The 144,179-nt window shown below is 39.3% G+C and overlaps 1 protein-coding gene across 2 annotated transcripts; it reads left to right on the top strand.

The window, feature by feature from the left end:
• The first annotated feature begins 29,501 nt into the window (after nt 1-29,501).
• LOC120799291 (adhesion G protein-coupled receptor L2-like) lies at nt 29,502-114,559 on the top strand. Of its 2 annotated transcripts, XM_040144351.1 has the most exons (22): nt 29,502-29,792; nt 48,741-48,953; nt 65,479-65,692; nt 70,221-70,330; nt 73,616-74,416; nt 83,868-84,167; nt 85,977-86,077; nt 87,823-88,008; nt 89,897-89,935; nt 93,015-93,198; nt 94,775-94,897; nt 95,720-95,925; nt 97,718-97,891; nt 99,313-99,522; nt 100,542-100,762; nt 101,523-101,589; nt 104,133-104,224; nt 105,574-105,742; nt 106,621-106,749; nt 108,230-108,326; nt 109,370-109,495; nt 112,551-114,559. In XM_040144351.1, exons 2-22 carry the CDS (start codon nt 48,878-48,880, stop codon nt 113,414-113,416), a joined length of 4,491 nt encoding a protein of 1,496 aa, XP_040000285.1. In that variant the 5' UTR covers nt 29,502-29,792; nt 48,741-48,877; the 3' UTR covers nt 113,417-114,559. The 2 variants fall into 2 exon arrangements, with proteins under 2 accessions (XP_040000285.1, XP_040000284.1); XM_040144350.1 differs by lacking the exons at nt 89,897-89,935; nt 109,370-109,495.
• Nucleotides 114,560-144,179: the final 29,620 nt, after the last annotated feature.

Raw genomic sequence — 144,179 nt, 5'->3', positions numbered from 1 at the left:
TGTGCTCAGTTAAGAAATGGTACCACTGGCAATTGAGTTAGGCAGATATAAAGGCATTCCTGAAAAGCAACGTTTGTGTGTTTTCTATGATCTTGAGGCTGTTGAGGATGGATTTCATTTTCTATTTCATTGCTCTCTGTATGCTGATTTAAGGAAACATTTGTTTGACAAGACCATATCGAATGATATGATATGATATGATATATGATATGCTGAGTTGGCTTTTTAATGTGGAGACCTTTGTTTTGGCGAGATTTATGGAAGATTCTTGGTAGCGGAGACAGAGAACACTGTATCCAACGTAACAATTGAATTTGTGGAGGTGTAGATTATGATTTGTCGTGTAGCCATCAAGTTTTTTTTTTCATTGTCTTGTAAGCCCACAAGGGCGGGGCACCAGAGGTGCGGGGCACTCATAAAAAATCAATCAATCAAAAACAAAACAGACAACCTGGCCATACATGTAAATGGTAACACCTGGAAAGATCCTTTTGAAAAACTATATGAGCAAATTTCACCTAACAATCTCAATCAAGAAAAGAAACAATATCAAGAAAAATGGACAATCCTTGAATCAACAATCATAAATAAGCAGAAGCCTCTTGATTACTCACTTACAATGGAAGAATTAGAAAATAGAATTAAAAAAATGAAATCTGGCAAAGCATATGGACCTGATGGCATCAGGACAGAGATGCTGAAACACAACAGCCCTGAACTGAGACAGGCACTGCTTCAGTCATTCAATCTTATTCTTCAGTCAGGTTGCATTCCTGAAATTTTCCCAATACATAACAGTGGAGATAACCTAAACCCTAACAATTACCGAGGCATTTGTTTGAGCAGTAGACTGGGGAAGTTTTTTTGCAGCATTATCAATGCTGGCATTTCTTATGGAACACAAGGCCCTGAATAAACGGCAAATTGGCTTTTTACCGAATCAACAAAGCTATAGATCCATTCACTCAAGGGAGAGGTTTCTTTCGGGGCAACAGCTTATAGACAACTCTATTTAACATCTACATTAATGACTGTCAGTACTCTTGGAGCAATCTGGAACCCCTGGCTTTATTACCATTAAACAATAAGGAAGTTAAATTCCTGCTCTATGATGATGACATAGTGTTGCTTTCACCCACACAACAAAGTCTATAGCAGCACCTGGACCTCGTGGAGCAGCACTGTCAGAACTGGGCCCTGACATTCAACTTTATCAATTCTAAAATAGTGATCTTCCAAAAGAAGCCCAGATATCAGGAAACCAAATATAATTCAAATGATCTAGATGACACCATATATTTTGATAACCTGGGGCTCAAACTCACCAACTAATGCATACAAGGCAGAACTAGTCCGTTACCCATTGATTATTAACAGTAAAAAAAAAAAAAGAACACATAAATTTTGGGTAAATCTCAATGTGAGCCCCCGATACATGCTGAGATGTCAGGCGCTACAAAACCCAAGAAATGTACCCCCAAAAGAGTCCCTTCTGTACTGTACAACTAGTACTGTTCAGCCTCAGACCAGCACTGCTTTCCAAACACTAATCAGAGTAAACCAAATTATTAATTTAACAAAAGATGCCTATCGGGAACATTCGACAAATTAAACCAAAACTGAAAACAAACTTATTTGCTATCTGGCCCTAAACCATGAATATAAATTGGCAGAGTATCTCTTTACTGCGAGAGATACAAAGCAGAGACAGATCCTGACCAAATACAGACTCAGTGTCCACAGTCTAACCACGAAGACACAATGAGTTCTGGCTACTAACAGAGGAAAGACTCTGTGGTCACTGCACGATAGGTGACGTTGAGACAGAGATGCACTTCCTCTTGTGTGACAAATCAATTAACAGATTAATTAGATTAGATCAGATTTGTTAATCCCACACTCCACAGAGCTAGATGATAGTGAGACGCAAAAGATTCTATTAGGAGAGGGACATGCAGCAAATTTAGCTGCAAAATATGTGACTGTATGTCACAAAATGAGGGACACGTAAATAAAACAAGATCACTGAAGGTGACAAATAATTTTCTTGACATAGCCTATCATACATATGGAACGCACACACATGCGCGTGCAAAACATGTGTATAGTGTTTGGTTTTTTTGCTATTTTCCTCTTAAGGGTATTATTTCCTTGATCCTTTGGCAATATTGTTCACGTTCACGTTTTTTTTACTGTGAATAGTTAAGTGGGTAGAAGATGAACTGATCTCCAAAAGGCATAAAGTTGAAGATGAAACATTCTTATCAACATTTTCAAGCAAGATTAGTGTATTATTTTTGTTTTGCACAATTTTAGAGTGAAAAAAAGGAAAGGAGCTCCACAAAAAACTTTGGGCACCCCAAGAGGTTTGAGCTGTCAGGTAACTTTTACCAATAATTAGCTTGTTAGGGCTATGGCTTGTTCACAATCATCGTTAGGAAAGACTAAGTGATGCAATTTCAAAGCTTTATAAATACTATGACTCCTCAAACCTTGTCCTAACAGTCAGCAGCCATGGGCTCCTCTAAGAAGCTGAAAATTAAAATAATTGATGTCCAAAAAGCAGGAGAAGCCTATAGAAGATGGCAAAGCGTTTTCAGGTAGCTTTTCCTAAGTTCCCACTGTAATCAAGAAAAGGCAATTAACAAGAGTGGTGGAGGTCAAGTTGAGGTCTGGAAACCTTTCTGAGAGAACTGCTCGTAAGATTGGTAGAAAGGCAAATCCAATCCCCCATTTGACTGCAAAAGACCTTCAGGAAGATTTAGCAGTCTCTGGAGTGGTGGTGCACTGCTCTACTGTGCAGTGACACCTGCACAAATATGACCTTCATGGAAGAGTCATCAGAACAAAACCGTTCCTGTGTCCTCGCCACAAAATTTAGCGTCAGAATTTTTCAAAGGAAAATTTAAACAAGACTGATACCTTTTGGAAACAACTCCTGTGTACTGATGAAGTTAAAATAGAACTTTTTGGCAACAATGAGCAAAGGTATGTTCGGTGACAAAAGGGTGAAGAATTTCATGAAAAGAACAGCTCTCCACCTGTTAAGCACGGGGGTGGAAAATCATGCTTTGGCCTTGCGTTGCAGCCAGTGGCACGGGGAATATTTCTCTGGTTGAGGAAAGAATGGATTCAATTAAATACCAGCAAATTCTGGGAGCAAACACCAAAAAAGCTGAAGATTAAAAGAAAATGGCATCTACAATAGGAAAATGATCCTCTACACAGCTCAAAATCCACAACAGACTACCTCAAGAGGTGCAAGCTGAAGGTTTTGCCATGATCCACACAGTCCCCCAACCTAAACATCATTGAAAATCTGTGGATAGACGTCAAAAGAGCAGTCCATGCAAGTAGTTCCAATAATGTCACAGAACTAGAAGAACTTGCAAGAATGGGTGAAACTCCCCGAAACAAGAACTGAAAGACTCTTAGCTGCTACATAAGTGTTTACAGGCTGTGATACTTACCAAAGGGGGTATTTGTAAGTACTGACCATGCAGGGTGCTCAAACTTTTTTTTCGGGTCCCTTTTCTTTTTTTTTTATTTTGAAACTTTAAAGGATTCAAATAAAAAAACAGTAATCTTGCTTAGAAGTAACTTGTAAATTTTGCCCAAACTTTTTCATGCCACTGTATCTATCTACGTAACTGTGTACCCGCCTACGTAACTATCTACTAGTTAAAACGGCAGTCATTGCTGATGTTTTCAGTCCAGTGGGAGTTAACACAAGATGTGTTGCTACCTGACTGATGCTGTAACGTCCTTTTGACTCAAAGAGCCCTCTTTTGCATCTTTTGACACCACTTAAAGGTGAAAGCCATCTACCCCCTATAGCACATGCAATGCCTTTTCAAAGGCATAGAGGTAGACATCACATGGTAAACTATTCTTTCATCTCCTCTCTAGCTGATATTGCAATCAGACAAGGCTTCGCCCATATAATCATTGGCTTTGATATGGATGAAGTTCCACTGAGATTTGTGTATCATCAGTCCTTTTTATGTTGTATTCTCAGCTGCCTGACATTGGTTTACTCTGACTGCAAAGTGGTGCTTAACTTCAGACAAATTGCATATGAAAGTGGTTTTCTTTTTCTCCAAAGTTTCTCACTCTCCCATGGTCTTACAGAGAGGTAAGATCCTGGGTATGAACCTGATTGAAATTCCAGTGCCACATTCAAAGTTGTCCTCAGTTTCAGTTGAAAAGTGGTCCTATGTAATTATCCTAATCGAATTTTAAAAGCAGTGGAGCCATCAAATACTCCCATGCAGGATAATACACATATTGGCTAGCAATGAGCCATCTATTGTTGTTTTGTGACACCTGTGGCTAAATATTTACAGACCAGCTATAATTAAGTTCTCAAAGAACAAAGTAAATGGTAAATATTAGTGCTGACTTGTCTACTTTAGTATTTTTGCACTGCATACAGTGTAAAAATACTAAAGTAGACAAGTCTGCACTGTATGCTCATTGCCCAGCCAGCAAAGGAGCTCCCAGGCTTCAGGTTCGAAAATGTGTACGGTTGCTGCTCGGATACGTTCACATTTCTGTCTCATTTTTACTTGTATGTAGTACATTTACGTTCCTTTTTGTCTTGGTTCGGAACCCGACCCTGACAGAAGATAAATCAACCAATCAATTTGCTTGAAGCACAGGTCTGCACAGCATGCAGAGATTTGGCAAGTGTGCGCATCGGGTCATCTACGAGCCTCTGTGACCTACGGTTACCCATAACATCCTTCTCTCCATACATTTGCAAATACATTTTCATAAATTATTAGTCAAAAACTGACCCTTCAGGGGAGGAGCAATGGTTTGAGATTGTTCGAATCTCAAACCATTTTTTAATCAATAGAAAAATTGACTTACTTGGTGAGAATTAAAGGAAATATTTTTGACACGAATAGAGAAAAGTGGATCATTATCATTTGAAACATAATGCCAAAAAAGTAAATGTTTAAAAAGGGAATAACTGGGAAAGAGAATGTGTACATACTGTACTGTGCAAAAGTTTTTGGCACTTTGGATGTTTAGAGCTGACTAGTGCTCTGAAATATACCGCACAATACCATCAGGGAGGGGTCTGATCGGTCCCAGATTCATTCTGCAGCCTGACAACGACCCCAAACATTCAGCCAGAGTCATAAAAAACTGCAACAAGAAGAACAAAGAGTCCTGCAACAGATTATGGCCCCCACAGAGCCCTGATCTTAACATCGTTTAGTCAGTCCTGGAATACATGAAGAGGCAGAAGACACTAAAGCACCTCAGTCCACAGAGGAACTGCGGCAAGATCTCCAAGATGCTGTGAACAACATACTTGTCAAGTACCTTGAAAAACTGTGTGCAAGTGGTGCTGGTGCTGTTTGAAAGGCAAAGCATAATATATCAATCATAATATCATAATATCATAATATAAAGCAAATATCCTACGACACTTTGTTATAAGTTAATTGATAATGCAATGAATGGTTTTTAAAGCATCCTCACTTTACTTTTACTGCCTATAACTTTTGCACAGTACTGTACATGTCTGAGTAGTCCTAGATAGCTATTTGTTTAATTTTTTTTTTTAATTGAATGTGTGTTTTGTGTGTGTGTGTGTGTGTGTGTGTTTGTGTGTGTGTGTGTGTGCGCGCTCATGTTGTTGTTTCAAGAAATATAGAATATACTATATACATAGATTCAATGGCCACTTTATTAGGTACACCTGTACAATATAATTTTTATCCAATACAACTGATAATGCCATTAAGTCTATTTTTATGCTGTATACAATGTTCAGTTTTTTTTGACGCTGTCATAGAGATGTTAATTAAATTATATGCTTTAGCACTGAGGCTCCCTATTTATATAGTTACATAGTTCATCCTTATGTTTTGTAAATAGGGATGACAAAAAATTAGAAACACCTCTGAATACAATGTAGACCTTTAACTTTTATATCAATAATGAATATATAAGTGAATGTACACACTTCCAACAATGTCAACAAAAATTAAACATTATAAACTACAAAGTTTTAGAATTTATGGCAGAGCTGTTGTACTGAATTGCAGTTGATTGTACAGATGTAACTAATAACGTGGCCACAGAGTGTATGTATCTCTCAATCTCTTGCTGTAATGACTAATTCATCAACTGAATATGATTCAGATGTTTAATTTGGGATAAAAATTCATGTGGAGAGGTGCAGTGGGTTCATGGTTGTGCAGTAGGCATTGACTGAAGCTTGGTTGGTCATGCAGGGTGGTGCTCTTTTTGCACAGCAGCCCAGAGCGTATTGATCATGAAGCGAAAAGCCAGTGATGGTATCTGTTGTCATGACAAGTTCAGAAGCAGCTGTCCTCACAGCATGGGCAAAACAGGCTCCTGGCGAGGCTTACAAGCCCGATGTACACACACACATACCGAGCAGATTCAGCAGGAGCTGCTCGCCGCTCAGGTCACTGACAGTTCAGGCTCCCCGATTTCTGTTCCTGCACTGTGGAGAGTCTGCAGCTGCTGAGAGAGGAGGTGCCGGCAGACGCTACAGAGCTTTGCGGGCACAATCTTATTTATATTCAGTATATAGATTTACCCTGACTCATCACGGTGCAGGAAGAAGTACTAAGAGTGCTGCTGCATATCACTGGAGGAAAAAAATGCTCCATTTTCTCAACAAAAAGCTAATCAATCATTTACATATAAAAGCTGGTTGTGAAACAGAAACCCTTGTGTTTGTATACTGACTTGACACATTGCTTAAATTTTTATTATTCCCCTTTTTTTTCAGAAAGCGTCCACACAAAATGGCAATCAAATGTCAATGTGGCTTCATATTTACACAATATATTTCTATCAAACTATACAAAACAAAGACGAGATCACCGGCTTTCATCAAAGCCAACTCAGAACAATCTGATTATTCGATTGAGTTTGCATACCACGCTGTCTGTCTGATGCCTTGTTCTCAGGGAGATGAAACAATGCAGCCACACCATACTGTAGGGGGATGTTTCATCATATCAGAATAAACTGTTATTTCTGATGCCACAAGCCACAGTATAGAAAATTCACAGCTGCCTGTGTTTAAGGGTCTATTAATTCCAGCCATGACTGCTGAAAGATGAAACAGCTGGCCATAAACCATCCTGACAAACTTGTGCATTGTGAGAAAAAAAGGAAAGAAAGAAAGAACCGCCATACTTAGACAATCTTTGTGTCCGTGATTTTTATTTCCTCTATCATCGCTTGTGCTACATTTCGCCAATACTGCCAGAAACATCACATCTTAAGAGCAAGGACAGAAAACATTTTTCATTCTCTAACAGTTCACTTAGGACTGTTTCTTAGAATTCCTCAAGGAATTTACAGGTAGCCTTTTTTCAGGGGTTTAGTGCTCACTTTGTACTTCCACTGACATGAAAAATTAAAGGAATGGATCCTGCATGAAACAGCTGGGACTTTGGACCTCCTGTCTAGATCCTTTGTTTTTCCAAGAGCAGTAAATCATAATGTTAAACTGTTGAAGTCTGTTTTTAATAACTCAGGCTTCATCAGCCAAAGTGGAGTTAGTCTAACACACAAGCTATTAGTGATGTATTTGAAGATTGGCCTTGAAGATGCTTCTCCTTCCTGCCTATGAAGCCAGCACCTCTGGGGGGCAGTAGAGGCATCAACACTTCCTTTCATCTCATCCTGGCTGCAGGAAAGGGGCAAGGTCAGAGGGGATTTAAACTTGGCTGACCAACACATGTTTCTTTGCTTTCCCAGTCTCGCTTTAGGCACAGATTATCACCATATACTGGCTACTGTTACAGTCAACTCTACCTTTGCTTTCTAGCTTGTGTGCCACGCCAGATCCTGATTGGTGTATCAGGGGACTCTTCTTTCCTACCTACCTTCCTTATTTAAGCAACCATAGCCCCGTCTTCACCTCACTGATAAAAATATACACAAACATCAAGAGGTTTGAAGAGCTTCTTAAAGGATTTCCATCGAAAATATACATCAACAAAGCAGGGCTGGAAGTGATTTGAAGTGCTTTAGCTTGAAATGCTTTACCTTTGTAGACTGCATGCTTAAACCCATCATTACTTCTTATTTGTGAGCTACTTCAGCAATTAAAAAAGGAAAAAAACATTGTATTGTGTTTATATCAGACATATATCCCTTTGGTCTTTTGAGAGCCATTTTCTCGCTGTTTATTAAGTGATTTCCAGCTTGGCATTCAGCTGGACACTCCTTTAAGGACACTGTGTGTGATAAAAGATTAATAAAGCTTTAGGTATGCTTGCATTTTCCTTTGACGGCACATCCTTTGCATGTCCTACATCTGTTTCGATTGAGGGGTTTCGATGAGGGCTCTCTGGGTTTGCAGTAGTCTGTAAACTGGTAGCATGTGGCTTGGTCGTGCTGGTGCTTTGGCAGAGAAAAGAAGCGTCAGGCAGAGTGTGACTGAAAGAGAAATCGTCTAGTGAGTGGAAAATAAAAAGAAATGCATTATTTTTCTGGGCAGTGTTGACTGTGAATAGAGGATATGTGTTATGGAAATTAATTAATCTATTTTGTAACTTTATTACCTTACTACTTAAAATGTCACAACAATATAAAATTGTTTAAAAATATGAAAACTGTAAAAGATTTGCAAAATTAAGTTTTCCACACATTACTCTCTTGTACAACTAACAGTGGTGAAATGTAACTAAGGACTACTCACTCTACTTATTTTCAGTTTTATACTCCACTACATTTCAGACGAAAATACTGTGCTTTTTACTGAACTACATTTATCTGACAGCAATAGTTACTGTATACTTTTCAGATGAAGATATAAAAAGCCTATAATGAGCCTGTAAAGAACAATGTATTGTTATACAATAGATTAAGCCACCTGAAGCATATGAAATGAGGAAGATTAGCTCTACTGCAGTCGGCTATAATAATAAAATGGTGCTTACATGTTAATGTGTCAACAATAATAATAATCCAATATTATAACATATTAAATACATTTTGCTGATAATACTTACTTAAGTAAAGTTTTTAATGCAAGACTCTTACTTGTAACAAAATATTTTTAATTTGTGGTATTTCTAGATCTGAATACTTATTCCTCCGCTGACAACTGAAATTGTTACTTTTACTTTTCTCTCTTGAAACAAATACACCTGAACTATATTTATAGACAGACAGACAGACAGACAGACAGACAGACATTATCCCTCACACATTTATTCTCTAGTCCATATAAAGCAAATTTGCAAAAACAATGTTGTTTTATACATTTTTCTAAGTCTCTAGAGGCCTCAGGAGGAGTCTGCTCAGAGTCCCAGTGTGGTGAGGTCGAAGTCATCCAGCAGTGGCCTCCGTCTGGCATTTTACCCCGAGCACATCCTGTGGGAGCGGGAGCTTTGGAGCCGGCCGCGCGACCACATCAAACAATGGCTTTTTGTTGTAAACAAAGCCAGGGCAGCTTGCCGGGGGCCCTCTTGCTCTCCCTCTCTCTCCTCCCGCTCACAGCCCGGATCCAGTCTGCCTACCATAATTCTGGATTGTCAGACAAATGTGCGGCAATGCACCACAAGTCGCCCTATTCCATTTGTATTTGTACACAAAGACCATGAACCTGGCAGTTCAACAGACAAATTCAAATGTGCTGAAAATAGTAAAGCAAGATGAAAAGCAAAACTAAAAGTTTGCCTCAAGAGGACAGGTAAAACTAAATCACCTGAACAGTTGTTTGACTGCACGGCATGAAACATAACGTCCTTATGTTTGTTTATTGGTGAATGTATCCACTGCTGCAGCTGGTTTGTCCAGGGGATAGAGTACGAGTTGTGAATAAAACATTTTATGTGCTTTTGTTTTCCTCAAATATACACTGACTACCTACATATGCTTATTTGCAAGTTAAATCTGTAGTTTTTAAGAGTATGATGTGTAAAAATCCAAAGGTAAATAATCAGCATATAAATACAACTTGTCCTCTGAGAGTTTGAACTTTATTTCTCAAAAGTGACACGCCAAGCATTTTATTTCAGTAAAAGCCAAATAAAACAGCACTTATGGACAATGCTGCCCCACAAAAGTAGAGAGCAGTACCTACAAAAACAGTGAAGTTGACAAAAAAAAAATAGTTTTTAGGCTGGCTGGCAACCCGCGTAACATTTAGAAAGGTTGTAATGCCTTCATTTTTTGTCTGCTTAGGCTGATAATCTTCACAGAGTGCAGGAGGAAAACACAAACAAGATGTGCTCTTTAGAGAAAATAAACTATATTTTGATTATTTACAGTTCATAGCTGATTTGAATGAAATGTATCTCTGTTTTGCTAGGTTAAGGTTTGTTCAACTGCTATTAATGTTTATAACTAATTTAATATAATACATTAATTTATAATTTAATACATTCATCTACATGATTTAATGGTAGGTTAACCAAAACAAACTGAATTCAGCTAGAGTCATGAAAGTCACTGCTACTCTACTAGCTACATTAGCTTTAGTGAGAGTTTAGCCGTATCTTTTGTCTCCATAAAGACTAGATTTAGCTAATGCATCATTTAGTTACGCTGAATAGCCAACTCGGACAATCAGCAAGTCCATTCATAAAAATTGACCATTTTAAATGACAGATAATACCAAGGGAAAATAAATGAGTAAATTGAGCTTTAGTTTGAGCTAAGGCTAGTCAAGGCTTCTCTCCCTAGCTAGCTTTCATTTGATATAGTGCTCCTGCTTTAGCTGTGATTTGGCCCAGTTTTTAGCTTTATTTTGAAGTGACTGCAATTTTAAACAGGTATAATATGTTTTTTTAATGTAAGAAAGTCAGATTCAGGTCTTAACTCAATTTCGACCAAATATGTTGATATTGCATTTTCCAGGGCAGAATAGATTTCCAGCATGGTAGCTCAGTTGCCACATTGACCACTATAACCAACAAGCCACACTCACCATGAAATTACACTTAATAGGCACCCAAAGGTGCTGCAACACAATGTCACATTACATTGAAAACCTATTTTAGGATCAGGAATGATTCAAAACACTACCAAATGCTGCAACCCCTGCTGTTTCACGTTAGTGCCGTTACCTCTCATGCATATGGCCTGCACTTGATCAAAGGTGACAATGCATTATATTTTCACAGTAGGGCTTGTGCTTTTCCCAGTCATTAGCACAACATTAGCGTCAAGAGTGTTGATTGGCATAGACCAGTGATCACACTAATCATAGCTATGATAATGGAAGATTTAGAAAATCCAGCTAATTGAAAACACTGGTGCAAGACAGCAGCTGGGATGCATGCTTAGCTATTATCACTACTAATAGTTTTGATTGAAAAGGGAAACAGGAAAAGGAAAGGGAGGCCCATCTCTGTATCCCAGGAGCCCCAGAGACCCTCTGAGGATATTAGAGTCTGTGTCTATTATGGCACCTATGTATAATTTAACTTTCAGCACCTACGTATGTTTTACCTTTTTCTCAGTAGCTCATGCAGAGTAGAATTTGGAGAGCTGGTTAATTGCAAGGTTTGTCGATAATTGTTTCATTAACTCGAGCTGGCTCTCATTTTTCTTGGCCAGGCACATGGGTCCAAGCCTACGCAGAGCTTGGCAGTAGTTTTTAAACAAAGGGGAAATGGAACAACCTGCTTCACTGCCCTCGATGATCCCTTGGGTTTCAGCTAGTTTTTCTTTTTTTCTCCCATACCTAATGTGTCAAGGGCATTCCCTGTTTCCAGGCTTCTGGAAAACTGCAGAGGTCAATCATTCTAAAAGCTGGTGGAGGCGCACAGCAGGGGACCAGATTTACGTACTCTCTCCATATTCCCTTTGACAGAGTGACCAGGACGTTTGTTCTTAATAAATACCACAGCTTTTACGGTCTTGTAAAATATTCTCTTAAAAGAAAACGTACACTTGAAGGTTCAGGAATCATTTGTTTTGTTTTCGACAAAAGGAGGATTAGCATCCTGTTAACATTTATATCCTGATTCTGTTTCATATGAAGTGGAAATTATAATGGATTGAATTCTAACCAAGTATGTGCATGCTAATCACATTGTTTCACTATTTGAGATCCACATCCTGACTGCTGAAGGGGAATGAGGCTCCTATTGACTCTATTTGAATCCATTGGTGAGCACATGTTCCAATCTCAACACTGAGAGCTGGGGTTATAAAGTGTGGAGATGGGAAGTACACCAGAGGGCAGAGGCCAGTGGCTTTATTGCTATTTGGGGCACTGCTGTGTGTCTCTGAGGTTTGAAAAGTTTGAATTAGATTTGCTTCAGCACATCTCCAGCTGGGAACTCTGTAAATTGACAGTAAGGAACCTTATCTGTGCAAGAAACGTTAAAGCCTCTACCATTAGCTTTACAGCCTCAGGTACTACCATTTTATATTCTCTACACTGGATGACTAGTCTTTAAATTGTTATGTACCAATGATTGAATAGGCTCCTCTACTAATCTGGTGGCCATCAACAGCAAGAATGTAACCATATGAGTGTATCCTGCTGATAAAATCTATTTCTAGTCTTGTTCTTAAGAACTGAATTTTTTTCATCCGAGGGAAATAACCCAGCATGAAAATACTTTTCAGTATCTTTTTGTTCTTAAAGAAAAACAGGATGCCCAAGCTTTCCAATTCATGTGCAGTTTCTCAAAATAAAGGAAGAATCCAATCTTTTCACTTTCAGGTTTTGAAGAATACATTTCAGCTTTGCACCAAAGTATAAATTCTGTGTACTGGTGGCTTTATGGTAGTCTGCGGGCTGGTGTGGCCTGTGGACCCTAGGCAGGTCTTTACAGTGCGAGACAACAATCCTACATCATGGCTGTTGGCTGTTTTTTCCTTGAACTGCAAAAACACATAAGGAGCCGAAATGCCTCTGTGTAGCAGAGAAAAAAAAAGTCTATCATTTATTATTCAAATGAAATGAGGTCCGGCAGATGGTGGAAGAGGGGCTGTGGGCTTGCGGCTGAAAACCTCCTGCTCTCTACCTCTGTGATTTCAGTCAGCCCGTGACGAAATAAAAAGTTCAAAGGGAATCAGCGATCGTGACGGATCTCATTAGCATATTTCCAATGAGCAACATTAGAAGCAGAGATGGGTGAGTTGGGGATGTATCCCATGCATGAACTAATCAATGTATGCTGTGTATGCATGATACTGCTAGCTTCACTAACAAACACCATTCAGCCAAAACATTAAAAACGGTAACTAGTTTTAATACTTGTGGCTGATCGGTGTATATATTTACTATATACAGAATATAGTAGAGGAGTATAACTTTATCCTGTTTCAGATAGGCCTTGGGTTCAAACGAGTTCATGCAGCATTGCATACATGTTAATATTATGATACACAGTCTTTTTAACTCTTGCGGAGTCAACAAAAATGTAGTTTTTTATGTTTACATTTTGTTTCATCTATTCACATTGAGTGTAGAATAAGACGTCTGTTTTTGAATAGTTCGATATTTTGGAAAGAATGAATGGAGCCTTTGTGTGTTTCTGAAAATCATAACCATTTGCTTTGCAACATCTATTGTACAGCATATGTTGTGCAAACATATTTGTGGGTTTTTGTAGCTTTATATTTGTCCAGGGTCTGTGTATTTTGTGAAAACACACAAAGATAAAAGAATGGAAACTATATAGAGCTTAAAGGAGACTGTAAAGAGTTCAGTTTTCACATGGATTGGCTTTTTAAAGCAGTAGTTCTGCATTTTCAGAAATGCGTGTAAAATTGCTAAAAAGTGGGCAAGGGGGTGGGCGGAGTGTGGAGTTTGAGGCAGGACTTGCTCAGTAATGCAAAGCACCTATGCTAGAGGGCTCTTTTGAGGTGGACTGCTTTTCTCCTCCAGAATCCCCTGAGGTGGACATTAGTGTCGTGGAAGATCATTGTAGTCCTGAGCCATTTCAATTCCAGCTGTTGGCTCCGGCCCCAGTAATACCCGAAGCCGTAGCTCTCGGAGCCGAGCATGTAGTTAGAATAGCAATCTCTGAAATATGCCGATTGCAAACGTACATAGCAGTGTGTTGCTATCGAGGGACCTGCTGCCATCTGCAACCACTGCCGAGCCATATGAGGGCCTGAAGGGAAAGAATGCAGCCTGGTGGTGCTTCAACAGCCGTGAAAAAGCCCAAGTCCGAACCACTGCACCAAACTTGAAAAAATACAAAAAAGGCGGTTGCCAAAAAATAGCATAAACTCCTGTGAATGATTAGTGTCGATCACTATATATTTAAAAATCAGCGCGATATCACTGACTCCAGACGGAGGTGGCCCAACTCCCCTCAGCAACTGATTAGAGGGTGTTCACTTCCTCTTTTATTTATAAATTTCCTGACGTAAAGAGGTCTCAAATGGTTGACACTATGTCAGCATTGGCCTTGCAAGGTTCAGGATGATTTAAAACAGTATATGGCGTGTTGAGCCATTTTCAACCTATGAAATTTAATAAAATTTCATATTTCATAATTTTGGAAAGAAATGTCACTATCAACAGAAGCAATTATGTGTTGCATCACAGTGTAGTCATATCATTTAGTTTACAGCTCAAATAACATGTTTAAGCATGCGGTACCTATTTAAATATGAAGCTACATTCAGGAGTTTGCTTAGCACAAAGACTGGAAACGGGGAAACAGCTAGCCTGGTTGTGTCTGAAGGTAATAAAATCAACCTTACCAACACCTCTAAAACTCAGCAACACATTATATCTTGTTTCTTTAATCCATACAAAAAACCAAAAAAGTGTAAGTAACTTCCCAGATCCTGCTGATAGTCTGAAATCACTGGTCACGGACACAAAATAGTTAAACACATAACCCCACATAAAGCCCCAACTTTTCAGTTTTACATTTTTATTTTTGTACTGATGAAACAATTGAGTTAAATGGGGTAGTAGTGGGCACTAGAGGTGGTGGTAGGTGTATCTTGTTACCTTCAGACAGAGCCAGGCTAGCTTTTTCCCCCTGTTTCCAGTCTTTATGCTAAATTAAGCTAAGCTAATGCAGGTTACAGCTACATATTCACTGTACAGACATGAGTGTGTTGCTGACCTTCTCATTTAACTCTTGGCAAGAAAGTGAACAACTGTATTTCCCAAAACATTAACTGTCCCTTTTACAGGTCATTTCTTTGTGTCAAGATTGAGTTCTGTTTACAATGACCTTTAGGCTGCATTTCTAGTTTTTCACAGCATACAAAGACATTTACTTAACATAAAACTTCAAAACCCCAAAAAGATACATTATCGTACAATTTTGTATACTTTATAATAGGTGTTGTAAAGTGGTTATGAACTTCCAGAAATCCACAATGGCTCCATTCACTCTTAGGACACTATAGCATTATGGATTGCAGTCATGTCATGCCATTTGCCTGAGCACTGTAAAGCACTGCCATGTGTGGGATGAACAAACCAAGGTTAGGCTTGTAAAAAGGCAGAAAACTCTTAAGCTGCCCTTCAGACACATAAGACTTTAGCACCTGTCAAGGGGTTACTTAAGTGTCAGCCGGTACCCACGTGCACCCAGCAACAGCAGCCAGCCTATCGTACATGGGGCTTCAAGTTATTTAGTACTTTATTCCATGGGAGGCCATTCCCCCTTCTTTTCAGAACAGAGCACCGCTCCATCTCTGATTTGAAATATTGGGCTGGGAGATGCTTTCATCCCCTAGGCACGACTGTATTTCAAGAGCTGAAATTTGAGTGAGTTTTTCTGAAGTTCCCTCTGGTGCTGTTCTTTTGGACCACAACAGGCCACAAATCTGGCAGCAGCAGCTTTTTCTCAGTGAAAATACAGAGGAACATCCACCCATTAAAGCATAAGAGGAATTTGGTTAGAGCAGGAATGCAATAAAATGTATAAAGAAGCCAAATTTGACTTTACACAAAGGATCTAAGAATGTCGCAGAACTGAATGAGGGATATAAAGGAACAAATAGATCACAATCGTTTTTATTTATGGGTTATAAAAAAAGGGGCGGTCACATCCTGTAACAGGGTTTTGGTTATCACATAACATAGGAATGTAATGTCTGCAAAGTAGAAATAAAATTCTACAACTTGCTAATCCTAATTTGGAACTGATTGTGGAAACGTTACGATGTTGGCAGTTTTACTACTTGTTAATTGCATATTAATTAATGTGGTATAATTATAACATAATACCCTCCTTTTTGAAAATCTGTTGAAGTAAAAACTGAGAGAATCATAATGAAAGTCTTTAAACAAAAACATTTGGACATTTGTCCTGGCATCACTTTGCTCTTTTGTTCACCACAGACGAAAAATGGCTCAAAAACAGTGCAGATTAATATAACAAAAATCCCATTGCTGGGAAAACACTCAAATCCTGCTTTATTGGCAACAATCATGGTTACCAATGTCTGTTTTGAAGATTAATGACTAAGGAGTTTTAAAACAGAGACAAAGAGGAAACAATAGTGTGGTAAATTGTAAGTCTTGATTTAGGAGGGAGATCAGTGTTAGAAGTTCTGTCTTTTTTGTAGCCATTTCCTCCTCCAAGATAATCAAACGCTTCACTGAGGCTTTTTGTAGCTCTCACATGACATTTGTGCAATATCAGTTTGTCCTCCCATCCCATCCCTCAAACGGAAGCACTTTGCGATGGCACCTCGTAAATTCCTCTGCTCCTACTTTAAATGCATTTTAGTGCTTTGAAAATGAAGAGACCACCATGTGCTCTGGACATACCTTCGCTCGCAACAGGTTCTTTTTTCTGGACTCCCACCCAAACACTCACCCACTTACTCCTCTCCACTCTGTGACCAGAATAGAAGCAGCAAAGCGACATTGACGAGTACACCGGGCCTGCAGGATGACGTTAGCCCACCCTGGGAAGGGGCTGGTGGAAGACCACCCCAGCAGGCTGCTAAGCCCAGGGTGCCTTGGCAAATTTATGGCACCTACAAGGGGAGATTGCATTGTAGACACTTTAGAAAGCACTTGGCTGAGTCATAGTACTGCTCCACTGCTTCCTGCTTCCATTTGGGGCTTTATTCCAGCCGAAAAACCATTGATGGGTTAGGGTTACACATATACAATTCATATATCAATATGTGCATAATTTTACACGGTTTCCAGCTACCAAGATGATTTTCTTATAACTGTTACATTTTCTGCATTTTTAGGATTGAAAAACAATCCCATTTAGTCCATTAATATCTTAGCCACTGTATATGCTACAATCTCCATGAATATTTCAGTACGCTTATTTTTCCACACTGATCAAGTGTACATATCCTCTTTATAAACCCTTGTACAGGTTTTGAGTTATATATTGCATTACAGTTTATAGAGGAACATTCAGTCCCATAGTATTTATAACTCATCAACTGTATACAGCAAAGACTCAATTCATTCTTCCTCATAGATCAATTCAATACAGTTTATGAGTTACATAATGCAGTATTGTATACAGAGCCTAGTTGACCTTGACTGTATTTATATCTCTGTCACTCTAATTAGTACAAATTTCATTCAAATGGGAAAATGCTCAGCATTGCACAGTAAGGAAGTGTTTATAAGCACATTATGGTGACATACACAGTTTATGAGTTCTTATAAATTATACAACACAGTCTACGGAGGCCCATTCAATCCCATGTTTTTTGTAAATCAACGCCTGTATGCATTAGAAACACCACTGAAATCTCAAAATGCAAAGTATTTCAAAGAGATTAATTATTATAAGATCATTAGATGGACATAGACAGTTTGTAAAGTATACTGTATATCATATTGCATATTGAGATTTCATTAGATCATTACGCCAGCAAAAAATATTATTATTATTATTATTATTATTATTATTATTATTATTATTATTATTATTATAATCATTATTATTATTAGTGAACCTTCAAAGGAATAGACAGTAATCAGAAGCACCCCTCCAGTCTGACTGCACAAAAGGAGTGAAATTAAGACCAGACAGGACTGTGGTCAAGGCTTAATCCACAGCAGATTCTCTCCTCAGCCAGAATAAAGCTTTGCTGCGTGGCTCTCCACTATGTCTGCTTGCTCGGGTAACAAGCCTGTTCTGTGACCGGGGGAGAAGAAATTCATAAGCAAGGCAAAGGTAGGGATCACCTCCCTCTTTTCCTCTTCAAATTGAGGCATGCTGAGCTTCACTGGAGAGGGTGGCATTAGGGGGGCACTTGGGACCATTCAAGCCCTTCTCCCCTTCACTCCTCAGTGAGTGAGGGGGAGAGGGGCTTAAAAAAACAGCCTTTTCCATGACCCAGTGTGCACGCAAGGCAAGCAAAAATAGATAATGAGGAATGTCAGCCTAGAAACAGAAAATCATCTCTACCAAGACCAAGCTGTTCCAGAGGACTGGCTTGCATTCCACAGCCACTCTGAGTGATTTATTACTCCAAAAAAAAAAGTCTCCTCCCGAAAAGACATCTAGCTACACAGCTGGTTAATGCCAACTGGTTGTGACTTGTGATGAGTAATGACATCCCTTTGAGTCAGTAGCTTTGTTCTGCCATGTCTGGATGATGAATCATTCTTTTAAATCCATTTTCAAGATGTGCAAATTATCTGTTTCATAATTATTATTTTTTTAACGGGGCTGAGAACTATAAGACGTCCTCTTCCTATCGGCCAGGTCATTTGTTTTATCACATTTCGGCGGAGCACGAGTCGGAACAGTAGATGTCCACTTTTCACTGTGCTCATCAACAGTAGATCCAAGTTCCATACAAACCCAATTAAGAATCAATTTGAGCCAGTGTCAGACAGTCTGGCGCCTGGAGAGGGGTAAATGCTTTTAATATGAACATTTTATCGTTGTCTCACAGTCTTCAATTGTCTAACAGTCTGGCATGTGTAAAGTATCTGTCATGAAGCCTTATTCCTGAATACTACCACAGTAGTACATCCACAGACCTCCACACATGGCATGAATATGAATGGAAAGGTAGAAAAACTGATATGTGATACAATCCCACTTGAAAGGCATGAGTCACAAAATACTCAAGAACAATCAGATTTTGACAGCAGACATGATTGGCATATTTATTCTGCCTACTGTTCAGTCTCGATTTAGTCCCAAGACAAATGTCGTTGCATGAAATGCAGTATTAAATTATGTCAAACATGTGAGACATGGTCCCAGATTGATGTGGTCGCCATGAATGTTTTGAAAAATCGACACCTTTGCCACTCTCATCTTGAAAGTAGCCTGAGTAACGCCCTCCAATGCTTCCTCCCGCTCCACATCTGTCACAGCTCAGCCAGCAGTGAGACTAATGAAGTTCCTCATATATGGATCTGCATGTCATTTTATTTGTATATTATTGTTGCAGCTCTTTGAAATACCTTTATTGCAATTATAATGTCACCATTTTCAAGAAAAAAACAGCGTGTTTTACACCTTTACTAACAGAAAAATGCATAAATGCACTACATCAGGCCAAACAACCATGGTCACATCTCAGTGTGTTTTTACAGCAGACATATGCCATTTATAATGGAGCATTCAAATCCCCGTCATACCATACTTCTGCCTCCGCTGCCAGCAGGTAGCACACTTTACCTGTATTTGCCATCAATTTGTAGCATTTCAGATAACAGGAGTCTGCACTTAGAGCACACACTGCCTGAAACCTGTGCTACGAGAGCCTCTTCTGGGCCGCTGTCTCCACAATGACATACCTGTGGCTGTGAAATGCCACGATTATCATTTGAGGCAACAGAAATGATGGCTTCTAACGACTGAGTGGCAGTCAAAGAATGAGTCGTGTCTTCTGAACACATTCACCTGAGCATGATGGTAATTTTTACACCAAGGTTCTCAGAGTCATGGATGGCAGTGATGTTTTTCATGTTCTTGATTAAACAATTAGATTCACTTATTGTTGGATACAGTTTGAAGCAACATAGGTGGACCATTTTTCTTGATAAGGTCCTAAAAACATTTTCTGTCCCATTGAATGTACAAATTCTGTGTGAAATCAATGCACTGCAGAGCACCCTCAAATAATTTGAACAATTGAAATAAAAAGTAGTTTCTGTGTCATGTACACTACACACTGATATTACACCCACCAGTGATGATGCAAAATGATGATGATTTATAAATGTCCAAAATATCAATGTACTGCTCACTACAGACTAAACTATTGAGTGTCTATTACATAGGGAGCAGTGAATGGTTAAATTAGGACATAGGGCCAGGGCAGTTTTGGATGTAGCCTTGGAACTGTCAGTTGAGTCCGTACATGCACACTCAGTTCTGACAAGGGGTCTAATCGGGAATACTAAGTGAAAACATTTGTGTTGGTGTACCAAGGGTTTGCAGGCCCTTTAGTCCTAATACATTATCATTTTATCTTGTTTAAAATGGGAAGGCGTTCAAACGTTACTATCAATAGCAATAACACACACTAATTTATCTCAAAAAATGAAGAGAAACCCCCCCTTGCTTCATGCTTCAGCTTTTCAGAAAGACCAATTACAGAAATGCTTTATGAGAAATGTGTTATGTCACGAATGCTAAGGGAACAGAAGCTATCTTATAAAAAGGAGAACATTGCCAAAGTCCCACATCAATTTGGTGTTCGTTTATTTTACCCAATTTTCCTTGTGAGCTGCTTTGCAAATGAATGAGTTCCAACCAACACGTCAGAGGATTATATCTTTCTGTTTAGTGGATTTATTATTTATTGCGTCTGTGTTTGTGTCAGGGTTAAACTGTATGGTATGCGTCTGAGCTCCAGGTACTAAAAATAGAGGAAGTCCCAGACCTCCTCTTTGACTGACAGGATTCCTTTTACTGGTACGCAAAGATGACCCATTTCCTTCTTTCCTAAAAAGTGAACCACACTCTGTATTTCAACAAGTGTACTGCTTTATTCAGTTAAGGTATTTTCTGCCAGGGCAATAATAGAAAAGTTGTTTTTAGTAGTATATAGTGTTATTCAGCTGTGTGTATTTTTTTTTTTCAAAGAAAGGTCTGACTTGGCATGTGAACGACACAACAGTGTGAAGAAAACTTCACTATCAGCTACCTTTAAGTGGAATCATTAGATGCTGTAAATATTTTTTTTGTCTTCCTGTCCTTTTTTCTTTCCTTTTCACACTGAAACAATGAGCATCTGTTTCCATTTTTCAGTGTTTCAGCAACTATGTGGAAGAGCGAAGACTCACTGCACAACAACAGAGCAACAACTCTTCAAACTACACTCCAAGATAAACATTCACCATTGGAAACTGAGTTAAAACAAATGTTCCCCAGTGCTTTGCTAAGTGCTTTAAAATACGCAAGTATAGATTGAGATGCCTTTTTCAGATAAGCTTGTTTTAGGGCTGAGACACACTGATATTTTTGGAGCAAATCACACAGTTTGAAAGCAGTGACTCTGGTAATATTGCATTTATTTGTTTGGTGCTTTTCCCCATATAAGAACATTCTTACAGACATCTCAAGAACGGAGGAAAGGCAAAGTTCTATGAGCCAAAAAAATCTAAATAAGAGACAAGTCTGTATCTGTGTTGCTTGTCAGATTTTCTCTATTGTAGAGAGTTGAATTTGCTTTCTATGCTTGATCTAACTTCTGACAGTAAAGTCTGCAGTAGACACAAGTCTCACGGGGAAAACAATGGAGGACTACATAACTTTAAAACTGGTAAATAGTAAAAATGTTGTGGCTGATCGTGATACTGTATGGTTCTGTGACGGAAAGCATCCTCCAAAGCCTCTTTAAAGTCCTCAATTAATAATTGAGTACTCTATTTATACTTTAACAGACAGTATATACAATAGCTACCAAATAGGTTTTTAACTGTTTGTATTGTTTGTAAGCAATTTTGCAAAAAAATATTTGGAGGTTTGATATACCTATTTTTTTCATGCACTTGATATATAATAAAGAAATAGGAATTCTGCATTTAGAAGGTCTTCTAGTTAAAAAGCTCACAAAAAGCAGAATTGTGTCCAACTTATCCTAGTTATATTGTAAGCATTTGGCTTAAGGTAATGTAAGTGGAGATTTACAAATCACTACATTAAAACGGGTTACACCAAACAAACTAGTTCTTACTAGAGATAAGAGATAGAGATAAGTTATAGTACATATTTTCACCAATACCTGCCATGTATAACTGTTGTATAGCTAACATTAGCTAACACAAACAAAACGATAATAATATCTAATAATGTCAGGCAAAATGACGTCAGATGATGTCAGTTAGGTTAGCATAACACTAACGCTTAACGCTTTTCCACTTATTCTAAACTGCATTGATGATAAGTCTGATGATTTTTCAATGGATATATATGTAAATAAGACAATGTAAACCTATTGTGGAATCAATTTTTCATCTATAGTTATGAAGTAAATTATTAAGAGGAATTTTACACATCACTGAATTAAAATGAATTGCACCAAACAAGCTGGTCTTCACGTAGAGATTTATTGTTAATAAATATGTAAGCCAGGTGTAATGTGGTCTAGTAGTTAACTAAAAATAACCTAACATGCTAACTCATAACCTGTTTAGAGTCAGGAGGGGTAATGTATAATATGGTCAACACATCTGGCCTGACACTTGATTAAAATACTGTAATAGTGATAACAACATAGGCTGGGAAATTTTAAGTTGTATTTCACAAAAATAACACAATTTACCTCAAAAAAAAAAAAAAAAATATATTGCATGTTATTCTACTAATGCCAGGCAAAATGACTGTCACTTAGGTTGTCAGAACTCTTTTCTGACAACCTCAACTTTTCCACTCATTCTAAACTGCATTAATGGTAACTCAGAAACACTCGTTGGTCGGAATTGTGAATAATCAGAATTGTGTTTTTTAATAGAACAGGAGCCATTTTTCATAAGTTCAAACCTAGCCCAATTTGTAACATAAGTGTTAAGTGAAATATAATTGGAAACATATCCATCGCTAAATTAAAATGAGTTGCACCACAAGAACTAGTTTTTACGTAGATATTAGTATTTAATAAATATTTACATCTAGTAACTGCCAGGTGTAATGTGTAGCTAGCTAAAACTAACGTTAGCTTGGTATTATATGACCTGTTTAGAGTGAGGAGTAAGAGGTAATATGAAATATGGTCATACCTGATTGGACACTTGATTCTAAATTTGATTAATAATAATGTAAACTGGGAAATTTTAAATTACATTTCACAAAAATAACACAATATACCTCAAATTACAAAACATCATTCTAATAACATCAGGCTAACTGTTGTGTTAGCATTATTGGATATTTTTAACTCATCTAAACTGCATGAATACTGCTAACTCAGAAACACATATTTCTCCATGAATGCATGTAATAATAAAATTGATACCTACAGTATATTTACAACAGAGATTAGCAGTTAAGTTACGACATTGCTTCTGTTTCGCTTCTCGCTTTTGATTGGATGGTGTTAGTGATTTTTCCTTGGACTTCTGTTATTAATCAATTTTAATGGTGTAGCCTGATTTAGTAAATAGGTTTGAATCTAGCTAGTAGACACAAAGAATTTAGGTGGGATTGTATGCACAATCTAAGTAATGGATTTAGGAATAGCTGGTGTAAACCAATCATCCTGGTACTCATTGAATTAAATCATTGTCTTATCATGAATGTGGTAGAGTGCACTCGTGGTTGAGCCTTATAATTGAGCCCGTTCCATCATGGGAACCGGAATTACATGACTCTCAAGATCATGATACTTCCCACCACTTTTCATACTTCCCTATGATTACAAACTATAGAAAACTACTCTACACAATGAGCTTCAAAATGGATGCTGCAAAGAATAGACGTCCTCTTGATGCAGAAAGAACAGAGAATGTTTTTGTCTGCATGGACCAAGAGCATTTATCAAATCCCTTAGAAAGTCCTCAGAAAACTCATTTTAGATCCTTTGATTTTTCTTTTTCCAATAAATGGCTTCTCTCTTTAAGGTTTGAGATTGCCTTTGAATTTGTGGCTTTTGATCTTAATGAGTACAACCAACTAATAATGACTCAAGACATACAGTATTTACCACATAATTCCCAGCTACCCTCGTATTTACCGCATGAATGTTTGTTGAAACACCACACATTATTATATGAGGTTTTTGTTTATAATCTGAATGGCACGTTTGGTGGGGGAACACACACAACGCATGAGAGGACAAAATCAAAGACAGAGGTGAAGGGACTAGAATTCTGTGCCTCTTTGTGGGGTCGCTGTGCTGCACAACCCACAAAAACTCTGCCACCAAAAAGATTTAATCATCACTCCTATAATCCAATGTAACATCTGAAGTTTGGAATTCACAAGAAGTGAAATTGACTTTGTATTTAAAATACAATGTATTTTATGGGCATATGTGGATATGGGTTGTTGTTTTTTTGAGTGTCTGCAGCTAATTCTCAAGTAAAAGAACCAGCAGCATGAGTACAATTTCAAAGCAATGGGTGACTCATTACAGTGTATTAGATATTGTAATAAATTAATAACTAAACAACTAATAGAACTAATACAAATCTGTATTCACATCAAAACACAACCACAATGTACGAATACAAATTTTGTATATGTTGCTGAACAAGGTAAGCCAGTAGGATGTTTGTTTCTGTCTTTGATTATAATTTATTGCAGATAAAAGCAGTAACTAGTAATCATGACCAGTCGTAGGTGATGTAATGTGTATAATATATATAATGGCTGGTATTTATTTTTCCCAGAGCTATTTAACCCAAACTGAGAGAGCAAAAGCTATGGTCAAATATGCCAAGGCAAAACATGAGGGGAAGTATAGAGAAAAAAGGGAGAATGTTGTTCCGTCGCTGCTGTAAATTCAACGTAACATAAACTGTAGGTTCATAAAGACCTATAATTTGCAGCATGGAGCCTTTTCTTATGATAAAGTCTGATCGCTCACAGTGAAATTTATTTACACTCTTTAGATGAGTCAGCAGCTAAACAGTCGCACTTTTAGTCCTTTTGTGCTATTACTTGGGGTTTTGATTACACACTGAATGCAGGAAAGAATGACAGGCTGCAGCAAAAAAGCAAAGCCAAGCATTTTCTGACAACTTCATCAGTCCTCAAAAAAAGAAAGAAAAAAAAGAAGAAAAAATGGGGGCAAGGCCTGGCTGTGTGTATTTACATATATACTGCATTGACCACAATGAATAAAACACCAGCAAGTCAGGCTCTCCTGGGTCAGTTCAGATGAAATAGAGAGTTTACACTTTCAGTAGTAGGCCATACGTAAACATTGTTTCTCTAAATAAGAATATGTGCCAGTGGATCAGCATCATTACATCTGTTTTCTTTTGCTTGGCTATTCTTTATTATGTAAAACTATGCCTTGGAAAACATGCCAGCTCTGCACTAACCCTCTCACTTTCCACCTGGTGAATCTGACCCAAATTCACATTTCCCCTGTGCAGCCAGTGGACTGTTTTTTATTGAAGCCATGTGTAACAGAGACCACTGTCCTGGCTATGTACTTTGGCTCATGAAGGGAAGAGTAGAGAAGTGATATTTTGAACATTAATAGTTCCACAGTTGGTGATAAAGTGTTTGTTCTTAGATTAACTTTTCTCAGGCAAATATGTCCCTCATTTGAATTTGCACCTCTGAGGTAGCTCTTTTATTACAGTGCTGAAAAGTAAGGGTCCAAAAATAGGAATACTGTTGGGGAAGAGTGATCATGTTCAAAAGAAAGCTGCATGGGGCTGAACTTCAGAAACCTGAGGAAAATGTTACCATAAACCTGCTTCCAGCTGGGCCGATCATTTTTCCTTCCAGTGCATTGATTGTTGAGAAATGACAACAGAAACTTCACATGATATTCAGAGGCAAAATGACAGAGCTCAGACAGCATATCAAGGATTGCATGTTGCCTGAGCAGAAACGTGGCCGTGCAGAGACAACTCTGCTCACATGGAGGACACAGCGGGTGGTACAGCAAAGGTAGACATTACACATCTCATGGACCATTAGTGTGCTTTGTTGCTTTGGCATATCATGGGTGTAATGGTTTCTAACAGCAGCCTTAGTGTGGTGATGAATAAATCAGAACATTATGAAATACATTAATTTCTTCATTTTTTTCCCCCCTGTTTTTGTGAGACAGAAAAAACTTTGGCCTGTAAGCTGGCATATCCAAAGCAACAAATCATGACTAAATAATTAGAGAGCTGCCTTGCTCAAACATACTGTTGTCCAGTTTGCCGTTAAGATTATATCATATTTGTTCACAAATGGCAATTTAAGGCTAATGTTTTGCAGCTTACAGTAAAATCCTGATGGGCTTTCAGCTCTGAACTGTAATTTTAGTGACAAAAGCCAAATCATTTCCAGCCATCTCAGTTATACTTTAGTGTTTTTGGGTTGCCACGTCGGTTACAATTCTGGCTCATTGACGAGCGTAAAATCAGCATTCAGTTTGCCCCCTTTCCATTGTAACCAACAGAGGAGACATGGTGTGCTTTAAAAAGGAGGCAGGGTCAGTGCAACAGAAAATTCCTTTTTTGCATCATGAATAATTTTTCTCACTTAAAGCCAGGCATCTGTGGAAACTGTGGCAATACATTACACATAAATATATGCATATCAGTATTTCATCTATTCAATATAAACACAATGACCAAAAATATAGACCTGTGGTCTGAAAAATCCATAAAATTTTTTCTAAAAATTCCCATGAGGACTTGTAGTGTGCCTGCAGTACAAGATAGTGACTACATCTTGGCCTTACAGCACAGTGGTGTTACAGTGGTGTTTCTGTCTCCTGTTACAATAATATTCTTACAATTTTTCAATAGGACATTTTGCAGTTTATGTCAGGTTTGTTTCCTGATACAACATGCGGATATTAGACTTTGTTTTAAAAACAAATATCAGCTACTCAACATCATCCAGCTCCAATATAATGAATGTAACGCAGGTTTTTTTCAGTACATATATACAATCTTATATAAAACCAAGTCACATGTGAAAACCAGCTTAAATGTTGAGCACATGTGCTTCTTGCACATTTGGAGACAAATGTGACAGGTCAAAATTCACATTTACCTGGTGGAAATTACATTTAGTATGCTGTAGGTTTGGTTTTTGCATGTGAAATTAAGGGATCATACCGGAGCTCTTTCATGTTTTAGCCCATTTGCTACAAATGGTGTATACTCTACATAAAAGCTAACCAATTTGCAAACCATGCTGCTGTGTTTAAGAAATTTGAATGCATTCATTCAACCATCCCAGGCAGCCATTGGTTTCCATTGATTTCCGAAAGGCATAATAATCAGTTAACAAACTCCTGAAGCTTTCTTGAGTTGTGTAATCCATCACAGTGAAAATCAAGTCTGCATTCATTTTTCACAAAATGTTACAATTAGCTCAAACGAGTTTAAAGAGTTTGTTTAGTGGGTTTCATCCCCTATAGAAATCTGCATGTGTCTAAAAATCTTGTGCTTTTAATTCACAAGTGGGGCTCTAACGTGACATTTTTGTAGGGGACTGTACATTAAATTGAACATATTTAAATATATCAATGAATATGTTATTATTTGCAGTATTACTGTAGTATCCAGGGTTTCAGTGGAGCACTGTAATGTCTCATGGTTTAAATCCTGTTTAAGATGTTTTTCCATGTCGACAAGAATAAAACTCAAAGGGAGGCGCTGAATATTGCAATGTCTTGCCATGAACATACGGAGAGATATTGAATGTTTAACCACAACGCATATCAGCATCTGCTCCGGGAAACCGATTGAACATCACCATATAGGCTACTGGTAGTTTAGGTCCACGTGCGTGATTATAGGACTCCTGGATTTATTTTTTTCAGGGTTAAGGTTGAGGGTTAAGCCCTGCCATTTTCCTTCCCAGGAAGAATATATATATATATATTTACACTGAATATATTACATACTTGCTCGCTGGTTATACTGTACATGACTGCGCATAGCCAGACTCATCCTACTCTACACACTCTACATTGGTTCTTTCCATGCTGTACATATCAAACTTACATCACTGACATACCATAGCTACATTCATTCATTTGTTCGTTCTGCACATTTTACACAGTTACATTCCTTCTTACTATACCCCACCACTGGTTTATTGTTCATTCTGTACATCAATGCTGCAACTAACGACTGTTTTCATTATTAATTAATCTACAGATTTTTTTTTTTTTGACTAATGGATTCATCATTTGATCTATAAAATACTATAAAATGCATATATTAATGTCCAACCATCCAAAAGCCAAACATATTAAGTTTATTATCACATAAGACGAAGAAAAGTAGCAAATCCTCACAACTGAGAAGCTGGAACAAGACAATATTTGCATTTTTGCTTGTAAATTCACTGTACTGTACATTCAGTTATCTTTACATACATTATTGTACCCTTCGCTGCTGTTTGCACCGTCTGGTTAGATGCTAAACTGGTACCTAAGGTTTGCAATGACAGTAAAGTTAAATCTAATCTTATAGAGTAGCTAAAAGCGGAGTTTCAAGAGCAGGAATTAGGATTTTTCCTCTCTGTGGTAATATGACCCGGTTATACAGAGTACTTCTTATTAAAAACAGTCAAAAGCCTCTGATAAAAGATGTGTTACTCATCATCGTCATCATGCATTTTGCACAAACTTTATCCATGAAGTCTTTGGAGTCACACAGTTAAAACAAATCTTATTTCAGCCACATTATTTTGTGTTGTCTGTTCCTATTGTTATAAGATACCAATTAGCCAGGTACAAAAGACTGCCTGCAATATTGAAATTCTAAAAGGATTAAGAATCTGTAGTGTAATTTATATGAACTGCTTTCAGTTGCATGTTTTTTGGTAATGCACGGCCTTGCACATTTTGCACCCTTCTCCTCGTTAAACAGCAGGAGATTCTGATTTAAATACGGTGAAACGTGGATTATTAACGTCCAGGGGCTTGGCAGGAATTACGGCAGCACTTGTTTGTGCTTCAACACATGCGTGGAATCTGAACACACATGAGATAAGGGCTTAATATCAGCCGTAATGCGAGCTGTCATAATTAGCACCGGGATCCAGTCCGCGGACCGCCGGTGATCCGCTCCAGGTTTTGCGCGCCGCTCCTCCCAGCCAGCTGCTGCAGAGCAGGGGACCGGTGCGCCGTCTCTCCTCGCCTTGTTTGCCTCCAGTCCGGCTCCGGCTCCGACTGTCTGCGCGGCGTGTGGATGAGGCGCAGGGGGAACAACCAGGAGCGCACCGAGAGCCAGGCTAAAGAAGTCATATTATCCCTCTCCGGGCTGTATCTGTGAACCTTTCAGACAGACTTGGCTGTGCGGGAGACGTGCTCGGAGTTTCATTCTCTAACGAGACTGGGGTGCATCTCGTCTCCTTGAAGTGATCCTTTTTTTTTTTTTTCCCTTTTTTTTTTTTAATGCAGTCTACCCCGTAACGCTCCCGTCTGAAGGAGCCTGGGTGCACGAACAAGAGGAACGGGGGGGGGGTTGAAGTAACGATCAGTACTTTTGAACAGACCTCTCGCCATGGAGCTATTCGTCCGGTCTCGGACGTACTGTCTTGAAGACGAACAGATACCTGCCACAGGAAACCCGACCGTGTGTCCGCTGTGAGGAAAGCGGAGCATGCAGCCGAGCCCCAGCCGTCTTTGTGCGACCCACTGCTCAGTTTCTGGGGGCCTCTTCTGAAAAGGGAGAGGAGGGAAGGGGGGCCCCGGGTGTTGATCTGAAATTCACACTCCGCGCCGGGATCCATATTTTGGCACGGCTTACCACTGTAAGTAGCCTTTAAAAGCGGATGTTTTCAGACTTTCAAGTGAGAGGCTGGGTTATGCCCCGCTGAATCAATAACATTTATTTATACTCCCAGGATAGGATAAGGGAAGTGTCAAAAAACGGGCCCAGGGGCTCCTCCAGCAGTTTATGAACTATTGTGATGAGATCAATATACAGCCAATAGTATATGGTGTTATTCTGTAGTGTCTGGAGCCTCCAGACTGTTAATTAAAATTAAGTTGCCTGGCTACAAGGATCATCCCAGTGTGGATTTGAGTTAATGTATCTCTATAAAAATTTAAATTAGAATGACACATGACAAATTTGGTTAAAAAAAATCTTCCATTTAAGATGTTTTAAAATGACACAAATGGAATTTTTTTATTATTATTATTTTTTAAATAAAAGATGTACCCCGTGACAAAGCAGGTCCTGGATATGAATCAAAAGCCTGTAAAAACCAAATGGGAGTTGATTTATAAGCTATTCAGGGATGATAATCAGCGTGATAACATGGTGAAGAAAAAGAGCTCACACAAACATCTCCACCCAGTCCAGGACACCAGGAGCTAAGTAGTCGGATGTCACTTACTGTCTCCATTTACTTCTCCATTTTGCGGCTATAAAATAAGATCATTTCACAGGGCATGTATAATTCACAGACCTGAGCCAGCCATGTGTGATGATGGGACACACACGCACGCACACAAACACACACACAAACACACACACACACACACACACACACACAGAGTTTTTACAGCTAAGGGAACCATATCTCATTCTCACGTGAAGCTCTTAGAAATAGGGCCACATAAACCTCCGCAAGAAAACCCCAGGAGAGCACGGCTGTGGTGGACTGACATATCAAGGTTAAATCTACACATAATCCATACTGTCAAAGCCAAATCAGGATAGTGGTGCAACATTATATAAGCCATACTGACAAGTTAGGAGACTGAGTGCTTCCTTGGCATGTACTTATATAACAGCCTTCATGCAGGGAAGTATGGATGATGACTTTTCAGTTCCGGTTTTTAGTGATGTGAGCGAATCAGCACAATTTTAAAGACAGAAAACAAAACATTATAAATGGCATATGCGGAGTGTGTGAAATCGTCACCAATCCGAGCCTATTTTGACCATGTGAGCTATGTTTTTGTGTCATGCCCGTCACTTTGGAAGACTAGACAAAAAGTCTCCTTGTTTGGGATGATGTTGAATGTGGTTGTTTAATACTGACATGCCCATCAGTGACTCCTGAAAAGGAAAGGTCACTTCCTCCCCTGCCGATAGGGTATAATGGGTTGTTTTACTGGTGAATGTCGATGTTTCACTTTGAAAATCCTGCATTTCAACCTAGGCTGTTTCTCGAAACAAATGCTAAGACAGTGGTAGGAATTTAAAGAGTGTGGGTGGGGGTATGCGGGGGGCAAATGTTCTGTTGCCTCCACCCTCCACCCTCCACCTTCTCTCTACCTCCACTCCATCTCTCACCCTCCCCAGAGGTGCTGGTTTGGTCCATTTGTCTGTGTTGTCTTGGGAGGAAGTGCCATCTCATCTCACATAGCGCAAATGGTTTCAATGCATGCTAGTGTGAATTCTAGCGGGTTTTTGTAACTGCCAATTTCCATATCAAAGTGTCTGCATTTCAATAGGGAGAACTTGAGCTACCAGCCCCCTTCCTCTAAGCAGTTTTGTTCTGATAGACTGCTGCTGCTGCTGGTGGTGGTGGAGGCTCCTCACAGGATTGCTGGACGCTGCAGTTGGTTGTGTGTGTGTGTGAGTGTGTGAGAAGCAAGTGTTTGTGTTGGAAACAGATTTGGTGTGGATTGGGAGAATTTGTTGGCCATTATCTAACACCAAAAGCTGTATATTTAGTGGAAATTTTGGATGCCATTCAGAGACGTGGTTGTGTTAAAGAAGATTTCATCCCCCAGTTTTTCTCAGGGCGAGCACAAAAAATCAACAAAGGCCTGTATATTATTTTCAAGGAGAAAGAGCATCCACTCCAGCTGCTGTGGCGAGAAAAAAAAAGAATAAATAAGTTGCTGAAAATCAGTTTACAGATTTTGACTGTTATTTTGGCTGCAGTAGTCTACATCTAAAATGCCCCAGAATTAATTTGTTTTCAAGTGCTTTCTTGCAAAATAAATGGTTTAATTCCACATTCAGTGAGTGTAGATGTAAAGATGCCGAGCATTAAAGCTTTGTGAGAGACTCTGAGTACCTAGCGGTGTCTCATTGTTTTTCTGTCGCAGAGATAATATTTATTTCCCATTCTGTGCAGCTGTTGTTTGTCAGAGCAAGAATGCGGCAAGACACTGTTTATTTTGAGGGATTTCTTCTTTTTTTCTTCTTTGTCTTGTGAATCGTGCCCTCATGTTCCCTGCAATCTTAGGCAAGTTTAATAGATGAAAATAAACACTTACACACATTACCAAGCACAAAGAGAAACCAAAAAGCGCTTTCTTGCCTTTGTGCATGCCCTTCCTTTGAAAATAGGATCAGCCTAGGTTAATAGCGAAAGAAAGTGCAGCATGTGAGATGTTATTACACAGAGACAGGGAATGTAAATGCCATTGGGAGTGCAGTAGGGGTCGGTGGCCCCTTCATGGTCGTCCCGCTCCTGGGTAATAACATTTGCCAACTGCTCCCCAACCTGCTAGAGAAGAGAGCTTGCTCCGTCTTCCTTTTCCTTTTGTTCGGACAAAATAGCATCACAAAACTTAGGGAAGAGTGGGAAGGCAGGTTTCAGTTTGGAACCCAGAGAGCAGGAGGGAGAGGGGGGAAAAAAACTGGACTTCACCTGCCATCTTCACTCACGGCGGGCGGGTTTGACAGCTGTCTTGTTCAATTCCTGTGACACGCTCGCTGTGAAAAGTTGGACAAACAAATGTACAGAGAGAAGGGGAAGAGGGAGTGATGATTAATGATAGATGGGACAGTTCTGATTGGATTGGTCTTAGAGGAGAAATACTCCTTACATCTGTTCGTTTCCATCTATTTGGGATGTTTAGTGCATTTTCTGATGAATGGTGTAATTCTTTTTCTCCTGTTGTACTGACGTAACATCAGTCTACTGCTTCTTCTGTTAGTGATTTTCTATGTATCTTACAATGACTTCTGACAAAAGCTCAGAGAACAGGGCTCTCTGCATCGTCTGTGTGTAGGAGGGTAGGGCAGAGGCAATAAAAAAAAAAAAAAAGCAACCGTAGTAAGTTTGTTGAGTCAAGAAAAAGTGGAGTGGAGTGGAAACCATGCTGCAGTGTGCTGAGCTGAGCCTGGTTGTTCAAATTATTAAAAAGCTGCTGAAGAGGAGAGGTACATGCATTCTGCTCTGTTGAAGCGGCTATCGGTGGAGAAATTGGCATCAGTGCTCTTTCTAAGATGGATTTCTTCCTGAGTAAAGTGATGCTGCAAAATGGTCTAGAGTCTGGAAAATAGTGTCTGATTCTGAGGGGCTGACACCAACGCTGACATTTACTGGTGATGCTGAGAAGAGGCCTCAAAAAAACAAAAAAAAAAAACCCAAATCTGAAACTGCGTCAAAGCTGCACTCTTCTTGCTCAAATTTGGCCTGTTAGCCAGAGGAAGAAGGCAAAGGAGGAGAAAAATACACAACAGAGTGGTGGGTTAAAAAAAGAAAAAAAAGAAAATGCATTTTGTTTATTTAACAAAGTGCTTCAGGGTGAGTTTCTCATTTAACTGCAAAAGCCCATCATGACCATTTTGTGGCTTGCCTCAAAAAATAAAGAGACAGATGACTGGAACGAATGATTATGCGTTAGGGTAGTTAACCCGATGGATGGATATATGGTCTCGCTCCCTTTCACTGAGAAAATACATCTGCGGGAGAAAAATGTTCTCCCATACTACCACCTCCTGTGTTTAAAATGACAGTTAACTTTCCCCTACTGGTTTAAAATGGATGTTTAATGATCAACAGAGGCTTGGAGCTCGGGTCTAGCAGGCTCTATAAGCACTCACCGCCGAGCCTCTGCTAAGAAAGCTACCCCCTTGGTGTTGTTAAAGGAGGCGCCACTCAAAAGGAGGCTGGTTCTTGAGTGATGGATCATCGGAGGTCTCTTTGGGGTGTTTGTTAACCCTTTGGTGCGTTAAGATCTCTCCCAGTTGGGGAGCCGTCGGCGGCGTGTGATGGATGTGTCCCGGGTCTTTAGGCTCCATATATCAGAAGATTAGCACTGACCTGTGAGTTGTCTGGACTGAGAGCTTCTTCTCCAAAACTGGTTGACATTAGCATATGAGGACACTGCTCTGTCTCACGGGGATACGAAGATAGTTGGCTTTATTTGGTTCTGTCGTAGTATAGGTCACAGGAAGTATGCAGATTAAAGGCTGAAGGCTTTGTGTTGGCATTAGGTGTATCTGACAGGTAATCTGTCTTCAGCTGAGGAAGTGCTTCTCTCTTCCTCAAATTCCTAAATAGTATTATATAATTATTCTAGAAATTGATGTTCAGGCCATGCTTCACTGCAGAAAAATCTCTCCCTGTCCTCCTTCATGGTATTCATGAATCGTATAAAAATGTAAATCACTTTGCTGATGTGGTGTAACATTGTTATTTCTCATTTTGCACGGAAAAGAAAGAAATTGGAACAGGTACACACCCACATCCATGTTTTATTTTCCAAATGAGTAATATGCAGGGGAACCACATGTGATAGACAGCTTGAATCCTTCCATTAAAAGCTTTCACATGAACAGCACAGGCACATTTGCTTCCCGAGAAACCAGCTATTCAGTTTATTGAAAGGCTAAATTAATTTTTTTCCCGCTCTCCTCTTTTACTTACTTAAGATTCTCATAGATGATCATAAAATCCTTCCACACTTAGTGCTCTTCTCATGCAGTGCGTCTTTTCTCTCCCACACCTAAATGACACCTCCCACGATATTACTGGCATTTTGTTGTTTCTGTGTCTTTATGTATAGAAAGGGTACTTCTAAAGCCAATTTTCAGGGAGCTGTTCACTTGTAGCCTGCCAGTTCTTTGTCTGCCATGTCTAATGGCTATTTGATGCGTACTTGGTGTCACTTGGTGCCCTGTGATGAAACCAATGTGTTTTCAAGGTGAGGTGATATTGTCAAAGCCCTTGAACGTTCCCTGGGCTTTGATTGGCAGGCGTTGTCACAGAAGATGAGAAGCGGTGGGAGTCACACAGCAAAGAGAATCTATTACCTAGGATGGCAAGGCATGCTTTCACAATGTGTCAGTGCAGTCAGCCATCTTGCTCTCTCTGTGTCTGTGGAATAGTCCCTTCTCGGCGCAAAGAGGGAACAGCTTTCAACTTTAATTTTTGTGGCTGCCATAAGTAATGCTATAGATGTTTTATACTTGGGTTTCGTACTATGATGAATTATCGTATAAAACCAAAAACATTTAAGCGTTCATCAGTGGCGGTGTGTAATCTGTTTTATGATTGCTGGCAGTAAACATTTAAAAAAAAAACAACAACAACATAAAAGCAAAGTAGAACTGAAAATTGAGCTGAGCCCTTTCTTGTGGAGGAGTTGTGCTGATTTCCTCCATTTCATTAATGCAGAGAGAGAGAGAGAGAGCGAGACTGCAGGTCCTGTGAGTTGCAGTCAGAGAAGGAAGCTTGCTGTTGATCAGCCGAGCAAATCAGATCTTGATATTTGAAGAGTGGAGTTGTGATTGCTAATCACTGCTCAGTTTTAATTAGGAGACTCATAAGCATTCTGTCATTTCTCAGCAGAGCATATTCAAGCATCAGATGTACTTAAGGGAACAAATAATTAGTTAGGGTTACAAAAACAAGCACAGGTTTTTTTGTACTATAGATTAGTGTGTATTTTATCTTATGCACTTGTACTGATTATTAATATAGCAGCGTAGTTGTATTTCATGTGAGCTCATGTACTTGACAATGCTCATGTACACTATCTTAAATCATATTTTGACCTTATTAAGGGATAAAAAAGATTTATTTTGAACAAAGCAGCCATGTATGGACATTTTTTGTGCTTATCACTGCAGAAAGCCTGAATGTAATCTTAAACTGTTTTCTTGGAGATGGTGCTATAGATTGGGCTGAGCTTATTTTCAGTGGGTAGGTTTCTGTCCTGTGCCTCTAAGACCTTTGTTAGGACATTTTAATTACAGCCGAGCTGGGTGTAATGGATCTAGGCTTAGAGGGATTTCACTGTCAATGAGAATGAGCCTGGGCGTTAATACAGCCGAGTGAACGCTTCCACCTCTGTGCTGCAGTCATACACTCACACACACACACACACACACACACACACACACACACACACACCAACACTTACAGAAGGCTGGTGGAAATGAGAGTAGGTGCGTCTTCTCGTTGACTATCCCTTAATTCAGCGGGGCACCTGTCTTTTATGTGTAAAAGACAGCTGACACAACTGTGCTTGCGAGTCTTCCTCTGCCACCACCTTAACAAATCTGTTGCCAACATTTTTGCCACCTGGAGTCTCCTCTTACGGAGCACTTTCCTCATGGTTCCGTGTTGTCACCCAAAATCTTTAAATTTTTATAAGGCTGTTAGATAATGCTTCCCGATGAGGGTGAATTATTGATAGTCTTGTTCGTATGAGTGGGACAGGGCAGGCTTTTAACTCTCTGAGCTGCCAGGTCTCTAATCCGGTAACTAGGGGACACCTCACAAACACCCAAAGGAATGATGTACTGGAGGAGAAAAAAAAAAAAAGGGGCAGGGGACTGAAAATAAAGTAAAAGAAGCATGCATCCTTTACACTACTGTTTGACTAAACAACAGAACAAGGGCAGCAGAGCTTCCTCTACAGAAAACTTTTTTCTGAGAAGCACTGAGAAGTGGTATGATGGCAGTGTATTTGTTGCTCATATGTGTTTTATATGGGTGTACACACAGCACTCTGGCTCAGCTTTTTAAAATATTTTGTAAAAACAACTGTTTCGATGTGATGTGATGTGATGTGATGTGATGGGCTGTGAAACTGTCAGGTAAAGAAGAAAAAAAGTTATTTTTTGTAGTTTAAGTGAACAATTAAACTTTGTAGCCACTAGAGCTGAATCGATTAGTTGATTAATTGATTTGTTGATTGAAAGAAAATTAATCTGCAGCTATTTTGACAATCCATTAATTGTTTAGGTATTTTGTTAGGTAAAAACAGCATCCATTCTCTGGCTCCTGGATAGATCTTTGGGGTTTGGACTGTTGGTTGGACTAATGATATAACAAACAAAAAGATGTCAAATTGGGCTCTGGGAATCGATTGATCAAATAATCATAAAAGTGATTACCAGATTGATAGACAGTTAACTTGCTGAATGATGCAGAGCACTCAATGTTGATGTGGGGTTTTTTTTTTTTTTTTGACTGTTTAACAAAAGCAAAGCAATTTTCCCAGCTATACGAAGCCTCTGTTTTTTGTATCCTTGGCCCAAGTCAGCATAAAAAGTATTTATGAACCTTTCCACACAATCGTGTCCACTCTGTTTTTAAAAGGTGAAACAGAGGTTTGATGCCGCAGACACAGAATGATCATCTGTGATCTCCGTATATTGCACACATAGCTGCATTTCAGTAAAATCCTTAACTGCTAAATGTACAACCGTACACCCTGACAGCTGTCCTTAGAGCACACACTTTATTGTTCCGATTAATTCTCTATGCACTCGTATGGCCCTCCAGTTTGCATTACAATGGAGCGAGCAGAACAAACTCATGGAAATACTGGTAAAGCGTATAATTTGGCATGCTGTGTTGTCCTTTAAGCTACATTTTAGGTTCCATTTTACCATTTCTGTAGAAATGTGGACCTTGTTAGCTAAAACTCACTACATTCGACCCTGAAAACGTTTCGTCTTTTGTCAAAATCTCACAGATTTGGTGCACCTAAGGCATGAAATCTGGCCGGTGTTGCGTTCCAAGAAAACGTATTTAGTTGTTTAGAGACTATGTTGTGTAATTATCTTGTGCTCATGTTGCATCCATAAGGAATCTTTAAGAAAAGTATGTTTTCAGCTTTTTTTGTAACAGCAGGGATGAGTCAACCTGCAACGAAGGAAGAGACATTTCAGGCCCACCTGCAGTGCCCCATCTTTCAAAATTAAAATGAAGAGGTTTACAGATAAATCAGAGGTAGTAACTCTTAAATGAAAACCATGACACTGTGTTGGTGAAGACAGGAAGAGAACACGAAAGTAATTATCTACAAAGAAAAAAGAAAAACAATTCTAGCCAGGTCCCGTTTCCAACTAGAAACACTGCAGATTGATGCTTATATTTTGGTTTCCAAAGGAACAGACAGAGTGGTTTGACAAATTAATAGAAACCAATACTGAGAAAAAAAAATGACTCTGAATGGAAAACAAGCACAAAACCAATCCAGGCTTACAGTGCGTGTGTTCATATTAAGTCCATGGCTCATTTCCAACTCAATATAACCAAATGGTAGAGCTGGCTAATATGGCTGAAAGATATTAGCTTGATATTTTCAGCTGTGCTGACATACTGTATCTCCAAAGAATTATTTTTTCTAATCAGAGCAGTAACTCATAATAATCAGCCTTTAATAAAGGCTTTTCAATTTGAACAGAACAGTACAACATCAACATTATTAAACATTTTAATCAAGTTTTAGATAAATTAAATTACAATAACAAATTTTGAGTCAAAATGATCACATTCAAATAATTATTGTAATGTTTGCAGCCCAGATTATGGGGAATTTACAGGAAATTAATTCTATTTTTCATCCAGCTTTCTCTGAAACATTCGTAGAATGTTTTTAATGTTGCATAATTCCTAAAACACAGGGCACACACACATTGACATTAGCTTCCGCTGCTAACATTTCATCAAGTGACCCTTATTCTCTCTTTAGCTGCTTTTTAAATAAAGTTTGATAAGGTTTCAGCTGCTTCTGTGGTGAATGGTATCTAGTTAAATTATTAGTTTTGGGTCATCCTCAAAAAAGGCTAATAACCACATTTTAACAAAAATTATTAACAGTCAGTAATTTAATTTCTTTGTATTAGCCACAAATAATCAAAGATGGCAGTGGGAACAGTCTGAAAAATGGTGACAACACACCTCAAAAATAGTGCTGGGTATTGTTGATTTTTTTTTCCAGTAGTGCCGATTGAACACCTGATTTTCAGTACCAATACTCTTTCTTGATATACAAACCGTTTTTAAAGCTGCACTAATCAACATTTTTATATAACAATGAATCAAAGGACTGCATGTAATGTGAAAGGGGTAGTACACAGTTACAAAGACAAATCACCCGGATCTGCAGTATCCCATGGCTCTACAAAGCTTTTTAGCGTCTTTCAACACACTGTTTTGGTTCATTTCACTGCTATCATAGTGTCATTTTTTCGGCTGCACCAAGGAGCTGTTTTCAGTGAAAAAGTTCTCATTTACCTGAGTGTACACTACCTGCTCAGCACCAAACGGCAGATAGACACAGTTAGCAACTAGCTGGTGAACACAGTGGAGCATTTAGCAACCAAAGAGCCAGACATTTCCCTCAGGAGTTGGTGGAGACCAAAATAAAGCAAAAAGGGGAGTTAAAAAACAATTAATATTGCTTTAAATCACAAAATTTCAAATATTATAGCTAAAGAAGAGTATGAATCTTTCAGTACTCAATGGCTGTTACAGTACTCTGATCCACAGACACATTTCGATTAGTTGGAAGAGTGTTAAAGTTAATAAAAAGAACAATGGATGTGAATCAAAGCTCACTGACACAGATACACAGAAACTTAAGAGCATAGCTGGTAAACACAATAAAACTGTGACCTCAGAATCGCCTCATATTTGAACTAACACTGTAAAACACCCTAAGCTAAATTTCACGTCTTTTACAAAACAGGTGTTGATGATGCAGATGCCCTAAAGAACACTTTTAGCTAAGGCTAAGGTAGAGTCGCAAACATGCAGTAGGTTACCAGATGTAAGAAGCAAAAGACTGAGAAACTGCAAAAAATATATGACTAAATAAATATGTTGAACGTTTTTCACACTTCTTCCTACATCCTGATGGATTTACCTGCAGAGGAAACCAGAAGATGTATGCTGTTGAGTGTTATACATGGTGGTGGGTGCATAATAGTATTGACAGCCATCTCGTGGGACTCATTAGGACTGACGATTACTCCACAGGGTTGTGTAATGGCCGAGGCATATTAGGCAGTTTTTACAGGACTACTGAAGCTGGCCCTGTGTTGCAGTGGTTTCACAAATTAAATCAAATTCCTGTTAAGGTTTCCCAAGATCTGAACATCATTTAACATCATGGGAAATCCTGCAGCGTGGACTGGGGAGTCGATTTTCCATCTCCTGTAGCGCTCACATAACCAGAGAAAGAAAATTAGAAAACTGAGTTACCAGTTAAGTCAGTATACGTATTTAAAATAAAAAAATAAAATAGTTTAATACAGTGGCCCTGCAATAAATTTACCTTAATGAAGATTATAATGTTCAATTTTTGTTGAAGGAGGGATTAATTCAACGCTATTGTCATTTTGGAGGCTGTAGTTTGTTGTGCCGTTGAAGCGCTAGTGTACTGAATTCTGAAAAATATTCTTACTAATATTGTGATAGTGATTTCAACCCCAGTTTAAAGTGATTTGTGCCTTTGTGACTATGACCTTTGTGTTTGATTTCTTCACACAAAACTTGCAATTTCACAAATTGTCTCTTGATGATTTTTGTGTACAAACATATTAGTCAAGTAAAAATTTGATAGCCGTGACACTACCTCTGAGGGCACATGACAGCCCTGAATTAAGGCAAATTGATGCACGTCAGTCACTTCAGACCCTGAATGAATAGAGACCACACAAACAGTCCACAGTTTGAATGCAGCCCATGTGCTGATCTTGCATAGGTAATGAAGCAGAGTGGTTTTTGGACAGAAAATGTGCTTTAAGTTGAACGAAACTTTAAATTAACCCACTCTAGGAAGGTGAAACCAGCAGGATGAATGCGTGAGTGTATGTTAAAGGAGCCATGACGTTGTCTTTGTGATAAAACAGTCACTGAATTAAATTGTTTGGAGTTGAAAGAGGCCATTTAACTTTTAGTAGCCTCTTAAAATCAACAGGAAAATGCAGTGAGCATGAAGTGTACATCAGGATGTCGGAAGAGACATAGCAGCTTGTTTGGATGATGTAAAATGTCTGGTTAACTGTTCGTGTTCTTCTGATAAAAATCTGACTACTTGACACAAGACACTTTGCCGACATAACAGCTTGTGGCTGAAATACAATGAGGGAATGGAGGTGCTCATATTACTGGCAGATGTGAATTAATTGTAGTTGGTGTTATATGAGTTTTATCCAAAGCTAATTTGAGTGAACTTATTAAAACTTTAGAAATGGTTTGATTTATGTTCAAAATGGAATGGAATGATAAAGTTTTCTTGATTAATCTGTTGGCCTATAAAATTTCAGAAAATAAGGGGGAAAAAAATCACAATTTCCTGGAGCCCACACTGACATTTTCAAATGGCCTGGTCCAACCCCCAAAGATATTCAGTTGCAATTTATATATTCATGTAAAACAAGAAAAAGCAGCAAATCCTTAAATTTACAATATGGATTCTGATTTTTTTTTTCTACGTGAAAAATGATCAGTTATCAAAATAGTTTCTTATTAATGTTCTGCTGATTGAGTAATTGAATAACTGACTAATAATTTCAGCTCTCGTAAGAGGTCTCAATCCGTGAAAACCAAATAAGATTTTAAGTATGTTAGTTTATTAATAATGCTGGAATTTACATAGTATTTTTAACATTTTTATATGACTACCATTCATTTGGAAAGCTTGAAAACCAATTTCAATATAGTGTAAGATGTTCTGTTATGTAGTGTTGTGTTCTACGCTGATACAAATATATAAATACAGGAAACAGCACCTCTGACTTCACGTGTCTCCCTCAGTCCTGAAACCAAATGTACACCCTCACATATAATTCAGAGTTGTTTTTCAGTTACACTTTCTACTACTCACTTACCTCAAGGATTAATGGTGTTTGTACAATTTGCATAAAATTCTAAGTGAAGACTTTGTGCTCTTAGCTTTTAGCAGCAGACGTGTCACTTTGTCATTGTACCACTATGTCATAAGCCCCATTTGGATGGGATTAGTTTTTACAGGGGGGGGGGGGGGTGTAATCGAAAATGGAGCAATTTTAACTCCAGCTGAATCTTGCCATGTCAGTAACTTGTGTGGATTTTAGCACCTGGCCAAATCTGGGACTTTGGGCACCCAGCAGAAATAACCTCTGCTAGTCCCATCTGAAATGACAACCCGGAGATAGTTTGCAAATAATGTGTCATTTCCTTTTGGGAAAGAGGGACTCTACACATTTTTCTGGCTCTCACCCCAGACTGAGATCACTCAGGTCCAGATGCAACATTTCCTCTCCTTTGCTGTTTTGTCATTGTTTAAAGAAGTTGCTGTCAGCTGCGGAAATCGTTTTTGATTATTATGATACATTTTTATTGCGCTGGCAGCACATGAATGGAGTTCTGTAAATCTGGAGACTGATTACACAGACATCTCCAAGCCTGCATGTTGTTCATTAACATCACAGATGTTATGTATTAACAGTTACTTGATGTACGTTTTGATGAAAACTAATGCACTCTGAATGGGGCTGTAGTGTGTAAAAATTTTACATTGTATCAGTGCAATTTTCCCCAGAAGGTGTGAACATCAACACATCTCCCGCTTGAAATGTGTTGAAGGGAGTGGATGAATTTGTTGTGTGTGTGTGTGTCATGGGTTTATGTGGGGGTGTTGTTGCCAAGACAATTATGGTTTTACCATTGTAAAAAATGTGCTTTAACATTGGAGTGAGCTAGAGGTGAGCAATGTGCGAGTAGGTGTGTTTCTGTCTATGGATAAAGAACATGCAGGGGAGTGCTACAACTATGAGTGGCAGAGGCGAGAAGTGAGACCTTGAGTAAATTTATGAAGAAACTGCTTGAAAGGAGAAACCTCTCTTTTCTGAGTGAGTACGGAGCTTCTCTCTGCTCCCTCTCCTGTGACCCTACTGCTTAACCAACTGCTCTGAAGTCAGCCTATTCATTTCAATGCCAAGTAGAAATGGCTGCTGAGCTCTACGGTAGCCGTAGCTGAATATTAGTGAATGAAACTGACATCTTAATCGGTTTCCCCTTACACATTTTTTTTTTTTAGCTCAGTTTTTGCAGAATACATATGGCTTCATTTATCGCAAGTAACCAAGTGTAGAATCCAAAAATATATCCACAGTAAGCTATTGTTAATAAGAAAGTCAGCTGAAATGATTAGTCGTTTAATCAGTTGAATCGCAGAAACTAATCCTCAGCAATTTTGATTTTGTATTACTTGTTTGAATCAATAATCGGGCAAAATGCCAAACATGCGCCATTTGCAGCTCAAATGCAAGCGGCAATAATGCGAGCCACTCCAGAGCTACATTTTCCTCAAAATCACAATGTTAAAACACCCCCCCAAAAAAAGAGGACTAATTTCTCAGTCTGTCTTTGATTTTATGAAATCAATCGACAAAAAAATATAAAATGGGTTATTCAGAATTTTTTTTGCTCTTAAACTGCTCCTAAATCAGTTTAAGACATTCAGAAACAGCTCCAAACCAACTGTACAACCTTCTGCCTTTTCTGTTTTATAGCACTGTTAAGCCAGTTCCTTTGGGTTTTGGTCTGTTGATCAGACAAAACAGGCTAATGAGGTCACCTTAAACTCTTGAAATTGCATTGACATTTGCATTGACATTTTGTGGAGTAAAAAGAAAATCGCTGAATCGTAAGAAGAAGCAGCAGTTTTGCTACTGACAGTTGAAGTACGATAATAACCTCAATGAGTTTTTTAGGCAGATTTCCTGAGACTGTGACAAGTGATTTCAACAGCAAACCTAGACACAAACATCCACTTTTACCCGTTTTCCAAGTGTCAGCTCCTCCACACAGCTCCTTTTTAAAGACTACATACCACCCTCTCTTCATTTTGCTTGACACTATCCTGGCTGTTCAGCAGGGTCTTCTTTGTTCTCCTCACTTACCTAAGCTTCTTTGCTCAACCCTCTCTGTTTCACTATGTCCATCTGCCCGCTGGCACTCTACCTTATCTACTACCTCAATCATTTGGCCAAGAGCTGCTGAACACACCAACTGTTGTGCGCTCCCAACATAATAGTGAAGCATTGCGCCTTTCAGGGGTTTTTCTTTTTGGGCTTTTTGAGCTGCACTGCAAACCATTTCAGGTTAAAAGCATGTTTTTTTGTTTTTTGTTTTTTTTCCAAGGTCTCTTTTTAATCTAGAGCCATTTATCCCAAAAATTAAACAAGACATAAAAGCCACAGATGAAGTGCCTTGAATTTGGCTTTTGCATATTTAAATGTTACAGGAACTCATTCTGACCCAGACCTAATCAGAAGAGGTTCTACGATCTATTAACAGTTTTAAGAAACACCTGTTGACATATAAATTATTTGTAGGCATTGAGTCAAACAGTAATTATGATGGAGTAAGTAGCACGCACTGGTTTATAGGAACTAATCCAAAGCGTTTTTTTCCTAAAAATCACAGTGTGCAGAAAATCCCCAAAACATTCCAGCAAACTCTAGCTGAGATGATTAGTCGATTAACTGATTTAGTCTGTTGATAAAAAATTAATCAGCATTCTATTTTCATAATCAATTGTACCATTCATTTTTAATGGATAATTTTTAATTCAATAAACTGATAATCTTTGGGTTTTGGACATTTGAAGATGTCACCTTGGACTCTGGGAAACTGTGATGGACATTTTTCACTATTTTCTGACATTACGTAGACCAAACTATTAGTTGAGAAAATAATCAGTAGATTAATCATTAGCTGCAGCCCTAAAGCAAACAATGTAACATACTGTAAATGCAAGACGGAACACAGCAGGTTTTGTTTTAGGAAAATGTGTCACTCTTAAAAGTTACAACTGTTTTTACTTCTAGTCAAGACATGTATTAATAAATCAATAAAATGTCCAAAAATAATGTAAAATTGTCCATCACAAAAAGCCTAAATTTATGTATTCAGATATCTTTGTGTGTCCAACCAGCAGTTAAAAACCCCAAACTATTAATTTTACTATCATACATTGAGAAGCTCAATACAGTGAAAGTTTGGCATTTTTCCTTAAAAAATGACATCATTTTCTGTTGATTGTCTCATCAGTTCATCGACTAATAGATTCAGCTATCAAGACATTTGAGAAGTCTTTACTGTTTCAGGGTTTCTACAGCTGTAAACCACAGTTTACAACTCTCTTTATCTTTATAGTCGTATATCTTATCAGCTCTGTCTCAATAAAATGCTCTCCGCAGACTACGCTTGGTGTCAGCCCATCTCTGTTTCTGGCAGTTGGTGGCAGTTCTCTACATCACTGGTGGAGCCGAGGAAATGACATCATGTCCCTGCAGGGGTTGAAAGCGCAGCCCTGACAGGACTGTCATGACAAAAGAGCTCCTTGGGAACATCAGGGTGCACCAAGTACAGGAAAAAAAAAGTGTCTGGAGGCTGTGTTTTCTTAGTTCCTGTAGTTCCTGTCTCCCACTTCTTGCCCATCAACCATTTTCTGATGTTTGAAATTCCCCTCTCACATGTGTGTCTTTTTTTGTCCTGAATGTAGGGCATTGGGGCGGGGCAGAAAGTCCTCCAAATTAGTAGTTATTCAAAGAGTGGAAGACGAATCATTGTGTTGGCAAGATCCAGCTCAACAGAGCCAGATCTCCATTTCACTTGTAGGTTTTCAGCTTACACTTGGACTTGCGCATTAGTTTTGTTCCAGTCTTACTTGATATGTATGTATGCACTCTTTATCTCTCTCTTCTCGGCGTTGACAATTGAAAATAAATTAACATTCCTGGGCTTTATTTTTGTCTTCTCTAAGCCTGTGGAGAAAACTTGGAGGCGAACCCAGGAGGTCAGGCCATACTCACAGGCTGTCAATCCTCCGCTGTGACCCTACCGCCCCTCTCTTTCTCCCCCTTCCATTCTTCTCCCCTCCTCTGCTCTCCCTCTCCCATCCATTCAGTCCCACCAGGCTTACAAACTCCCAAACTCCCCCCTTCTCTCACTCCGTCTTTCACTGGACTCCTCTCCAGCTTGAGTGAGGTAGACACAAGCTTTGTCAAAGGAGCCTCACATTCATTCAGCCGGCTGTTGCACTCAGCCTTGTATTTCATGTTAAGACATGTAGGCTGTCTCCTTCTATCCATTTATTTTAATTATATTTTAATTGCTTGGCGTCCTCTTTTAAATGCTTGCTTATTATTTCTATCAGGCTGATGTGAAAAATTTGCTGTGGACTGTGATTTTCTCCATTATCTTAACTGGTGATAGATTTCTCTCCTTGGGTTTCCACTGTGTATGCATAGGAGACAAAAGAAAAACAGATGTCGTGAATGTTTGTGTATCATTATTCATTTCATTGGTGGATTATTTTTTGTCTTGTTTCCAGAAAGATATAGTGTTAATAGAAAGAGAAAACCCAAGGGAATATATATACTTGCATTTTTTTAAGAAGAGGACCTCTCCGCTATGGAAGAAAATGAATAACTTTTAATTAGTCAGTAGTCCTCTGGTATATATTACATGTTTGAGCTCATTAGATTTCATTTACGTGGTGACAGTTGGTCATAACTGTGTACCTTTTTTTTTTTTTACACATCTGCCTCAGTGGAACATGATGATCATTATGTGAAAATTGCTGTGTGAGTAAGAAGTAACCTCAATTCCCAGGCTTGGGGGGGGGGGCTCAGTGTAGATAATTCCTCAGCACAGTCACTGAGGGGTTAACGATGCCTCACTTACTTCTTCAAATTATTTTCTGCTTGAGAACATCTTAGCCCCCCACAACTGTCCCCTGATGTGAAATTATGATTGGTCTGTCAGTAGTTGTGTAAAGCATCATAATGTTAATCGCCTAATCCTTTTATCTCAAGTCCAGACCAATTGAGTGCAGAAATCTCACCAAACAAAACAGGAGTTTTAGGAAGATGAGCATGGCTGTGTCCTCCACCAGCTTAGGAGAGAAAGGAGACATGTTACTCAGCGGGGCGACGGCTGATCAGGAGAAAGAACCCCGGGGTTGGGAGGGCAAGACTTCATCCATGAGGCCTGGCGGGCTCTCCCCCCCGGTGTCTGGAGGGGTTGAGTGGCTCAGAGGGCCCAGCAGGCCAGAACTGCCGGCACATGTCCCCCCAACAGTTTCCAATCTCCTCCTGTCAACCACCATTATGGTTATTCCATGGCCCCAGGCCTCATATTTGGGGATGATAAATGGCTGAGGAAGAGGTCACGTGCCTCTCTGGAGATTTGGTGCTCTGCCCAATATTGAACTGATGGCAGTCTTATTAGAAGACTTGAGAGTAGGAGCAGTCTCAAAAGATGTGGTGTGAGACTTACCGGGGAGGAGAGCAAGCACCCTTCACTTCGGTCTTATCTGATCTGGTTCGGCGCCACTGGCAAATAAACAACTGGAAGACAAATAAAACCACAATTCCTATGAAACCACCCAAGTTTAAAAGATAAATTATAAGTTAGCTCTATGTGTGTTTCCTTGGCACAGACTGTGCTGCACAACTGCACGGCCAGGGTGACCTCAAATGAAAATAAATACTCTCAGGCTGCGTCAGGCTAGATAGAGATCCAGTGGGCTTTTTCTTCAAGCATTATGCCCTGACCAGGCATTGATCATGTATAGAATGAACCCAGTAGTGACTTAAATTATTACTCAGCGTGCTAATGCGAAAGCTTCCCGTGTTTTGTGGGTTTTCATGTTGCCAAAAATATCCAAGCACATTAGTGAGGCTCGGAGAGCGATCAGAGCTGACTGCTCTGCTGCTCAAATTTAGGTTCATTATAAAATAATCAGGGTGGTTGACGAGTGGCTCTGGAGGAGCAGCGTTCAGAAATGGGAAACATTCACTCTCCTCTGCATAGCGACGGCTACCAAGTGACCGATCCTCTGTATAATGCTGATACGCCTGCGTGTGCGTGCATTGGGAAGATGCTGGATAAGAACCACAAGGGAATAAACAAGACACAATATGAGTGTGTGTGCGTGCGCATGTGTGTGTATGTGCCTGTGTGTGGGTGTTTGGATGCTTTCTCTGTATGTGTCCATGTCGGGAGGAGTCTGCATGTCCTTGGCTAGATGTTAGTGCAAGCATGCATATGAGAGTCAATGTGTGTGTGTGTGTGTGTGTGTGTGTGTGTGTGTGTGTGTGTGTGTGTGTGTGTGTGTGTGTGTGTGTGTGTGTGTGTGTTTGTGTGTGGCATTACACATATGAAACAACACATCCCTCCTCGGTTTTTGACTTTGGTAAGCAGCTTATCTGTCTGGTGTTTTAGTCTGTCTCAGGCTCTAACCTTTTGCTGCTTTTGCAGACAAAGGACTGGTTTTGCCACCCCTTGATAAGGAAGGAGACAAAAGTAGCTCAGTCGTGTCTCTAATGTTGTCCTGTGTGAACGTGTTGCCGGAGCGACAAGCTTTCTCTCGCGGGGATCTGGGAGTAAATGGGGAAGGTGGAACAGGGAAGAGTGGGAGAATGAGGCAGTGTAAACATTCAGTTATAACACGCCGCCAAGTGCCGAATAAGTGCTGAGCAACAAGCACGCTAACTGCTTTGTTTGTCCGCGCCATCATAAACATTTGAGAACAAAGTTTAGATATTTTTTTTGGAAATTGCTTTTGTTTACTCAATCAAACAGCAGTTGGGGGTTTTGTTATCAAGGTGTTCAGCTTTACACAGCGTCTTTTATTGCAGTGCACACACGTAGAAACCAGAGAAAAGACTGAACCAGCAATAGCAAAGCCCAGGCTGTGATGATACTAATGATGACCATTTATTTCCTCCATTTTGACTCTCTTTCCTCTCTTTCTTCCAGATGAGAAGATGACTGGTGAGGCTTCTCCAAGAACTACTGATCGTTGACATTGCTCCAGCTTTCCGCTCTACCACTGCAACACGTTGAACAACTATTATTAGCCATCAGGCTCCTGGATTGTTTGCACACAGTGCACAATGGCCTCTGCACTGTGGAGGTGTCCAGTGTATCACTGCTTCTTAGTCCTTCTTGTTTGCTTTCACTGTTCACAAGGTGGGTTACCATGGAGTTGTGTGGCAGAAAGTAGTTTTAATATAATTTTGGTAAACTTTTCAAGAAGCCACTTATTATTCAGTTTATGAATGTGTTGAATTTATCAGCACGTATTGTTGTGGCCACACAAAAGAAGTGAAGAGCCGTTATGTAGCAAGGTCGCCGAGTTCTTCCTCAGTGGTTTTACCCTTGGAGTTTGAAAAAGGGTATTTCTAACATTTAAACATACTGCAGTCATTGAATATTCCTGGCAACCCATGGACACTTACACTGACACATTTCTTCACTTTCAGAGCAACAGTGTGTCAGAGTCCTTCCTCTAAAGGATTATTACTGCATCTTTTCTGCACTATGAGTTTTATAAAAGATTGTCTTGAGTGTACTTTGAAGTACTGTAGCCACAGAGAATAGATGCATTTTTTATTTGCACCTAAATCTGATCCTTCTGATCAGGCAGAATAGCTGAAACCATCAAAAGCAGGGCATTTGATTTAGCACCCGAGTGAGGAACTGAGAAAGAATGTATCAGTGCTTTTAATTGTCTGTAATAACATCTCAAGGCTCTTTTTTTGGTTCCTTCCCTCACTTTTAATTAGTACATTCGCTATAATTACAAGTATTGTCATAAAGCACTGCTGTCTGTTAAAATGCACATCAAAACCACTGATGCTGATATGTCTTCATAATGATGATCATTACATTTTTTTCCCCTTTCAGTCCCATTGTACCAGGGGAAAAAATTAACCCAGAATCACAATGCTTGTGTGCCAAGCATTGATTACAGATAGATGTTGAAGCACATTATTTTGGGGGGGTTCTGTTTGGATTTTGCCTTTTTTCTCTTTCTTGCTGTTTTGTTCTGAGATAAGTTTCTCTTCCATTTTCATTTTATGTCTGGCTGTGGTGTGCAATTAGTTAACAAAGACATATTCCGATGGAACAAGCTATCCTAACATTCTTTAAAGCAGAGATGCATTTTTTGTAAATTAGCAATTTAAGATAATACGGAAGCCTTACCTAGGCATTTGAACAATAGCCCTCTGATTTGGCCTGGCTTAGAAACTGAATTGAATAGTCCTGTTGAATTTCTTAAAGAGGAATACTGCTTTGGTATGCAGAAAGTCCAGGTTTTGGGTTTCAGTTGATGTGAGGGCTTTCAGGCCTAAGAATGCATATTTGCCCGTCAATCAATATAGGAATGTGTGTGTATGTGGGTCAGTCTAAAAACAATTTCTGGTTCTATCCACATGCCACTCACCTTCAGCCTGTCCAGCCCTGTGGGCCTGCATCCCAGTACTTATGATCTACGTTTCCATCAGTCTCTGCAACAAAAGCTCTACTTGATAATTATCTTCTGTCCCTCACCAGGAGAGAGTATAATCAGGTTATCAGTTTGACCCAAAACATTCCTTACTCTTCGAAATACTCATTGGTATACCTGAAAAGAAAGCAAATTTTTTTCTCTCCTGATATTGACTTTCCAGACCAATGGGAAGAATTAACCCCAGTCGAGTTTCTGTTTTGATAAACTTAATTAATTTGTGCAAAATCAAATGGAATTAACCACTACCAGGGAAACTGTAGAAAATGCATGTGGTCAGGCTTTAATTATTTTAGCTCATAAACAGTCCTGGTGGAAATTATCGTCAACCCTGAATTTTAATTGCAGATTTTAGAATATCTTCAGAATTAAATGCAAATTAACCAATTTTGTATTAAAAAAATTATAAACATTTATAAATTATAAAAAAAAAAATATATATATATATATATATATATATATATATAAATTAAAGCTACCTCTTAGGATTATATATATATATCTATATAATAACATGTAAGGAATTTTAGGGGAAATTATAACCTATATCTCGACTCCAGAGCCTTATTTCATCTTTTATCTCATTGTTTAACTGTCTGGCGTGAAACTTTTGGGTCACTCTCACCACTCTCATTGTGTGGTTTTCAGCAGCAGCAGGCAGCTGTTTTCAAAGAAAAAACCCTTAAAAAAAACAAAACACTGTACACTACCTGCTCAGCAGCAAAACAGCAGACAGACACGGTTAGTGACAAGCTGATCAACATAGTGAAGCATGTAGCAGCTAAAGAGCCAGATGTCTTCCCCGGGAGTTGGGAGAGACCAAAAACAGAGCTAAAAGGAGAGTGAATATTGGACTTTCATTCGCCAGGTGGTCAGACACATGACTTCAAATGAATAATAATGTTGCCCTATAACTGCAGGATGTGTAAATAAGCAACTGTTTGCTAACAGGTCCAATGTATCAACTTAAAATGTTGAGATAAGGTAATGTTTCGCTCAAAACTTGTTCCCGCTTCCTCCATGTGTCCAAAAAATGACTTACTATAAGTTTAAATAAAGTTAATAAATGGTCTTTTCTCATAATGGCATGAGTAGCTTTCATCAGATGTCTTGCAGCACACGGTGCAAGAAGTTTTCCGCAAAACAGCAGGGAGCATAAACATTGGGTACCTTGCTGAGGCGGTGGAGATTCAAAAATAACCTTGCTCTTGTTTTGTAAATCCATTTTTTTTGATGAACAGTCAGAGTTAGTACATCACTGACAAATACATTGCATTTCCTGTGACTGCTTTACAATTAAAGCCGCCCCATGTATCACCAGTTTAGCACTTTTAATGGAAAGCAGCAGCAGGAGATGGTTTTGCATTAGCATCTCTGATACGGCTGTGGGAGAGTGAACACTAAATGGTGAGGTTGTTATCAGCGAGATAAAATTGAAAACAGTAACACTGGATTACATGCATGTATCATTTTCTGTAAAACCCTCTTGCGTGGGAAGGTAATTTTAATCCTGCACTCTAATGGCCGACTCTGCCACTAGCAATAAAAAACTACTATATAAAGAAGTAAGTAGTGGATTAAATACATTGACTACTGCAGAAAAAATTCAAACTATAAATAGTATCAAAAATTGGTTTTGATTTCATGAACATGTTAAGGATTATAACTTTAAATAATGTAAAATTTTTTATCTTTTTAATATTTTAAATTGGTACAAAGATGCAGAGAAAATATCACATTGACACGTTTCTAAATTCTACATACATGCTCTTCCTTATTCTCATTATTTGTTCTCCATGTCTTCCACATCCCTGTACCATTATATATCATATTTATAAAATGATGCTCCTGCTAGAATAAACTAGGTCATGCAGGTATCAGGTTTGTTTTAGATGTATCAGACCGCCCAGTCTGCAGATATGAAAGAAGACGACCAGATTCAAAGGCAGTGGCAACAAAGGCAGAGCAAGTGCAAAGGAACATACCTGCTGTGACTGAATGAGAGCTGTTATCTGAGTCTTTAAAGTAAAGAAAGCCAGATTTAGGGGGGATTATATCGTGCAGTCAGTGTCAACACTTTTAGTTGGCTCTTGTGTTAAAATGCCAAAAGGATAGCAGTCACTTCGGTCTTTATATCTAAATATTACACAAAAGGGAAATGTAAAAGATTAAGTGGTTTGTGTTTGATATCTGTGTCCTAGCCGCAGAAAAGGGGATCAGAGTAAAGAGGCAGTGTTTGTTTAGGTCCTTCCAAGTGTTCCAGCATGGGCAGAGTGTACGAATAAAAGACATTAATATGCAGTCAAGCCAGTAGACACAAGAATCATGTATGAGGAAAATGCAAAAAGCAGCAATAGACTCCTGAAAAGATTTTCAAGTCAGCTTTTTCTGTTGGTTTTGAGCTCACCCGCTGCTCTGGAATCACACTGTACGTTTTTGTCTGAGGGAGATTTTTTTTTATTTTTTATTGTGAAATATTCCACCGTTGGACATACTAGCATGCTTGTGTTTCTCCCAAAAGGTTGTAAAGGTTAACAGTTCATCTCAGCACAACATTTGTCTCAAGCAGTGCCATACATTGTGCTGATGGAAGACCATCCCTAGTGCCACACTGGTATTTCCAGTCCTGGGGTTGACTGCATGGGGGAAGCTATTGTGCTCTAACTCCTCTCTGGCCCCGTGCCATACACATCCAGTCTGTCATCCATTGATATGCTTGGCTTGCCATTTTATAATTCATATTGAATGCTGCGGGTCCATGGCAGGGCCATCATGAATTATCAGCTAAACCATGGGAGATTCACAGATGACTGGTCAATCTGTGTGGTGAGAACAAGCACAGAGGAAGGAAAAAAAAAAAAAAATCTGATTTATCAGTCTTTCATGGAAATTCTGCCTAACTGGAGGTATTTGGAGAAATAAAACAAGGGTTCATCATCTGGATTGAATGGATTTACATACAGATTGGGAGCCATATTGAGATGGATAATTACATTTCTCCAGTTTTGGATTTTTCCCCTTATTGACTAATACAGTTTTGTCAGCATTTTACCACAGTCCTTGCAGTATGCAGCCCTTCAATTTCTGTACAGTGCGCCAGATATATTTCGGTATAGTGTTGCATAACAAAATACTGTTTTAATAATAACTGCAGACATGTAAAGTTTTGAGTCATAAGAAAACATGAGATTGAAATGAGCCAGAGTCACATGAATCTCCAAGATCAGTACTTCACTCTGCGGAAACGAAATATAATATCACCCTTGATAGGGTCATCCTAGATTTATTGCAACAGCGATTTCCTGAGTGTGTTTCTTGGTAAATTAAAAACGGCAAGAAATGTTTATATTCAATATGCGAAGGTTAGAACAAACCTCTTTCGCTTTAGGAGAGAGGCTTGGGCTTTATTGTGTGTTTGGATGTGACTGTAAAAGTCGCTGTTACATGGCCAGCTTAAGAACAACCGCTCAATTTGATTGGCTAGGAGCTACAGTTTTCTGACAGTTTGATTTCATTTGTTAAGCATGCCTTAAATCTCACCCTCTCTGAGCATCTCAGAGCCATTCAATTCACACCCCTTATGGTAACAAGTTGTATAAACATTGGACCAGATGCCTACTTCACTCTTTCCTCGCTTAAATGCTGTCTGCACTTGTTTTTTTTCTCCAGGCAGCCTAATTCAAATAATACATGAGTCCGGCTTACAACCACAGAGCAGTTTGCCTCAGAATCTAAACTTTTGGATTTGCTCGGTGTAACTCACTGCGTCACAGGAGGGTTCAGCTGTCATAACAAAGTAATGCATTTAATCTTGAGGGGAAGAAGAAGGGTTTCGAATAAAATCAAGTCTACACTATAGAAAGATGTAGAGTTTTTTCCTTTCTCTCTGTGTGGGGAGGTGTTGGCCAACAATATAAATCAGGTTTGGAAAAGAGACAAAAATGTATTTACTGTGTGGTTCAATGTTCACCCAGTAAGTTTAAATAGCTTGGAGGCATGTTACAACTACTTTCACTTGAACAAAAAAGCACAAGAGCTTGACAAACATGCAGAAACTGTAGCAGGGATATACTGTAACATTTAACACTAAAAGGGACAATGTGCCGAGGCAATTTAAGCAAATTGTTGCTCTGACTAAATACCTGTGCCAGTGCTTTATTTTTAAGCACAGCCACCCCAGCTACTTTTTCTGTAATTGTGACATACATTTAAAGCAATAATCTGTTAAAGATTTTATTTTGGAGGAATTTCATGTGTGTAAAAGAACACAAAGGTCATTTGAATAAGAAATGTCTTGTTGTTAGCAGAGAGAAAAAGAGAGGGAGGCTAGAGTTATATTTACACGGTGTGGAAATTGATCAAAAATTATGCGTTTGTCTCTACGTGTCTTCCTTGCTTTGTATCACAAATATCATAACGGCTCAGGTGTCAGATTTTTGTTAGTGATGGTTATGATTTACACCATAAATGCTGGTGTTAAAATGTTGTCAGTGGGTAAAGGATGGCAATCTATACAAGAAATTATGATGGATTTGGTGTTTTTGTGTGCTTTCTGCGACTTGTGCGCAGATTTTCTGATGTGCCTGTTCTTAAGTCAGATGAGGAGAAAGACACAGACAGAGAGCGACTGATGTGTAAATATAAGATGAAACAGGTTCAGCTTTGGTTTGTCTATCAATGGTTCCTTGTTCATTTCACTTACTTTTGCATGGCTAATGGTCGTGTACGGTGTGATTCAAATCAGGGTATTGATGTGTGTTAGGTCTCGTTCTCTCTGTGTCTGCAGGCTAGCTCTCACTACAGGCCATGAATGCAGCTCTGTTGCATTCACTGTATAAGTAATGTCCTCAGGCTGAGAGTCTGTGCCATAGAGCATGACCACACATTTTTTTGTCCAGGAATTAAATGTCACCTCAGGGTGGGTCACCTGCAAACAAAAGGCCGCCAGCCGATTTGCAGGTATAAACAGCATAAGATAAGGAAGCCCTCTCCTGCCGTGCAGGAAATTGAATAAGTGAAAGTCAGAAAAACAGCGAAGCACAAAGAACATATTTGTTTGTCTTACACTATCGGTATTGACCCCCTCTTGTAGCGTATATTCCCATTGAGTGTGCGAGGCACAATGGCCTCATCGAAGACGAGGGGCAGGAAACTGCCTCTCATCAAGATCTCCCCATCTGTGCATCTCTTATCAGCGCTCCTGTTTTCTGCTTGCATTGACCGGAATGCTGGTGGAAGGGAATGGGGCAAGGTCATCACTCTCAAGTCAATCAAAGTGGTCAGTGTTCCAGAGATAGCAGTGGGTTACTGCCAAGGAATGTGCCTGGATCATTTTTTTCACTGACTTTCCTGGTAAATCTCTGAGACACTCCAAACAGAGCTTTATAAAAGACCACAAATGCTTCCCCTCTCATGCCATACAGTATGTACATGTGCGGTAATCCACATAGTGTGCGAGCAATATCTTTGTCTAAATGGAAGACTCTCCATGGCCGGTTACGACCTGCAAAGCGACGTCACGTGTTCAATGGAGACAGTTAAAGGTGTCTGTAGGCTAGTTTTTCGTAGCCTTGCAAGCTTGGCTACTACTGTAGAAAAAGGTAAACAGTGACAAAGTGCATACCAGCTGCGCTTAAAAATTAGTAACACTCCACAGCAAAGGGAATAATACAGAAAATGTTGTTGACTTAATTCTTTCACCCCTATTTAGTTTTGACAAATTGAGACCAATGATTACAAGAGAAACAAACTAAAGACTTTTAGCAAGTCAAGTTGCAAGCAACCAACCAAACCCAGTGATATCCATTATGAATATTCTTACAAACATAATACTACATAATCAGATTTTGAAGGATCCCTTCAAAATAAATAATTTTCCACCTTCTACATTAAAATTCTAATACCAAAGATTAAATTATTTAATTTGTGGGGATGTTGCCAAACAAAAGAATTCTGCCAGTGATGTTCAAAATGTCTGTTTGGAGAATTAGCAGCTGATTACGTGGTTATAGCTCAATGCCATAATAATTATCAACAGTAGTCATTCTCAAAAATCTGTTCCCACTAAAATGTGACTGTTGTAACCTTTTTTCAGAAATCACAACAGTAAATCAAACAGGCTCACACAGCCAACAGGAGTAACATTTTAGCAGATTCATTTGCAAGCAATAATGCAATTCTCGTCTTGCGATTGTGGACCTGCAGGTTGTAGCAGTCTGTGGCGAGTCTCCCTTGTCTGCGTACATCACCATTATGTTGCTGAAACTGGGCAGAAGTGCACATAGGCGTGACCGTCAAATTTTTAAAAACTGCGTCGACTAGACGTAAAAGTCCAGTTCTGGTGCATTGTATGAATTCTGGAAATGGGCTGCAGCAGGATGAACACTGTTAGCAAGGAGTTCAGGATGTGTCCTGAAGACATTACTGATAGGAATCTTCGTTAATATAAGCCAGCACAGACTCTGCCTTAATTACATTAAAAATTGTATTTTAATGTACAATGAAATGTATATTAGATGAGGCAAAAAGGCAAAACAAAAAACATACATGAAGGGTTTTTTTTTTATTTATTTTTTGCGTGCACCAACTAAAGCCAAAACAATTTCTTGTGTTAGGATGAAACACATAAACACAATTTCATTCCCAAAACAAGTACCAAAACTGCACTGCACCACCTCATTTGCATAAACACAACCAAAGCTGCACTGCTCCACCCACGTTGGCACAAGTGGGTGTGTTTGGAGACATGAAATCACCAAAATGGACTTGTGCCCAATGAAAGTGATAGCACCACTGGGTTAAAGGCTACACCCTTATCAGAATTGTCTGTTCATTATTGTCTCAAGGCCCTGATCTGTGTTCCTAGTCATCTCTGTAGTCTCTGGCTCATTATTCATGTAATCTGTGTTCCAGTTGCAGCCTCTCCTGATACCCTTTCTATGTGATGTACAAAGTAAGCCTCCTATGCTCGGCTCTGTACAGGCAGGGATGGGTGGAGGAGGTGGGGGTTGATTAGGAGGGTGAAATGGGGAGGCTCTGCCCCAGCAAACAAGAACAGAGACACAAGCATGTGATGGAGACAAACCCACATCCTCCTCCTCTTTGTCTGCTTCATCCTCCTCTTTTTTCTTCTCCGTCCCAACCCTTAGGGAGGCACCTGACTTATTCTGAGCGGAAAATCCAGCTGGGGTTCACATGCAGGAGTAAAATATGGGCTTTAAAGGAAGTTAAGCATAACTCAGGGTAGATCAAACCTGTGAAGCTATTCTCCTGCTGCAATTGGGAGAGTTGCTTTAACTTACCTCTTTCTGCGTGTTTCATCAACTCCCCTGAAAAAAAAAGAACAACAATATGTTAAGATATTGAACAAGCAGTGAACTAATTCTGTCAAAATGGCACTCTCCTGGGAGTATATAGGTTTTTTTTCATCTTCCAAGTCAAACGTTTTTTTTTTCCCATTCAAATGTTTAGCCTCTGTGACAGTTATTTGTATTTTTATGAAAGGGTTGTTTTCTCTGTAGACCATACAAGGTGTTGAATTATACTTTGCTTTAATCCGAGTGATGTGTCCATGGACCAAACAAAGGATGACATTACATCGAGTAATGTGTCTTCAACTGAATTATTCCTGACATGACATATATTAAGCACTGACCCTCTTTGCATTTAGAGGATTAGCCCGTATGTATTAGTAATGTAATGATGCTCACTTTTTTCCGTGCTGGCTTTCTTTGATGTACACCCACAGGGTCAGGGATCATCGAACCACTCAACAGAGGAGAAAACCTTGATTCTTGCAGCCAAAGGAAGACACAGTCACTATAGCCTCTACTTTCTGGCTACTTTTTCTTTAGTTTTTGCTCCCATTGGAGAAATTCTTCATCTCTAGTCTTCTGCAGCAGAGCTGGCTGTTCTGGAGAGTCAAAATAATCCGCCGTTTCGACTGTGAATCAGTTGTGCCAAAATTTAAACAATTTCTGTGTGTTGCGCAATCCCGGACAGTGGTTTGTGCAACATCAAAACAGAATGGCCTGTGCATTTCAAGTACTTTGTGTACATTGTGGGGTTGTTAGATAATTTAGAAAAAGGGTGGCACATCCAAAGGAAATCTCATAATTGTGACTATTTTGACTAATGGGTCGTGGTAACTATGCACTCACCACCCACCTCTGCTGTGGAGATTCGGGAAATGAGACTCCTGTTAAACAACGTAAATTTGGGGGCAAGCATCTTAAAACTTTCCAAATAAATTTAAATTTTACATAAATAATTTCGAACTCTTGTCTCTTAATATGACAGAAACACAGAAAGTAGCCCCCTGGATTAGCAACTGAACTAAAACATGATAAAAACGGAATATTGTGGTTTTATGGTGTGGTTTTCATTGGGGATTATGTGCTGGATTACTTCTCGGCTAGGCAAAGTCACGGCACCCTCATTGCGATAAATGGACCCTGGGAAATTTTCCAGCACATAACACCCCTGTAAAGCCACAATATTCCGTTTTTCATCTGTTTTAAAGATAAAACAAGCGAGATTGCTAACCTGACAGGCTTTCCATTCTTGCAGTGCACGCACGTGTGCAGTCTACAGTAATTTCTGAAACAGTAGGTGTCCAGTTTTACAAGGAAGTAAACGAACCCGGGCTTCTAATTCCTAGTCGACAACTATAGATTTTGTTGGCTGAAATAACAAGTATCGCTAACAGCTTCTAACTACTGTGGCTAGCAAACCTAAGCTAATACGAAGGCTAAAACTTCATGATTTGGTGGAAAACTCGGTCTCAAGATGATTTTTTAATGATCTCAACTGATTTGTTTCAAAAGAAGAATACTTTAACAGGGGTTTTAAAATTTCTATGTGCAGCATTCAGAAAACCCTTGCTATTAATGATATTGGTGGCCGTTAAGCATCCTGTTGCTCGCACTCCGTAGGTAGGCGCGAGTGAGCGCCCCGGGGCCTTTGCGAGAACAGTGACGTGACATACAGGAGACTGAACATGATTGACCAGCATCATGTTGATAGACGAGGTAACTAAATTTACACTGTTATTATGGTTTGACGATAAACTATATTTGAAATTATAGACTAAATTTGACTCTCCAGCATTGGCACTGTGCTAAAACAAAGTGTGGAGATAGGTCTGGCTATGCGAGACTATAGTTTGACTAACGTTATGGTTTTTTAAAATTATAAATCGTAATATCGTTATCAGCTTGCGTGCTAGAACAATATAAGCTAGTGACACGCTGACTGCATTTACATGTATATGATATAATGGCGTTAGCTAGCTAGCCAACTTTATCATTCACTGTTTTTCTAGCTTTCACAGGCTCAACAATGTCAGTATAGCCAAAATTGCCAAAATTAGCTGGATGATAATGCTAATGGTTAGTGAGCTAGACGGAATATTATAAATAAGATGTGTTGCCACACTTCATTATTGACATGGACGTTTCCATCACGGTTCTCACCTCGCAAAATCGATGTGCTAATGTTTCAGCATAATAGAGTGGACCTTTTATATTGTCAAACAACGTTACCTTACTGATTGGGTCTGGCAGTTTGTTGAGATAATGATAATTGCAAACTAACATCAGTTATAAATAGAGGATATGAGTGGGATCAGTAACGTTAGACTGGAGATAATCTAAAAAAAAAAACAGGTTTTAAAGAACAGACATTTTGATTTGTGCTGGCAGCCTGTTGACGGTAGTGGACTCCATTTCTAAACTAATGTCAGCTAGTGTTGCACAATGAACAGAAGAGAGGCATTGAAGCAAGGCACTTGGGAGTGACCATGAATGTCACATCCTTTGGAATATTCCCTGAAAATTTGCAGCGAGTTCTTTACATAGAAATCAGTCCACGGGGTGTTGTCGGCAACCAAAAAAGTTGGGGAAGGCTTAATTTTCTTAAGTTATGTTACAATCCGTTCACACATTGGCAATAAAAAAAGCAATTAATACATGTAAATTGATTCACATTCTTACATATAGTACCTTTAAATGGCCGTGAAGGCTGCATACTTGATTTAATGATAAAAGACTGAGGCTAAATAAAAGGTCAGCAACTGCAACAGCATCCATGCTAATATTTGCAATATATGTTAGAGCAGATAAGCCCACATTTTAATAAATTCCTCACACTTCTGCTCTAATGTTTTTGATTTTCTAAAGGCAAAAAAGACAGCACTCTCCAAACTCTTAAAATGCCAAGTACCACTCCTATTAGAGCAGACTATTAATTGCAATCCAATCACTGTTCAGGGGAGGAGTTTAGAGAAATGCCAATAATGGGAATAAATCCCAGGTTGAAAAATACTGAATTTTCCCTTTAAATTCATTCTGCTTCACTAAAAGGGAAAAAATTACACGCCCACATCTGGCATGATAGGATCTAGCTTCCTCTAAATAGACCCACCTGAGGAGTTAGGAGGCAGCAGCAGGGTCTATCAACTCACTCCCAGCAATATGACAAATCCTTCCCCTTAAACCCCTTCAACAAGACATGATTCAGCATGCCACATATGATTCTCTCCTCCCAAGTACTGTTTTTTTTTTTTAAGTGAAGAAAATGGGAGATGAATTGGAGAAAAGGCCATAGCCGTGAATACAAATGGTAGCTTTGGAATTTGAAGTGGCAACTGTGAATTCATGCATCACCAGAAAGGGAAAAGTGATATGACTCAGAGCGCTTCATCTAACCACAAATGGACTCGGTCCTATACTGCCAGTGTCTATTTTAGAATACTTATATCGGAATCAAGAGTGTCTGATAGCAGTTGTCTGGGAAAGGCGGGTGTAGCCCCAGGGCTTGTGGTCATGTCTGACACTGTCTTTAGAAACAATTCCCAGCAAGGTGGACCAGAGCCGGGACTAAAGTGTCATGGGAAATGGTACCATATGTCCAACTAGATATTCAGCGTTTCACCGGATTTCGACAGTTGAAATGAAATATGAGCTGTTGTGGCATAGTGGAGAGCTCTCGGGGTGTTGTCTGTATTTGAAAAGAGGGTGTTATTTTGCAAATCCCAAATCTCCTTTCTCATCTCCCACCTTGCTCTTGTGTGTCTCTCACATCTGATGGGCGGTCATGTACTGCATTTGTGAACTTGTGTCGCACATTTTAGGCAGCAGCGCTGGATCCCTTACAAATTTAGGGATGTGGTAATGGAAATTGTGTGTGCTGCGAATTAGTCTAAGTATTTAGTTTGTCAATTTAGAGGCATGTACATGGACAGTGAAGTGTTCTTTTGTTTTATTTCACACATAGGAGGTTTACCACAATTTACTCTTTAATTTTATTTTTAATCTAATATTTTTTCCTTGGCCAGAAGTCAAAATGTTCCATTGAACAGATTGGAAATACTGCAGTAAAGAACAAAGAGGCAAAACATTTATGAAGCTTTGTTCCCTTTATTAAGAATCCAAATATATTTTTCAGTTTTCTTGTTTTACTTTGTGAATTCCTACTGAAAATTTTTACTCCACCAGAGGAAAACATGCTGTATGACCACTCTGTCAATCCGGATATTGGATTATGGAGGCATCCCCTGCTGTTGGAGGAAAGGCTTGACTCTAAGATCTGCTCTTTCTTCCGAAGATGTTGGCTACCAGTAATATCGAGAATAAAACAACATAAAAAGACAAACAATCTTGAAGTACTCCTGCTGTGACCACGGTGGGGGTACTCTTATTTGACTAAAGGCTACACCCTCCTTTATGCTGCAGAGAAAGCGTCCCTGTCAAACCCAAGCCCAGAACAATGGGGGCCAGCCTCGGGCAAACAGGGCCATTTGCATGCAGCTGTTTGCCGTTTCCAGGACCACAAAGGCCAATCAAAGGAACCTTAATGGAGGATGACAAGCGTCAACCAACGCCTTTGCTCTCTGTCTGTGCCAGCCCAGCCACTCTGTCTACCCTCAAAAAATGGCCCAGTTTTTTTTTTTTTTTAAAGACTGATCAAACATTCCTCCAGTTTTTCTCCCACTGCCTGATGTCCTGTGATAAAGGTTGGTGATGACGGCGCTCTCGAGAGCTCACACAGACCAGCAAAGATGAACCTCAACATGTGTGTTAGGGTCTGGCTTTTGCAGCCGCCAAATGGCAGTATCTTGACACCAAACCTACATTATCTTTTTGTTTCATCTCCAGGGTTTTAAAAGCCATCAAGTGTAACTCTGTGGATGGATTCAGATACACCCATCGGAGCCACTTCCAATTTTAAGAAAAGAAAATATGTGTTATGAGGGTGGAGGAGGAGGGGTTACCAGTGAATTAAAGGCTGTCAACGGGAGAAGTAGAAAAACTCCCAGAATGCAACATATTGAGAACCGGTCCCGGTCTTTGCTTTGCTCTCTTGAGCTCAATAGACGGCTTAGCAGGCAGGTCATGGGGAGGAATCTGAAAAGCTACTTTCCTCGCAGTCACTCACTGACCAGAATGCATGAAAAGGCTTTGTGTCAACAAGGCCAGGAATAGGGATCACAGCCAATTATAGCTTAGTCAAAGTGGTTACCATGGCGATTTGACTAAATGCTCTATATAAAGCATTATTCAATTCTCTCACTGATTGTGTAATTTAATGTTAAATTGAGGTACAGATACAGAGAGAGCATCCCATTTTCTTTTTTTTTTTAAACACACACACACACACACACACACACACACACACACACACACACACACACACGCACAGGGATCGTGTTGTGGATTTTTTCCTGCAGTTTTCTTGACACCATTTTCCCCGCAGCTGGTGCCCTTCTGTCGCAGTCTTCAACTGCTGCAAAGTTGAGCAGTCCAACAAAGCCCAGAATGCGAGATGAAAAGCTTTTCATGCATCCTCAAGACATTGACATTTGTGCACACAATCATCCCCTCTTTCCAAAATCTTACAAAACTTGTTTAAACCAAGAAAATCAACACCTTCATCCAAAATCCTTTGTTGTCACAAGGTTTTTCCTTCTTAGCTGTGCTTATATCCTAAGATCTTAAGCAACATCCTGTTAAGTTGACTAAAAAAATATTCCCTTGAATTCAGCTCTTCTCCTCCTCCTCCTACAGAGCAAAAAAACAAACAAACTCCTTTATATATATTTTAACTTTTTAGACAGATTTGTCATTACTTGCACAATTACAGGTTGACAAGACAGTCATTAATGAGACATAGAATGTCCGCAGTTTGGAGAAGAAGCAATTTGTTCTTTAGGCCACCAGTACAGTCTAGATACTCCCCCTAATTGATGTAGTGGTAGCCTACGACCAGAGAGATCTATACAGCGAGGAGGAGGCCAGCAATGCACATGCCTAATCAATCGCCAGGCCTGTGTTGACAGCAGCATGCCATCATGCCATAGTGGGCTGATAGATGGACAGAGTCGCCAGTGGGCAGCCAGAGAAAGGAGGTTACGAACGCAGATGGCGTGTTCATGAGTGTGTGTGTGTGTGTGTTCGTGAGGGTGTTTTAGCCGAACAGCGGTCGCTCCAATCAGAATTTTAAAACCCCATGAAATGCATTCTTGCTGTCTGCTCTCTGTAGCTGCCGCGATAAACCCGTCACTCCTTCCATGAGGAATGGCAGGCGGGACAATCATTAGTCTGCACACTAAAGATGGCTACTTCACTCTGTGTTTTATCATCCACCATTCTGGACAGGTTTTCTGAAAGGTTTGGGTAATTGTAGTGGTCATTGGAATAGATGGAGTGACCCCACATCCCTCCACTTATGCTTTGGCTACACTGACATCTTCTAATGAGGTGATTAACTGTCCGGCTAAACAGAATCTACTAGCCATTAGATAGATCATGGTATTTTAATGAAATGTCTAGTGACTGAGTGCCAGAGAATTTATACCATTAGTTTCATATTTTGTTATGCTGCTACCACTACTATTATCTGCAGAAGTTTCTCCAAATATGCAATTACTCCAATATTGTATTTCAACAGATGTCTACGTGTGTGTGTGTGGGTTTTATTTATTTTTATTTATTTTTTTTCTGTGTGCCGGTGTGACACGTGCAGACTGACATAGAATACCATTATAAGTGAGCCTGGCACAGCAGGCTGAAACGACTAGCAGACATGTCGGTCGGAGGTTTCAGGGTAAGAATTTCAGGCTGGAATCACTTCAACTTTGAGCAGTTCAAACAATGCTAATTGCATAAGGCCGTGACTGTTAGAAGTGTGAGGATAATTAGAGTGAGGGGGCAAAGTGAACCCAGGGTGGCAAGTGTTAGTACATGACAATACTCGGGAGCCAATGGGTTTATGGCAAAGGTAACATGCTGAAAGGAGGGCTAATTAGGAGAGAGCACTGCGGAAAATACAAATGGTAGCTGCCCCCTCAGGGATCCACTATTGCTGCAAACAACAGTGATTATTGACAGTTCATGCAGAGCTTTACTTGCACTTCTTAAATGGAACACATTTGCATGTTGTACTTTGATTTTACCTAACTGTTTTCTCAGAATTGCAGAGTTACTTTTTTTTTTTTTTTTTTACTTTGGATCTCTTTAACCTCAGATAATAGATTTCTTTTTTTAAATAGATTTATTTCTCTTCAGATCTCCATATCTATCTGTGACAAGACATTTTATCACTTAGAAAAAGGAAATACTGAGGAATAACCTATTTCATTGTAATTTTCTGAAAGGGGAAACAATTTGCGTGAAATAGCTAATTTTCCCCCAAAGTAGAGCTCTTTGGCTCCACTCCCACCTGCGTTCCATGTATAGATTTTTCCCTGTGTGGACTCCAGACTGTCCCTTCTTCGATCGCCAACACCGTAAAATGGATTATATCGCACTCCATTCTGCCGGGATTCTGCCTTTTTCTCTATCTTACTTTACAGAGCAAGTAGGTGGAGGCCTTCTTGATGCTCTGTAGCCTTTGTATTTGCTCAAGAATTTATGAGGTTACCATTGGTCTCCAGTGACTTACAATTTGATGTCTTAGCCAACATCCAAGACCGCAGAGAGATGGAGTGATGAATTGTTTCGTCTTTCCCCATTCCTGTATCGCATGTAATGGTCCGTCTGTTTAAATCTGTGGTAAACATTGGACTGCTGTTGCCTATTTATTTTTTGCCAGTGGATTTTTACTGCATGATGTGTGGCCTTATTGTATTGAAGCAGTGATCCTTTTAGCTCATTAATTTTTTTATTTATGTGCTTACATTTTCTTCTCTGTCTCTGTGTATATCAGGGTTCAGCCGTGCAGCCTTGCCTTTCGGGCTGGTCAGGAGAGAACTCTCATGTGAAGGATATGCAATTGATCTCCGCTGCCCGGGGAGTGATGTCATCATGATCGAGACGGCCAACTATGGCCGGACTGACGACAAGATTTGCGACGCTGACCCATTCCAGATGGAGAACGTCAATTGCTACCTCCCCGATGCCTACAAGATTATATCACAAAGGTAAAACGCTGGGGAAAGAAGGGATCTCATTTCACAAACATAACCAGGACCTGGAGAGGAAAAGTATGGACCTTGTTTGTTTTTTTTCTCTCAGCACCTAACATTTCTGCACACAAAAGAAATTTTTAAATTATCACCCTACTCGTGCAGCCACTGACATGCCGGACAATTAATCAACATCGTGCACCTTTTTCAATTTATTTTTAATTCTTTCATTGACTAGATTATACAGGTGGCATTCTGAAATTTGGAAAACTAGGGTGCAGATTAATTCTTGAAAGGCAGGAATTGACATCCATGCGGCAGAGCTCTTCTCTCTTCTGCTGTTTGAGTCATAATCAGTGTAGCTCAGAAACACAACGAGTCACATGAACACCTTCTTAATTCCCTATCTGGAACATTGGGCTTTCTCTGTTCAAACACTTGTACTGCAATTGAAGTGGCTTTGCCCGAGGTAGTGAGCAATGCCCATCCTCATGCCATTTATCCCGGTTACCCTCTCACAGGATGCTGCCTTGCTGTCAAATGACAGCACAGCAACACTTCGGCTCGACTGCTGCTTACCCCTAGAGGTGTGTGTATTTTTAAAGGGCACTGGATGAACTATTCATAAATAGTAACCAGCACAGTTCATCTTCTAATTCACTGCTCCGTCCTAACCTGCCCCCGTTGCTTTAAACTGGCTTCTGAGCATCATTGCCCAACATCTTACACCTCTGGGGTTTTCCCCGCTTCATTCACTTCTGTATTTACTCCCATGAGGTGAAGCACCGCAAAATAGCTCAGGAATAGATCAAATCCTGCTGCCTTACTCAGTCTTTCTAAATTTAAAGACAAGTCTCAGTACATTTACACAATAACACGCTGCTGACAGTGTCCATTCCCCTCGGTTTGATTGCAACCTGCTACAGTGTGCACCACATGTGTTGACAAGTCTGACTCTCACTTGCTGCAGCCGCACGTCAAACTTATCTCCATAGAAGATTCCCTGGAGGCAGCATGCAAGCGAAAGCTTTGAGAAGACTGTGCAACGCAAGCCCTTAACCAGAATTATTCTAATGATTCAGATCAGAGGAAATGGGCTCCTGACCATAATTAAGGTTGATGTGATAACCAGGGATATTAAAGTAGTCACAAAGCTTTGGGAGAGCCTGATCACTCCTCCTTCAGTCTGCAGCAAACTAAAACAAGGAGGATATTTAAACTGCATCATATTAAGACACAATGCCCTGCCAACATCGCAAAGATTAACAAAAGGCATAGACAAACATATTAAACAAGATCGGGGAGATACAAACAGTGGGAAGTACACTGCAAAGAGTGACAGTTTTGTTGGTTTGCAAATCGCAACAAAAAATATTCATGAGCTGCCCGTTTTTCACAAAATAAAAAAAAAAAAAACTAGACAGGAATCAAACGCCTTGATTTTCAACATCTACATCAAAGTGTTTTGCCAAGTAAATTATTTGGTTGTAGACCAAAAAAGTGGCTGGATTAAAAATGCATGGAGGCAACTGATAGCAACTCAGGCTACTGGGCCGGTTTAATATTCAGGTGATCTTTCCCTCAGATATATACTGTAAATGGACGCTATGTCAGACCTCTCACTCTGCTAGGTCTTGTCCCTTCACCTCTTTGTTTTCTACGAGTGTATGTACACAGAGTAATTACACACAATACACTCGTAATAAGGTTGCTTTGTTACCTTATTTCAATCGCCACCTATTCCCTGGCCAAGAAAAACCAACAGAAAAAATCTTTTACCTGGTCAGAGGTGCAGCTCTTAGATAGAAAGCAAGCAGGAATCAGACACGTTACTATCATGAGATTATGCTCAGTGCAATAAAGATTACATTCAGTAATTTCAATAGCAGTTGAAACTGAGGAAGAGTGTCAAAATGCTTAGCAACAACAGCCCCCTTTTCTCCAAGGCAGCAGCATCTAAAAATTGCAGCAGAATACGTTGCAGAGTGAATTCTTACAACTTGAAAGCTAGCAGTGGTGGAACAAGTGTTTAGATATTAATTACTCTTATAATATTAAGTATTAATATTATTAAAGTATTTTACTTAAATGTGCAGTGATCAATACTTTTATATTAACAATGGCTCAAATGATCTGGTTTAATGTGAAAGCAGACGCTCGTAGTGATAAACCCACGGATAATTATCTCCAAACTCTGCAGATCTACAACGCATTTTAGCGTCTTTCAGCACACTGTTTTGGTTTTACTGTTTCGGTTCACTCTCACTGCTCTCATCAGTTCATTTCCAGCAGCGGCAGATAGCTCTTTGAGCAAATAAACCCACTGTACAATACCTTCCCAGCTCCAAACATCAGACAGACGTAGTTAGCAACTAGCTAGTGAAGATAGTGGAGCATTTAGCAGCTGAAGAGCCAGATATATCCCTCAGGAGGTGGTAGAGACCCAAACAATATTGAACTTACATTCATCATGTGGCCAGAAACATGCCTTCATATGAATGCTAATGTTGCTCTGGGTCTCTTGGATTTGTAAATAGGCATCTGTTTGCTTACATGTTAGCCATGCCAACTTTATAAGGTGGTAATATATCAATTTGTGTTTACAACTTGTGATGCTGCCAAGCGGCCAAAATTCAGGTTGAATCAATTCAGGTTTAAGTAAAAGAAGAGACGATTTAAAAATACAGCTTTCAATGTTTTACTTAAGTAAAAATACTAAAGTTACTGTGCTAAGGTTTACTTTAAAATAATCATCATGCAGAATGTCCCCTTTCAGAGTATATTATTCTATGTATTTTATCACTGGATTATTATCACTGATGCATTCATATGTAAGCAGCACTTTAATATTGTAGGTGAAGCTAATTTTATGTTCCATACTGATCGGTAGTTAAAGCCCTAACAATGCGTTATATAAAATGGGATAATCAAATCTTTTACATGTTAAATCTTAATCTGCTTACTATAACTGTCACTTAAACGTAGTGTGGAAGAATACATTATTTTCTTCTGAAATGATTTGAGTAGAAGCATAAGGTAGCACAAAATGAAATGTTTAAGTAAATGACAGTTATCCCAAAATTGTTCATAAGTATAGTACTTGGATAAATGTACTTTTCACAGCAGGGAACTCATGTCAGTCAGACTTATGAACTCTACGTATTGACTTAAATATAGTATCTTTTGGTGCATCTTCTGTCTCTCTCAACTGGTGTCAATCAGTTCACATTTTGATGCATTGACCTTCTCCCTCTCAGCCGCTCTCACTGCAGTGAAGCCATAAAAGTGAATATCTTAAGTGCAGCTGGCACCATGTTGTCAGTGATTTTTTAAACCATCATAATCACTGATGATGGTGGAGCTATTTGTTAACTTCATAATGGACTTTGCGCTTTTTTATTCATATTGAATGTTTAATAATCCATTAGTTTCAAGGGATGGTTTTTTTAGAATGCAAAACTGGATTTAGATTGCGGCTCGTCTCGTTCTGGTTAATATACATACATTACCCTTTTCATTCTTTACCTTAACAACCTGCATAGTTAAAACTGCCCATATAAGGCTTTGTGTGTTTGCTGTGCAACACAATCCCATTTTGAAGTGACAGAAAGCCTTTTGAATTACTAATCTTTCTTTTAAAGTCATGTCCAATATTGAAATGTACATCCAACTTGCATGACTGCTACTGATATTGTGAAATATTATCTCAAGCTTGCAAATTGTTGAATTTCCTATTTTGGTGCCAATTTTTTCTTGTTTGACTCTGCCACTGCTAACATTATCCTCAGTCCCTCGGCCTCAAGAGAGCTCGATTGAAGTGGAGCCAATTTCACCCTATACAGTATTTACACAAACTCAATCCTATGCTGTTCTTTTTTTACCCCTCTCCCTCTTTACTTGAACTTTTTTAGCACCCAGAAACATCCGCAATCACACACACACACACACACACACACACACACACACACACACACACACACACACACACACACACACACACACACACACACACTAACTTTGAGATTCACACATCAGACTGTTAATTCGTGAGCGACACCATTTCATACCGGAAGGTGAATAACCTCTCTTCGATATTACACGTTCACATCATTTTTGTTGCATACATGCAGAGGAGCCGCTCCGTTTCACAAGAGGTCACCCATTCTAGCCCACTGCATGTCGCTGCCACCTGTTGTGTGTGTTTTAATGAATGTCTTCCTTTTCAATAGCGGTATGAAGACGCTGTTAAAGGAAATGCCATCTCTAATTCCTAACATTCCTTCAGCTGCTCTCTCACTTGGTTATTCATTTTCACATTCATGCACATTCATTTACTCTTCCTTAATGTTTTCATTCCTCTCTCCGTTTGCCAAGGTTTAAACTAGAATTTGTATGTGACAGTCATGGCTGGGATGTCATCAATTTCATTGTAGCTGTAACGATTAACTTTTCCCGCTCTGTGTTATTAGAGTTGTCTTTGACGAGCACTCATGCTGTGGGCAGTCATGATGAACTTTCTGGTCAATCTTTTTTTTTTCTCTAGGTGCAACAACCGTACGCAGTGTGTGGTTGTCACTGGCTCTGATGTCTTTCCTGATCCATGCCCTGGCACCTACAAGTACTTAGAGGTCCAGTATGAGTGTGTTCCCTATAGTAAGTATCGCCGTCCGAATCTCATATTGAACTTATATTGTCTGTTTTTGAAATGTCTGTAGACTAGACAAAAGTGTTATATGCAACCACAGTCTCTGCAAATACAGTGTATACATATGTTTTACAGATGACATCTCAACTCTTGGAAGAAGATTTTAGCCCTGTGAATGATAAATTATGTTGAAATATAAAGTGTTGCAGTCATGTAAAGGGTCAGTTCACCCAAATTATGAAAGAACATGTTTTCTCAGTTACCTCTGTACTGTGGAATCCAGCCATACAGATTATTTCCCCATGTTTTAGGATACCTGCCTTAAGAGTCGGGTTCTGATATCAGCTTTTATTTGGGATCTGGTTCCCGGATGGTAAAAAATACCTGGATTTGTTAACCTCAAACGCTAACAAATCTCCTATTGGACCTTATTATACATCTTAATTGATGTTAATTCTGTAATGGCTTAAATGAAACTTCTGTCTGCTGTCTTGTTAATGGGCTCTCTACAAGCTGGATTCTGTACTCAGCCAAAGATTGTTTGTGAGGGAAAGGAAACATCCCTGTAACGCCATCAAGTCCCTTTTTGCATTTCGTGATGCAACATACCAACCTTTATGCATATTATATCAATATTATAAGCTCATAACTTGATGGAATCTGTGACGGAATCTCCAGTTTTTAGAGCAAGTAGCTCATAAATAAATAAGGTGTAAAGGGAAGTTGGTTACACCTACTATTACAATGTAATGATACATATTTAATTAACATTTCATATCCTTTCTGGTTGTAGCCACGGGTTGTGAACATTAATTAGGTTAACCACTAAAAAATGTTGTGTTGAGCCAAATGAGTTTTAATTACATAAAACTTTCTTGCAATTGTTGAAAACTAAGCCTAATTAGAAAAAGAAGAAGATTCAGTACTCGATTTGGATCTGATAATATATATAATATATATATGATATACCCTTTAAATGGATTTTAATTCCCATAACGACAGATTTGGTGTGTTTCGCTGAGAGAATCAAGGAGATTACAAAAAAAAGAGTACATTATCCTGTGGAAACATACTGCAGAGAATACTGGAGTAAAAACTGTACATTTGCGAGATGATTCTGCATCTTTCCTCAGATTAACCAACTTCCTGCACATGGTCATGGAACGGCTTCTGTTGTGAAAATGATTTAATTAAATGTACTGTAGAATTGGTTAAAGCTGGCACAAGAGATAATCCACCTCAATGGGGGAGGGGGGTTAGAGTAGTTTATAAGAGCAGATCGAGGCTTCATCCCTGCCTGTGAAAGTACTTAGTATTTAAATTGATGAATTGTAAACATTTTCAGAAATATTCACCGCTTTTTTTCTTCTTTCAAACAGACCTCCCTTTCACCTCCTGTCCCATTCCCCCGTGACTAACCTCTTTGCTCTCATTTTTTGAACTTCCAATCTTTCACATATTGTCTCTAGCCTCTCCCCTCTCCACCCAGTGCAGCTTCAACAGTCCACTAAAGAAACTCCATATTAGGCCGACTGTTCATCAGTCATCTAATGTGCTGTTGCGCTCTCTGGCTCATGTGGTCTGTAACATTAGCACCGTGTCATGTTTTTCATGTGTGGGCAAGCAAGTTTGGAATCTAGTTTTGATTCGTGTTTATAAAGTTTGAACAAATTCCACCCTCAATCAGTACAAGCCAAAAATAACTGAATAAATAATGAATTTTATCCATCTAAGTATGACCAGATCTTTCTTTCTCCTGCGACTTAGGAGAAGCATTTTTAAAGGGATTTAATCTGCTTTTACAGTGGTCAATGCATTATTTTGTTGGCAGTTAATGAATGTAGGAATGAAAAGTTTAATGCGCTGGAAAGCATGACACATAGCTTGTCTCCAGTCATAACTTGCCTGTTTTTATATCCTAGGATGAGAGGCCGTTTCACTAACAAACATCCTTTTTCCCAGTAGCTCCTCTTCCCAAAGAAGCTCTGCAGTTCATCTCATGGTCATATCCTCCAACTAATTCTTCTCTCTGTACCTGGTAGTTGTCAAATGATAACCTTTCTCTCCCTTTTGCACTCTTTTTTTGCTTTCTTTTCCAATGCCTGAAATAGAAGTGGAGCAAAAAGGTAATTGAGTGGTCTGGTCCTTCCCTCCCCCTCCTTTGGCTCCTTGTTCTGTGGTGTTGAGTACAGCTCCCCTCACGTCTCCTTCCCCTTCCTGATTGCCTCTCCTGTCAAATGCTAAACCCATAGGAGGATTGTTTGCACCCATGGAGTCCAAATGAATTTAAAAACAGAATTTCAAATGACATCTGTGGTCATCGAATGTAGTTATTTCTCACAATGTGAAAGTAAACACCGACTGTTTGGTGTTGATTTGTTCGAGGGACTCTTGCTTAGCACTGTATTAACCCTTGAAGAATGACTAGTTGTGTGTATATATATATATATATTCTTATTTGGCTCAGTTTGTAGTTTGCTTGGCCCAACTTCTGCTGCACCCATAGCACGTGATGTGAAGTAGCAGTGATGGCTGAGTGAGACTGGCACAGACTCCAAAAAAAAAAAGTTTGAAAAGAAAACAAGAATAAACTGTGTCCCTTTTTATCCAGAACCAATTCATTTAAAACCGTCAAAATAGGAACCTTGCCATGGCCTCCCTCACCCATCAGTGATTACTCTTGTCTTTTGCCACAGAAGTAGTGAAAATCCTTTACCACTGTTGTTCGATCTATTCTCCAACCTCCACTTTCATTTTACCTCTGCTTTGCTGCCACCATAGCCATTGACAACCTGTTGTTCACTCTTATCACAAGATGTGAAGTCTGTTCCCTTATCATTTTGGTTTATGACTTCAGTCGTGTGAGTATGCATGTGCAGTGTGTTCATATACCCAGCTGTTCATGTAGCATTTGACCACAGAATCAGGCTGGTATTTAAAAAACAAAACAAAAAAAAGACTCTACTTCTCCCATGTCTTTCATTTGCAGGATTTTTTGTTGACATTTTATTTTGTTTTGTCCCCCGTTAGGATGTAGCAGCTGACCCTTGAGATGCAGATTCTCTTAACTTCACATTTCTCATTGTGAATAATCACCATGACACATTCATTTATTTTCTTTTTTTTCTCTATTCATTAGTGTTAGTGCAAAATCACTAGTTAAAATATTCCTCCAGATTCACAGTCCCTGATGTTGAGTCGTACAGCAGCGAGAACGATGCGTGTCAAATGTGTTATGTATGTTTAACATTTTGCCTTATTGTATTTTATTTCACTCTCTTCTCTGTCACTAGTTTTCATTTGTCCCGGGACTCTGATGGGTGTAGGAGCTGCCACCTTCCTGTTTGAGGCAGAGCAGCAAGCGGGGTCGTGGTGCAAAGATCCGCTACAGGCTGGAGACAAAGTCTTCTTCATGCCCTGGACGCCATACCGCACTGACACCCTCATCGAGTATGCCTCTCTGGAGGACTTCAAAAATGGTCGCCACACGAACACCTATAAACTGCCGCACCGTGTCGATGGGACAGGCTTCGTAGCTTATGATGGTGCTATCTTCTTTAACAAGGAACGCACTCGCAACATTGTCAAGTTTGACCTGCGCACACGCATCAAAAGTGGCGAGGCTATTGTTAATAACGCCAACTATCATGACACCTCACCTTATCGCTGGGGTGGCAAGACAGACATTGACCTGGCAGTAGATGAGAGGGGTTTATGGGTTATCTATGCCACGGAGCAGAACAATGGGCGTATTGTGGTGAGCCAGCTCAACCCATACACGCTTCGCTTTGAGGCCACATGGGAAACAGCGTACGACAAGCGCTCTGCCTCTAACGCCTTTATGGTGTGCGGCGTGCTACATGTGGTGCGCTCGACCTACGAAGAGAATGAGAGCGAGGCCAGCAGGAGCGAAATCGATTACATCTACAACACCAAGCTGAGCCAGGGCGAGTACACCGACATCCTCTTCCCTAACCAGTACCAGTACATCACTGCTGTGGATTACAACCCCAGGGACAACCAGCTATACGTGTGGAATAACTTTTACATCCTGCGCTATGACCTGGACTTTGGACCGCCGGATCCTGCTGAAGGTGAGAGCTGCTCCATTTTTGTTTAGTTCATTGTCTTTGTGTAAGTCTTCTATTGTTAGGCTGCGGCGTGACATGTCACAGATGGCTGCCTTTTAATTTTGTATGCAATTCAGATGTGATGAAGAAAAGAGGGTTGTGTTAGTCTTGGGGAAAGGGCTCATTTGCAAACAGAAATTACAGATTCACCTTGGAATGAGGGATAGCTCCCAGTGGCATCACACCGCTACAAAAACCCGGTTCTTCATTACCATGAGGAAAGCAGAGGCACTCACTCCAGCTGAAGCATGGACCCTATCAAAATCTTTAATCTCAGCCCTTATCCAAAACCATTATGAACACTGCCCTCCTGAACTTCCCCCTAATGCCGGGAATATGTTTGAAAAGTATTGTGCACACTATGACAGAGTTTATCCTCTCCTCCTTACCGTGGGATTTCAAGTTATGTTGCCATGGCTACCTTATCAACCTCACAGAAGCCATTTTTTAGAAAATAGATCAGGATATAATCACCACCCAAGTGTGGCATAATATTTTTAAAACCACCAGGCTGAAGTGTGTGTGAGTTATGTACCACATGGTGAATCCGGATAGAAGAATGGCTGGTGAGAGATCAATTACAGTGAAGAATCCCGTCAGGCGGTTAGGGGGCTTAAATTAATCTGTGAAGTGCTGAGAGGCGACATACGTGTCATCAGACAGGGACCTTACATCAAGCTGATAATGGGCTTAATTACCTGACTGCAGCCACTTTATCCCACAGAGCCGGGCTAAGTCCCCTGTATGAAGCGGGGAAACAAAGACCATGACGTGACTCCTCGTTATGTTACAGGCTCATGTTGCCCCCGAGCACTGGTCCGGTCTTGGTTATGATTTCTAACTTCTAGATATTTGGTAGGGGTTGCAAGGGGGAAATCTGATTCTTGACCTGAGCTGTTAAAGGGGGGTTGGCATTGATGTCTCAATGGAGGCTGTGTGCTCCTGAACTCTGGCCTCTTGTCAACTCGTCTGTTTGTTTTCCTGCGGTTCCCTGGAATCTCCCCAGCATGATAACTCGACACCCAAGGGGAGCTCCAAGTTTGTGTCTGTTTTGCTGAACAACCAAAGCCTCAATAACGAGTAGGTTAGAGGAGATACAAAAAATACTCAAGCTTTAATGAGTTCTCCACGCATGCAAACTGCATTCTCAACTGTTCACGTCCTGATGTATGTAAATGTAATTAACAACTGAATTATCATAATTAGCCTCTTTGTCTCAAAAGAGGCTCAGGGAGAGGAGGGAAGTGGCCATCACAGAGCATTTTCAATGAAGGGTTTAATGTGCTCTCTCAGCTACTGTAATGGCTCGGTAAACATTAATGCCACATAGGCATCGTGTTGCCACTTGCTGCAGGAACAGCGCATTTCATCAAGGAACCCAACAGAACGTAGTTGTTGATTTCACTCATTATTCTAAGTACCCATTTCCTGCCATTGTTTTGTTATTGGGATCCAATCAGAAATAAGTCTTTGCAGCAGAACGTGTCACTGATTTGAAGCGCTGGGAGTTCAAGAAAGAGAGAGGAGGCGTTTCAAGATGCTACGGCCAGGAGCAGCACGTGAACCTTTGTGAATGGCACTTGAAAATAATTGGTTCTTGTTTATTAGTTTTTTTCAGACCTACACCTTTAACTTCTTTAGTGTTTAGCTATTAGGATTTATTGCTGCCCATATTACGGCCTTGAATTAAACAACCGATTCTGCAGGGTAATCTAATGGTGCTGAAATAATGTCTCTCTCTCTGAAACTGAGGGGTACTTGAGGCGTAAAGGAAATTAATTGTGCCCATTAAGATTCATCGACCACAGAGTGAAGTTACCTCGAACACCAAACCCAGTATATTTTTCTCCTTTGTAGAACTCATGTAACGTAATGAGTTTTGGTGTCCTTTTCTGTCAGAAGCATCAACCTTGGCTGTAATGCTCATCCTGGGTTGCCAGCAGGATTAGGGGCTTATATTAAGGGAGTTTTAGCAAAGTGATCAAAGCAGAACATAATTGACCTTATCAACTTGTCAGTATTTCCTTTACCTTGTGTAGAGTGTTTGCACCACTGTGGGTTTCTTAATTCTGGCCGTGGTTGAAGTGATTAGCTAAGATCATTCCCCATATTGATCTTTCCGCTTATTCTTCCAAACAATTCACACTCATTTAAAGAAAACGTCTATTCTCTGCTAATGCATTGTGATCAGAGAACAGCAATGATCAATACTTAAGAGAGTCCATCTCCTCAGAGGTCCCTCTAAAAGAGGTGTATGCCAATAAAAAGCACACCTAGGTGATCACCGTTACGAAACCTAGAGGGACATATACAATGTATTCTCTGTGATGTGCAAAGACGTTAACTGATTTCAGTCCAATTAAATCAAACTACCAATCAGAAGACTCTGTAATTGCCAAGAGCATTTCAAACTAACAAGGAGAGAAAGGAGAAAATTAATTTGTGTTTGAGGTAGAATTGATCTGAGGCCATAAAGGCGAGAGGCATAAAAATAATGGCTTTGTGCGAAAGCCTTAGTCACTTGAAATAATCGGTTAGCAGTGAGCACAAATTGCTCTGCACCGAATTGAAACATCAACAAAAAATGCTACTTCATATCCTGCATGCCACACATATCTATCATCACAAAGCTGATGTTTTTTTTGTTTTTTTTACATTTTTTAGAATTTATTTTTAATAATTTTTTTTGCAAAGCCATTTTGTGGCTAAACCCAGCTGTGCACCTCGCTGCACTTTGGCTTGCTTTTATATCCCTGAATGATGCCAGTTGAGTGTTCAAGGCGGAGGACATTATAGATGTGTGTTAGACCCTCTGTAACAATATGTTCGGCAACAGAAATAGAGGCTGAAGTAGAGGAGTTAGAAGATTTGGAAGAGCTCTAATTGTTTTGCTTGCTGAATTATGGCAGGAAATTATTTAAGTGGACATTATAGGCATATATGACAGGGAGTTTTGGAGTCTTTTTGCTCTTAGTGTATTTCCGTCTGCACATTTATCTTCCTGTCTCTTGTCTTTATTGTGAGCTGCTTTGCCACCTTCCTCTGATTCAGACTGTCTAGTTGTGACTGCACTATGTCTGGTACGCCACAGTGTTCAGTTCCAGGCCTCATAAATTACCCCACGCAGACACGGGATATGTCCGGCAGAGTTTTTTGTGTCACTAAAGCAGTTAACCTCGCCAAGTTTTTTATATTTAGCAGGAAAAATTGCGTTGGATTAGAAATGGCTCATGAATTGTTTTGTGGCCCTTTACCTTCCATGCCAAGCTGTGTACTCCCGTCACATAGGCTTGAATGAAGCAGAACAGCATGAGTGCATAAAAACAGCCTAATGTAAAATTCATGTCATGTGGGATTTATTTCTCTGTCATTAATTACCAGCATTGGCTCTAGGTAAAGACGCAAAAAGACCAACTGTAGCTCTTACTCAGTTTTTCTCCTATAAGACAGTCTGGTTTTGAGTCAGGCTGAAAGGTTCAAGGAATAAAGACACATGGATATATTAAGACCCACATAAAGCATAGGTATACTGAGCATCATTAGCGTTGCAATGAATCTGTTAGTTTGATTAAAGCAAAGGTTCAACACTTGTTTTAAGTAGCACTAAATCCTAGGTGTAAAAACAACAATTAACTTGGGTAGCTGAGCTAGTGCCAGTGGTGGAAAAGTATTGAGATCCTTTACTTAAGTAAAAGTGTGAAATACTCTGTTAGAAGTAGAAGTCCTGCATTCAAAATTACTTAAATAAAAGTACAAAAGTACCACTGAAAGTAAAAGTGTGTGTTATACAGAACGTACACTTTCGGAGTGTTTTAATATATATCATATTATTGTTTTATTATCACCTATGTTTTAACATATAAGCAGATTTTAACTTTTTCATGTGATGATCATATGTTACACTCCAAAGAACCTCCATTTTACTAAATAAATATTAATTAGTCACTGAGCCCTAAAATACTTTGTTGTCTTAAAATAAGTGTAAATATTTGGCCAGTCTTGTTTATTATTTCAACGTGTTTTCAATAGCATTTAATTTTCTTTAAGAACATCATAGAAATAAATAGGACTGCAACTAATGATTATTTTCATTATTGATTAATCTGCAGATAGATAATCAATTAATCGTTTTGGTCTATTAGATCTCAAAGAATAGTGACAAATGCGTTTTATAATTTCCCAGAGTCCAAGGTGAAGTCTTCAAATATGTTGTTTTGTCTAACCAAAAATATTCAGTTTACTATCATATAAAACAGATAAATCCTCACATTTGAGAAGCTGGAGCCAGCCAATATTTGGCATTTTTGCTCAGAAAATGACTAAAATGATTAATTGATTTTGACACAATAATAGCTGTAGATTAATTTTCTGTGGATCGACAAATCGATTAATTGACTAATCATTGCAGCTCTAGAAAATCTTGAAAGAAGACAGAATCGCCGCTCTAGAATCAAGACAAATGCCAAAATTCATGAAACCAGCCGGCTTTTATTATGGCAGGTTGGAATTATGTCACCGCAATGGTGGATTATTGTTTAACTTGTTTTAGGCTTCAATATAAGGGTTACTTTGAAATATTGGGGCTTTTATAGTGTGTGAAGTATGTATAAGCTAATGTTACAGTAACTCCAGCTGTCAGATAAATGTAGTGCAGTAAGTAAAGTGCCTCAAAAGTGCACTTAAGTATGGTAGTTGAGTAAATGTACTCGGTTACTTTTCACCACTGGCCAACGATCTCCAGCGAGCTAACCTGCTAGTATGTTAACTACCGTCTGACTGTTACGATATTTTCTCACAACCTGCACTTGACAATGTTGTTTTCTGAGTTCTTATTTAGACAAATGATACAATGGACATATTTTAGTAGGAATTGGTTACTGAAAATGATGCTTGTCTAATAATTACAATTAGGCATCAAGGGGTATCGTCTTCATTTTTTAATATTGCTCTTTCTGAACATAGCTGCTGCAATGCCTTAGCTTGGTTACAGACCCAAGACTTTGAGGGATATTAAAATTTGATTTATTAGAACTTATGACGGCATAATTATTCATAACGGATATAACATTATATTTTGGAGGGACATTAGCTAGGTTAGCTTAGCTGGAAGGCCGTTTCTCTCATGATCATAGTTTTTTATATTTTAGTGGCAGATTGTTCACCGAATTTTTGTCTTTTCGGCAGGAAGGTTTACTAATTTTTCAAGGATAGTTTGTTTCATGTGGTTCTTCACTGTTTCTCCACTTCTACAGCAAAAAATAGACAAGCTAGAATGGCTACCAAAGACTACTGACATCAGCTGCGTCCTTCGGTCACCTGACTCCTGTAACCCACCATAAAACAGCAAAAATGATGTTTTTACATTTAGGTTAATAAATTGACAAGATTTAGAGGCATATTTTTAACTTTGGAAAGAGGCAGATTAGTTAATTGTTTCTCCCTGTTTCCAATCTTTATGCTAAGCTAAGCCTACCAGCTGCTGGTTGTAGCCTTATATTTATAGTACGTTAGCGTATTTATACTGTGTTCTCTTCTTGTTCTTGCATTTAGTCATTCGCTCGTCCTTCATCTGACTTAGAAATGGATCCCTGCTAATGTAGGGGTGATTTTTAACTGAGCTCTGCCTATTTGATATTTCCTTTCAACTATATGGGTCTATTTGTTATTTCACTGGAAGGATTAGCCATATAAGTGATTCATCTTCAAAATTTAAACCAATTAAAACAGCTTGATTTGGCTGCAAGCTCTCATTGCGCTTCCCTAATAGTAGGTATTAGACAGCTTATGATCCATTTATCCTGGCGTTTGTATGGATAGGTAGGTAGTTTTTACTGCTGACTTCATGACTGTAATTTGAGATGAAATGCTCTTTTAGTGCAGTGTAAGGTATACAACCAAGGACAAACAGAATATCTAGGCCTGTGATCATTTGATTATGGTTTAATATTTTTTGTCATCTTCCTCACAGACACATAAATGACTCTGGAGGGCTATAAAATGATAAAACTAATTCTGCGTCATCTTCATGTCTTGAATGATGATCTTGCATAATGGTTTTCCTTCCTTTTAGCTCTGTTTTAATTTACATGCTCTGTTTAGACTCTAAGTGACAGCCATTTTTCAAGTGTTCAATCTCAAACTCTTCCATTATTTACAAGAGGTATTATTCAGCATATGGCAACAGTATGCCTTTGGTGTCAGATTGCCCATAAAGAGTGACTTCACTGCCTCTTGAGAGAAATGGTAGCTAATTGGTGCAGCCCTCTTTTGGCTGAGTGCTATCAGAGGACACAGGGCTCTTACTGGAGGGGAATTTTCTCTTCGCAATCAAAAGAAAATTGTAGCACGTGGTACAGACACATCAAAATAAGCCCACAGATGCATCGGCATCTGACAAGCACATTGCTTGATGTAGTATTGAATAGATATGTTGTATATTTGATGTTCTTGATCTTATTCACAATCACACTCCGATGTGAAACACAAGAGAAGCTGACTTTAAACACGCACATTGCATCTTTTCTTTGATTAAAAAAATCACTCAGTTGACATCTGATTGCCCCCGTTAATTAAAGCGATATGATTTCACGATTCTGCCTGAAAGAGTGAACGTGTGAAAGAAAATGACCAAGTGTCTCATAGCATGAGATAACTCAGAAATATTTTTAATTGGCACTTCTTTTAAAAACTAGAATAGAATATGTTGTCTTAATGTTCTTAGGCTCTTCATCCTATTTGATTTTGTGAGCGATCAAGGGAATTAGGGCTGTAATTATTGATTATTTTCATTATCAATTAATCCAATTAATTAGTCTATGATATGTGACATCTTCTTTTCCAACTAAGACCCATCTACTTCCAAAAAGTAATAAAAGCACAGAGACAAAGAGAAATACAGAAATCTCTCATGTAAAATAACCAAAACTTCAAATTTTGGCAGAAGGTTTGTTTTCATGTGTTTTTGTGGTTTTCATGGAACCCATCATTCATAGGAAGAGGCTAATTGAGAAAATAACTTTTCAGTGCCTTTTAGGTAATTGTTTAAACAAACATGCCCCAAAATCACTAGCTCCAGCTTTCATTCTGGTTCAAAATGTAATTTAAATAAAATTTTAAGTTTTGGACTGTTGGTTGAAATAAAACTGTTTAATGACCTCACGTATTTTGTGGTTGACATTTTATAGACTACTGAACACTTAATTAAGAAAATAATCGTCAGATTAATTTACAATGAAAGTAATCATTAGCGGTAGCCCTAACAGGTAGATGTGAAAATATATTTTTCTTCTCTTTACATTTCAGTATATATACATTTTGCAGAATCTCTAAATTGATTGAGTCACTAATTATAGAATATGCTATTAAAATGGATTTGGATTTGCCAAGATGAAGTAAGAAACCTTAAAAAACAAATGTCAAAACTGAACAAAATATTTCTCGATACTTTATGATAATTTGTGCTGAAATGTGTCAGGTTAAGATGCCATGGACTCCTGAGCTGGATTAATATGGTCTCAGGAGCAGGTTAATCAGGGGATGCAAGCATATTAGTTCTTATATCAGTCTGTGGAAAAGCTGAAATTCACTCAGGTATGGAGAGGTTTAATATTCTGAAACCCAATTACACTTGCCCTTGTATTGCATTATATGCGTATATTGAATCAACTGAGTCAACCTATGAATCATCTCACTTTTCCTGAGTCAATAAAAAATCGTCACCTGCAATACATAATAAATTTGAAACAGTCCTTTTCTTCTTTTTAATGTAACAGTGTTATACTATTATGTTATAGCCTGGTCGAGTTATTTGTCTGTTTAGGGAAAAAAAAGTTGTTTTTTCTTTTTTCTTTCTATATCTTCAAAAAAGTAAAAAGAGGAAGACTATGGCGATCTAGTTTTCCACTAAGAATTACAATAAGGCCTTTCACCCATCTCGGATCTCAGGTTCTTTTCTTGCATTTTTTGTAATTTTTAGTTCCCCCCCATTTGTTGTTCTTACTTTGTCTACTGGGAATAATTCTGAGCACCTTTATAGCTGTGGGTGCTAACTGAAGGCTTCCTGATCATCTGCTCTTGCTAACCGCACATGTCAGCTGTTACTTTTGCTGCTTCGCCGTCCAGGCAAACCTGTGAATTTGTTGGGGACAGACACACAATGACTGAAAGAGTGTAAGGTTATTAGCCAGGGCACCCTGCCAGGGTAAAAGGTCATTGAGTAAAATGTCACAATTCAGCCACACTGTGAGCAGCATCACAGGAAAACTGTTTCCTCCCTGCAGTGGTCTCCTGACCACATCAGCAGATATCGGCTTTGTAATAGACTCAGATATTTCACTGGAATGAAAAAGCAAAGTTTCCCCTGACTTACTGATTAGTGTGAAATGTGAAATGTGGGCTTTGTCACCATTCTCTCTCAGGAAATGAAGATATGTGTCTGATGATGGAGTGTCAGATAGCATGATATTGCATTTTCCCAGAAGCACCCAGGGAACCTGAAGACAACACTGTAGTGCTTTTCACAATGGCAGACCTCACTGAGGGAAGTTGCTTTTATCTCCAAATACAATCAGGTGGTTGTGGGTAAAAATGTATGATCATTCATGCGGAGACAAGTAGCCTAGTATATCCATGCAGACACGCAAACACATGCAGTCAAACATTCACTGTGTTCTTTTTTTATTCATATTGGCTATTCATACTGGAAAAAATTTATAGATTTCCTATTTCGGTTATCATTTCCTAGTTATCTCCAGGCTCTCTGCAGCAGATATCCATCTGTGTGCAAGCAGTGATTTTAGGCAGGAACACGCCTGAGCAATGGAGCAAACACAAGTGCAATTGTACACGTACATGTGCACATTCACACATAGATTTGCTTTGTAGGGTAGGTGTGGATTGAATACAGTGGAATCGCATTATTGCTGATGTATGGTTTTTGCCTGGAGCAGTGCAGTTCTCCTTCCCCCCACGAGCTTTATCGAAGTGAGAGAGATGAACTAGATGGAAAAAAAGTGAAATGCTGCAGACAGACTTTGTGTTGATTGTTGACATTTAATCAGCCCAAGGTACTGACTCTGTTGGGAAGAAATCACTGCTATGTCAAAGGATACCCCACCACTGCTTTTCTTGTTTTATGGGCTTAAGCAAACTAAAAATAGCATGGGACAGATAATGTCGCTTTGGCAGGTTTGCCTCGATTTTGTTTAGGGAAGAAGCAGAAAAGAGGTGGAGTTACGAGTGAAAGCTTTACAAAGCTTTTATTTCCAGGAATTATGGGCAACAGTAACTCTTGCAATACAAACAAACCATGGGACTCAAAGCAGTTGCAGTTTCCCCACAGCTAGAAATGCCAGGAGTTCAAGGCAAGGACATATATGACTCAAGCTCTAACAGCTTCATTTTTCTCTTGCTCTAGTGCCAACCATCGAAGATTTCTCTGTCTCGTCATCCATACCAAAGACCACCATGGTTGTCAACACCACCACTGTGTCTGCCGTGAAGGGGCATGGAGAAACCACTGTGGCAGGAGCAGATCCAAGAGATGGGAGAGATCCGTTTGAGGAAAGTCGTGGCTCAGTTACAGCTGAGCCCACTGTCCCAGAGCTGCCACCAACACCCAGACGCTTCTGTGAGGCGACCACGAGGCGAGCCATCGACTGGCCCCAGACCCACACTGGAACCACTGTGGAGAGGCCCTGCCCCAAAGGGACCAGAGGTGGGCCACGATCTGGTGTGATTGTGCAAGCGTATGACACGTAGTGATGAGATGTTATAATTTTATGTAGTCCAAATTTTTCTTTTAATTTACACATCATTCTTTAAACATTTCCAGCTTTTTTAAAAAGTCGTTTAACACCCACTGTTCCATCATGTTTATATTCTGCTCCATGAATATAAACATGTAATTATTTATTGATAGATTGGACTCTTTTTCTTTCTGTCATTGTCAGTGATTTGCATAGAACAAGAACAGTGCTGTGTCAGAAAAATAGTCCAAGTATAATGTACGTCTGCATATATAAGAAAAACCTTAAAAGCATGGTGTCTCCAGGGGAGTGGGTATTAAAGGAATAATTTGACATGTACTTTTTCACTTTTTGTCAAAATTGAGATGGGAATATTGATATCACTCTCATGTTTGTGCAGCTAAAGCCAGGAGCTGATTAGCTTAGCTTCACACAAAGTCTGGAAAGAGCAGGAAATGGCTATCTTAAAAATCAGTCTACAAGCATCTCTAAAACTCGTTAATTAACATGTTGTATCTTGTTTGTTTAATCTGAAAAAAATAAGAAATGTAAAATAGGCAATTAATGGCTTTACAAAGCTGTTTGTGCTGTAACAATTTTTAACAGTACGTTATTTTGTGAGTCTTCATGCTAGGCTAAGCTAACCGGCTCCAGCCTTTAGCTTTGTTTTTAGTTGCCAGACATGAAAGTCGTATCAACCTTTTCATCCAACTCTCAGCATGAAAGCGAATAAACATTTTTTGCCAAAATGTTCAACAATTCTAATTTTCATCAAGGCTAAATTACAGCGATGCTACAGTAACAAAATTTTGAAATATATAGCTTCCTTCGCATGGCCTACGAGGAGTGGACAAAGAAATTAAATACAACAGCCCAAATTACAATATGATGCAATCCAATACACCAACTACGGGCTCAAAAATTGTCATGGAGTTGAATCAACATTTGTCTGATAAAGAATGTTAACGGGACATTTCATGCTTCCGAAAAGTACTGTTATGTTGCAAGGCTATAGCATTGAATTCTATTAGCTTACTAAGTGTTTCTGTTAGTTTTTTCATCTTATCCAAGTCTTTTTAGCTATTTTCTAGCCATTTTTTAACCATCTTAAATAATCTCCAATACACTGTATATGGAGTGAACAGGCATAGTGTTGTTTTCTTTTTCCATTAAAAATCAAGTATACCAAGCAAAGTCTCAAAATTACACCTTCAGCATACAAATGATCAGAAACAAATCTTCAAAGATCCTGGACCGAGCTCCTACTTTATCTGTGCTTACTTAGGTGTTGATGTGCTGTTTCCATCTTCCGCTTCTATGTAGTGAGTCTGTGACATTTCAGCTAAGCAGCACGTCAAACTTAAAACTAAAATATAGCATGACTAGAGCCTTCCACGAAAACAGGTAATAATACTTTTTTCTTTTAATATAATGGCATAGTGGACATTGTTCTTGTTTGTGTGTAATTTTGAAGGGGTGGGTATAAAATGTTTATGGTTCTGAAATGTTTACTGGCAATAATAAACCAGAGTCTATTGTTTTTTCTGTCATCTGTGTAGGAACCTGATATTCTCTTAGTATCACTCTTACATTTTTTTGTTTGTGTAGACTGTGCACAGCTTTCAGGCTTTCAAATTCTTTGGAAATGGTCGTTCCTGCTGAACAGTTAGTTTCCTGCGCCAGAGAGTCTGTGTGAATGAAGGATCAGCAGGAGAAACTTTATCTGAGCATGGCTTTGGCTTCCCTCCAACTGTTGTGTTTATTCTGTGGTACTGCAGGCATCGCCTCCTTCCTGTGCACTGTGGCAGGGACCTGGTGCTCCAAAGGGCCAGACCTCAGCAACTGCACTTCCCACTGGGTAACTCAAGTGGCACAAAAGGTAAAGCGGGAATGTGTCAATTATGCAGAATATAGCAGCAAACAAGTATTTCATATGGCTAAAATACAGCATTGAGTCCCAACTTTTGACCCTTTTGCTTGCCTGGTGTATTTTTATTATTCCAGCAGAGAACTGGTCAGTAGGACATATAGAAAAAATAGTATTTCAAGTGAGGCAATACAGTGTGGTAGCATAAAGAATTGAGCTATTTAAAACACGACGAGTAAATGCCAAGAACTGCAGTCAGTTACTTAGATTCAAACAACCAGTTCTTTCTTGTGTGACATTTCTGCTTTGACGTTCAACAGTCATGCAGGTAGAAATCTAATGTAGATGCACAGATAAGAGTTTCGGTACTCTGCGCAGACCATAATGCTAAGCAAAAACACACAACATATTGCATTCTAAGTAAGAGATGCTTTTTTTCTCTTTGACTGGAAAAACACTTCCTGAATGCAGGAGGTTCATGCAGGGTTTCTGGGTGTTGTCAAAAGGCATTTGGAGAGACGTAGAAAAGACTAACGAGCCAAATTCCATACAACATTGCTAATTTTAAGTAGGTTTTAAATACATTCTGTGTTTAGAAAAGTGACAAAAAATAATACTTTTAAAAAAGGTCACATGGACACATCAAATCTGCTTGATGTTTGATTGATTTTTCCAAAAGACAATCTGCAAAGAACCAAGGACAAAAGTTCAAACAAAAAAAATTTTTTGTTCAGTTTTTAGGAACACATTCATGCTTTACTCATGCCGTATTGGTGAATATGAAGAGTGGAAAAACCTCCTGTTATTCCAGTTTAGGATTATTCAAGCATTATTCCAACATGCTTACACCCATTGTAGTGACACAAGAGATATCGGAGCCTTAAAGAGCTGTTTTTATTTTTACATATTTGCTCATTAATAAGTGAAACCAGATAAAAGCTATATATAATTAGCTGAGTTGATTGCTTTAGTGTTGATATTGAATTTTACTTAAATTTAGTTGCCTGTGATGGTAGCATTACAGCTATTATGCCACTGGTTTGTTGACATTTATGTAGTTCTACTGGCCAAGTGGGAGATAAGAAGTTTCTGATATCTCTGACTCTGAATTACACCTTGGAGGCTGAATGGCACGAACATTAACTTTCTACTCGGCCACTCGTAAATATGATCTGTTTGATATCACATGAACGCCTCATCAGCTTTGTCTTTGTGAAATTTAATTGACAGTGGCATTCTGCGCATGTATTGCTTCATTTCCTCCAAGGAAAAAGTGGAAAAGGACATGGATTTCTTGAATACTTACTGCAAAGGAATCATACCACTAAGACTGATATATATATATGTACTGTATAAAATTAGTATGTGGTATGAAATCGGGTCACAGATCAGTCATGAGTGGTTGGGGGAGGCTGGGTGCGTTCAAGAAATTAGAGCATTTTATCACAAAATAAGTGCTGGATTACACTGATCACAGATGACAGTACAAACACTGAAAGCCTATCATTATTGCCGAGTACTGGTGTTTTTTCTTTTCTTAAGCCTGTGTATCACAGTTATCTATTATGTTCCCTAGTAAACATGCAATAGCTTTGCTTACCTTAATTCTGCACACAATGACTTTTGGTGTTGCAGTGGATTATGACTGAGGTCTATGTGGAATGCATTATTTCAGCTTCGCATTGCGGAATCATCATCTCAGGCCCGCTTCATTGACGCTTCACTGACAACCCCGTTTTCCTTGTTGCTGTTTTTAGATTCGAAGTGGTGAAAATGCTGCTAATTTAGCCAATGAGCTGGCACGCCACACAAAGGGCCCAGTGTTTGCCGGAGACGTAAGCTCCTCGGTGCGCCTGATGGAGCAGCTCGTGGACATCCTGGATGCTCAGCTGCAGGAGCTGAGGCCCAGCGAGAAGGACTCAGCTGGACGCAGCTTCAACAAGGTGCTCTGAAATTCATGTCTGGGCTATTGTAGCCTCTCATTAAACTTTGTCCCCCCTTTGGCCCTGCACGGTGTCAGCATGACTCAGGACATTCATTAGCAGGACACCTACCGATACACACAAACACAAAGCTGCTGCTGCAGTCGCTTACATGCATGCACACATACATTCGTGGACACACACAGTCTCAGGTGAGGGGGCTAGGGAGGCAGGTCTAGCCCTGAGGGGAAGCTCATTCCTCTACAGCTCCCTGGTAATTACCGGCTTTGGAAACACAGGCTCGCCTGGCAGCTCCACCTTAAAGGAGCTAATGGCCATGAGCCCCCCACCAACACAAAGAATAACTCTTCATTGCTGACAACCGCTGTGGAACTGCTCACTCCTGGAGCTTCTGCGAGCGCTGGGAAAGAAAAGAGTAGGCCCAAGACATATCTACATTTTCTCAGCTGCTGGCAGTCCCATCAAGAGTAGAGTGACAGTTTCATAAAATACATTGTTATCCAGACTTTGTAGACAACAGTTTCTCTGTAAACACGGTGATTTGCACTAAAATGAGTCCGGTCGTTTGTACCCTTATGTTCCTTGAAGATAAGAGTTAACAAGTTTCTCACTAGAGCGCTGAGCAGTGTTGAAGTGATTTGTACATCCTAACAACACCACCATGTGATTGGCTGATGGCAAGAAACAATGACAGAAGTTAACGGACCATAACAGTAGTTTTGCATGTTTTATCCTTTTTACTACAAAGATACAATTAACACCACAGCTAACCATTCTGCAAACCATGTTTCTGCATTTTAGCTTGTTTGATTAATTGTTTCTACTATTCCAGGAAGCCGTTGGTTTCCATTCATTTCTGTACGATATGCAAATCTATTAAAAGTCTGTTGAAAGTTGTTCGACTTTTGCAGTCTATCACAGTGAACATTAGGTGCACATTAATTTTTCTCAAAGTGACATTATCGCTGCTTGTTAATTTAGTTTAATTACAGTTGACTTGGAAAGTCTGCACCGCTTCACTCTCGGACAAATGCAATTTTGACACAAATCAATGCAGACTCGAAAATAGTGTTTACATACACACTAGAATCCAGGTTACTCAGTGAAATCAGCCTGTGAAGGAAATCAGGCAATGATTTGCAAGCGACAACGTGCATTTGAAAATGAATGGTGAAAATGTGCAATATACATGATTTGTAGTTAAGGAGCTAAACACTGATATGGTCCTTTAAGTTTCATGCAGCCATTTCCCACAAATCAGCAAGTAAATTGATTTGCCCAATAATGACTCAGTTAAAGAAATATCTTGGTTTCCTGTGTGTGTTTTCTTGAGGTATATATTATGAGGTGGTGTAATCTGGATACAAGGAACTTTTTATCTGCATGTTTTCTTATTCAGTGTGAGAACTACAGTATGTGATTTCTCTCTGGTTTGACTCAATTAGAAAGAGAAGGAAACTTATTTAATACCAAGAGACCAACAGAGGGCTTTTAAAAAGAGCTAGTACTGTATTATTCTCTCCATGCCATGAAATACAAATGACCTCATCCCACATTATTTATCTTCTCAATCTATTTTAAAGCATCGCTAATGGGGAACATCAGAATCTAGCCTCAGCATTTTTTCCTCCACACTGCTGTGCATTTCTCAACTCTTCCCCTCACTGTATATGATTCATATTCATATTTAGAATTCAAACACCGTTCCCCCCAAAAGCATTTAGAGCTTTTGCATCATTTTAAGGTTGTAGTTCATAGACTGTGCCTTTTCTTCTTTTCCTTAATTCTGTAATGTATGGTAAGTGGCATGATTTAATGCTTCTTGTTTTCTTACCACCTCTTTCTACAATCTGTCTCTTGTGCTTGATCCCCTTGTTGTATGGAAAAGCTTCAAAATAGAGAGAAGACATGCAGGGCGTACATGAAGGTATAACTGCCAGGCTTTATATGTTGCTTTTTTACCCCGATCCCTAACGTCTGACCAGCAGCATGCAGCACTGTCAGTCTCAATGTCCTTGATCATCTTGTTACAGTATGTGCCTGGTGATCCTGCTTGTACAAGCGGCTTCTTCATCTGACTTGGCTGTCTGTTATCCTGTCATTCTGTCCATCTGAGGATGCCACCATCAGTGACACTCTGTCTTTGACCTATTTCCTCTCCTCTGTGTATTATCACTTGTAAATCTTTCTTTCATTTTTCTCTCTCCTCCTTTTCTTCCTCCCACATTCTTTCTCTTTCTCCTTCACTCTTGTCAGCTCTTTATGTTTGTGTGAATAATTGCCTTCCCACGATCGTAATTGCATCTCCCTGTCAGCCAGAAGTGTGATCAAAGTGGCAGTGTGCTCAGTTTTCACTTGCTTACATTGTACAATTTCTAGCCTCTCTTGTCCCCTTAGCAAAAAAAAAAAATCTCCTCTCCTGATGCAGTTGTGTTTAATCTGTGGGATTAATTTTCTGAGCCCATTAATATGATTGTGTTCCATTCTGATTTTTCAGTCTCTCCCCCAGACATTTTGCGTTTTCTATGCAATGGCACATTTATTTCCTCGGGTAGGTTCTGCCAAGGGCATGGTCTAAACATTCAAGAGGAGATGCCTTGCATGGCATAAAACAAATGATCTGATTTTGTATTTCTCAGAGGCTCATGGGGGCTCTCTCTAAATTTGGGCTGTTTTTACTCAAGGCCTCATTTTACAGTGAGAAAAGGGCAATGCATATACCTCAAATGTTTTAGAAAAGTCTTTTTAGCCTACCACTTGGCCTACCACTTGGATTAAGACTAAAAAATCTCAAAAAGTATTGGATGGATTGCCATAAAATTTGGTACAGATATTCACGGCTCCCACGGATTGATTCCTAATGACTTTGGAGATCCTCTGACATTTCCTCTAGCACTCCTCGGCAATCCCACCCGTCAGCACTCTTCAAAGTGGCACCACTAAATGTATGCCCTATTAGTTTATAGCAGTTCCTGTTTAAGGTGTACCTGTGGATATACAGACAACAAACACTGGATTACTTTCACACTGAAGAATTCATAAAAACATGATGATTCTCAAGCAAGTTCTGGATTATAAGGAGGATCTTTTTGTTATGATTTCCTTAAAATATTTGTATCATGTCTCTGTGCTAAGATTTGACTGAGGTATACCTCAAAGAAGGAGTACAAGTCTTGGCGCAAATTGCAGCAATCAGGCGCTAAAAGTCTTAAGGTCCCTTAAGTGCCTCTATGAGCTGTGGGCCACACCCTCTGCTGCAGCTCCAGTGACTCACCGTGCTGGCAAGCAGACAAATCAACAAATCAAATACTGGATGAATTTTAATTTGTTCAGTACTTTGTTTCATAGAAAATACCTGCAAACCAAAGACATTCTCAACAGCCTCTGCTGTACTTTGTATTTAGTGCTAATTTTTGTTAGCATGCTAACATGATAAAGTAAGATAATAACCAAACTAAACATAAGTATGTTAGCATTTGCATCGTGGCATGTTAGCATGCTGACCCACCAGGGGCCCCTGCGTAGCCCCCCTGTGATTTTTGTAAAGTGACCTCCACCCAGGCGAGAATTAAAGAGGATTCAATGAGAACATAGATTCTTTCTGTGTTACACAAATCACAGACAGCAAACCTTTCTTTTCCCCTTTTGGATTTCATGGGTCCTTTGAGGATGGCTCACCATGGGGGGGGGGGGGCATTTAGTGTCTGTCTGGCTGTAATAGCTCCGACCCTGTAATCGTCACCACTCTCTCTTGTGCCCACACATACGCCCGTGCGCACACACACACACACACACACACAATTAACTCCCATCATAGTCACAGCTCACAAGCTTCCAGTTGCCTGCAAGGTCAGGTCCACAGAGATTGATTTCTGTGCTTCGGCCTGAGATATAAAGACATGCTGAGTGCCCTGTGTCTGGATACAGTCATCATCGCTGTGGTGATCTTGGTGGTTAAATGTTGTTAATGTTAATCATGTATTGGTGCAGACTTGAGTTGATCCCCTTTCTTGTTGTTCCAGGCAAATGGATAATCCTGTCTGTGGTCAATTAGTGTTTTGGATAATCATAGCTGTGACTAATTGGTACAGTGAGCATGGGCTTGTTGTGGTTAATTACCAATATTGTGGTGGGCCTTGCTGTGGTTAAAGGCACCTATGGTTAAATTGTCACTCTGATTTATCACACCACGGGCTGCTCTGGATTCCGAATCTTTGTACAACTGTCTGCTTTTAGTGAGTTTTTAGAAAGTTAGCTGTGGCTTGATTGTGCCAGGCAGGAGTCATGAACTCGCCCTGCCAGGGTCAAGGGAAACTCTTGTTTTATCAACATATGATACTTGTGTGGGTTTTGTGGAATGTTTTGCTTACTTGCTGCTTATCTGAGAGCAGGAAATGAAAGGATTGCCATTGAAAACAAGCAGCACCCCCCTTTCCCATCTTGCCTTAGACTGCCACTGTGGACATGGATTTCGGGATAATGCCCCCTTTCCTCCAGGCAAATAGTATTCAAGGCAATTATGGGCAAATCCTGTAATGGAAATAGGACTATTGTTCATGGAGATAATTGTTATTTTGGAAAATAGCTGCTTAAAACCAGGAACTGAGAATACAGCATTGCAGATAGCTTCATTCAGTGAAGGGAAAGAAACATTTGGTTTGTATATCTTTTTCCCCTCAAGCATTTTCACATTATTATTCATAAAAAAAATGGTCCAAAAGAGACTTCCTCAGATTAAACCTATTTTTCGTAAACAGAATATTAAATAATACATACTGCATGTTTTACCATCATTATTATTTTAGTTACCCATGACTTCCTTCAACCCTCATATCTTCACTCTGAGTGATCTTGTTATTTCAGTTTCAGTCGATGTTGCTGCCGTCACTGTTGGCCATGCATGCCCTTTTTATCATTTGCTGCCCAGTCCCCGCGCTTTGTTATTAGCTGAAGTTATGATGGGAGGAAACGGCAAGCTGACATTTCACTTGTCTCCATGGATACAGGCAATTGTGGACACTGTTGACAACCTCCTGAGGCCGGAAGCTCTGAAATCCTGGAAAGACATGAATTCAACAGAACAAACGCACGCTGCCACAATGCTACTGGATACGCTGGAGGAAGGGGCGTTTGTTCTTGCAGAAAACCTGATGGAGCCAGCGATCGTTAAAGTACCTGCAGAGAATATCAGTAAGTTTCTATAAGACAGATAAAACAACATGAACACATCTGTTAGTCACAATTTATGATGCTTACAGTTATTTTTTTTCCTTTTTCGGCTCTGCACCACGTCTCAGTAAAATTGTTTCAAACTGAGTGATACAGTTATTTTTGGGGTAATTTTTTTTTTTTGTACCTGGACAACTATTTCTCTAGAGGAATGTAATTCAAAAAATGGCCACATCTGGTAGACATCACAATACAAGATTTGTCTCAAAAAACCAAGCAATATGCCTTCAAAGGCAGTTTATTAGCAACATGATCTCATTTATTAAAGTCAGCTTTGTGCTGTGAACTGTCATATTTCTACTCCTAATTCTTTGTTGCTATGGTGATGGGCTCCCACTCAACCTTTTTGTCTTAAACCTCATTGATTTTTAATCTTCTCTTGCATAGTAAAGTCACCTCATTGAATGTCTGCTGCAAAATGAAGTCTCCAGACATCTGGGAGAAAACAAAGAAACCAATTGAATGGATTTGTTCCATTCACACAGCACTCTGTCTGTTCTCTCCAAGCCTTTCCAATTAAGTGGTAGTTAGCTAAGCTGATAAAGACTAGTTGCTCTGTCTCTACCAAAAGCACTTAATAATATATTGTCTAATATGCTGTATACTGGCTACTTAATCACCTCATTCAGGCAGTTTTTATGAGCTTGTCAAGCTCCCGCTTATCTGCACAGTAGAGATAATATTCCAGTGGAGAAACATAAATACAGTCATGAAGAAACACACAACCTCGGACAACAGCTTTTCTGACCTCCCTTGAAGAGTTGAAAAAAATGTGAAAAGGATTGTTCCTCCTAATTAGCAGTTTGTCGAAACTCAAATGGCACCTCCAGGCGAGCATCAAGGACAAGACGAGGGAAAAGGGAGGGAGAGCAAAAAAGTAGTGAAAAACTAGGCAGAGGGGGAGAGCAACCACAGAACAATTCCTCATCTCCGTCTGTCAGAAGCCATCTATCTGAGGAAGTGAGGCCATTTCTGAGAGGAGGGAGTGTGCTGATACGTGTGTCCTCCTGACCCTTCAGTAATTTCACACATCAAAGGGAGCACCACCCGGCAGCTGGCATACCGGAGAGAGCGGCTGCAGGAATTTGAAGAATTTTCAGAGATTTTCTCTTTGAGCCAAGAGTTATCTGAACCCATAGGGGAAAGAAAAAGTAAAAGTAAAAGCTCATTGATATTTTTGATCCTATGAATATTTGACATTCATGCCGCACTAGGCTATGCGCTTACATTTGCTCATCCTGTATCCGCCGCCGTTCTTATTATTTTTTCTTTTGTTTTTGCCTTGGAGGCATTCACAGTGCCTAACAACGGCTTAGTGGCATGTTTTTTTAAGTGAACGACACTCTACGGGATCTTGCCACTAAGACTGGATGCTGTTACTAGTACAACAAACCTCGAATTTTTCCACATGCCCTGTCAGGCTTTAATTTTAGAGCTCTATTAAACACCATGTGCTGCTTTTGAAATTTTGCCTATGAGTAATACATCTCTCTCTTTCTATCTTGTCCCATGTCCCCTCACCTCCTACCTCTCTCAGTGTTGGAAGTGTACGTGTTAAGTACCGATGGTCAGGTGCAAGATTTCAGGTTTCCACAGACAAACAAAGGTGGAGCATCTCTTCAACTTTCCTCCAACACCGTCAAAGTCAACAGCAAAAATGGTGAGAACCACACAACTGCTGCAAAAACATTTACTGATGGTTAAGTTTTGAAAAAATCACCTCCTGTTGGACAAGTTTGTTGTCTTTCATATGATGAAGAATAACAGCATATACACTGATTCGATTTCTAGGAGAATTTTAATTAGATATTTTTAAAAGAAAAGTTTGACATTTTTTAAAATTTACTTACCTGCTTTTGTGCGTAGAGTCAGATGAGAATATTGATACCGCTCACATACGTGTGCTTTAAGTATAGAGCTAAAACCTTATTTTCACTAAAATGACACCAAAAGTCAGTAGCGAAGTTTGCATAGATGTGTCTTTTATAATTTTTTTACATTTTTTTTTTTCCTTAGTTAACTGTTCTTTATCAAACAAATGTTTTCATTAATCAATTTTATGTGAATTAAGCCTGGTATACAAAAGAACAGCTAAAAATGTTTTGGTGAATAAAGCATGTTGTGCTAGAGAAAAGCTGTGCAGCATATTTTAATTCTGAAATTGGATTTTGGACTCGCATTGAAGCTCACACTGGTCTGCACCTCACTGTTTGTGCTTTCACTAAGTTAGAAATAGCAAGGTAGACTCTGCCACTCTCCTTTAATTCATCCATCCATGGTGCAAATTGAGATTTTGCTCATCGCTGCCCCTTGTGTCCATTGGTAGGGAAACAGTTATTACAACTGTGGTTTCAGATCCAGGGGCAGCGATGAGACCATTAACGCTTGGTACATTCATATAATACCACTGAATAAACACTGTATGTGTCTCTTTATTAAATGGATACTCTATATCCAATGACTCTATTATTGCTCGTTGCAGGTGTGGCCAAGCTGGTATTTGTGCTGTACAAACACCTGGGTCAGTTCCTCAGCACAGAGAATGCGACACTGAGGGGAATGGGGGACCTGAACAAACACAACCTCTCCCTGACCGTCAACTCCCACATCCTTTCAGCCTCTATTACCAAGGAGTCCAGCCGTGTGTTTGTGGCCGACCCCGTGATCTTCACACTGGAGCACCTCGATGTAAGCCTCCTCCTGAGACTCCCCCAGACCACACTATAGAGCTGGGCTGTTAAAATTACAGAAAAAGCTGCAAATCTTTTTACAGTAAAGGGCAAATCCAGTGCTTTCATGTATTACTGTTCTATAAAAACTGTTAGCGTAAAGAGAAAACATCCATATTGTACTGGTGTGTCATGGATGGTGATTAACACTAATGCAGACTACAGGACTTAGAGAAGTAAGTCAAGCTTCTTGTGTGCTGTGTTTCGCCTTGTGCTTTGAAGTTGCCATAGTAACCATTCTCACATCTCAACATACTGTATTAAGATTCTTTTTTTTTTTTTTTTTTAACATTTTGATCTCTCATCCCTTTTCTTCCAACAATCCATTACATTTAAAGTATTTTAATTGCACAGATACTAACTGGTAGAACAAGCACATATAAACAAAGTTTACACATCACATACAGTTGCATGAAAAAGTTTGGGCAACCCTGGTCAAAAGTATTAATGTGAATAGTTGAGTGAGTAGAAGATTTACTGATCTCCAAAAGGCATACAGTTAAGGATAAAAAATTCTTTTCAACATTTCAGTCAAGATTAGTTTTTTTTTTTTTTTTTGTACAATTTTAGAGTGAAAAAAAGGAAAGGAGCACCACACAAAAGTTTGGCCCTCCAAAGAGATTTGGGCTCTTAGATAACTTTTATCAAGGTCTCAGACCTTAATTAGCTTGTTAGGGCTATGGCATGTTCGCAGTCATAGTTAGGAAAGGCCAAGTGATGCAAATTTCAAAGGTTTATAAATACTCTGACTCCCCAAACCTTTTCCCGACAATCAACAGCCATAAATTCCTCTAAGCAGCTGCCTAGTGCTCTGAAAATTAAAATAATTGTTGCCCACAATGCAGGAGAAGCCTATAGAAGATGGCAAAGTGTTTTCAGGTAGCTGTTTCCTCAGCTTGCATCGTAATTAAGAAATGGCAGTTAACAAGAATGGCGGAGGTCAAGTTGAGGATTGGAAGGCCAAGAAAACTGGGTGAAAAAAGGCTGCAGAATTTCATGAAAAGAACAGCTCTTCACATGTTAAGCACGGTGGTGGAAAATCATGCTTTGGCCTTGTGTTGCAGCCAGTGGCACGGGGAATATTTCTCTGGTTGAGGAAAGAATGGAATTCAATTAAATACCAGCAAATACTGGGAGCAAACATAAAAAAAGCTGAAGATGAAAAGAAGATGGCCTTTTCAGCAGGATAAAACACACCTCAAAATCCACAATAGACTACCTCTAGACTACCTAAACATCATCGAAAATCTGTGGATAGACGTCAAAAGAATGTCACAGAACTAGAGGCCTTTTGCAGGAAAAAATGGGTGAAACTCCCCCAAACAAGAACTGAAAGACTCTTAGCTGCTACATAAGTTTTTACAAGCTATGATACTTGCCAAAAGGGGTATTACTAAGTACTGACCATGAAGGGCGCCCAAACTTTTGTTTCAGGCCCTTTTTCTGTTTTGTTATTTTGAAACTTTAAAAGATGGAAATAAAAATTCTTGCTTAAAATAGTAAAGAAATGTGTAATTTTTAACTTTATGCCTTTTGGAAATCAGGTCACCTTTTACTAGCTTAACTATTCACTGTAACAGAAATTTTGACCCGGGGTACCGAAGCTGCTTCTTGTCACTGTGTATGGACATATGGTGACTTACAGTTAGAGATATGAAATATACAAGGTATATACGTTTAGGATCATGCATAATGCAGGGCATGTTCATCTATGCTTATTCATTTTTTCTCTCTATGTTTGTGTTTTGTAGAAGGAACACTACTACAATCCCAACTGTTCCTTCTGGAATTACTCTGAGCGGAGCATGATGGGATACTGGTCCACTCAGGGCTGTAAACTGCTGGAAACCAACAAAAGCCACACCACTTGCTCCTGCAGTCACTTGACCAACTTCGCCATCCTCATGGCTCATCGGGGGAATGTGGTGAGTGGCCCTCGCCTTGTGGTTGCAGGAGTTTATAATTTCTGTCTCATTTAGTTGTTGCTCTTCTGTCTCGCTGATAGATTCGTGCACACACAGCAAGAACAAGAATGGCATTTCAGTGAAGATAATTAGATTATTGCTGGAGGAGATGGTAAGAGCGGGAGGAGGAAGGGAGAGGTGGAGAAGAGGAAGCAGGCTGTCACTTTAAAAGAGCGAGATTGTGGATCAGGATAGGAAGTGCCATAACATTATCAGAAGTAATTATATTTTACCTGTGGTCCGTGTCTAATATCCCTCCATGCATATGTCCGTGAGAAACATGGGAAACGGTAACCTCAGCTTTAACTTGCGTTTCCACCCTTCTTGAAGTTGTGTAGGATCCATGTGGTTGCGAAATGCAATTACAATCCAATTACATGATAAATAGCATATGTAGCAAGGACCTAGCCAGTAATAAATGTGGAGGATAAGTTTGTGGTTTGTTTAATAATACCTCCCAACTCATGAACTCTGTCCCTGTCATCTGTCTTAACCACAACCTTAACCACAGCTTGAAACCAGAGCCCTGAGGCTAGGTTGAGCCTCACACCAATTCCCTACACATCACCTCAACTGCAACTCCTTCCCCCAATAAAATTACAAATATCACAGGAAGAATTGCCTCACTTTCAGGCCACCATGTCCCTGAGTGATTTTTTTGTATGGTCAAGTCTGCTATTTTCACATTTCTGATCATCTTGAAACATGCTCAGTTTTAGAGCCTGTGAAACACGGCATGATTTGAACTCAACAACAGAACCCACATGTGGACGTAGCATCACACGGTCGCAGGTTGTCTGTGGCAGTTTTTCAGCTGACGTCACTTCCTGCAGCATGGCCCGCATAATGTGATCTAAGTATATTCAGTTTGAGTGCCAAATATCATCACGTATGATTATGTTAAAGGACCAAAAATATAGGCTATTCCAAAGTTTACCTGAAACTGATATAAGGCTTCAGAAGTTTGCGTTAGCCAGATCAAAATAGTATTTTCCACAGTTACAGTCTTTTTAGTACACAATTCCCTCTTTTTATCACTATCCTTCTACTGCAGCTCAACAGGCAAACATATATAAAAATATATTTTTGCTAAAAACAAGAACTGTAGATTTTGCCCCATCTCTCACATGGAAAGAGCATTAGGATTGTCATTGTACATATGGGCACCTGACTATTGTCAAAAAATTCTGAAAGTATCCTTTAAGGACTAAACAGCTTAGATATTTTCATTTTCATTACAACTTTGTATATCAAGGTTTCCATCAGGACAGGGATTACACTTCAACAAATATACCTAAAACCATTATGTGCTTAAATGCCACCCATCATTATGACAAGTGTGGAGTTGAAGGTCAGTCCATGATATCTCTGTTTCTCTGCAGGGGGAGGGGAGTGTCCATGAGCTTCTTCTGACTGTCATCACACGGATGGGTATTGCTGTGTCTCTTGTCTGCCTCGCCATCAGCCTCTTCACCTTCTGCTTCTTCCGAGGGTTGCAAAGCGACCGCAACACCATCCACAAAAACCTCTGCCTCAACCTCTTCATTGGCGAGCTCATCTTCCTTGTGGGGATCAACATGACGGAACCAAAGGTACCTTGGAAATTTTACTAACTTAGTTTAGTTTTGCTCATTTACTGAATAGTTATGGGATCAGCACCATTTAGGACAAAGGATAAACATTCTCAAATTCTCAAATGTGTGTTAGTACTCTTAAGTAAAATTTTCCCAAATATGCAGTGTCATATCATTTCAGAGTTACTGGGGAAATTATTGATGTGATAAATAAGTTTAAAACAAGTTTGACCAGACATACATATTTGATGTTTAAATGTGCATATTATTAACTTTAAACGTGCAGCAATAAACATTTGGCTACATGGGGGCAGAACAATTAGGTGTATTACAAAATTATCTTTTCATCACTTTATACAGTATACTTGATATGGATAACTAGTTAGCAAACAGTTGCTTATTTACACAGCCAGCAGACAGAGAGCAACACTAGCATTCATTTGAAGTCATTTTTCTGTCTACCTGATGAATGTAAGACCGTGTTCCATTCTTCTTTTAGCTCTTCTTTGGTCTCCACCAACTCCATAGGGAAATATCTGGCTCTTTAGCTGCTAAATGCTCCACTATGTTCACTAGCCAGTCTCTAACTTTGTCTGTCTGCTGTTTGGAGCTGAGCAGGTAGTGAACAGTGCATTTATCAAAGTTTTTTTTTGTTGCTAAAAACAGCTGCCTGCTGTGTCTAAAACCCAAAACACCCATAAGCCTCTGGCCGCAAAATACACTTTGTGGCCATAAAACCAAAATACTGAGCTGAAAGATGCTAAAAAGCTCAAGTGACCCTTTTCACATTACAAGTGGTAATTTTTATCCTTTGCTGATATACAAATATTGATTAGAGCAGCTTTAAGTAGATAAACTACTGAGCCAGATTACAAACATTGTAATCTGGCTAAACTGGGCTAATGTCACTGGTCATTGAACTTTTAAACTATAAACAAGAACTTAAAATGTCTTGGTAAGTAGTAATAAAAAGTCATTCTTGGTCACTAGGAAAAAGCCAAATTCATCCCTTTAAAAACCTTGTGTCTTCCTGTCAGCTGGTGTGCTCCATCATTGCCGGTGTTCTCCACTTCTGCTTCCTGGCTGCATTCGCCTGGATGTGCCTGGAGGGCGTGCAGCTGTACCTCATGCTGGTTGAGGTGTTCGAGAGCGAATTCTCTCGCAAGAAGTACTACTACATCTCCGGGTACCTCATCCCAGCTGTGGTGGTGGGCATCTCAGCAGCCATCGACTACAGAAGCTATGGCACACAGCGGGCGTAAGTGTAGCATCTCTGCTGAGGCTCTTCTTTTGTGGGATAAAAATCAGGGGCATTAGTCCTCCCTCCTCCCCATCAAGACACACCCACAGAGCATGCATGTGTCCTCTAATGATAGTAATATAGTCCACTTTTGCCTCCTGGCAAATTTACACCCTGTCACTGCTAAAAAGGAGGATGTGAGCAAAGCCGCAACATTAATGAATGCGCTGGCTCGCTGCACTGGCCTGCTGGTTTTTATTCTTTGCATGTGGATAATTGCTAGTTAAAAGTTTATGCACTTCTCTGCTGATCTCCATTCAAGCAGCAAGCTTTATGATTTGTGAGACTGCAATCCTGAGATTTATGGGATTTAAGTAAACTGGCTTTTTCAAACTCCATTTTATTGGTATAGTCTTCACATAATTTCTGTTTCCTGGTGATAAACAAAGACCGAGGTGCAATTCATTCTTGAACTGTCTACAATACATTGTTTACCGCTCAGAGTCTCAGGTACACACAGCCAGACATTGCACATTTGTAGACATTTGCAGACTGTGAAGTCATGAGTCCAACAACCACTGCCATTTACACTGCAGCTTCTCATGGCACGAGGCCAAAATTCCCTCAAGGTCAGGTTTTCTTCTCTGTGGTCAGAGGAGTCTCTATTCTGTTGCATTGACCTGTCATCCAGTCGACTCTGATGGCCCTAATCGATGAGACACAACTTTGTTTTGGCAGTGAGATGATTTAATGAACTGAAACCTTTTGCTCCCCAAAGATGCTGGCTGAGGGTAGATAACCATTTCATCTGGAGCTTCATCGGGCCTGTAACCTTCATAATTGTGGTAAGTTGAAATTTTGTGCACGTGTATGATAACTTTTTTTTTCCCTTCGACAAGGAAAAACTTTGAAAACTGTTTATAGATTTTCTCTCTCTGTGTACTGGCAGCCTCTTGGCTTTGCTTTCTGAGATCAATTTGCATGAAAGGAAAGTGGTCCTATTATAGTGGACACAAGGACATCAGTGTCCACTCAGCTATGAAATCCTCTAAAATCACAATTGGTGAGCGACAACAACTCAAAGCTGTTTGGTCCTTGCTGTACATCTAGAGAATTCTCCCCTCCTGCAATCAGGAGGAGACATCGTCTCAGGCATGAAGGTCATTTGCTCAGTGGGAAAACAAGGGTGATTGTGGGGGGGGGGGACATGGAAGTAATGAGTGGGTGGGCCAGACAACCATTATCCCAGCTCATAGCCCTGCTGAGGATCATGGCACGTCCCCAGCCAATCCCAGCACACGGACGTCTCCATCTTCACCTTTTAATATTTCATGTGGTGCGCTGGGTGTTCGTGATGCACATACACACACACACACAACATGTGCATGAATACATGTACACAGCACTCAACAAACACAGGCTGCATATCCATACAGGCGCATACAGTAACACCCATGTAAATCTGTCCATAGGCTGTAAATACATGCAAAACCTGGAGAGGTGCTGCGGCGGAAGTGCTTGTTTTTTGCGCTGATTTTGGCAGAGAAGTGAGAGACCTGAATATTGTAGAGGACGGCCCCTTGGAGACCGGGCATGAGGGGGAGTCCATATGCAGTTTGCCTCAGCTTTCTGCAGAGTGCCTCCCTGTCTTCTCGCCTCGCTCTCCGTCCGTCTTTCTGTCTCATCGGATCTGTGTCATCACTTGGAGCTGTGTTAAATGCATCTGCAGCCATTCGACTCATGCAGACGTAAATCGGCCCCAGTGGCTGAGAGACAAAACTCGGCATTACTCTAAGCTGTGATCTAAAAGCCTGTTTCTGCCTTCTTAGCCACTCCTTTTTCGTCCATCTTTCCCCCTGCTGTTGTTGGTTTCCATCTGCTTCCTGCTCATACTCCTTGTTTCCATTTAAAGACCCTTTTCTGTTGCCTTGTAGTTTTTCAGAATGCATCCATGTGGGCTAATGAGGATTTTTCTGCTTGAATGTGATTAGATTGAAAACAAAGTATTTGATAAAGTCAGAACACTACATTTGGATCATTATACTTTGTTTTCTTGTCAAGTCATGCTTTTTTTACCTCTAATTTTCCTTCATGTACAGTAGACTGGTCACACTTACAAAATGCTCGCTTGGAGCAGATATAGGATACAGGTTTTTATACAAAAATAACACAAAAATCTGGATATACTTTTTTTCAGTGAAGATTTACAGAACTGCATTTCATAGGTTTAATATGGTATTGCACTAAATTGAAGCACATCTCCTTCCTTTCCCTGGGTGGCGACAAGCCCTGCAGTGCTTATAGAGAGACGTCCTGAGAGCATGGAAACCTTTCTGGATGTATGTGTTGAATCACTTAAATGTTTTTCCTGGCCTCTGTAACAATTATTTCTAAAAGATGTCACTCAGCTCCATTCTTTCCTCTCTGACGTTTTTCTGGAGACTTTGTCCATCGCATATCAGATCTGCTTGGATATCAGCAGACATATATTCTCATATTTGATGAGGATTTGCACTTTGGGATTGTCAAAAAAGAGATAGGGAAGAAAAACTTTCAGTGTAATTTATGTTGAAGGCCAGAGCTGTGTGAAGTAGACCAAAGCAATAACCTCTCACTGTTGTTTTTCTCTTTGGAAGTCAGTGTACGTTCTGATCTGCACCGGGGCATTAAATCTTAATAGTCCTCTTGGTAACGGCATGCTGGTGTTGATGCTCGCTATATAGAGCCAAAACCACTGTAGATTAAACAATAATCTTAGTCAATGTGAAACATAACGACTGTTGTTAGCAACCAGTGGTGAAATGTAACTAAGTACATTTACTCAAGTACTTTACTTTAGCACAAATTTGAGGTACTTGTTCCTTACTTGAGTATTTTCTTTTCATGCGACTTTTTATACTTTTACCACTACGGTTCAAAGGGAAATACTGTACTGATGATAATGCCATGTTACAGATTCAACTGCCCAACAATAAATACAAGAAATATATCATCTACGAATGTTCATCTATCAGGGAAAAAAATCACCAGTTGCAGTCCCATATAAAATGAAAGCATAAAAAACTGATCTACACCTCAACCAACTACAACAGTAAAATGTTGCTTGCACATTAATGCACATTGTATCATATATAATAATCGTTTCATTTCTCTGAGTACTTATACTTACTCTACTCTAAGTTTTTTTTTTGGATTATACTTCCATACTTTTACTTTGGTAAAATATTAAATTTAGATTTTTTTTCTTGCAGTGGAATGTTTTCAGTGTGGGAGTGGTACTTTCACTTAAGCAAAGGATCTGTATGCTTCCTCCACCACTGTGAGCAGCCGAAATCGGATGCCTGTCTAATTGCAGTTTACCAACCGTGATACGCATCTGTTTTGACAGGTCAATGTCATCTTCCTGGTGGTGACGATGTACAAGATGGTGAAGCATTCCACCTCCATGAAACCCGACTCGTCCAGGCTGGGCGGTATCAGGTGAGGGTGTCACTGTAGGAGATTAACTGGTGGGGAGGTGGAGGCTTGGTATGAAATTTTGTGTGTGTTTAGGCGGCCGCTTATGTGTGAAAAGAAAAATAATACGCACCATTACTGCTTTTACGTGCTTCCTGAAATTTCAAAAGCCTACATTTATTTGATTTGTTCTTCTCTTAAACCCGACAAGACCAGTATTTTTCCATTTCAGATGTTATTTTGGTCTGTAGGCCGTGCCTTTTTAGTTCATTTTATGATTTCAGTATTGGCACTACGCTGGGTTATATTGCCTTATTATTTCTTCATAATTGCATTTCTAACCTTTGGTATCTTGTTGCTCCTGTGCTGGAATAGTTTACAGGCCTCCTTGGAAGATGGATTCAACCACATGCCAAGTAGATTTAGTGATGGTGAAAAACAGAAAAAAATGGCCTCCCGTTTTCCCGCTTCCCGTGCTCTGCATTTACTTGATAAAGAGACAAGTACCTGGCCATTTCTGTGCCTGCATTCCTGTTCAACAATATGTCTGAGGGCAGGCCAACATATGTTATGTGGGCGTTTGATTTTTAGGCTGCCGCTCTGATTTTATTCCAAACCAAAAAAAGGCACTGACTTGGCTTTCAGGTTTGCTTTTAAGCACCCAGAAAACCTACCTTTGTTTGCATTTGGACGCCAGATTTCACACATTATCTTAAGTCGTCAAAACTCATTAACTGCTCCTAATTAGGGTCTACCTCAAATCCATATTTAGTTTGTGTGTCATATGAGGTAAAAAAAAAAAAAAGGGGGAGATAATTGGTTGCATTTGGTGGGATTATTTTAGACAAAAAAAAAATGTATTCTCATATAAAAAGCACCAAAAACTGGATAGCGTGTCTTATCAGGCAACACTCTCAACACTACCTCTCATTTTTCTGTGGCTCCTCTCTCAGTGACATGCTGTTGTCCCATTTCTTCTCTCCTCACCGCATCTCTCTCAGGGTGGCTCACTTCTCTCTTGTGTATCAATAACAACCACCCGTCGTCATTGAAACTGACTGTTGAGTTATCTTATTTCCTCTAGGCTCTCTGGAAGCCACCAAGGAAAAAAAACCTGCTGTGTCTGCAGTCTCTTTAGCCACCAACTCCAAGGAAGAACAAGGAAATATTTTTGACTCAGTGTCAAATACCAAATGCAAATTCATTCCGAAACTTTTTATCAGCATTTATACACTATGCCACCACTAGTACAACTTGAGCAAGAGGAAAACAGCAGTTCTTTTTGTACGAGAAAAACATCAAACCGAGCCAAGATGAAATCCATTGTTTTGCTTTTTTCTCTTGTTTATATTCCTCTTCTTTCTCTTCCACAGGTCGTGGGTGTTGGGAGCGTTTGCCCTACTTTTTCTGTTGGGGCTCACATGGTCCTTTGGCTTGTTTTTCCTCAACGAATCTTCCATCGTAATGGCGTACCTCTTCACTATCTTCAACACTCTGCAAGGGATGTTCATCTTCATCTTCCACTGCCTCCTACAGAAAAAGGTAAGATTTTTTTCCTCTGTGATTAACTGATAAGTCAATCAGGAGAAAATTCATCAACAAAAAGTCACTTATCAACCAAAAATGTCAAATTTTCACAACTTCCATCTTCTTAAATATGTGGACGTCTTGTTTTTCCACAGTTTTTATCTTTTTGTAAACTGCATATTGTTGGGACTGCTGTTGTTAGATAAAAAAAGGAAATTTGAAGACACAAACTTGGAAATTGTGGCATTTTCCACAATTTTCTACCATTTTAAAGACCAAACAAATAGTGAATTAATTAAAAAAAGAGTCAATCAAAAGACAAGTAATCGGCAACTGTTTTGATACATGGTTAATCATTGGAGTCAGTTTTCAAACAAAAATACAAAAATTTTGCCTGTTCCAGCTTCTTGAATGTCAGGATTTAATGCTTTTCTTTGTCATAAATGATAGTAAATTTTTAGTTGGACAAAACAAGACATTTGAAGACATCACCTTGGCTCAGTAAACTGTTACTGTCATTTTTTTAAATAGACAATCGATTAATCAAGAAAAAGTATCATTAATTGCAGCTTTGCGTTAATAAAATTCAAGTGTGGCAGGGCCAAGAATTGCCTCCTTCTTTCATAATGTAATTTATATTGCAGGGATTTCATAATGTTTTATACACTCCGACTTAGAAACACCCATATCAAAGGCCGTACCCTATAATATTTTAACATGTCACTGTTTCTTTTCCCTTGGCCTTACAGGTATGACATTTAATGCCATCCAGCTGTCAGCTGGATGGCATTAATAAAGACTTGGGATTTGCATCTCTTGTGGGGTGGGGGGCGTTGTGGCGCTGTCTTTATCTGTGTGTGCTCAGTCTGTCCTGATCTTTTACTCCTCTGCAGGTCCGCAAAGAGTACAGCAAATGTTTCCGTCAGTCCCAGTGCTGCGGCGCGCTGCCATCTGAGGGCTCCCACAGTTCAGCTAAGACAGCCACGTCTCGATCCACGGCCCGCTACTCATCTGCCACACAGGTACGTGCACAGCACTGTGATACAGATGTAACAGGGTTTAGGATTTAGAAAACCAGGTGTGAAAATGTTATTTCAGTTCATTATATGTTAGTGGATTTTGTTTTTATATTTTTTGGACTGTTTTGGTTTTAAACAAAAAAGTATGTTTTCTTTACTTTTTTATCTATTAAATGGATAAGTATGGTGGTATTTGTTAGTTTTTAATCATCAACAAATCTCATGAAAAGACCAAAACCAACAAAGGACAGATCCTGCAAACAAGTATTGTCTGTGTATCCAAAACCTGATATACTGTCTCTTATTCCTCTGTTCCGTGGAGCTCCATTATTGTCCAAAAAGTTAAAAAAAAAAAATAAGTGAGCCACATTGTTGCACTCACACAATGTTCCTCCAGTGTGATGAAGAGGGGCACTGTAGTTTATTTTGATTCAATCCCACAAATAACATCACGGACGTGTTAAAACTCACTAGGGCACCAAATGTGTATTAATCTGCGGCTGAAAATTGCACCCTCCAAATGCACTATTTACTCCCGTTCGAGTAAAGTTTGTTCAAATCTACAGTGCCCAGATGTTGAAGGAAATCATTTTGCCTTTTTAAGAAATGAAGCTATATATATGAGACCCGTTTAAAACCGCCTTGGGGCTGGGAGCCTTAGACAAGTTAAGGGAGGTTGGAAAACAGCGAGAAGCAAACAATCATGTTGTTGTTTTTGGTCTTTTAAGTGGATTCGCTGAGAAAAAGAAAAATAATATCACCAGCCTTATCCTTTAGTAAAGACTCAAAATGTTCAGTTTATTTTCAACTTTTCACTCAAATGTTATCATTGTAAAGCCTAGTCTCTCGATTGATTCAACCAAATACATAGTTTGGGCACTGAAGAAGAAATTTCACTGTGGTTACTCAGTGCCACAATTTAGGCTTCACATCGTAATGTTAAAGCTTAGTTATCAAGTTGTTAGACTAACCAAGGTTATATATCAAATGGGATGGGATTGAATTTTTTTTTAGATCAAGAAGTGTTATGGTACAGTGCAGCTAGGAGGCAGAAAACATTAAACCTTCCTTTTTCAATGAGTGAAAATTGTTGAACTGGACATGGATGCCTGTTATAATCTCTTCTCTGGTGCCTTTATGAGATCTATCTTAAGATCACTTCTGGGAATGTGGTGGCAGCTTCTGCTTTTACAATCGAGAGAAAGAAAAAAAGAGTTGTTCAGGGCAGGTCTCTGAAATTACAAATTGTAAGATTATCAGCGTATCCTTTTCTTTCTTACTTTTTTGGATCCATAGCACGTGGGGGTTTGGTTTTACTCTAGCGCTACCACATCATCAAGCAGCGGGTTAGCTGAATCATGTATACAAGTGAAGGCTTGAATCACAAACCCCAGTAACCTCTCAGTCCTCGGGGCCAAAAGCCTTGAATAACAGTGGCATGATGTTGAGTCCTGATCAATGGCTGCTTTTTGTCTCTACCCAGAGCCGCATCAGGCGGATGTGGAATGACACTGTGAGGAAGCAATCGGAGTCCTCCTTCATCTCAGGAGACATAAACAGCACCTCCACGCTCAACCAAGGTAAGCGACCCTTTCTTCCACCAACACCAGAAGAGACATATACGCAATTCTCTTTATGATGAGGCTCTGAATTCACAATAAACACTTCAGTGGGAGTTCAGACAAGAGCAAAATAAGACCCAATCTAATGTTGCATTTCTCTTAACATTAAGCAGTCAAAAAATAATTGAAATGCTGCCTGTGTATCAAAGTTCACAGCATTTTCCTGCACTTTCCTGCTCACTGGGATCATCTAAAAAGAGAGAAATAGAGACAGAAAAGAGGGGTGGTATTTAGTCTGGCATATATATATACGTTACTGACGAGGACTTGAGTTGAAAAGGTAACGACCCTGACTGGAGAAGCTCATCTTCACCCCAGAGTGATAATCAGGCTGAAGGTAGGGAGGGGAGATGAGCAAAGTCAGGCTGAGGTCAGAGCAGGTTTTGGGACAGATCCTGTGAAGCTCAGGCTCCAGACTGTGCCAGCACAGATTTGGCTGTAGTTATGAATTAGTTTAGATTTTTTTTTTTAAAAAGCACACATGCCAGAGCAGAGTTTTTTCTGCGTTCCATCCAAATGACTGAGGATAGTTATTACATTCTTGAGGATTTACACAAGCATGCTGAGGATGATAGGGATGCTGTATTATTCATGGCAGGCCGCTTCGACATGTTTTGTCTAGTGTCTCGACTGGATGTGTTTGTTTAGATGAATTTGTTTCACATAAACACTGCAGCTGATTGTGTAGCTATGCTTTGGTTAACACTTGTTGCGATAATATTGTTTGTCAGTTGCATCAGCTGACTGTTTGGATAATGTCTTGTTTTGACCAACGTTGCTATGGCTGCTTTGTCCATAAGGAAGGCAGACAGATCGCAGGTCATAAATCTTTTTGTGGTGTCAGATTTAGGACAGCGAATGTCAGTGTGTTTGTTTATGTCAACAGCTACCCAGTGCATCGCCATAGACCATGAAGAACACGGTATCTCGAACTCTTTTTCTTCAACTGTTTTTTTTTTCTTCTGATTTTTCTCCCTCTCTCTCTTTTCCTGTTATTTCAGGGATGACTGGCAACTACCTCTTAACTAACCCTCTCCTCCGAACCCACGACACTAACCCTTATAACAACCTGCTGGCAGAAACGGTGGTGTGCAACACCCCCTCTCCACCGGCCTTTCACTCCCCAGGTGCACATCCACCCTCCACCTTTATTCTTACATAGATTTCTTTTTGTTTTAAAGCAGAAGTTAAACCTTTTTTGGGAAATGTGCTTATTCATTTTCTGAAGGGGAGTTAGATGAGAAGATTGTTCCGCTCCCCCTTTTAAAGGGGGGGTTTATCTGCCAAGAAACAGTCGAGCGCATATTTCCATATAAACAGCAAATTATCATTTTTACACTTCAGTTTTTGTACATGCTAAACAAACCAGACATAGCTTGTTAATTAATGAGCTTTAGAGGAGCTTTTAGGTGGATTTTGTTACCATTTGAAAGAGCCAGGCTAGCTGTTTCCCCCTGTTTCCAGTCTTTATGCTAAGCTAAGATAACCATCGCCTGGTTGTTGCTTCATATTTAACGCAGATGCGAAACTGGTTTCAGTCTTCTCACATAAATCTCCTCCAGAGAGCGAATGAGCCTGTTTCCCAAGATGTCAAACTGTTCATTTAAGTGTGTTGGATTTAATAAAAACATGAAAACTTCTAAGGTTGTGGCTGTGGCACAGCATGAATGAAAATGTTGAGAGTAATTACACTAGATTTACCGTGTCTTCATTCACACCTTCTCTGTATTTTCAGTAGTTCTTATCCACACAAGTTTCTCCTTTGTAAACACAGAAGGAGATAAAGCTCAGAGACGTCAGTGGTATCTTATCTCTTCAACTGAGCAGGCATATTGGAATTTTTCTCTGTTGAATATGAGCTTCACATGTTGGCCCCAAATCATTTGTGCTCTCACCATGTATTCATGGCTGATATCTTTATGTGTTGAAATCTTTACATTTTCTATTGTTTACTTCAATTTAGACCAAGCTGGATTTAAATCATTTCAGTGTTTATGGTGACCTAGTTCTTCACTGGCAGAGAAAAAGAAACCCAATTAAAGAAAAAACAGAACCATATGACGCAATGCGGGCAGAGTCATAGCCCTCAGATATTCACAGGCATTTGATGATAAAAGGGAATGTACAAAAACAGCAGTGTGGTGAAAGTGTGTAAGCAGAGGATATGCAGTAACATATAGCTTTAACCTGCCGCAGTCATCATGGTCTTGTTTTGTGCTGCGAGCTCGCTTACAGCACACCGAGAGCGCTTCAGATAAGAGATAGTGAAGGAGAGATAATGAAGGGTTGTGAAAACAATCAGACATTTTGTGAATTTTGTTTTGTTTTGCTTTGTTTTTTGTTTTTTTTTATTTGAGCAGGCTGCAGTGTGACACACAAACGTCAAAACCTGTTGGGAAGATCACCAACCAAGTATGAAATACACACCGAGAGACCTTCAAGTTTAACATAAGCTTTTTCAAAATTTCCTCTGCTATAGTCATTACATTTAGCTCCTGCAAAAGGATGAGCGTGTCCTCTATTATGAGTGTATTAATACTAAGTAATACTCTGCAGATGTTCATCCGATGCAGTAAAATCTGTAAGGAGAACATCTTGGAAGAATCTCTGCTGGAACGCTTCCCAGAGTGCAGCTGTTGCTGTGTCCAGCTGAATTCTGTTCACATCATTTCCCCCTCTCCCGGTGGACAATACCTGTCTGCAATAAAATCACTGCCTGCGCATAAACAAATGTAGAGTCTATTCAGAGAAGTGTCTAATTATCCCCCCACCCTTTTTTTGGCCCTTCTGCTGTGCGCTCCTTTCACTCTTTTTAGAAATGTCTTTGATGTTGTTGTTAGAGTATTTTTTGTTTTTTCAGTTGCTATCATCCATTTTCTGACACGTTCGTTTGAAACCCAAGGCTACAGTTTCCCCTTCTCTGTGTGTAAAAACTGCCTGTGACGACATCCCTCTCACCGTACAAAATGTCAGCCTTTCACTCACAGGCTCGCAGCCTACCCAGTAAATAAACTCCTCATATCAAACCAAACTAACCTCCTTCACTTTCATCCTGCTACTTGAGCTTTGTCACAGAGCTGCACAAAACTAGAGTACTCCGTTGTGTGTGTTTGTGTCTGTTTTTTTGTTCACATTACACCGGTAGATGTACACTTCAAAAAAGGAAAAAAAAAAATTCATGTCATTCAGACAGAAATAATTTTATCAGGAAATGTTCCTTCTTTTACTGTAGACTTGTAAAAAAGACTGTGCTTGCTGCTGAACCCTTTCACCTGCTGAGTCCAGGATTCAGTTTTCCTTGATTTGTCCTTTACCTCTCCTAAACTCTACGCAGTCATTCTCCAATCCACCTAGAACAATTTGAGCAAAGCATCAAATGGGCTAAATTATAGTTAATTGCAAGGACACAATCAGAGTCGGATCGACTGAATCCAGGCTGGATGTTATGAGCTTCCACTTTCGTCTTATTTCAGTGATTTTGTTGTTTCTGCTGCAATTGAAAAAAGCATCTGTTTTACTTTTTTTGCACATCAGCTGTTCTTAGGCCAGATAGCCTGAGCAGACACACTTGATGTGAGTGGTGGCAAAGTGAGTCATTGCACCGTGCCTGTCTGTCGTGATGTGTGGGGGTTGTTGCTGTGCTTGCGGGACCCCAGTGCAGAGGTGGCTGGCCATCTGTGTTCAACATTACTCTCTTGTCTTGCCTTCTTTAAACCGGCGGAATGTTTCATTCATTGTTAATGCCACAACATCTCCTCATTAGCTTGTATTTATTGCTTTCTTTTAGTCTCATCCTGTGTGTTGCTTTTTGTATCCTGCTCTGTTGTTACCTGTTAGTCAAGCTACTTTATAATGTTTTTGCTAGAGTATATTTTTTTTGTTTTAAGTCATCGCTTGTTCTCATTTCTCCAATATTGTTCAGGATAATTTCTTAGATTGGCTTTAATGATATTCAGCCATAATGAGGATGGAAATGTTGGAGAGCTAATTGGGTTCTCGTGTGAATTTTAGAAGTTTTTGTATCTGCGTAAAATTAAAATTAAAAGAGAGAGATCAAAGAGCACAAGAGTGAAGTGTCCTGAGCAGTATCAAGTATATGTGGATGGTGTAGTGGAGATTGTTTTGTTCTTTCAAAAGAACAAAAAATTATATCTCACGCGCTCTTTTCGCCTTTCTTTGCAGGACAGCACTCTCTGAGCAACAGCAGGGACATCAGCGCCATGGACACCCTCCCCCTCAATGGCAATTTCAACAACAGCTACTCCCTGCGAGACGACGACTATGAAGCCGTGGGCATTCGAGCCACGGGTGACCTGGGGGGCCTCAACCTGGACGATGTCGCCTTTGAGAAGATGATCATATCTGAGATTGTCCATAACAACCTTAGGCCCCGGGGGGCCCCCAAAGGCCGCGACGCCCAGAGGGACAGAGCCGTGCCTCCCCAGACCAGAGTGACGGTGGACATAGGCGGGGACGGGAGTGGCAGCGAGGATGACGCCATCGTGGCGGATCACGCCGAAGCCTCGTCCCCCCAGAGAGGAAGTGGAAGAGGAGGCCACGCCACCCTGGAGCTGCTCCTGCATCCCCACCACAAGGAGGCACTGGAGGCCCCCCTCCTGCCCCAGAGGACTCACTCCCTGCTATACAGCACCCAGAAGGCCCCCAGGTGCCTGGAGGGGCAGGGCGACCATGGTTCTGAGACTGTTATCGCAGTGGAGGACATGGATTCCCAGTCACCCAACAATAATAGAGACTCCCTTTACACCAGCATGCCAAACTTGAGAGACTCACCCTCGCCCTCGGCTTCACCATACCCCCCGGAGGAAGAGGAGGAGGAGGAGGAGCTCTCCCCCTCAACTCGCAGCGAGAGCGAGGACGCGTATCATAAAAGCATGCCTGAGCTCGGCGATGCACCGCAGCCTTTGTCCTACTACCACATAAACCGAGGCACCAGCGACGGGTGCATCATCCCACCCAACAATGAAGACTGTGCGCAGGAGGGAGAGGCACCCAGCGACGGACAAATGCAGCTCATTACCAGCCTCTGAGCGGGCCGTCTTTGTTTGCACAGTTTTGAACAGATGGGTGCTTTTGGTTGATGTCAAGAGAGCCAGCGAGTCTGGCCCCGCACTCCGCATGCTCTTCCTGTTAGGACAGGAAGTGAAATGTTGTTGGGTGGGAGAAGGAATGAATAAATGACTTTTGCACACAGATCTCATCAACACACAAAACACGTCCATCCGAGGCCAGACAATGTGGACTGTGAAAGCTCTGCTGTTGGACTAAAGAGGCGCGGAGAATAACATACAGGCCGTTGCATCACCGATAAGTCTGGTATTTCTGTTGTACTGAACAAAGAGCTGAAAAATAAGGGATAAAAAAAAAAAAAACTCCAAGCAAAGAACTATGAAACTCCTGACATATTCTTGGGGGACTTTGCAGAACCAGGGTCTTTTTAGTCATGAAGTACAGAACTAGAAATAGTGTGGCTCCACAACACAGTCAGGACTGTAAAGTTAAGAAACCACTAATTCAGACTCAGGCCTTATATTTTCTCTATTGCACATTTAACTGTTGTCGAAGTAACAGCTAAAGAAAAATATATTTTGCTGTACCACTAGTGTAAAAAGTAAAAACAAGAAAAAAAAAAAAAGAAAAGAAACGGCAGCCATTCAGTAGTTATGCCCTTTCAATGTTAATAAGATTCTTCAGACAAGGTTAATCAAAATGGTGGAAATGTGCTTTCTCCTCTCACACTTGACTCGTTGTAGTATGTTTGAATATGAAAAAAAAAAAAAACGTTTTGAGAGATATCAGTCCATAGGAAATCATGCTCACGTCTCTGCTTGTGAAGTGCTTTTGCTTTCATGAATGATGAGTTTTTGCCAGCAGTATATTTGTTAACACCGGGCCATGCACAGATTTGGAGTGAATTGGATACTTGTGTAATTTATTTTACTTGAAAAAAATTGTCAGGTTTAAAGACATATGTTCGTGTCGATGCGATATTGCAGTTTTTGCGGACATGTTTCATCCTTTGACACTAATTAATTTATTAAGTGAACTATTGAGAAAAAAATGGGGAAAAAAAAGAACGTGGTTTGAAAGTGTGAAAAGTTGTTGCAGCACTGATTAGGTTCATTTTATTTCCTCTGTAAGAGCCCATTATCAGCTGATATTTAATTCAATTCCTGTTTGATATCAAATAAATGTGAAATTTTTTCTTGTTCGCAGGTGTCTGGTTGCTTATTCTCATTTTGCATGAAAGGTCTGCTATGATCCATACATGTAGTGAAATGACAAAGGATAAGGGGTGGTGGTGGATAAGGCAAAATTGTATATTCTTGTTATTGTCAACGAATCCAATGAAAACCAGAACCATCAGTGTGTTAGTCCATCTCTCCATACTTTCTGACTATTGCAGCCTCTTTCATACCTTCCCACTGGAGTCTTTAAAAAGACTCTTTTTTTTTAAAGGCTAAGTAATTTCCTTAAACAGCTGGGCACTGTAGTTTTTAGCAAACTTTACTCAAACATGAATAAATAGTACATTTGTCAGGGACTATTTTCAGCTGCGGATTAATACACACTTGTGTGTAGTGTGAGGATTTCCAGCAGCAGGACGGTGCATGTGTGATTGACTCAAAAAAACTGCTGTGCCCATGTTCATCATAATGAAGACACTTGTCTCCCAGTGCAATCAGCTGCTTAAGCACACTTTTATGAAGCATTTTCACTCCTCAAAACACTCAATCTCCAAGCAATCAACACAGTTTTATACTGAGCAGCACAGCACTTCGGTCGCTCACTCAGAAATGTAACTTCTGTGTCACATGTAAATAACTTCACCAGTGAAATCACGGCTGCTGCCAAAATAAAATTTCTCTTTATCATTGCTTAAGTCAAGGCAGTCAAATGTCAAAGGAACTGCCTCAGTGAGACAGAACACAGTAACTTTGGGTTTCTTTATGTGCTTCCTCTTTGAGATTTACATACAGTAACTCAATTATAAAATCAAATATTCTCTATAGCTGACGAAGGCAACCTGTTGTCTCTGTCCTTACTGTCTCATCTTCTGTGTACCTTTATGTTTGAAAAGTTATGACAGTTGGAACGCATCGCTGCATTACTTGAAGGTAGTTTTACTTTTGCCTTTGACTTCTGTATGAAAACGCTAAGAGATGCAAAAACTGTTGTGATAGAATGAATTATACTTTTGAGAAACATGATTTTCATTTGGCAATTACAACTGAGAAAAACTATAAATAGTTTTTGGACAACAATGTAAGTCTTAGTGCACAGAGGAATATAGTAATTCAGGCTTTTTTATCACCTTTCAGATGTTGTTGTACGATAGAAATGAAAGGGTTTTCAAATTTGTTACGATTTAGTTTTTGGGTAATCATGTGATATTGCAATGTTGGCCCTAGTTGGGAGCAGAGTTGTATATGTATATATGTATATATACATATACATATACATATATACATATAATGTCAAGTTGTTTATGTCAAGTTGTTTACAAAATGTGAAGATGTCAACAGAGATTGGAATCTGTTGAGTGACATGACATCAGAAAGAGGGGCATACCGTACCTGTCTCTGTCTCCCAATACATATGGACTCCAGACATTTACATTAGGCCCATCTTCAGGTACATGCCAATCACTTTCTCAATTTCCTTTGTATTGGTGTTTATAGATGTTCCCTTCTTTAGAAAGCTGAACTCATTTGTGTGTCCCTGTCTGGCTAGTGTTTATCTCACTAAAAGGAATACATGCATCTCTCCAAGGCACTTACATCCCCACCATCAAAAATATTCTCATCTGTCCCTGAACTACACAACAACCATCCCACGCAAACATTCCACAACATTCAGAGCCTGTTTCTGCCTAATGCAACAAGCAGGTAGTTGGGCAAACAAACAAAGCCCAGGATCATGTGTGTTGTTGTTTTTTTTGTTTTGTTTTTTAAATTACTGATAAGATACCGATACAGTTTCAGATCCTCAAAATTTTAACAGAGAAAACCCATCTAGAGCTTAGTTAAAGTGAATCATCAAAGACATTATATATCTATTGGTATTTTTTTTTACGTATGCTAACATGTGAGAAGGTGCATGTGCTATTTTGACTACCAACCTCACCCAGATATATAGAACTGCAACACAGCCATAACAAGCTCAAAATCTCATTTGATGAATGTATTCCATAATAACTAAATATCTACATGTTCTAGACATGGTAATAAGTGCCAAAAAAAAATAAAAATAATAATAATAATATTTAAGGCATTTCACTCACTTGAATCTTGACATATCCAGTTCAATAAAAGAAAGAGATGAGCTTGAAGGAACGTTTGCAGGTTGTGTGAGTTCATGGCCAGTTCAGACCTTTACAGACAATCAAATAGCATAGACCCACTGACTATGCAAATATTGTCTTTAAAAAAATACATTTACATATTTATTAATTCATTGATTTGTTTATTTTTTTGATATTTAAAAGTGATGTATGTAATTTTGCAACTGGGCCTTACAGCCCTGGGGCAGAAATTTATTGTTGGACCCCTACTGCCCACTGCACTGTGGCAGTATCATTATTTTGTCAGGCACCCAGAAACCAACCAATGCTCTAGAGCTGAAATAATTAGTTTATTTCTTGATTAGTTGATTTACAGAAAATGAATTGGCAACCATTTTGATAGTTGATTGAGTCAATTTTTTAGCAAATATGCCAAGCATTCACTGTTACCAGCTTCTCAAATGTGACTATTTGCCAGTTTCCTCTGTTTTCTATGAAAGTAAATTCAACATCTTTGGGTTTTTCACTGGTAGTCAGACACAATAAAGCAATTAGAATATATTCACTTGGGCTTCAGGGATTACTTATGGGCATTTTTAACTATTTTCTGACATTTTATACACTGAAAAATCAATTGCTTATTAAATGAGAACTTACAGTTCTCCTATGATGGATTACTACTACCTTGCCCGAGTGTTACACAAAAATTAAATCAATCTGATAAAACACAAGAAATTAAGTCAATATAAACTAAAACAATGAAGGTCTTAAAACTAAATTTTGACACAGGGCCCCTCCACAAGACTGGGCCACAAGATGGAGGACCAGTCACAGTTGATATTGTACATCAGTGGTGCAAATTTCTAACAAATTTGTGATTAATCAAATTATGTAGACCCAAATGATACAGAATAAACCTGAGGTCTTTGGGGCCCCTGGGAATTTTGTGGGAGTTGCCAACCGTAACAAAAAATAGAAAATCACCAGCCTTTTCCTTTAACCTCCACTGTATCCATACATGACGACAGTACTTATGCGAGTTTAACAGGACGTGCCATAATCATTTTTAGTCAGTCTCGGTGTCTAAATCATTCCATGTGCTGAATTGTAGCACACCATCCGAAGAGGAGACAGAGTGAATGATGTGAGACTCACATCATGGATTTAGCAGATTTCGCGTTCAGCTTGTCTTTCATCCGTGGCTTTCCGGGAGTATCCCGCTCCAACTGACCACACAGACACTCAGCAGACAAACAGTACATGCAGGCACTGGAGGATCTGGGTGGTGCACTTTATTAGTTCGAGCTGGGTGCCAGTTTGCTGTCAAGAGACTGACGCAGAGGCCAAGGCAAAGCTCTGAGTCCACTATGGCTCTCTGCCTTGTTGTTTGAACATCAGCCTCTCAGTTTACACAGAGCCCTCCAAAAGCCATGAGAGACAGCAAACCGGCCTGTAAATTATATGGAAACTTGGCTTCCGTTCAGTTATAAATCAAATTAAATGCAATGTTGATGACCTGTTGGTGGTTCACCAGGAAGGGGCCGGCATTGTCTGTGAAAGATCCCTTATTATAAACACTGCAGAATCGAGATGGCAGCTCACACCAAACTTTGCATGCGACTAACCCTTCAGGGTGTATGTGATGTCACTGCGAGGAGGGAAAGTTTGCCCGTCTGCGTTTTCATAACAGACAAAAAAATGTAGTGAATGAATGAGCTCAGCTCCCTTACCCCGGCATAAGGATCAGTTTTGCATGATGCATATATATTGGTTCATTATCACTAAGTCACCTGTGCTCTGTATTAGCTCTCTCGGCCTATGATCTTAAAGAACATTGGATTCTGAAATTGAACAATATATAGATAATCATGTCCTTTCCCCCCAATAAGACTCGGGGGGGGGTGGGGGTTCTTGATACAAAGATCAGCATATCCTGGGCTCTCCTTATCCTGCTGTGATGATTTCCGGCCATTCAGCTTCTTCAAAGATACTCCCCTCCACCTTTGACTTCTCATTGAGACGCTGACATTACCATCTGTGATTATCTGATCATACTATGATGCAGCATATTAGCCATGCAGTGTTTGTGTTGCAAATGAAAAAGTTGTCAAAGCTTGTTGGAGATGAAAGTGCTTCATTTATCAACTCATCTTTTATCTGTTCCCAGTCAAAAGCCCAGCTTCCATGGGGCAGTGGCAAATGAAGGCGCAATAAGGCTCAGTCCGAGAAGACATTACCGTGTTTTCATTTGGGCCTTTTTGATGTTCCAGCCCCTGGTGATTTGGACATTATTTCATGTCCAGCATCAAAAAGACATCAAACAAGATGCTGCATTCAAAGTCAGATCACAGAGCCCTGGCCAATATGTGGTGTGTGTGCATCCGTGCACGTGTGCAGACAGCATGTAGCCTATGTATATACACTTGTATGTGTGTGTGCACACTTAAAAGTGAGGTATTTTTTTTATTAATGAATTAACCCAAAAGTCTTCTCGAAACTGGAATGAGTATTATGTTTTCAGCATCAGCTTTTTGACCTGCTAATAACATTACTATTAAAATGAAAAAGTGTTCTTACAGACATTGTTTATATTCTTGGATAGCAATCTTCTTTAGCTAGTGCAGGAACTATGCATAATTACATTAGCACAGCCACAATGCAGAAGGAGTATTATATTTCCTCAGGGCCTCTGTAAATGTACAGCTTATATTCCTCTACATTTCACATTTCACACTGCAGCAGGAAGATAAAGACTGCTGACACCGTCCCACCAAACAACACCGAACTGCCTCGGCTGACTCCACTTCTCTGAGTGCATTTGAAGCTCACGCAAACACCGATAATTCCTGCCTGCAGAAACAGCAAAACAAGACGAAAGCAGGTTCCCTCACATTGTTATAGCTGCGGGGCGGGATAGAGTACGTACAGACTGTGTTATAGGGTGGATGTGAATGTGTGAGCATGTGTGTTCGGGAGAAGCTGCACATACAAATATAGTAACCACAAAATGTCGCTCTGAAGATCCTGCTGTGCTGCTAAAATTAGCTGTTTTGGTTGCATAATCTCCCGATGCAATTATTGAAATTTAACCGCTGCAAAATTGTTTTAATTTTAGCCTCATGAAATTTCTAGTTTGTTGTTTTACTGCTTGTTAGGATGTCACCACAAGTAGCCTCGTCCAACAGAGGGCTTTTTAAATAGAAATATGGGCTTCCTCCTAAACTTCCACAGAGAAGCCTATTATGAGAGATTAAGACTTTAGGCTCAAAGTATGCTCAAGAGTCCCCTTTGAGTCCGACTGAGAAAGGCTTGATATCATTTCTTGCGTTTGTGTGTGTGTGTGTGTGTGTGTGTGTTTGTAAATGAAATAAAGAAAAAGTAAGTGCTTGAGATAGAGAGTCAGAGGAGAAAGTGAGAGAAAGCGAATGAGGGGAGAGATTGTGAGACAGACAGAGAGCAGCAGCAGCAGTTGAACATGTCAGAGACAATCCCAGTCTGAGCTCTGCAGTTGTAAAACTGTCATTCCTCATAGGAAACACCAGGACTGACCTCAGAGTTGGTCTAAGGTAGCCTGTCACACCCATTATACAGTAAACACTCAAAAGGGGCCCGTGTTTTTGTTGGGTTGTCTCTCTTAAAATAATAGCAATGCATTCCTCTGAGACACAAACATAACATACGACTGCTATTAGTCTGAAGCTCACGAGAGGAATTTTCCCATATTTAAGCAATTGGCCCCGCAGTTTTGGTGCCATTTGAGTCAAAATGTAATGATTGTAATTTTTAAAAATGCGGGACTGGGAGAAAAAAAAACGGTATGTCAATAAACTCCAGTCAAGCATGGGCAACATAACTTCAAACATGTGAGAAACACACTTGAACATAAAATAATGGTCACTTTTATTGTATCTATCACTTCAGAGTGCCTTTTGATATGTCAATTCAGGGAGACCGTATCGTCAAAGACAGCTGGGACAGAAAAATCTTTGATAAATAAGAAAGAAAGATGTATAGCCTAGTATAGGCTATACATGTTTCATTCACAAAAAAGACTCGTTCTTGTTTTATTCAGTGGAATTTCAGGGTGATAATTGCAGAGCATTCACACAGATGTTTCCCATATATCTTGGAAACCGTATACCCATTATTTACATGAAAACTCCACCATAACACAAACACATCTGCACCTATTTTGCATTCCCAATTTATTCTAAAAAAAGGAGAGAAAAAGACCTTGAAATGAGGCACTGATGGTTTGATTCTTTTTGTAAAATTCTGCTTCAAATTTAAAGTGCACAACGGAAAACTGAATGCTGCGATCGTTTTGTTGCAGAAGTAGTGCATTTACAACCTGACAGTGTAGCTATGTCAGTCTGTGCTTCTTTTGTCGACACCGATTTCACTGTTGGATCACTGAGAAAATTTATAGCATTAAACAGCAGGATGTCTTTGACGAATGCTTTTTTTAGAAAGGCTTTTATTCACAGCTAATTTACTTACAGTTGCTATAATCACTCACCCAGGATGTACTGAGCCTTTTCTGAATGTGAAATACAGTGGTACAGTAGCATGTGGAGATAATTATGAAGCTACGATAATCAATGTCATGCTTGAAGTTGCATTCAAAAGATTCCCAAAGCAATGTTTTCTTGGACCATTGGTTTGAAAATCAAAGTGACGGGTTAAAAAAAGAGAGAAAGAAAGTCGAATAAAGGTTTGGCTTCAGTTCGAAAACGGCAGAGCTGTGATGCACTGAGTTGCTAGAGATGATGACATGTTTTATTATTGCTTTATTGTAGACACGAAAAGACCTTTACAACAGACTACATCAACAGAGGTTCATATTTCGTCAAAATATTTGGTTTCGGAGAGACAGACACACATGCTTGAAACCACCCACAAACACATGGAAACAAAAGAAAAACTGGAACAAAATAGCTGAAACGTCTAATTGTGACATTTGTTTTGGGAAAATTTTGCTGTTTAAACTTCCTGACAGCATAAAAAAAAAATAATAAAAAAAATTTAAAAAAAAGCTTTTCATTGTCTTTTATTAGAAATGGTCCTCTTCAGACTCACTACACTACATTACACAGACTATGCTTTACTTTGATGGTCTGGGGAAAAAAATTCTTGACACTTTTACAGAGGTGGAGAAGGAAGCTGCTCAGCTGTTTCAACCTCCTACTAATCAGTGTGCCCTGAAGCAAGGCACTTTTCCGAGAAGGGTCCAGCTGTGGACCTGATCTGGAGGAGAGTAGATACCCCAGACATGAGGTGCGTCGCTTCCTTGTCTGCCACAAAAGTATAAAAGCGAATAGGCTACTACTTTTACGGTTAATTTACCAGTGTCTTCTGTGTTAAAACTCTGCCGTAAGTGAAATGAGAATTCAGGAAAGAAAGACACAACCTGTGAAATATTCACGTACGACCGGGCTGATATAACTTTGTCAACAGCCTTTTAAAGGACGTTTACCTAACATTAACCTTTTCACGTTAGTAGGTTTTAAAAATTAGAGTAGGATCCAACTTAAAGCTAACCTTAAATGTGAGCCAGCTAATGTGCTGTTAAGAATGAGCTTGTTGTATATGGGGATTTTTGTGCTTGTTAATCAAGTAACTGTACTTTTTATTAATATACTTTATGTAGACTATACGTTTTGAAGACAGTATGAGTGTAGGGGCATATAATTCACTAAAAATCAAACAGTGACAATAATAGGAGGGGGTTTATATTTTCAGTTTTATTCCTGAGGATATATTATATTAGATTGTGTTTTACATGGTTTCTTAGGGCTAACATATATGTTAGCTTCTCCAACAGGCCAGTATCCCCTGCGCTTTATGTAATGGCAAGCAGACTGTATTCTTTTAGGTCATTTAGCGGAGTATTTCTTTCACGCCTAACGCACTGCAAAGAGGATTAGCTTGTTTTTTTTACCTGAAAAAAAATCTTTACCTTCACTCTACTCGAAGTCTTGAGTGATAAAAACATGAAAAAAAAAAAAAAAGAAGCCACTGGAAAGTGACGCATCTCATGTCCCCAGGTGTGAGGTCCACAGTTGGACCCTCCTGAACTTTCTTCCAAGTGATCCATAGTGTTTCCTGGTTTTGAATGACTGTATTAATGTGAATCAGCACTCTTGCTGAAAAGCAAGCATGCTCACTCAGTCTTGTTAGTTTTCCTGAATAGAAAAGACTTAAAGATGTAAGAATTGCGATGACCCAAAATAAATAATAAATACAGGGGCAATATATCAGCTTCTGTGTTGTTCAGGAGCAGCCTTTTTTCTTCTTTTTTCATTTGTGCAATGTAAGAAAGAAAAGCCGTTCAGAAGTCTACAGGAGAAAAATCATGATATTTTATAGTAAGTCACACTGAGCTACAGTTCTGTGTTCTCAGTTCTGTGAGAGATCAGACTAAAACAGCTCGAGGCAGCCCGAGAAATTTCCAAGTTTTCACCCCACACCTTCATACATCTTTAACATTTCAGTCTATAGTCTATAGAGAGCACAGTACAACACTTATTCCTGCCTTGGTCACATCGCACTTTTTTGTCTCCCAGAAAATAAACTTCTTGAGGAAGTGTGTATTAAAGGATAAGCTGCATTTCAGGAACTCACATCTTCAACCTTTGCTAGAGCAAAAAGGGCAAGAAGGGCCTTTTCAGTAAATGTATAAAAGAAAATCCCCCACTGTGCTCAGAGCCTGTGTTGTGTGCTCTCTGGTCTTTTTCTTATCAACTTGTTTTTTCTAAATCGAGAAAGATCTTGACTCGAGACTGCTTTAAGAGTGCTGAGAAAGTGAATGCTTCGTATTGTGACGTTAACTGAATGAAATGTTGCAGAAGAAATAAGAGAAATTACACAGCAATGGCAATAGTTTTTGTCTTTGGGTTTAAACCAATAAAAATAAAGATAAATATAAAGTATGTGGCCTTGAGAGTGAGCTGTTTTCTCTGAGGTCTAAGAAGTAATGAACCTCTTCTAGCAGTTCCAAATCAAAATATGGCTTTCTGCCTAGTGCAGCAACAAAAGAAATATTATATATTATGTGCAAAATTGTGTAATGGGGAAGTTTTGGTTGTTGGCATTGCCTCAGGAATGACAGTGTTGGTTGGTCCACTACTTTGGTACAGACTAAAATATCTTGACAACTAACTGTCATAACATTTCCCACAGATATTCATGGTCCCTAAAAGATTTATCCTAATGATTCTGATGATCCCATGACTTTTCCTCTTGCGTCACCATGAGGTCAAATTTTTGCTTTGAAATATCTCAACATCTACTAAATGGATTAGTACCAGATTTGGTGCGGACATATATGCTGCCTCACGAAGACAGAGAGCAGTAACTACAGCAAAGCTGACGTTGAGGAAAAGTGGTCAAAAAAACTCGCAAAAATAAATGTGTTCCTTTTGCTTTCCGTTGACCATGTGGTAGTAATTAATTGAAATGAATGTAAAAATTTGATTTAAAACTTAATACATTTAAATATGTGACTTAAAAGTAACCACACTAAATCCTGAACTCCACTAGTGTCTAGCTAAGGTGGCTAATCTTTTAAGCTAACCTTAGGCTAGTTACTTTTTTAGATTAACAAGTTTAGAGGTGTTTATTCTCCATGGCTGGAGTTAACTGGTGCTTTAGGGATAACAAAATAAATGACCAAGATGTTAATACATCCAAATTGATGTATTTCAACTACAGGAAACATCTAGCGGTGAAAAGTAAGTAAATTTAGCTGTAGTCGAGGCTAGCCGTGGCTATCACACTAACTTTTGCTCTCTTGCTTTAGCTTCAATTTGGTTTGGTTTGCAGCTGTGTTTTGTTGTAGCTGTATATTCATGTTTTCTTTGAAATTATGCATTCATATGGAATAAAAAATTCATACAGTAAACTAAATGTCAACAAATTAGATTCTGGCTTGAGTAAATATGTAGTTACTGCATTTTGGCTTTATACAGTCACCAGATGATGAAACCCAATGATATTGGTGATCCACTCATATTTCCTTTGGCACCACTATTAGGTTGACATTTGTGGTTTTTAGTGAAATATCACAACAACTACTGGATGGGCTGAAATTTTGAAAGGACATTTATGTCCCTCTCAGGATGAATTGTTATCATTTTTGTGACCCCTTCACTTTCCACCACCATAAAGTCAAAGTTTTGTCCAATACTCTGGTTTATGACAAATAAAGTCAACTATTAACGCCAAGATGTGCTTTATGTTTTTTGCTAAATAGTAAATGTCTGCTAACACACCAAACTCAGACGGTACACATTATACCTGCCAAACATCATATTAATATTACCACTGTGAGCATATTATTATGCTGACATTAGCATTTAGTGCAAAGAACCATCTTTTTCTAAACAGAGTGTACAATTTTCCAAAAATGTGTGCTAAGACCTATTTTATTAGACTGTGTTTAGACGGTAAATGTTCAAAATTAAAATAAACACTTAAAATGTCCTTATAGCTGAATGTGTTAGTGTTACTGATGCATTTTTAAGGGGGTACTTTCCTAGTGATTTGTTGGGTTGAAACAATCTTTTTCCTATGTAAAATCGCCTTAAAGTATATCTGTTTTTCCTCTTTGCACATCCGAACAGCTCCAAAAAAAAAAAAAGTAAGAAAAAGAAAAAAGAAAAAAATAGTGCAAAAGGATTGTTCTTGACCCTCCCTTGATTTTCACATGGCATTTCTTGTTTTCCCTGGTGCCTTTTTTGGTCACCAGGGACGGTCATTTAATGCACCGTTAAAAGGCTGCAGCTGGAAAAGTGAGCAGGAACATTTTTTAACAACCTCACAAAGCCCTAAAGCCTAAACCCAGAGCTGTCTCTGACCACCTCACGCAGAAGAGGAAGACTTCCCCTCAAACCACAGACTCCAAATGCTGCACGTCAATCTTCCGCATCAGGCAGATGCAGTGGTCATTTCACTTTCATTCTTTTGACCGAGCCTATCGTGTTGAGTCTGAGAGCATTTCCTGACGACGGTTGAATTGTGCTAAACATAATTCAAATTTGGACATGGGTCTGTGATATATGGTGGAGACCTTGAAGGCATCCAGAAGAAATGGGGAGAGGGACAGGGCTTGTGTTTTCGCTTATTTCAAGAGGGTGAAAAGAGGGATCTGTCCTGGATGTACTGGGCATATATTTCTTGGAGGAACTGCAAATCTTGAAGGAGAAGACATAGTCAAAAAAAGATTCATTTCATCATAAAGAGGATATAGAGCCAGGCTGTGTCCTGAAGTACCATTCGATAATGTATGTGTCTGAAAAAAATCAGTTCCTACTGAAAAAAATTAGTTCTATTATTTTGTTTATGATAGCACATATAATCTGTCTCTAGGACACTGGTCAATAGAATTAGGGACACAGAGGAAATATTGAGAGTGAGTGATTGAAACATACACCTACACCATAAGAAAAAAACTTTAAGTATGTGAGTCATCAGAGCAGACAACTGGGTAAACGGTACAACAAGGGGTGCCAGCGATCATATTAGATCCAGGACCCTGGGGTATCATTGTGTGTTATGAGTTCAGCATTAATTACTGCCTATGGGAACGTTTGTTCTTGACGTAATTACTTGTCAGAGGGAATCCTGACTCTCGATGAAGCATGAGCTGCGGAGGAACATGTTTTGTGAGAAATAACTCAACTTTTTAACAAGACAGAGCTGATTCCAAACTCTATACAGAGTAAGTGTGTCGCTCTGTTACTGGTGTTTATACAGTAACTGCAGCTTCAGCATAGGCTTTGCCAAAAAAAAAAAAAATCAGATTTAATATTAATGTTGTTTCATAAATTGCTCTATATATAGAGCTGAAACAATTAGTGATTATCAACAAAACAATTTTGATAGTAGATGATTTGTTTTAATCATTTTTCAAGCAAACATGCCAAACATGATCTAGTTTCATCTTCTCATTTGTTAGGGTTTGTTGCTTTATTTCTCTCATATGATAGCAAATTGAACATCTTTAGGTTTTAGACTGTTGGTCAGACAAAACAAGACATCTGAAGATTTCACTTTAGGATCTCAAAAATTATGATGGGCATTTTTCACTATTTTCTGACATTTGTCGGCCCAAACAATTAATGGATTAACCAAAAAAAATAATAATAATAATTCAATGGATAAATAATGAAAACGAGATGCAGCCCTGCTGTATTTTTTTTTTTTACATCACATGATATGTATATCACTCCGTCTAAAATAGACCTAAAATTGAACATAAACAAGGTTTTGATCTCAGATTTCAGTGCCACTTTTTACTTTTATTGCTCTGATTGACCATTTGACATGCATACACACCCACATCAACACACTGGAACAGCCACTCATACACACACACACACAGTCAGGCACACATGCCCTGTTGGACTTTGAAGCATTGCGACCGTCATGTCCATCTTTTCAAACACTGTCCAGACGGGAGAAAAACCTTGGCCATCAGCTCTCCTCTCTCAACCTGTCCATCACTGTCACTCTGGATCAGTGGTGCAGAACTCATCTTTCCTCTCCCACTGGTCCCCGCTGGACTGGACTTGCTCAGTCTAGCCCCTCATATCTCTGTCAGGAGTCCCAACTGTCAGCCTGCTGCTGCAGCCGATTCCAGTTTGTTGGCCCTGCTATGGGCCGATGCCAGCAATCTGTGCTTTGACAGTGGGTGGCTGTCTGGCAAGGGAAAGCTTTGATAGGTACAATGACGGAGTTATTCGTATGGGCATCTTAAGACCGCAAAAGCACGATCATATGCATGAAATAGCGACGCGTCGGAATGGCGATCCCTGACTTTGACGTGAGAATGCTCAAATCCGGCAGTTCACAGGCAGATGTGGGTAAAACACGCACACATGCTGCAATGTCTCAAATGCTCGACCAGACCGGATGTCACACCAGTCCTGCATCTGAGAATGAGCACGGGCCTTTTCTTTCTCTCTCTGCACCACATGTGTGAATTCTATCATAATGGCTGGGGTTTCCAGAGAACTCTGGATCTTTCAAACAAACCACAACAGGCGGTAAAACCCAGCTTCTCAACCTCCCACAGAGACAGGGACAGTCAGTGGAGAAGTGAGAGTGGGGATTGGAATTTAATTACAGCCTTAAAACCCTCAGAGTCCAATATGAGAAAGAGGGATGAGACATAAATCTACAGGGGTGCCTTTGTTTGTACGGTGGCTACAACAAGAAAATCATTCAAAACCCACTGTGGGGACACTGAAGTCTGTAGAACAGCGGTTCAAAGTTTGACGGATGAACAACTGGGCTTTCAAAGACTGACATTCACTCATTCACCCCAGCTTTCTTTAATTAAAGTGTCCCTCCTTGTTCTATTGTGGAAAACGGTGCTCCAGTAAGAGGCTGGAAATAACTACGATAAATATAGATTTGATTACACACCCTGGATGGCATGCCAGCCGATATATTTGACTGTATATTGAACTTATGGTAAAATTTCAACAACTGAAAAATAAATGAGAATTATTTTAACTGTTTTCCAGCCAGGGAAACACTGGGGAGGTCACTGATTAACTATTGAAAAGGTTTTTTCTAAACTATCTGTGTCTTGCAACACACCACTTTGGGAGCCGAGATTCATGGCTAAAATCAATCTCTCTTTTTCCACATTGCTGAACATAAACGCAATGCCCCTGTGTCTAAGTGAAGGAACATGGATGTACTATTACGAGGGAACCTATGGCCTTATGATTGGATTCAAAGCTGCTTTGGCTGACACATCAAGGGAATTTTCCGGGCTGCAGATTGGCCAGGCTGGCGGCAGAGCATAGAATCTGCAGAGTGAGTTAAAAGTCACAGGCCTGCGCCCAATCCATTGTATTTCAGCGAGGGTGGGGCACTGAAGATGAAAACCAGAATGGGTGCTCCACATACTGTTCCACATACAGCATGAAGAGTAAGGCTCGAGGGACAGTTTCTGTCTCTTCTTGCGTAGCTTCTAATTCGTAATAGAGACACAGTGAGGAAGTGTTTTTTTTTAGGACTTAACTGGACTCTGCTCTGATAGGTGTGACTGGGAACACCGAAGGGTTATATTCACAGTCGTGCGGGTTATAGTGTAACTCAGAGAAAGAGAAAGAGGAAAATCAGGCTTCAGGCTCTGCAAGAGGCTGTCAGGGGGTGGGGCACCCTCTAGTGCAGAAATCCAGATGTAGGTCACTGCCAAAAAATTCCAAAATCCTGATGTTCTGGCCAACAACGAGGCTGCAAAACCTCCTCCATGTAAATAACGTCAGCAAATCACCCCCTACAATCCCTTCCATAAAGAATCTGGAGACATTTAAGCTGAGACAGCCATGAGAATACAAACCGCATGTCTTCTTCTGTTAGGGTTTCTTAAATCACCTCTGTTAGATCAAAATAGGGTGCATTTTGACATGGACACATCAGGCAATGGACGTGGGGGTATGACGTTTGTAGAGCTTATATAGGAAAGAGCTTATATAGGAAAAATTTTGAGATGTTCAACATGTCAGCCATGATTGTTTTTGGCATCAGTATCTAGCTAATATACCATTTCAAACTGACTAGGCTCAACAAATTGCTACAAAATATTGCTGTCATTTTGTTTGTCTGTAATGAGTAGTCTTTAAGGCATCTATTTGAGGGTCTGAATGGAGTTGTTTGCTGAACTTTCCATTGTTACAACTAGCTTTGTTCCGGGTCTTGACAGAAAGGTCTCAGTCCTCTGCTTTTAAACTAAGAGGATGTGCAAGGTATGAGAAAATGCTCTGCATACAGTGGGAGGCTGGAGGCTCTGTTGCTAAGGAAGCAGATGTGAATTTTTTGTGAACAACCAAAAAAAAAAAAAAGAAAGATTTCCGACATAAAAGATGGTTGGGGAAGTAACCTGCAAAAAATTAACACTAGTAAAATTTAGTGTCTCTGGCGGGGGCGTGCCAATTCCACCTGTTTTTTATTCATTCATGTAATTGCAGCTATGCAAATGTCATCATTCCCTCATTTCAGTTCGAAGTTCATTCCACCAAATTTATATCCATTTCTTTGACACATGCAATCTCTTTCAGCAAAAGTGATGACTTTTTTTCTTTCCCCAGGAGCTGTGAGGTGTTACCCAACATATGTTTCATTCTCAATCCACTCATAGAAGTTGTCAAAATGTAGCTATGTGTGTGATAGTGATGAGAAATGTGGCAATGTTCAAAACCAGAGGAGTGATCCACATAAATGTTTATGTTGCACTGTGGACTTAATAGTTACTTTGAGCCACCCTCTAGCTTGACATTTTCGCTCCATAAAATCACAGCATAGTGACATCTGGACTTCATGCAGCAAACCACTGTAATACTTCAAACGTCAGGATGGTTTTCACTACCTATCTGCACTAAAAAATGCTTTCCAACAGAGTACTGCAATAATGTATTCACTCACTTTCATCATAGAAAATAAATGAGCTCAAATGAGAATGCAACTAACATTTATTTGCAATATAAATGTATCTTTTATTTTTTGGTGAATCAATTGATTGTTCGGTCTATAAACTGTCAGATAATGGTAAAAAATATCTAACACAATTTGATATATTTAAATGTTTTGTTTTGTCTGACCAATAGTAAAAAACCTAAAGATTTTCAGTTTACTATCAAAGAAGACTAAGAAAACCAGCAAATATTAACATTTAAAAAGCTAGAACCAGGGAATTGGAAGTATTTTTGCTTAAAAATTCATTAAACCTTTAAACCAGAAATTTTTTGCAGATTAAGTTTCTGTCGACTCAAATAACTGACTAACTTTTTCAGCTGTAATGTCAATGACAAGGTCACAAGATACACTCACTACGCTGATGTGATATAATTTGTGATGTTAAAGGGTCCATTCAAAAAAATGAAAAAAGCATATTTTCTTCCATTGTGATATCTTCAGGATATGTATGCTGCTTTTGAATATTTTAAATCAAATTTTTAAATTCTGTGAGCACCACAAACATAATTCCATATATTTCTATTGCATTTGGGGTGTTGACAGAAATCCCAGACATGGATATCCAGCAATAAAAAGGAACTTCAAGTACAATTTTGATGTACTTGAGGTGTTTCTACTTTACTCCAGTCCTTCAATTTTATGCTACTTTATACTCCTACTCTACAGCATTTCAAAAGCAAATATGCTGTAAGGACTTTTTACTCAATGATATTTATTTGATGTGGTTTAAACTATTAACAGTATATAAAATAGTTTAAATTAGCTCAATATTAACTAGCTAAAACATTAAATTACTGTCTTTGTGTTAATTGATCAGTAATAATATTTGAAAAATTTGATATATACAGTATAATAAGAGAGGAACCACTCTGATCAACAAATACTTTTACTTTCAATAACTTGCTTTTAATACATTTATTATTATACTTTTATACTTCTGGTGTATTTTTGTGGTACTGCTACTTTTACTGATGAGATATATACTTTTTTTTGTAATTTGGGTGAAGTGATCCTTTAAATATTGATGATGTTTGTTATCATTATCAAAAATGAGAAAAAAAACATTGGTTGTATCACTATTCTACACAAATACTATTTTCCAAACTATTTGAGTTAATTGTGGGCATAGAGAAATAGATAAAAACATACTTATACAAACATACCACAAGTATGTTTGTATAAAATTATGGCTACGCAACATTTTCCCCCTCTTGATAAAAATACCCTATGAACTCACCTCTAAACAAAGTGTAAAGGCTGGCGGTATGCACATGACATGTATGAACTCTGGCATGTCAACATGACTGGTTGTATTTATCCCGGCACAGGTTGCGACTGACCAGCCACGCAAGACTGCTGTACCAGTCACTAAGGTTAATTAACTATCTGGAAACTATTTCGGCCCTGCCAAGTTTGTGTCACTTCAGGTATGTCTCCATTTAATGTCTTCCGCTCTAACTATATGTGGCTGGCACAGGCTCGCAGTACGTTTCCGTTGAGAGAAATTATAATGGCGGACAAAGAATGCAGTAATATGGGCACAAACTCAAAAAGGTTTCACTCACAGGATCCACAAAGAACTGTGTGTTTTGCAAAAAAATGCCATGGCGAACATTAAAATGACAAAGATTCTCGTCTATTTTGCATTAGTATTTATCTAACATACACCCTGCCCTACAGAGCAAAAACGGGACGTATGTGGTCACAGTTATGACCCGTGTCTTCAAATCTGTTTTACTATATATAAAAAGGTGTAATTTCTGTTTGAAAGGCTGTTAAATTTTGCAGTGACTACTAGCAGAGCTAAAAACTATAAAAACAAATTGGAGGAACTGCCGCTAAAGCAACAGAAAAGGAGCATTTATAATTTTTTCTAAAATACATTTTTTTCTTCCTTTTAATAATACAGAACTTTATTACAGTTAAAATATCACAGTGATAATATTTTAGACTGCAAAAAAAAAAAAAAAAAGACTAGATTTGATTTTACTTAGTTAGTTTGACTTTAAAACCAAGCTAGCTGGACAGATAGCCACAGCTAGCCGTAGTGAAAATCTACATATAGTCTAATAATTAATTTTCCGTTGCTGTTACCTGTACGTAATTGAAAAATATTGGTTTCAACTGACATCTTGGTTGTTCAGTTAGATTTTCCGAATAACTAAATGCAGCCACTGCGAAATCCAATCATTATGGAGAAAAATTACATGACTAAACTCTCGCTAAAACTAACATAACTAGCTTAGTAGATCTCAGTGACTCTCCATGACTCTAGCTGAATTCATTTGGTTTTGTTAGGCCCCCATTAAGTTATGCACTTAGATGTATTACATTGTTCATTAATTGATTTTATTTAATTCATGAATATCAATATTAGTTGGACAGACACCTGGCCAAACTGATATATTTAATTCATACAGTTTGCTATAAACGGTAAATAATCAAAATAAAGATTATTTTTCTAAACAAACTAGTAAAAATAGACAAGAGAACTAGGAACACATTTTATTTGTAGATACTGTGATTTCCTCTTGCACTCTGAATTTTTTATTCAGCTGTTTTTAGGTTACATAATCAGCCTAAACAGACATAAAACAAAGTCATCACTACCTTTATACAGTATATGTTACTCAGCTTGCCAGCCAGCCTAAAAACATGAAACCTTTTTTCCTCAGCTTCTCTGTAGGTACTGCTCTTTGCCTTAGTAGGGCAGAAGAGTAGGCTACAGACTAGAGCTCGTACTATCCCATCAGTGGTTTTAAAAGAAGCTGGGATAGTATCGGGTGAAAAGTAAGGATATTTGTTCTCTTTTGTATAGTAGAAATCACAGGAATAGTTACTGTAGCTTCTAGATTGTCTCAAAACAACAGAACTGACATATTAAATTGCTTTTTGGTGTCTATTTTCATGCCTTGGCTTTAGTTATTTGGTGCATTAGCATAATCAAATACTGTATGAAAGTCACAGTTGTCATATTGTTGCATTGCATCACTTGGACCTGCTATGTGTGGATCTTATCTCGTCTTTTGAGACAGTTTTTGCAGCACAATTCATTGGGGGACATCAAAGCCTCTGTTCTCTATGTAAAACAGCGGATGGCTCTCGGCAGCTTCATATCTGTAGCACAGTCAATTGCCACTTCAGGATGGATCTGGGATTTCTGCCACACAACAAAATGTATGAACGTGTCAAATTTATCTGCAGATTTAGTGTAGCTCTGCAAACATGAATTTTACATAAATACATTAAATGAAGAGAAATGCATTAAAAACTTCTCCACGAGAAAAGCTCCAGATATGTAACCTCTCATCTCATCTATCTGTGTTTCCGTACAGTGAGAAGGTAATTTGGTACCACATATATAATGTGAATGCAGCATTTCATTTTTCGCCTTGGTATGAAATTGCCAATTAACTGAAATATTCACACTTTGTAGATCTACCATTGTATGAAACATTCAAATGCAAACGACAGTGTGTTCCCAGTGCATTCAATATTACGCTCAAGGATTATATGATCTTTAAAGTGAAGTATTTATTAAAGAAACAGCCTAACCTATTGTATGCAGTGTGCAATAAAAGTCCTATTACTCTGTGTTTTTGACATTTAGGCTAACATCTAGAAATAAATGGGGCCACACTGATATTAAATCAAAGAAATAGCAATATCTTGTTTTGCTTTCTATGAAATAATTCAATGTTTAACATTCAATTGTGAGCATGTGTGTGAGCAGTTTTAGGAGGGCAAATTAATTCGGGTACAAGGGTGGAACTGGATTATTGGCAGCAAGTTAAAATTGAAGACTATTTTTGCATTGTTCACAGTGAGTGATTGCTGAGTGTGAGGCATTAGTTATGCTGTCTGCAGAGCCATAAATAATATTTTACTGTGGTGAGGATGTGTGTGTCTGTTAGCATGACATCTGGGTTTTAATTCTCAGAGAAAAATCCCATATCTGCATGATCCTACTAACGCAAGCCATCTGAAGAGAATACAGATGAGAGATGGTCCCTCTATTCTCCCAGAACCTCCTTCAATAACAGTGCACGGCAACACACAGTGACCTTGGCTGATTAAACATTCCTCTCTGGTCTGTATTTTGAAAACCCAGCCTTCACTATGTCCCTATAGTGTGTATGTACTGAGCACCTACAAAGGTGCTGGACTGTGAAAAGGGATTTGAAATGAAATATTTTAACAGTGGAGTAGTCAGTACTGCTTCTGTAGGGGCTTGTTTTTGGATTGATATGTATGCATATGACTGTGAGGATATTCATATGTGTGTGTTTGCAGATCAATATGATTTCATTGCACATGGCCTGTGGGATTTATTATCACTCATTTTAATGAGGTAGCAAGTGATAGGGCAACAAGATCGCTAAGAGTAACGCTCCACTGGGAGAGTGCAAAGACCGCCACCAGATGGTTTGGTTGGGAATGACTGGAATACTAAACAGGCTTTACAAACAGAATCATTTTACTTGCAAGGTTAGGTAGCATAATTTCTGCCATGTTTACAGAAATAGACTTGAAACAGCCTATTAGAGGGTTTGAGCCAAAAAAGGAAAGCAAAACAGATGATGTAGCACACTCCAGTCCACACCACACACTCAGGAAACACATCAAGATTTATAGACAGTACAAATGAACATAACTCCTTCACATGATTGCCACAGTGAACTAATATCTTCAAGAAAATAGTGCTGCTTAGGGGTCTCTGATGTGGGCGTGCTAAATGTCTGCATCATAACATTTCACATTGCATTGAAGATATACAGTATCATGTGGGCCAGACTGATCCCTGGGTTAATTTCATAGCAAATTGCTGGCTCTTTGAAGCCTTCAGTTACTGCATGGTGACACGGGAAATGGTCTATTTAATACCTGTTATATTGTCACTGGACCCACCAGTCCTTCAGCTGCCACAAGACCTCTGTGAGATTGGAGAGGAACAAAGGGAATATGAATTAAGTCTGTAACTGAGCTGGCCCCTGGCATACGTCTGAATTCAGCAGTGCTTTATGAGCCTTTCATCTGATTCCGGTCTGATAGTTCTTGGTCCTAATTACAACAGTATGAGACAGACCTAGGCTACAAAAAGATGTTGAACATAGGAAGCAGAGCTATCAGGAGAGTTAAGAAAAAAACTGAGATTAGCTGAGAATTCCACTCCCACATTCTTGATTTATAAAAGGAAAGTTTAAGTCAAGCTGAATACTGAAAGACCAGAAAGTACTCCTGGAATTGGTAGTGTCTTGAGCAGAATGTGTGAGAAGCCTCTGCAGACGTATCAGCTCTGATTTTAAGCGGTTTAACAAGCCATACCCTGCTGAACACTGGTACCTGAGGCCAAAACTGTCTCTCATGTCAAAGGCAAAATTTAGAGCTATTTGAAAACTGTAATAATGTGAATGGAGTTTAAGTCCAGGCACAGTCACATCTTACTGAAGCAGACACCATGCATGAACTGCAGAATTGCAGTGGATAAATATTTAGAGCAGAGGCAGCAGTTGTTTTATTTGCATGAAACACACAACCATAGTCTGCTGTGCAGATGCCAAAAAGTCATTTAATCAGTACTTAGAAAAACTGAGGAGCAGAAAAATGCATTTGTAGAAAATCGACTGATGAGACTAATAGTTAAAATAATAAAAAGGTATACTAAAGATAAAAAATCAGCAGCAGCTGCCAGAGTAACTTGTGCACTACTGAGAATAAATCCAGAGAAAATAAACCTGATAAGACTACTATCATCTGTTCAGTCATCTTCAATTTAACCTATCTCTTGAAACTTCTACACAAACCAGCCAATAAACCACTTAACCTGCAGCTAGTCTAATTGAATTGTACATTTAGATACCATTAAATTTCTGGTAACTCCGTGAAGAGCTGTCAGCTGGCTTTTATCCACATTGGTAAGAAATGTTCAAGGACACTTATGGCAGCAAAATATTGCTATGAGTCACCAAGACTGAAAGCTTTTGAAAACCAAGTAGGAGTGCAGCCATAAAGAAAAACAGGGACTAAAAGAGAAACAAACCAAAAAAAAAACTTCAAACAGATTGATGAAACATCATCAAAATGAGAGTTCCCTCTCAGTAGGCTCATCCCTGCTCTCACAGACATTATAGGCTCTCCAAAAGCTGCAGTCTGTAGAAATGACAAGCAGTGCCAGGTCAAGTGGGGGGTTTGATCTCAGTCATAATCATTATGATGCTCCTAATTGATACAGGTTTGTCCCCTACTGCTGCGGGTCCAGGAGAATCATTTAATTCATGCTCCCTGAATTAAACCTGTCCCTGGGTGGTTCTTTTGTCTACAGAAGTGAAGTCTACAGATATTTCTACGGGACCATACCAGTGTTTTTCCACAGTGCCCATTCATTGTATATTGTGCATGCTCTATGCTACCATTATCCAAAGCATACAACAGCTTCTTAGTTGGATCATTGTATTTTCATGCCATTAAAGTTAATTCAATGTGAAAATTAACTTGCAGAGAATTTGAACCTTGCTTCAGATAGTTCATCTATTACAGCAAATATTGTTTTTCAATAATTTATGAATCATTGAGTTATAGTAGTCAGTCAGGGCAACTAAAAGCATGGGTTGCTCTGAAGAATGTGGTGCATTCAATTGCTGGTGGGAACCTCTGATTCAAACCTGAAAGACAAATGTTTTCAAATGTAAACATACTCCTCTCATTTTCATTTAACAAATCAACTCAGTACTTGAGTTGGCTCCTGGCTGACCACTGCTTCTAAATAGTTATAATAGCTCAAATGCAGAAGACAATTTCCCTTAAGGGGATTAATAAAATACAACGTTTTATCATTGCATAAAAATTTTTTTTTTTTCATAAAAATGAATCAAAAAAATTGTCCCAGAACTTGTAGTACATAGCACAGCTCACATGCAAATGTATGCATTTCTGAGTAATCTAACCTATCCTGAGTGTGACAATATGGGGTATAAATGGGTATGTACATGGAGGATGCCTGGTTAATACATGTAGTGATTCTGAAGCCTGTTAACTAATAGAGCGAAAACTGTTCAAATAAACCTTGGGTTTAAAGGGTTAAAGACTACTTTATGACTACTGGGGGACAACACAAGTACAGCTCTGGGGGAATATCTGCTTATCGTGTTGTTATGCCTAACATATAAGCAAACAATTGCCTACTAACTGTTCAAATCAAGCTTACACGCAGCAACATGGGCATCCGACTGGAGTTTTTTTTTGCAACCTGATAAATGTAAGTATAGTATTCACTCACTTTTTAGTAATGGTTATTTTTTTAAAAACTGCTGTGAAAAATGTCTGGGTTTTAAGCTTGCTAGATGTTCAGTTTTCTTCAGTATACATCAGCTCTCTTCGATTTAGCCCTGGCAATCAGTGCACAGCTTTTTTGCTGGAAACAGCTGCTCATGGTTTTAAAGCACAGGGTTTGTTGCGAACAGAGAGACTCAACCATACAGTCTACGTGCAGACCAGAAACCCAATATCATGAGCTAAAAATGCCTACAAGCTAAGAGATGATAGTTGGAGCATATTCCTCAAAATTTTAATTCGCTTCAATTCAGGAAAGTGTGAATTTGGGACCTTTTTGCATAAAACAGTTGTTTAGCTGCTTAGCAAGTCTAGGTCATTGGAACTTCCTATCAGAGCTTGAAAGCATTTTCAAAACAATCCAGGCTTTTAAAGTGCATTACCGTGCAACCACTAAGCTAAAACTGACAAAGCATAATGACAAATAAATGTCCATTATGATGGATTACCTTTCTCAAGCAGGTCTCCGATGTTGATTGTCATACCACTCTGAAATTAACTGAATCCAGAAGCTTTCTGGGAGGTGGAAAACATGAGTTCATCAATCTAAAAACATATGGACAAAAGGTCAAAGGCTGAAAAGTCGAGGAGGCTTGACTTTTGAGATGTATGGGGAGGTGTCAATGGATTTCTTCTGCCTGCATTCTATAGCATAGTCTAACTTCTGTGAGAAAGTGGGTCAAAACTTCGACTCAGCTATGACCGTGCAGTGTGTGAGCCCTGTGGTTGGACCCTTTCATGTTAAACCATACACGAGTCATGACAAGTCGTTTGTCGTGGCAATCTTAAATTGCCTGAACCCAGCGCCATAAATGATTATGACCAGTGTCATGTCTTATCGGTTCTGGCATTACACAGGTTTTACAGCACCACTGCTTAGGTTTAATATTATCATAGGTCATTTACTGCAATGTTTGCTTTGCTTTGAAGGATTTATGTCCAGCTGACTCGCTGTCCAGTATTCATGCAAAAGGGGCTTATGTCGGTCCCAGAAGTGGAAAGATTGAGGATGGAAACAGTTGAGTTGAGGGTAACACTCTTACTCAGTTGGGGCGGGGGAGCCAGACATTTAAAAGAGCTTACTGCTGTAGCTTTCACTCTGGCTTTGATTGTCTTCGCTTTGATCTGGTTTGGGGCGGCCATGTTGTGCAGTGTTATCCTCCCATAATCTCTGCCATCTCTGTAACGCTGCAGTGGAAAAGACACTGACTGGGTTTCTATGTCTCAGCACTGCCTTGGCCAATTTTTTCACCCCTAACTGTAAGCATGAATCGCCTTATCTACGGATAAAAACTGGAGAAAAATCTTCCGAGGGATCATTTAATGCATCCAAAAAAACACATGATCCAGTCTGTCGAGGAAAAAAATAATACAGTTCTTTGAAATGGAATATACAAGTAGGACTCTAGCAAGGTGACATGAACCACTTTCTTGGTGTACACTGTACTTAGACTTCCTCATGCATGCCCTGTCTTGTTAATCAATCAACCTTCCACTTAATCAAATGCAACATTACCTTCCTTTCAGCAACTAAAACAGTGTAGTACAGAGAATCTGGTATGTGCTGTTTTCTAAGGGGGAATTTAAAGCACTAGCATTAAAGCAGAACTTCAAAGGAATATTGTGCATATATCCCAAATTAGCTGCCTGAGCAACTGTCTGAGCACTTTGAGACCATCCTCTGTTGGTAAGAATACATTATCTTGTGGTTGTGAAATTATAGGCATGTATGTTGTAGTGCATTACTGAGCCTGCCAAGGGACAAAAAAACGTAGATATTCCCCACATGAAGGCACAAAGGAGACCTGGTACAATGAATTCAAACTGCATAGAGACAAGCCCTTGTGGTTTTCAGATCAACATTCCCAGACCGACGTACTGTAGAGCTCACCCAGCTTGGAGCTGTATAGGAACCTAGCTGCAAACACAAGCATCACTACTTAGATAAGGTGTGTTCTGCATACTGATAGCTCATGTTCCACGTCAAGTTTCAAACATCTTAATAAAAGCAGATAAAGAAAAAAATTACTACGTTAGTTTCAAAATCAGAATGTAGGGCTTTGCAACAGGTCATTTGAGCCTCTTGTCTGGGGTCCAAAGTACATATTCAACAGAAATATATTCACTGGGAGAGCTGTCATGCGTGTTAACACATTTGGAAGACCTACTGCAGTTTGCACATGATATGTATCACCTGCATGTCATTAAACCGTGTGCATTTGCTAGCAGTGTGAGCTACAACAAAGACAGGACCTACATCACACTGAAATATCTGATTGTTCTGCAGCTGAGGACAATACAACATAATCCTTGGTGCTGTATTTTTTTTTCTTTTTATCTTAATTACATAAACAAATGCATGATTAAAAGTTGTACTGAAGCTCTTTGCCAGCTGTTGGAGGCAAGCTGACACAGCTGTATGCATGTGTCTTTGCACACTAAATCAAATGTCCCATTGTGCTCATCTGGAGTGAATTAGGCTGTGGGAGGGAGGGGGACCTAGAGGCTTTGATATACAGAGGAGGAAATGGGTAATGTCCTGGAACCACATGCAACATCCTAATAGGAGCTGGTGACTGATAAGAAGGAGATAACCAGATCATCACTGCCTGTCTGCAACCTGTAACTTCTTTCTCTTTTTAACTATCTCACAGCATTGGAATAGTGCTGATATTAACAAATTAAGGCACATATATTAATCCGTTTGCTGTCTTTTTTTAGCCAGCCACACTGTTATATATAATGTTTAGCTGAGAACATCTTCAAACAGGCAGTGCCAGCCTCAGCATGCCCCCCCCCCCAAAAAAAAAGAACAAGACAGAGTTTTAAGCAGGGTGAGTCCAATAATTGTACTCTCAAGATCCTAGTAATCTTAAAATGATAGCAGACAGCTTTCCATTACAATGTTGTTGGTTTGAATCCCAGCAAGAGGAAGGAAACTTAGGGATCCAGTGACAACCAGAAGCTTGATAGCTGCAAATATCACACACCCAACTCTATAAATTCAGTTGATGTGCTGTGGAGGAAGACAATCCAGTCCCAACCACTGGAGCAGAGTTGGTCAGTGGCCAACAGAGGAAATCTGTGGTTGTACAAGGGAGCTCCTGTGTGAATGTGTAGCAGGGTGTGTCTGAAATACAGCCACTCTACCCAATATTTCCATTGATGAGACAAATAAAGGCCCTGCTGTTGTGTTATAGTATGTATCAAATTAACCATCTTTGTAAAAAATTGAACCTAGATTTTTGTTTATAACAAACAAAACCATCACAATTATTGTTGTTGTGATTAAAACTAGTTGAATGCATCGGGCTGAATCAAAGCAATACAGTCTATAGTTACAGCTCTAAACAGACCAAATCTGAAAACAGGAAAGATATGGCTTTTCATTCATTCATTTAAGAGCATAAATCATTCCCTTTGAAGTGCAGCCCAGTCTGTTTGCAAGGAACATAAGAAAGCCAATATGGAGAGCAGCTGGTCAGTTGGGATGAACATGACATGCTGTTTGTTGGGAAGAAAACAGAGAAAAAAGGAGAAATAGAGGAGATAAAAAAAGTGAAAACAGATGAGCGTCACATTCAATAACCAAAATATCTCTTCACAGGCTTGCACACATTTTCTATGAAAAACAAGAGGAGGCACTGTACTTAATTTGTTGAAAGAAAAGCTCTGGGACAACTATGGATAAACAAAACACTAATTCTTTATCGACATACCACAGGTCTAACAGGACACACAGGGCTATCATTTTTGCCCCCAAAAGTGCAACTTAATTACAAGAGAATGTTAGATTCACGCAGCAGACAAACAGCATGCTTACATCAGCCAAATGCAATATAATTAGAACATCTGAACAGAGAATGAAAAACTGAAAACAACTGACTTTAATCAAGAAATAACATCATGTCCCTGTAACCGTGGTCTAGGCAAAAACATCACCATACACAGAACTGGCACAGGTTTTCTTCACAGGTTATGTAACAGAGATCTGCTGCCCTCTTGTGTAGTAAAGTATTACAACCGTATAAATTGATGCTTGGCAACCTTAGACTACAACATTTTCATATCATACTGTGACATGCCTGTCTGAAAAGAATAGCGGCATTCAAGAGCTTCATTCAAAATGGACATTTCTTAGACAAATGTTATTATATTATTATGTTTGTCTTGCAAAATCAGTCTCTTCTTTTCAGTTGCTTCTGAATAACATTTCTTTTGAATAACCTCTCTTAAATTGCTTTCTCTCTTCTATATTGCTTCTGAAAATGTATTTTATATTGTAAGCCTTTTTTAGAACCTTATTCAATTTGGGTAAGTTTCACTGCGTCTTTGTATTTATATGTGTATGCAGGCTGGCCTATGTGTGAGATTACTATGTACCATGAATGTTTTTCATTTTGTCCTTGTAAATCACTTTGTAATCTTTGGTTTTGATAAGTGCTATATAAACAAGCTTTATTATTATTATAATTATTGTTGTAGGAGGACATTTTCAAACTTAAGATTTAATATGAAAAAAAAAACCCTTTATGTTGTATAATAGACCCTTGTAATGCAATTCAAAGGTGGAGAAAACACACATAAACCTAACTGAGGGATAGTGTACTAGCCAACAAATGGTTACCACAGCGGAGATCGGGGTATGCAGCCAATCATCATACACCTTATCAAAATGTGACAACCGGCTGAGTTGGTCAGTGAGCGAGGAACCTTCTATCCCACATGTTGATGATAATTAGACCCACGATACCTGCATAAGGCTGTGCAGTGAGTTCTGCCATCCCAACCACCTCAACTATAGTCAGCCGTACTCCACATTACACTGGGCCTACTGAACACGTAGGCTTACCCCTTGTTAACCATTTCTAAACTTGCTGTTGGTCTTAATGACACTTGGCTGATGCGACTTGACTATGTGGTCTTGAAACAGTCAGTTAGATAGCAAAACTACAGTGGTGGAAATAAGTATTGAGATTCTTTACAAATTCATGTACTTAAGTAACAGAACATAAAATCATCAAAATGTATAAAAGTTAAAGGACTCAGTAGGCAGAACAGTTCAGACAGTTACAGTATTATATATACTTGCATTCACATCAATACACAAATGCAAGCAACATTACCCAAATTAAATAAGGTTATAAAAATACCTTTTGATCAAAATACATTTTCAGAAGGAAGTTAAAGGAGATTTAAAAGAGATTTTTAACTACTTTGCATACGGTGGATATTTTAATCATGAATCTTGTTTGATTAGTGTATTTTTGTATGGAAATGTTTTGGTTATTAAAGTAACTGGTAACTAAAGCTCTCAAAGCTCTCTAAAAAGAAAAAAGAAGAGCAAAAATAAAATAAAATGAAAGCTCTCAGATAAATGTAGTGGAAAAGTACGATATTTCCCTCTTTAATGTAGTGGGGTAGAAGTGTAATCCTGTCACCAGCAGTTGGTTTGACATGAACATTCTGTTGCCATAGCAACCACTACTGGTAGAGTTCCATGTCAGTTACATTTCAACTGACATTGTTACATCGACCATCTTGTGGGATCTGTGTCCAAGCAAATATCGACAGGCATCTACTTATATCTACTTCCAAATGCCCTTGTTGGAGCTTTATCTTTGGTTACTCTTTTTATTATAGTTGTTTATGATTGTTGTTTATAATATGAGACATTAAATTAGTTTTATTTGTGATCAGATGACTGCTAACCAAGCTAGCCATTACATGCTGTCTGAGACTAATGTGTTGCTAATACAGCATTTTATGTATCTCTTAATATACTGCTGGGGCTGCATTGATATTATTTTACACTTTTTACTTTTTATTCTCGTGGACTTTATGTAATGTTACTCTTTATGTTTATGAATTCCTATGGGACTTGCTTGATACCGTGTTTCTTCCTAGCATCACGTTGACTACACAGTCTATACTTTTATATTGTCTTTTGTATGGGTAACCTTTACATCTTGCACGAATGCCTTAATGTAAAGTCCTTATTGTATTTGCTGTAAGGTGCTATACAAATAAAGTTGCTACACAAATACACTTTCCTTGCCTTTTGTGAATCTAGTTGTTGTTACTAGTTCATTTTTACGGTACCTTAGTATTAATTCGTGTTTATTGTATCTCATCTTTTTCTTGTCTTTTATCCATTAGATTCATAATTGCTTTCAGTAAAGACTTCATAGGCCAACTGCTGTCTTCAACCCTTACTGGAAGTGTGTATACAGTAGCTGTGATCCTACTTGCACAATGAGGGCGGAAGAAGTAGCATATAGTGGTAATATTCAAGTAAATTACAAGTACCTCAAAACTGCACTTCATTCCTTCAGTAAACGGATGCAGTTACACTTCACCGCATCAAAGTTGGAACAGTTAACAGCAAGCTTAAACACAACTGTACTACATAGGTGGCACAGCTGTACCTAGTTGGTTCATTGCGGTTGCTACAGTGATTTAAAATGCTGCAATAATGCTGCAAGGCCAAGTCATTACATCATGTTGTAAGTGTATGCAATTATGTAATTTTGACTGCATGCAGTTAAATGAGGCCACATTTTGAGAAAGTGAATGTTAGCTAGAGGAGGAGATTGAGACTGTGCTGATAAATGGATAGTTTTCACCAAGTGTTCAGGTGCAATTCACAATTCGCTTATGCGGATAAGTGTTGTTATTCTTGCAATTTA

This window comes from Xiphias gladius, chromosome 14 (assembly GCF_016859285.1).
Source record: "Xiphias gladius isolate SHS-SW01 ecotype Sanya breed wild chromosome 14, ASM1685928v1, whole genome shotgun sequence".
Lineage (NCBI taxonomy): Eukaryota > Metazoa > Chordata > Actinopteri > Istiophoriformes > Xiphiidae > Xiphias > Xiphias gladius.
This window is presented reverse-complemented; position numbering and strand designations above follow the sequence as displayed.

Bases quoted from the DNA above. Each gene is read 5' to 3' on its own strand.
- LOC120799291 (XM_040144351.1), top strand. From the start codon at position 48,878: ATGGCCTCTGCACTGTGGAGGTGTCCAGTGTATCACTGCTTCTTAGTC. The intron at 65,693-70,220 runs GTAAAACGCTGG...TTTTTTCTCTAG, and splicing joins TACAAGATTATATCACAAAG to GTGCAACAACCGTACGCAGT. The intron at 89,936-93,014 runs GTATAACTGCCA...CCATGGATACAG, and splicing joins CATGCAGGGCGTACATGAAG to GCAATTGTGGACACTGTTGA.